Below are 129881 nucleotides of genomic sequence, written 5' to 3' on the forward strand. Positions count from 1 at the left end.
TGTAAAGTTCAGTACACTATTTTTACGTAAAATATCGTGCAGTTTTTAGTTTTATCTTTGATAGCTGTCATAACTTATTTGATCAAAGGTTGAGCCTAGCCCGGGTCAGCAATGCATTTCTGACCTTCTGTAACTATAAGCAATCCTGTATACTGAGAAGTAACTGAACCGTTTAAAATATTGGTACATGGTACTTCAGCAGAGTTTTTAAGATCGATTATAAAACAATCCCATTGTGTGTTTAGTTGGGAAATAAAAGGTGATTCATGTCTTCTTGATTTCACCAGAGAACATAATGCTACTGATACGTGCCAGAACGTCTTACAATACCCACAAATAACCATAAAAGAACAGACATATACATATGTATATAGCTAAACATACTTATGTATATTTGCAATTTTCCCCGCATGCCTGCTCGCCCAAACGCAGAAATTATGCAAATTATATACATACTTACTTCATTATATAAATGTTATGCTTAACCTTCCAACAGGACATTATACGGTAGAGTGTTGGCCAAATGTGACACACTGTAGAACAAAATGGGTAACTGTAGTGAGTGCTTTTTCCGGCGTTGAGGTTTTTTTTCAGTGATTCTGTATTTATGTCAGTTCTCTTTCTTTCGTTTTACAATAATACCTAATTAAATACATTTTAGAATTTATTAATCTATGATAAGGTTTAGTTTGTCATACCATCTAAGTCTCTACAAAAGCTCAATATCAGAAACAAAAAAATAAAAGATTTTTTTCACAACCGATTTTGTAAAAAATGGTTTTTCAAAAATCTAAATGTAGTGCTCAGAACACTAGTTATTTCCAGCAGTCAGCTAAATAGCTATCCATCCTCACATTCCGTGTGTGACACACAGCGCACACAAATCCGCATAGAGCGACGCGCGCCGAATAGAAAGGTTGGCGCGGTGAAAGCGCGATCGTGTCCTTGTCATAAATCTGGCGCTTCCTACTTTTATTGTTTTCTACGGTGTTTTACTTTGAAATTTATTGTACTTAACATAGAAAAATAGAGGGATAGGTCAGGTTAATAATTCAATTAGTCATCAGCATGGAAGCCGACCCCAACATAGATGGGAAAAAGGCTCAGAGGTTGATGATCAGCATGCAGTAGCGCTACAAAACCTAGACAGTCTTAATTCCTCATAAAACTCCTGAGGCAGTTATCCATCGCAAACAAGACTACGAATTCAGATTACTACTAACCTACTCTATATTTCACATCTAGGGTAGGTAGTAGAGATTACTCTCGCAGTGCAGACATAAACAGTAATGAATTTAGACTATAAAGAAAACCCAATGACAATAGGTACGTAAATTGCTAAAACATTTTAGTTTAACTTGATTTCAATCTTAAAACCCAGATGGATTACCCAAGATTTTTGAAAGTTAAACGCATCGGTTATCGTTTACAAATCTTGCTTAATCTTTAACGATACTTTTAATGACTACTTAAACGATAATTAAGTTTTTACACGAGATGCAATAATATGCCTGACACCGTGGCCTGACACTAATGATTTTTGAAAACATTTGCATCATCCAACGTCATAGTATTATGACTGAATTGATTAATCGACGTTTTAAAATATTTTTTTTTAATTTCCATATTTTAGTGACAAAATTAGTTACTTACAGTCTCTTAGCCTACTTGCAGAAAAGTTGACACTAGATTGATTATATAATTGATTTGTTTTCGGAAGGCATATGAGTTGGTGGTCCCAGGTTCCATTAGAACATCTTTGACAGGCGTTACGGGCACATAAAGGCCAGAAAAGTGGACGAACCAGTCTTACGAAGTGCCAGTGTACCTACACTGGAATCTGTCCCTATAGGCATATGTATGATATGATATCTGAGTGAGGCTAGGGCTAAGGATCTAAAAATTACAATTACTTGAATAGTTAAAATAGAAAAGGACCAGGTAAACGATGATATTATGAAGATAGGAATAGATAGCAAGAACTACCCGCCTAACCAAGTACATTTACCAAAGCTAGACTTCAGACATACATAATACAAGATTAATGACATAATAAAGCATTATATAACAGCATGCCAATTGAATAACTCGTGCAAGTACCGGTTGCAGTTGATACGGATTATTATCGACGATTGTTCGTTGTTTTGTTTGTGTTTGTGAATGGACTGTAGTTTGAGCTAGTTCGAAAGTAAAGACCTGAATTGTGGATTAATGTGAGCTTTGGAAGTGGAGAATTAATGTGGTTTTAATAGCAGATGAGGGGCGTCAAAAGAAGCAAATGTACATACCTACTACAACAGGTATATATAGAGATCATCTATTTACTTTATTGTATCGGGTTGCCCGGGTACTGGGTAGAGGAGGTCAGATAGGAGAGCAGTATATATGAGATAGATAGACAGGAGGGCAGTCGCTTCTTGTAAAACATTGGAACTCAGCTGAATCCGGTTAGCCTGGAAGCCGACCCCACCATAGTTGGGAAAAGGCTTGGGAGATGATGATATATTTACTTTACTTTTGACAGTAAGCGTAACTTTATGGTAGCATACGTTCACGATTGCAATATAAATGATTTGATTTGAATAACACGTTCATCTTTCGGACTTCATGATCAATTAGGTATTTAACAATGGTGTTAGACGAAGTTTACTCTTTACGTTTGTGTTTTCTGTTAAGAAAGCCATATACGGCATTGCTTAATAAACATATCTAAAACTCGTTTGATTGAACCCAGGGACGAAGGAAGAATCAAACCATAAGTTTTCTATTAAATGGTTGTAGTACTTACCTAGTAGAGACCTGGCATCATTAATGCCTATACTTCAGCAGTATCCCAGCACGGTTAACATTAACATGAATTTTAAAATGGAACGTACATAAATAAAACGTAAGACATATGTGAAGTTTTTAATAATAACACCATAAGAGGCTTTGCGGCCTATCGCCTACGCGTATGGGAAACTAGACACATTACAATAAATAAATATATTGAGATTAAACACTTTCTCTGTGAAAGTTGTTATAAATTCTGTTTACCTTTGCCTATTATTTTGTGTCGTAATTTAGCTCATCATAATATGAACTTTAGCGAATCATTCGTCAATAAATATTATTAAGATAATCTGTAACAATACACCACTTGATGATAATAGAGCTTACCTAACGGAGCCTAGACCTAAGTACTCCACATAATAAGGTATTTCTTTGAACAAGACTTAGATTGACAAACACTGCAAACTTTCTGTCGTCCGATCAGTCTTGAATATCGGTGCTCGGCACTATACAATGATCAGAATGCCCTTCCGGTATCGGACCGGCAAAAATTACATTAACGATTATTAAGCAAAATTAACTCAGAATCAGGCAAACTGACGTTATTAAGACATTTATAATAGGCCATTTAGGAAGGGCCAACCGGGAAAACACATGACCGTTCACATACAGAGAAGGATTTCGCTTTGATCACCACACTCGCCGAAGGCGGATTAGTACATCATAGACGACTATTAATCTGATCTAAAATCGTGCTCAATCGGTAATACGCCAACCGTGCCTCCGATTAAAACCGAATGTACCAAAATACTTGAGTGTACAATTATATGATGAAACCAAGGCTTGGCTACCAATCTTCATTGCAAGGCTAGCTTACTTAAATGTAGTGTACTCAAGAAACATAGATTCGATATGACAGCTCATCGATAAATCAAAATAAACTTGATACAACAATTATTATTGTTATAACAGTCGTAAGTCATAACATACGATACGGTTTCGAGTATGATTTGTATGGGAAGATGTTTGGTAATTCACTGTTGTTAGCACATATGTAATTTTTGTTGCCGTAAATATTCTTTCAAATAGTTGCATTTGGAGAACTTAATTATTTTTCTTGAAAACTTTCAAGTGTGTGAAAATTCTGATTTTATTTTTCCCTCTTATTATTTGCTCATCTTGTTAATTCTCTGCGTCTTAGTCGGTCCGTAGGTTCAAGTCGGTCTGAAGCAGCACAATACTGTAGTCAACTTACATAGTTTATTACGTCACCACATATGAAGGTAGTTGCCTTCGTATATTGCCTCTTTATAACACCTTGACCATACCTCGACCACATACTAATTGGCGCGTCTGAAGTCACTTAAAATAATTTTACGTCCTTCCTTAAAGTTCCACCGTGCATTGTGAAACAGTTAACCGCTCAGTTTAGCCATGATATATCATCCATACTATACCCACTTATAAATCCGTAAATAAGAACAATAGAGAATCTAACTTAGTGTTACCACTCCTAAACACATAGATATATTTGGTAGGCTTACATTCTAACATCTGCAGATAAACTGGCGAGCGTTGCGTCAAGCGCCTTTCACGAGGCGATCCTTAGGTCACGAGTGTGGCCCGAACTCGTTACATCTTAGTTTAAAGCGCTGGTAAAAGTAAAGGCTATAACTGTCTGATAGATTGGAAGGCTGGTAAGTCGTATTATCGCGTAATATTTGGTACTAGCCGGGTTCGCGCGACTTTACTCGCGCGACGATGGTACTAATTTCCGCTCGCGCATAAAAGGTCCGTTATCAAATTCTAGACTCTGGACGATGTGTGTAGCGAAGTTCATTTAGAATTTCTCGGTTCAGCAACTTTGACGAAATCAAAAATATGGAGCTTGTACCTATACACTGCTCCCAGAACTTATTAGCTAGACCTAATAGGCACTTTAGATGAATACGTCTATTAGCCTTCCATAAGCTCAATAAGCTGGATAAAATATCGCCTTAAAAATAGACAAATATTTTGGGCATCAGGTAAGTATAAACCTCAATGGAAGAAAATCATTGTAAAGACGTTTATGATCCGGGAAAACTATGGTAATCACCTGTAATCATATGAAACGGCTAGGCCAGCTAAGCATCTCAGAGCCATAAATCATGATGTCAGCGAAAGAAACAAGTTGCCAAATTGCATTGTTTCCGAATAGCTCTCCGCGGAAACCATTAAAAAAATTCCTGGGCAATCATTTAACAAATTTAAATGATGTTTTTACGTTGAACCCTTTTGTTATGGTTATTGCGAGCTGTTGTTATGGAGTTTTGACTAGGCAGTTTCGTAAAAATATGCTCGTTATTGTTAGTTATCAGTTTTTGGAAAACTTTTTGGGTTTGGTAGGTCACTGAAATTATCGTTGATCTTGTGATTATTTTAGTAATTAATTGAAAAGCATATACTTACAACATAATATTTATATAATATCAGGTATATCTCATAAACTTAAGCTATATAAGCAGAGAGGCAGAGACCCTTTGTCAAAAAATGACAACATTACAAGAACAAACAGCAAGATTAGAAGATGCGTTATCTCTTAATACCACCATAGGAGTATAAGATTATTATTGTTAAAGAGCTCTACAGTATCCTTATTTGGTCACACTCCAAGCATTTTACGCAGGTATGAAGCAACAGGTCAACTGCTAATGTTCTCAATGGAGAGTCATTGAGATATTTTGTAATTCCGTTCTAAACGACAATAATATTCGTACATTTGCTTCTTTTTAAGCTCCCGACCTCGCTTGTTATTGAAGAATACCTTTAGATTATTTAATGAGATAATGTTGTGACCTCCTCTATTCTCTTTGACATAATTTGAAATTAAAGATGGCCGTGCATGTGCCGTTATTATTTGAATTTTGAGATTAACTAAATGTTTTTATTTGATTTCGAGGTTCCTAAACGATAATGGGAGAGTCATAAGAAAAGAGATTGTATAGTAGACAGATACTTACGAGATATAAATGGTAGTTTCACGATTACAGCTCCGTGACTCCTTATTGTGAGCTTAGTCTCGAGCGCTCCAATTTCAGCAATCCATTTCTATCAAATAAACCTCCCTATTGGCGGAAACATGACTTGGCTTGGTGTACTACGATGTTTCAAAATCTCAGAAAAAGTGTCAGACATCAACATGCTCACACGCTTTCGTGAAATTTAAGTTCTTGTATACTTCTTTCGAAATATCCTGTTATTAGTAAATAGATATTAAAAATGAACAGGAAAAATAATTCATTCTTGACATAGGCGTCTTGGAAATTCCCTGTTGCGGTTTGACCAGGACCAGGCATAGCAAGCTTATTTAAGCTTGTTGACTAATATAGTGACGAAACCCAATCATGTAGCTTTGCAATGAATCTAAACGACCTTTTAACACCGCAATCGATAACCCAGGATCTCAGTATTGTTATAGAATCCACGAATTTCCACAGCATTACGAAACGGCCTTGTTACAATATTTCTGTAACATATTGTGCGAATCCGGGTGTTATCTCGGCGTGTACCGATGAGAGATCAGACTGTTGTAATCTATTGTTGGGTATGTTCTAGTTTTTTGCAGTTTGGACCGGTAATGACCGGGTGCTGTTGCTTCACGTTTGATTCATTGGTATGTTTTCGGATCGGTGGTGATTACTATCTTTCGGAGAAATTAGGTGGACCTGCGTAATAGGTACCAACTTGTTTGCTTGCTTAAACTAATCGCAGAAAGTACAGGTCTGATTTGAAAAATTATTTCAGTGTTAGATAGGCCCTTTAAAGTGAAAAACTATATGCTACTCCTTATCCAGGTGTACGAATAAGTAATTGTTGCAGAGACCCAGAGCAAGAGCCGGTCAAACTTATGAAAGACAACTACTTAACCATACCTAGTTATAGTTTCTGTCGTTTCAACCGGCTTCCCAAAAAGGAGGAAGTTCTCAATTCGGATGTTTGTATTTTTTTGTACTTTCTAAGTAAACCGATAAGAATAAAGTCACAAGCTTTAATCACAGTTGCTAATTAATCTTAATCACGCCACGCTAATCAGCCCAAGCTTTGAAAAAAACAATCTAATTGGATTACAAAGACTTTCTCAGCGGTCAGCAGTTCAGGGGCCCGATTCTCCTCTCTAATAATGTCAAAATCGAATAGAAATCGAATCGCAATATGATCGCAATAGCAGTTTTAACCATATAGGGCATTCTGCTACTAATAAAAAGACCAATCGTATTCGATTGACATTTGATTGGTGTGCGATTGGTCTGCTATTTTGGTGATTTTGGTCTATACGGTAGTTTGGTGTACAATCATTTTGCAATCGTAAATCATTTGCAGACAAAATGATTCATTATTGAATGACAGAAAAGGATAAAAACGTTTATTTCAAAGAAAAAATAGCGGAATGCCACATACGCTTCAATCGTAATCGAGTCGGGATTGGATCTCAGTCGAATCGAGTCGAACGTGAATCGTATGACGCTTAAGTAATATTAGGAGAATCGGGCCCCTGATAGGAATCTAGGAAGCGTGGAAGAATAGTGCTAAGTGTGCTTGCGTAAGTCTGCAGTCGCCATTGTGTTCCGGCCTTCCGGTGGTAACGTTCTTTTTTTTTAATTAAGTCATATGTGTGGGTGTAACTGTGTCATGTTGCGGGTGTTGTTTTGTTATGCTTAGGTGTTAAGTATTTGGGTTAGTGGTAAGAATTATTTGCGTAGTAATATTTAAGTGTATGTTTTTTGGGTCTTTGGGCAATAGAATTGTAAATTGATTGATATTCAGACAAGATTTAAGGACATTACAATTAGGTATGATTTCTAAAGTACAATTAAAATTTTCATTAAAAAGCCACAAATTCAACAATGTAAGAACTACTTAAAGTTTATGAAATAATAAACAATGTAGGTACCTTCATAAAACTACCTAAACAAAGTTCCATTAAAGATCAATCTTAATTAATGAGACCAAAACAAAGAGTGTTAGTTGTCTAGTACCATTGACCTCAAGAACTGCTGCACATATTTACGCGACGCTTTTACCGCAGGGACGCACGTTTCTTTCCGGAGGATGTGGTGTGTCATCAACACCCGGATTTAGGGGCACGCCCATTTTGGGTGCTGCCAATGACCTGCCTTTTATAGAACTGGAAATATAATATTGAGTATAACGCTGGAGCATTTGTTTGTATGTTTGTTTAATTGAAAGCGTTTATCTCAGAAACGACTACTCCGATCTGAAAAATCTTTCAGTGTTAGATAGACCACAGCGTAAGATTACAAAGAAGTATATTTATCGTGTGACCTGATGTCTGAAGTAGTTCCCAAGGCATGAGCTTGATACTTCGCGAATCAGCCTACTGCTTAATGTTAATTTACAAAACACACTCATTAAAGTATTTAACGCTGTTTAAATTAATAACTAATTGAATTGCATATGTTATGGACCAAGTGATAAATTGGGCACTATACATAATGCCCGGTCATTATGAAAAATGCCCAATATGAGAGTGCAATTTGATAATAATTATTCAAATAATCAAATTGACCGGGCACTATACATATTGCCCGTGACCTTTTGGGCAAAGTGATACAAACATATTTAATTTATTTACTTTTATTGTTATTGCCATTCAATTTAAAATAAACTAAATATTAAACCACTTAAATAATTAGCCTCATGATTTGGATTAATTATGAAGGACTTCTGCCTTAAAAATCCTACTAGGTTTTGCATTTAAAAGTCATATTAAAAATATAACATAAAATATAATTAAATGTAAAACAAAAATTTTACAACATATCTTTGTTTTATAGAAATTACTTTTTTAAGTTCATTTATTTATTTATCATCATATTGTTTACATTTTTAAATCTATAAATATTAAAAAAAATTAGAGAGGTGCTCGTCATGCGGAACGGCAACATCGCTTATCATCGCGCGGCGCGCTAATCGATCTATCACCACTATATCAGGCTTATTGGCTGCAATAGTCCTGTCAGTGATGATAGATCGATCCCAGTACAACGTGATATGGTCCTTTTTGAGAACTGGGTCGGGCGCATACCTGTAGTACGGTACCTCAAGATCTACGAGTTTGTATTGAAGAGCAAGCTGCTGGTGGATGATCTTGGCCCCTGGGTTTGCCTGTGCAAATATTCACCGAAATGACTTATTATTATAAAACAAAATAAACTTAAGTTCAAGCAATCAGACTCATTATTTGGCATAATTAACTTCTCTTAATAAAAGTCGAATGAGAAAATAATTAATAGAACATACAATTTAAAACAATAATCATAATGCATATGTAGCAAGTAACAAGATTCATTTATTAGAACAACTGCCACTGTGATGGCATTTTGAGGTACATAACTTTTTGGCGGTCTCTGATTGGTCGAAGCGTATCACGCCATGCGTACTTCCGGTCTCGCACCGCTTAAAATATAGCTTTATTATCAAATTGCCCAACTGTCATGTAGCAATATAATAATGCCCGTGCAATGTGATAAATAATGAAGTTAAGATAGTTATTAATCACTTGGCCCGATAAAGCTAGACATTATTCATAATGCTCGGGCATTATTTATAATGCCCGAATTAATCACATGGCCCATAACACATACACAAAATAATTGAGGTATGTACCTATTCGCAACTAAACAAATTACACATTAATTTTATGCAACCAATAATAAAAGTAGTCACAATTCTATCAATACACGACCTCGATAACTATTGCTGAACAAGTGAACATCAATATAATATGATTGACAGTCGCTCATACCTTCGGTAAAAGTGAATCCAGACTTGTGCCACGAACGCCGCTCAACGAATGCCTCCGCTTGAGGCGTGCGTGCCAAAAATTATATCAATATGCTGCTGCCGAATGCATGCAATTAATGGATTATAATTATGAGGACGACTGCACGTGCTGCTGCCGCTTCGATCCAGAAAGCAGTAGTGCAGCTGCGGCATTTGCGGTCGGCTCACTTTAAAAACCTATCTTTCTGCTCGGGTCGAGCCATCGTTCGCGGCGTATGCTTTGCGACGTCTGGACACGGCTTTATGTTTGAACATCGTTATAATCTTGTTAGCGTCAACCTGCACAGATATATCGCAATCGGATGCTACTAACAATGCTTTTACGTAATAAGTCTTTATATGACTTTAGTGTACAAATTGGAAGTGTTGAAATATGATCAATGTGCAAATGTTTGCTGTTTATGCTTTTACGTTTCGATATAGTGCGCCTTGAGCAACCGTGGTGGTTACCGCTCATTTCTTTTCTGCGTGAGAAGAGGCCTGTGCCCAGCAGTGGGACAATAAAAAGGCTGATTACCACGAGTATTTAATTCACGAGTTACTAGTTTTTTTCTTTCAAGTACCTAAATCAATAAGTATCCAACAATAAAATAATATTTTTAGTATTTGATGTACCTAATTATAGGTAATCATTAATGCAAAATAAAAGGTTATAGGTATCTATATATTTATAGGTCTATTTATAGTTAATCATTAATGGAAAATAAAAGGTTATAGGTATCTACTTATCATGGGCCGAGTGCTTAAAAATGGTCTTTCTATATCTAGTCGGAAAAATCTCTGAGCGTAGGTAAGGGTAGGTACCGAGGACAAATATCTGGGGCCCGATTCTCCTAAGTTAATAATGTCAAAATCGAATAGAAATCGAATCGCAATATGATCGTAATAGCAGTTTTAACCATATCGGGCATTCTGCTACTAATAAAAGACCAATCGTATTCGTAATTTTGGTCTATTCTATACGGTAGTTTGCTGTACAATCATTTTGCAATCGTGAATCATTTGCAGACAAAATGATTCATTTTTGAATGACAGAAAAGGATAAAAACTTTTATTTCAAAGAAAAAATAGCGGAATGCCACATACGCTCAATCGTAATCGAGTCGGGATTGGATCTCAGTCGACTCGAGTCGAACGTCAATCGAATGGCGCTTAAGTAAAATTAGGAGAATCGGGCCCCTGATTAGCAAGCATTGACGTCTAGCAAACCGGCTAACCAGATGCACTATATTAGATGCACATGATGAAACATTATGCATCAATAAATCTTTAAAAGACGAGTCCGGACGTGCCCAAAATTCACATCGTCTCATAAATATGCAAATATCCAACCTTACGCTGTTAACTCCAAATAATTTTAATGTACCTAAGTAAGTAGGTGAACCACTATATTTGGCGAAATCATGTTTTGAAGTAAGAATTTCGGAGTAGGCCTGAGAATTCTAGTTTATTTTACTAACTTAAAATATATACTAGCCGTTTTCCCGCGGTTTTACCGGCGTAACGTGGCAACTCCCGCCTGTACCAGGATACTATATAGCCTAAGTGTGTTACTTAGGAAGAGAGCAGCATGCCAACAGTGAATAATTTTCCAAAACGATCCAGTAGTTTCGGAGTCTTTTGGCTACAAACAAACAAAAAAATATTCTTGTATAGTTTAGTACCTAATTTATATAAACCCACTCCTTAAGAAGTCGTGTGAACATCATTTAGCTTCTGAATTTGGGAGGAGCGTGTATTAAGATCAGCGATTCAGATTAGATTTGACGGAAAAGGATCATTGCTAAATATTTCGGTGAGTAGGTTTCTGGGATAAAAGTTTGTTGAGCAATCGAGATTTATTAAAATTCAAGATGTAAGTAGGTATGTAGGAATATTATATGACTGCACTAATTCAGCTAAGTTTCTCACCCACAAAACAATGAGTTGCGGAACCTTGTAATTTTTGTTACAAATGCGATATTAAGTAGGTAGGTAAGTGTAGTGGTCTTTAAGTATTCGCACGACTGGGCAAAAAGCCAACGTAGGCAGGAATTATGGGTTTACACTGTTACAACATATTGTATGACTTTGTGCAAACTGCGATAAGTTGTTCAGAATTTCAAGGTTCAAGCCGTGGGTGGTTCTTGAGGCTTCCCACACATTTACCTATTAGAACACCTAGCTTTTCAATTAACGGGTTACTTTATACGTACTACTTAACCTATGCCTTATGTAAGTAATATTAATTAATCCATTATTTGATAAAGCAGCTTGCGTCGCTATAAAGCCTTTAATAAATAATTACACCTAAATATGGAATAATAAATAAATTACATTGTGGTAGTTTCCAGCAAACATGGTAGCGATTTTATGTTAGTGTCGGTGTCTCCTGGTTGCTCATCCTGAAGTTTTGTTCTACTCAAGTTCCATGGTACTAACTGACCGCAGCGCCACCCACAGGGTTCTTTTGTGAACTAGTCAAAAGGTGTTATACCAGTTCAGCCTTTTGGCTCACTGATAAATTTACCTCCTCTGCGCCGCGCAGTCGGCTGAATAGGGCTAGTATTCAAGAATTCGAGCTAGTAAGGCGCGAGTCACACCTGAGTGGCAGCTGCCTAACTGTTATAGTGCAGGTGGATGTAAACATTATATTTTGTTTATTTAACCTTTGATTCTGCAATCTGTGATAATACATAAAATAGGCAGTATATCAAATATCGTGTAGGATGGCAATAAAATTGTGCAATTACACAGTAAAGACCTCGACCACTGACGTCATAGTAAATATCAAATTAAAGTACACATTTCACGAGATTGTGAAATTAATGTAGCTAGATTTGTGTGGGAGTTTATTATGATGCAGCAGCGAATACCCAGATTGTTTTAATATAAAAACAACCAAGTTACTGAATAGGTATCATTAGTCATTACCGACTGGATCAACAACCTGATAAAAATTAACAATAAAGTACATTAAAACAATCATAAATTATCACAATAAAAAATTTATTATCTATATAACATAACATCGGGCCATAACCATAGAATGAAACGACTGTATATTACATTGTATATATGTATATAGGCTATACATGGCTATAGGCACGTTACAATAACATTACAATGTTTTATATGTACGAAAATATATAAATAAACCTATGACGCTTACTTGTGATTACATTGAGCACTTAAAGAGGTCCGTTTATTTTAAATAAGTTAGTAATATCGAAATCAGTATGGAAGCATAATTTCGTTTACATTTCATAGACCTACGTTTGAATAAACACATGCGTTACATGAAAACAATGATAAAATGCTGTTATTTTTTACCTTTTCAAAGTTTATGCCATACATTGCGATTGTGAAATTCTAATATTATTTTAGTAGTAAAATAAATTAAAATTGTTGTACTAAATCTTAATCTAATGACTTGATGAAGCATTTCACATGAACTTGTCACATAAACTATATATTTTTAACATTTTGTAGTAACTATGTTTCATTTTATTTTCACATTGATCAAATTAATGTAACGTGCCTGGGTACCTGGGGACGAACGCATAAATAAAAAAGCGTGGACAAAATAGCTATCAATAATTTAAATATACATAAATCCTCTTCATACAAGGCTTTGTAACAAAACTAAAAAAGTTTCATACGAATTTTGATCGCTTGTTTCTCATATACATTCAACTATGAATTCAAGTCATACTTTATGATTATTGCTTGTACACTAATATCGACTATGCTAGTTTAAATATAAAAATATTTTTATGTTACATAGAGTAAAATTACTAAATGAGTAAAATAATGTAGACAGTACATATGTGGGCGTACATCAGTTTACAAGCAACAATGGCCCGTATAGAGGGTGCGTAAGACACAAAGTGGTCTGACATGGGTGCCGTCTGCCTCCAGGTACCGACTTACAAACAAACGATGTGATGTATTACATAAAATCGTCATAGTCGTCGTCGAAATTGCCGTATGTGTCGTACTGATTGAGATGAGCCTGGAAATAATATAAAAACTCATTTAGATAACAATATTTTGGAAATACATATTTCTCTGAGGATCACAACCGACAGTGTGAAAACAATCGCGGTACATAGATAAAGTATCATTACACGCCCGTCAACGTACTACTCTAACTGTTGTGTTGGATTTTGGTTTACATTACAGGGGACAGATAAAATGCATAATGCATTATGCAGTAATTATCCAGAGTGTTATTTTCGTCTGAAATAAACTTTTTCTCATTCACATCTCTTAGTTACACTGTTGGTGAAATACTATGCAAAATCGCTTGACAAAACTTTGCTGTCCTATCATCTCGGAAGTGTGTCTAAAATATCAAAATTATACATAAAGCACCCATTAATAATTATTACTTAACAAACCACTATTATGAAATTGTTTGTAAATAATTTAATCAACTTCCCACTATCTTAGTGAAGCAAACTTGACCTATAAGAAGTGATAAAACTTGTGTAAATTGATAAACGAATCCCTGGCAATGTGATAGCAAGATGATAGAGCACGTATATTTAGTTTATCTTATCGTTTAGACAACGAAATTCAGATAATGTAACTGAGAAATGATACAACAAGTTTAATCAATAATAAAATTGAGATAATCGGTATCAGATGGTGACAAAACAGGTGGGTATTATGACATTTATTTTATGTAAGAATATGTGTTTGCAGACTCCAGATCTCTAATATTATTAATGATCCAAATTAACCCTGTCTATTCAGCTTTCACGCCATAACTACCGATCCGATTTAAATGAAATTTTTACGCAGTTGCGGGAAGTGGTTCTCTCAGAATGATGAAACCGAAAATGAAGATGAAACCAAATACACTTAAAATTCAAGAACAGACAATTTGGTCTATATTTAAACATGCGTGATTGCGTGCAAATGTATTTTAGTTGTTTGAATATTCCTTATTTTATTGCACGAGTCACTGTGTATAACAAAGCATTACATACAGTTGTTCAACTTTACACTAGTTTTATGGTAAAAATAACAAAATAACATACAAAATAAGCTTAGCAAAGCCATGGCCAGTCATGGCAGTCCTTTGTGGAATAACTTTTTGTCTGTACATCTTGCCCACCGTAAAGTTACTACTACCCAACTTAGGAAGCTGCAAAGTTATTTGATGAACTGTATTGTGACTAAAAAGTAAGATAAATGGTAAATACTCACATTATCGCCTTCAACTTTTAATTTAGCCTTCCCCTTGCCCTTGGTTGGCTTCTTGGACTTGTCCATTTTCTCAGATTTCTGCTTCTCAATGTATAAGTTGTCCACTGTCATCTTTATCCTTTTAATGTCTGCTGATGGCACTGAAATTATAACATTGGTAAAGTTAAACTTGGTTTTAATACTATTAATACAAATTATAACATGCAATTTTTACTATAATAAAGAAATTATATGTTAAAGTAGGTATACAATATTTTGTTATAAATTAGAAAGCGAGTATTTGTTATACTTTCACTTTAAAAGGACAGAGGCGATTGAGTTGAATTTAACACCAGGATGGTGGTAACCTGATACTGTGAACCAGATACCAACACAAGCCACTTTTAATTCAGAGAATGGCAGTAATTCTTCCAGAAATATTTTGGATTACAACAGAGTACACTTACATTGAACAACAATATTTCTGATGAACTCATCAATAAAGGTTGGGAACTCATCCCTGGCCTTATACAAGCATATTTTCTTGGTGAGCATGTCTGCAAACTCGGTGAACTCCTCCTTTGTGGTCGGCTGGAAGCCATCAATCTTGCCTGTGCCGACTTCTGTTACACCTGGAAGTTTTTGTTTTTAATTAGCAACCACATTTCATTGCATGGGGATGCTAAATTTTATTGCAATGTTTGTCAGAAAGAATTTTTATAAAAGTTACATTATGCTTTACAGCTTTATCATTTGAAGTGCCTACTTTGAACGATAAAGCTTTTTCAATAGAATAAATCACCAAAGAGAGTTCAGTTATTCTATATAGCAAAATTTTTGTAATTTCTATGCAATTCTTCACTATACAACTGGTGCAAATATGAAGGCATAGTGAAGAGAATTTTACACTATCAAGTAGTTGCACACTCAGTTACGCATAGCCTGATAGTAAAGACTATGCCCGCGCTTACAATTGGATCAGCAGATCCACAGTAAAAAAGTCTTATAACAGTGAAATAGTAACTTGTTTTGTTTTAACATGACTTACCAAAGGTCTCCATAGCGAGCCTCAGGTCTGACTCCTCCTGGAGTTTCTGAGCGCGGAGTTTCTCCGCCAGCTTCTGTTCAGGGGTCAGTTCTTCAACCTTCTCCACAGATATCCGTTCAGCCTTCTCGCGTTCCAAACGCTGGAACATTAAAAATATTTATTTAGGTTGTGTGTGATGAATTGAGTAAGTCAGGCAAACTATGAATCATACTTATTTATGCCTATGTTCTCTTTAGTAGGCATTTACCTGAAGATAAATAAGTTCTTGATATGACTTTTTAGTAAACATAACAATTTCTTAACCAATTGAATCATTTATTTATATTATGAGAGGTAACTTCACAGCTTAAAGTACATATGCAGTACATATTTTAAGCAGTCATTTACTTGTTAAAACATGCATGCATGTAAGAAGTCCTATCAAGGTTGTTCACCTTAAGTTAAGTGCAAAATGCAGTATAGTTAATCTACCTAAATAATTATACCTGTCATGAGTTTCCTCATAAATAATTTCAAAAAATTTACGGATTTTGGCAAGGGGCAGAGATATTCAGAAGAAAAGTGGGCATGAACACCTATTCATGACAGCATGTAGGTTTATGAATTTATAACTGCGAGTAGGAATTACTCCTGAGATTAGAACATCTATGATGTATAAAAGAAAGTCATGTTAGTTAAACTACTTTTAACTTAAAAGTGGCAGTTTTAACCTGACAGAAAGCAATAGGATAGTTTTGGTCACCATTTAGCAACAGGAAGTGGTTATCTCGGTAGCAGGTGAAACTGCACCCTTTTTTAGAGATTCATAATTAGATCATAAATTCATTAATATTGTTCCCAAGCAGATGCCTTTATCTTCTAATAACAAGTTTATAATTATAACATTGTCATGGTAATAATGCATAATGACACTAATTATAATTAGTGTAGTTCAGAGCAAAACTCATTGTTTAATGTTTAACATAATTTAAAAATAACTTGATGACACACCATTAGATGTCACTTTGAAAATGATAAAGACTTATTATTGAAAAGGTCTATGAGACACAAAAACATTTAAATAGCAGTCCGTTTTTGGATGATCATTTTACAATATTTTTTTGTGAAACAATTTTACAACTTTAACAAAGACTGACTTAGTTGCAAGGTGTAAATACAAATAAAATGAAGATATTCTAATAAGTTAAACTTCCATACTTCTTATTTTCTAGATTATTCTAGAAAACTGGTCACGCTACATGCCACATGTTCAAAGCAACAAGTCAAGATTTTGATTTTTATTGAAACATGTTTCGGCTATTATGCAGTATTTCTTAGTAACCAAAACGAAAAGGCGTAGCATGTCTTAATCTAAGAAAGGGGGATTTTTTTTATGTAGAACACGATATTGAAGTGACCCATTTATAAAAAAAAATATAGTTTTAAATAATGAGGTTGATTAGTTCATATAGTCTTTAGTCTTTTGTTGCTGGTGGACTTCAGAACAAGATATTAATGCCTAACACCAGATACAATATAAGTAGCAACACAATAACTTGTTACTTTCTATTGAGACATTTGCTCCAGTTTGAGAGTGGTTTTAAAGCTTTCACCATGTTCTCTAGACCAGTTTGCATGTTCCTAAGCTGTATTTATCACACATGTACAACTAATATTAATAAGTATCAACATTTCAACTCATTGAAATTATAGGTCATGTCATTTTGACTAAGATTGAACCAGCCAAAAGAACAAAGCAACCTCTGGTGACTGGCGTAAATGACCTATTCGTAATAATTACGTCAAGTGACCAAAACATACGCCCTAATAACACGGATGTCACTGTCCAACGGCCTTGCGGTGTTAAGTTCACGCATATGTTCGCCGATATCCACCAACTCACCTCTTTCTCGGCTATTTTGTCCTGGATTCTCTTCTTCGGCTTTGCCGGAGGAGGCGCGGGTACCTCAGTTTTCTCCTCATCTTTCTTTTCTTCCTCCTCGTCTTCCCAACTTTCCTGCAATATCACTGACGTCAACACGTATGCACAAAAATTGAGGTTATGTACTAAAATCTCGCAAAAAGTCACTAAACGCGAACGTAATATACGACAGAAACAAAAATAAACTTTTTGGCAATGCACACGTTACCTTCACGATCTCTTCCTCATCTTCGCCTTCCCATTTATTCGAAGTGGTCAACGTGGTTGGTAGTTTAGGCTCAAAGTTATCCGCGTCTGGAAATAACCACACAAGAACGTACAATTTTATGATAACGTCGAAATTAATTAATTAATGTTTATTAACAAGCACTTACCCCACGACACATCCATGTTTGCGGACCCCCGAATAGCACCAATCTAATTTTGTTACTCGTTTCACGTGAAGACAAAATCAGACAGCCAAGTAACTTGCCGCAATAATGGTTTTTTATCACAAGATGTCTCCAGGGTCGACAGTGAATATAACAACAATATTATACTCAGGCGAATATTGTCAAACGACCGAGGATTTTCTGCATTGACCGCGACCGGATTGAGAAACGATAGACAAATGACATAATTTTGGCGAATTCTCAACAAAAATATGAACAAATTTTGATAAGCAAAAATATGACTCCATTGCAGACGATAATTTCCGAACAATCTATTTACTATACTCTATGTTTCCGAATCACTAAAAATTTTCAATATGGCCGACTCTTGGTGTGACCTACTAAAATATTACTAAAAGATAAATAATTTTTAATTTTCATAATAAAGTATTCTGAACCAACTTAAATAGACAAAAGTACTTTACTTTATTAGTTCATCAAACATTACATTAACATAAACCAGGTGATCTTCTTGCGAATCGGTGAACCTCCGGTGAATCATCAACTTATTAGTTTCATTGGCATACCTAGTGCATGCACCGGCTTGTTGGCTTGGATGAAAAGTTTACAGAAAGTAAATGGAAACTCTTTTGAAAGCTTTTTTGAATGGGGTTATAACAGTCTATAAAATTCCACAATATTACTACTTTGTGCATAATTTACCGTATAGAGTTTCTAATGATTAAATTATATATTGTGCAATTTAATTTATCGTCTGTCTGGGTGCTGCCTTCACATCGCTTCGTTTAGAGACCATGAAGGACTACATTCTTGGAAATTAAAACTACATGAAAACAAAATTAGAAGGTTAGAGGATGAAGCACTGACCTCTATATTTATGGATGAAGAATATTTTTGCAACACTGTTTTATAACTGTCAATGTCACTACTAACTGTCAGTCAAGTCAACATGTCAGAGAATATTATTTATTTTCCGCCAAATTTGAATACAAGCATTTTTATATTTTACTTTTAGTTGGGTATTAATCATGTTCATTTATAAAAGAGCAACAGATTACAAAACAAACCTTTGTATTCCCCTAGTAGCTCTGTTATGGAAGTATCTCCATATGCGAGCCCATCGGTACTGTCACACGTTTTGGGAGATTTATGGCGGATTATCTGTGTTCTTAATTTTACTTTTTATATACCAAACTACTCTCGAAGGACATATTGGCAATAAAATGATTAATGTGAGTATTTACTTATTGTGATATGAGTACCTAGGTGTATCAGTGGTTTTTAGTGTATTAAAATTAAATTCAATCCTCTTTTCAGAGGCCCAACAACACTGACTATTTGACAAGAGTCTTTTACAGACCTTCAAATAATTTTACAGACAGTCTGATGCGCAGAGTGCAGAAATACTTGAATGATAATGAGTCAGGTACATATTGCTTTCAAGGCTACCCACTCCACTATTTAAGATTCAGCTGCTATATCAAAATTCCAAGAAAAATATTGAGCAATCATTACTTTTGTTGCTAAATATCTTTGTACAATCTTCAATGTTAACTGAATTAACTCCACAAGTCTTTACATTGCTCTATTTAATTGTCTTGAGCGCCTGAGACAGCATTCAGTCACATATTACATCCATAGCCACAAATAAATAATTTCTAATAAAAATTTAATTATGAATTGTTCACAGCGGTGTATCCAAAACAACAATGGGAGTTTGATTATACAATTTCACCGCTAGACTTAAATTTATTGAATGCCTCGTCCTGTGGTATTGTTGAGGTGCATTTTAAGGTATTTCTTAAAACTTACTTAGTTTGTAGAAAATACTATTGTCTTGTTGGATTTGATTTTTAAGTATTTCGATAGAATTATTTTTCATAACTTTTAAAAACTGCATCACCTATTGTGTCTTCATATTACTTTGTCCCTTCAATAAATTCCTAATGATCCAATTTTAATAAATTTTCAGAATAATGAAACATTTTCTCCTAACTTAGACTATACAATTAGAGCGAACAGTATACACGTGAAAAATACGCTTAACAAAGGCTTCAATTCGTTTTTCCTAAGTTTTACAAGATCAGGTAAACCACTATCTAATTACAACCTTTTTTTATGTAAGCAGGTTTTATTCTGAAGATCCTATTCAACTCAAGGTCCTGCCTTAGTATATTATTAAATAAAATAATCTGTGTAATGCAATGTCTACAGTTGAGCTTAAGTTTGGTTTTAATGCATTTGTCTACATATAAATATTTATCTTACAGAGGAAGTTGGTCCCCAGCATTTAGGAACATTACAATGGGCCATAGACAGGGCTTACATTCAGCAACTCACTGCTCAGAATATTTCACAGGTAAATGGTATAAAATATACCTATATACCTATTCATATATTTTGTTATGAGAATTCATATAACTAATGGCTTGTCCAGTTTTCTGTAAAGAGTAGTTAGTGACAGACAAATACCAACTAAAAATGTTATTCCTAATAATAGGTCATCATTTGGAGATTAAGGAGAACAAAATCATAAAACAATTATTTCTTCAATTTCAATTTATGTTCAAAACTTTTTAAGTTACAGTCTTATTAAATAATAGTTTAATGTTTTATTTATTATATTTTAGATGGTACAAATGATTGAGATACCCAAGTACATATCAGAAGAATTGAAATCACTACATAAATTCATAATAATTTGTACCATTGTGGCACCACTGCCCTTTTTCCTGTCTTATGCTGCTGGGCTGATTGAGGAAAGGAGATCTGGATTGAGAGTAAGCAAAAATTTTTACACTATCTAAAAATTAAGTAGACCAAAAAAAAAAAAACAAAAAAATACAACCAAAGGGGAACAAGGGGTAAAAATCATAACTGTGCTATTTGGATGACATAATTATATTGAATAAAAAAAATATGCCTTTAATATCAGCTTCATTGTAAACCGTTCCATATATTTCAATTTAATTGATCGCAATTAAAATATTAAATTCAAATATCCCGCGTTTTGTGTCACTATATGTCATTGTCAATGTTTCACACGTTGCTCAAAAGATGGGAAGCGTGACGATGAAATTGATTGTGTTAAGGAATACATTCTTAAAGCTTTAGTCAAGAAACATATTAATTCTAACAATAAAACGTATTTTAACAAGAGTATCTAAATACTTTATCAAGATTGAAGATTCAGATTCTCTTCAGTTCAGCATATGACGTGATTCTCATTTCCAAATCGTGCCACTAGATGTCGCTGTCCATATGACGTCACTTTTTACATCGCGGTGTTAAGATTCTCCGCGATTGAACGACCTCGCGCCGTACAACCATTTCGAACCAAGACCTTACTTCATAGGATCATTTCTATAGTAAGCTCTTCACGAGACTTTCACACTATGTGAGTCCTCACAAGCCACGTTGATGAGATGTGGCGCGGTGCCCTGAGCGTGAGGCGGGCGGTGGTAGACATACCATCAGCCCTCGATGATCGTTCGCTCCCCTTTGCGGGGGAGAGTGGGGTACTGTCGCTGTCTGAGTGGTTTGCTTTTAAACTTTATATACTTAACTCTCTAGCTCGTGCTCAATGCACGATCAAGAATACTTAGACATGATTGTCTTCGATTCCTCAGATTCCATAGTTTCTGTGACTTATACCGAGTTATACCTACTTTAACACAGGGTTTAAAAGAAAATCCATGTATGAAAATAATAATTACTTAAAAATCATTTCAACCATTGCAGTAATTTGTTTTGATGTGTTTTTGTGTGTAAAAGTTTTATGAATATTATTTATCTTTATATACCTATACTGATTTTTATAAATATACCCTTTGTCGTTACAAGACTCTCCTAGTCTTGTCTTGGATCTTCAAAATATTCTCAAATTATGTAAAAAGAATGTAATCCGAGATGCCTATTTCATTGGTTTTTCTTTACAATAATCTCGTTTCTTCAGGAGCTGATGAAACTGTCGGGAGTATGCCCCGATGTGCTGAGATTCTCCCATATCTTGGAAACTACACTAGTCGGCATTTTGTATTCTTTACCGGTTACTTTTATTCTTAAGGTAAGTTTATATGGTTCCTGCTGTAATTAAAATAGCACTAGATACATGGAATTTATTTATTTTTATTTGTTATTTTTCACAATAAAAGGTTTATTAAACATAAAAATGGGCTACGTAAGTTTATGAAAATTAATACCAAGGGGTATCGGGTAACTGGGTTAAGGAGGTCAGATAGACAGTCGCTCTATGTAAAACACTGATACTCAATTGCATCCGAATAATGGACGGACGGAGACTGGAAGCTGACCTCCATATAGTTTGGGAAAAGATTAAGTAGTTGAAGATGCATCTAAAATTACCGATTGTTTACTAATGACTTTTCTATTATGACGTTTTAAAACAATATAAAATAAAATTTCTATCATCAGATCACAACGGAGCCAATATTGCCGCATAGCAATTTCTTCCTTATGGCCTTGACAATACTGCAGCATTTTATAAACACGATGGCTTTCGCTTTTATAACTACCGCTCTGTGCCAGGATTGTAAGTACCCATTGATGTCTAGGAAAGTACATAGATTGGCAATCGAGGGATTTTAGGGGAGCCTACACTAAAATACTTATATCAGTTGTGTGAGTGATTATTCGGATGTTACCGCGGCCTTGGTACATAAAAGGCCTACGAAGGAACACGATGAGTCTTTAGTCAGTGTCCGACACTCCCTCACGCAGCTAACCCACAGCGGGAGGACTCATTTGAAGATTTTCCATAAAAAAGTAAATGTCGCGGATTTTGTTGAAAACGCGCTTGATACATATGGGGCCACTACAGACAAGCCCTTAGATTGTTTTATTTTGGACTCCTTATTATACTTAGTTAGGTATCTGTCACGCATGTAAAATCTATCAAAACTGTAGTGGAATCCTTATAGCAGTTCAGCGTTCAGATCCCGAATATTTAACTGAACTTTCCTTGCAGGGCACCTCGCAGATTTCCTAGGCTTTCTCCTCTACATGTCTACGTTCATACTGGACTTTATATGGTACTCTTACAAAGAGTATACCTTCATGGTTTACCTCATATGTTGTGTATTACCTCACGCGCCTATATATTTGTATTGGGATGAGGTGCTTTATTTGGAAACTATAGGTTAGTGTTGGTATTTTGTTTTTTTGTATCTTTTAATTTTGAAAGTAAGATAAAGCTTCTATTATAAAAAGTCGTGAATTTTAACTTCTGTTCCCATTAATATTGTGTCTCTGTCAGCGCAGTTTCCTGGATATACAGAACCGCTAAAAACTTAAAATGGCTGAACCGTATTTGGTGGATCGTATCTAGAACTACAGCTTACGAAACAAAGAAACTAGCTACCAACTAAAAATAAAAAATTGCATCCAAATCAGTTCATTCGTTAATCATAGAAAGACAGACATAGGTACATAACTGTCAAACTTTGCATCCTTATGCATCAGGGTGTATTTAAATTTCTTACTTCATTAGATTCGAAATAATTAAGTTTTTTCAATTAGGCAAAGGAAGTCAATTTGCGAACATGTACAAGAAACACTCGAACAACTGTATGTCGGTATCTCGAGTGTGGCTATTCTTCTATATACAACTTGCTGTGATTACAACCGTAGCCTGGTATCTGGATCTAGTCAAACCGGGTCATTATGGCGTCGGGAAGAAATGGAACTTCTTGTTTAAGGTAAATACCAAATTTATTTCTTAACTAGCGACCCTCCCCGGCTTCGCAAGGGTGACAGTATTTCTCCATTATTTAATGGATGTTATTATACAAATAAACTTTTCTTTTCAATCACTCTATCTATTCAAAAAAACTGCATCAAAATCAGTTGAAGTTCTAAAGATTTAAGCATACATGGGGATATAGGGACAGAGAAGTTTTGTTTTATACTATGCAGTGATGGCTTTTCAAGGGAGCTGCTCCCCCCACCTGGTTAAATATCCCGTATACTGGTTTGTTTCTTTTTTTGGTTTGATTGAACTCCCATATCTCAAGAACTGCTAAGTCAGTCAGATCATCATCATCATCATCATCATCTCAGCCATAGGACGTCCACTGCTGAACATAGTCAGTCAGATAGAGAGGGTATAATAAGCCAATTTTTATTCAGATGTGCGGAGTGGTTCTTACAGACTGCGAGCTAAAAATATATAGGTATCTTAAGTATGTACAATTGTACATATATGATTTTGTTTGTAAGTGAATAGTGTTGTTTCAGATGTCGTTTTGGTATAACAAAAAGGTACGAAGAATAATATTACCTCCCTCTTATCTGGAACGAAAACGAGAGTCTAAGTATTTTGAAAAAGGGCCCAGGAAGGCTGAAATGGCCATACAAGTATACAATGTGGCTAAGGTATCCATTTTTAAACTAAAATTATTAATTTTCAAATAAGTATATAAATCACAATGTACAACAAGAACACATATAGGTACTTTCTTAAAATATAACAATTTTTGGTTTATGTTTAAATAATGTATGTTTGGTTTTCAGTACCTGGTCTGAAAAACTATGGTGAGTTGTTTATTTAACTTTTATAGCAGTACATAGTTTTACAAAAATGCCCAAAACATGTTATAAAATTTATGCCTAATCGTGAAGCTAGGATAAAGCAGTATCCTCCGCCAGAGGCTTCACCGCTTCCGTAGTGAACAACTTATGAACCGAATAAAAAGGAAACCCATATGTTATTCTCATGCAAAAGCTACATATATTACTGCCAATCAAAATCCATTCAGTCTTTTTTTTTTGCGTAAAAGAGTAACAAACATAAACCCTCAGAACAATTAAATATCTTCTATTTAATTAAATAATATAGTTAAGGATGAATTCAAGAATAAGAAAAGTAGTTAATACCTTGTTTTCAGATATTTAGAGAGAACGAGGGTAAATCTGAAGTGGTTGCATTGAATGGCGTCACTTTTGACTGCTATAGGGGTGAAGTTACCATGGTTTTGGGACCCAACGGCGCTGGGAAAACCACCCTTATGCTTATAGTGGCAGGTATTACTTTTGACTGTACAATACTATAATTTCTGGATTTTATGTCATATCTTAGATTTCTCAGTGTGTTTAAAAAAATTGCGTTATTCAATTGTTTGTAATGCAGAAGCAGCAAAGAATTCTTAGCTGTGCTGCGGGCTGTTCGAAAGAGATACCGCGGCCCTGGTACATAAAAGGCCTACGACGGAACACGACGGTTTTTAGTCAGTAAGAGTCTGACACTCCCTCACCGCTGCTAACCCACAGCGGGAGGGGTCGTTTGATGATTTTTGACGTCGTTAAAAAAAAAAGCTGTGTTTGCTGACTTTATAAGTAAAATGGGAAAAATCGCATAATTGCGCTGAAATGTGGCCTCTATCTCGAGCAGGGCATTAAGACAGTTTTGCATAGGATAACGAAGTATTTTTCTATAAACTCTGCTGAATATTTTAATTGTTATTCCAAGTTTCAAAAAAGGAGGTTAACAATTCAATCGGCCAAGATACTAAAAAGCAGGTCTTGAATGACAGCGTATCTGTTAATCCGATCCGGGTACATACTTATTGGTAGTGGCTTAAAAATTAAAGTTTATCAAGATGCGCGATCATTTCCAATGCCATTCTTTTGCATGGGTGGTACTAATGATTCTTTGACCTTAATTTCAGGTATGATCGCCGCTACCAAAGGCACAGTCTACGTGAACGGCATGGATGTAGCACACAAAGTGATGGAGCTGAGAGAGGACGTGGGGCTCTGCATGCAGGAGAACATCTGCTTCCGACACCTCACTGTTCGAGAGAACATCACCTTCTTTAGAAAGGTGCGTTTTTTCTTTACTCAAGAATATATTAGATTGAGTGTGATTGATGGGTCGTGGCTCAGTAACTGTTGAACTTGAAAATAAAGTGGATGGGTTGGCACATTACATTGGTAGGTCCTGGCTCTCATTTGAACATCTTTGGCAGTCGTTGCGGGTAGTCAGAAGCATGAAATTGTCATAACCAGTCTTCTGGGTATCTGGTTGCCCAGGTAACTGGGTTTTGGAAGTTAGATAGGCAGTCGCTCCATGTGTCCTCAAGTCGATAAAATCAAACTTTTGCTAAGTGATATTAATGTAATGTTTAAAATATATTTCAGTTAAAAAGAAAGCCTAAGGAAGGCTTCACAGTAGACCAACTGCTGAAGAAACTCAAGCTGTCTGACGTTGCCGACCATTATAGCAAGCAACTGTCTTCTGGTACTTGTAGATGTTTGCAGGTATTTGTGAAAAATATATACTTAAGAACATTACCACGGTTTCAACCACGTCCCTGAGACATTATTTTATCGAGCATAGCACGGGGTAGCACGTCGGTAGGGGTAAGACTTTGTTCGAACATAGAGAACTAAATGAAAAAAGTCTCTAAAAGAAAAATAAGTGGTATTAAGTCCCCAAATGAAGAATTGAGAATTAAAAAAGTAAAACGAACGGTCCGCAATAACTTCTTCCTCTACCCGGATAAAATATAGCCTATGTATATGTAGCTTCCCAACAGTGAGATAATTTTTTCAATCGGTTCTGAAGTTTCATGGCCTATATAGTAAAAAACTCCTTACCATACATATACACGTTTAGATTACTTTTCCACGTTTTCTATCAGATTAGATTAGGTTAGCTCTTATGTAGTAAAAAGTTTTTAACTATTTATATACCAGGTCGCATGCGTGTTAGCGGGAGATGCAAATGTGTTGGTGCTGGATGAGCCGACCTCTAGCATGGATATGGATATCAGGCATCGACTGTGGGACCTTATTATGGTAAAACATTGCTTCATTTAACCGACTTCTCAAAAACAAAGAAACAAGTTTTTTTTTATCTGTGTGTGTATCCTTAACTTTGTGTATGCCGAATTGTTAGTAGTTTAAGAAAGGTTTACCTTAGTTAAGTAGTTAGAGAATTATGAGTGAAGTCGGGAGTACGTTATAGTTAGGTCTTCATGCTTTGAAAACCTCTCTGATGTCCATTCTCTCACTTGTAAAATAGCGAACAAAATACCCGACTGCACACTAAAAAAAGAGTAAAACAAGCCCCACAATAATATTGATCAATACAACTTTACTGAATATAATTTATAAATATTGATGGAAAGCATCGCAGGCGGGGACCAACAGAGGCTCATTTATAGTCATTTGGGTTGTGCACCATTTAGCAGAATTTTCGTTGGTGGCGGTCAAGGTGGTCCCCGCCTGCGATGCTTTCCATCAATATTTATAAATTATATTCAGTAAAGTTGTATTGATCAATATTATTGTGGGGCTTGTTTTACTCTTTTTAGTGTGCAGTCGGGTATTTTGTTTTTAATAATAATTCTTTTATTTATAACTTTTTAGCTGTTTTTATTTAACGAAAATGTTGTAGATGTAGAAGACTATGTATATGTAAGTACCATTTTAAATTATTTCGACGACATTTGGCTTTAGATTACGAGTGATGTTACTCCGCAACATAAATTTACCGCCAATGCGACGTTCAAGACGATCAAGACGACGTTCATGCATTTGATCAAGACGACGTGATTGTATCGCCAAAAGAATCGCTTTTTGCTTGCTAACGCATGAGTTGCTTTGCGTTGACGCAGAATTAACATGTTCCCGTGGGAATTTTGAGAAAAAACGTATCCTATATTAATTACTCCCGTGATTGAAATGAATCTAATGATACCGCATACATATTTTTTTAAAGGGAAATTTAGAAAAAATATCCCGTGGGACTTTTAGGATAAAGGCTCGAGCAGACCGGATGCGTATGCGTAACCACGCGCGTAGTCACGCGCGTGTCTACGTTACGCAAGCGGTGTGGCCTGTCTCATACATTTCCATACATTACAACTCATGGTTACGCCGTAACTACGCGCGTGACTACGCGCGTGGTTACGCATACGCATCCGGTCTGCTCGAGCCTTAAAATGTATCCTATGACACTCCCGTAATCAAGACAAATCTAACGATACCTCATACTTCAAAATCCATCAAGCCGTTTAGGCTACAGGAGGTCACAAAGGAACAGACATACATACATACTTACATACTTACATACACTCGAAAAACATTACCCTCCTTCTTTGGCAGTCGGGTAAAAAGATAAATGATAAATTAATTTAAAATCCTATCCAAAGTACTTAAACAATATTTATATAAATATTTCCATAACTATAGACAGTATTTACTACTTTTCCAATATATTTCAGGTCCTTCGCGGCCAAAAAACAATTCTGATGACGACATCGTGCCTCGAGGAAGCGAATGTGCTCGGCGACAGGATAGTTATTCTAAATAATGGAGAGCTCAAATGTCACGGCACACCTACCTTCCTCAAAAATGCTATTGGTAAGTTAATCTCAGGATAAGTTGTTATGAAGCTTATAGGTAAGTCACAGCTAAGCGAAACGGTCGAACATGGGGTCAAGTAACTCTTGGTGCGGTCGGTCCGTGAATTGGTGACCTCCCAATTCTTGGGCAACTAGACTCATCTCGGCTTAACTTTCTGGCTCCTGTCTACCAGTTACAATGGCCTCAGATTTTCAAATGACAGCCGGGATAGACTTATTTAACGTGCCTTCCAAAACACCTCGTCATGAGAAGATGGTTACTCATCTACGGACCAATCGCGATAAACGTTACTTAACTTTATAATCAATCGACTTGTGCGGCTGTTACTTAGCCACGCGCCCCTCATACAATTTACAAGATTAATTATCAATAATTTAAATGTATTTATTTTACTATATTTCTCACCTCCAGGCACCAGCTTCAATCTATCAATAACGACTCGAGACAGTACCCACATAGCGGACGTCAAAGAAATAGTAGAGAGTGTGATTACTGAGCCCAACAGTACCATTCACGGTACTCAGCGAATAACCTTCTCTCTGCCTTGCAAGGAGTTTCGGAAGTATCCTGAACTTTTTAGAGCTTTGGAGGCTAAGAAAACAGCCTTTGGCATAGATAGAATGGACGTTGGGATGTTCATGGAAGAGGTTTTTTCGAAGTAAGTTTGTATTCTTTTGTTTATTTTGAGTACTTACTTTTTATTGTAGTTTCATTCGTCATCGTCGTCGTGCCAGCTGAAAGACGTCCAGTGTCGGTCTGCTGCCTACCCCAAAGTAAACGTAGAGACCTTGATCGTTCTTCAGCAACCCGCATCCACTGCTACCCGCCGACCTTGGCCGACTTAGCCTTGACCTATTCACTCGTCTCCTGATTCTTTTTTTGTTTTCTGGTAACCTTTCGTGAAGTCCTTAGATGCCTTGGCATGAAGTGGCTTAGATTAAAAGGCTACTTGAACTAAAAAGTTGCACGAAAGACTTTAAATCTAACGGTAGGATTCAATATTTAACTATAACGATAACCGGACCTTTTTCAGATGTTAAATCGCCGATTTGATCAGGTAAGTATCTATATGGCTGAGTATGGTTTGGTTGTCGTATGGGCCAGTATTTTTCCTTTTGCAACTGCATAGAAATGGATAGTTTTATGCAATTAAAATAATTGTATTCCTTTTTAAATTTCAGCTTTATTGAAGCTTCAGAAAGGGAATATATAAGAAATGACACGGACACTACATTTCGACGTAAGTAAAGCGCAAGCGTATACTACATAGTGTAATGAAAGTTTTGGATTCAAATGTATTTATGTAGAGAAAGTGTAGTGTCAAATGTATTTACATAAGGGTGTGTATAGGGTAGTACAAAAGGAATTACATAAGGAAGTAAGTAGATAAAGGTGTATACATATAGGGCGCGTACATAAGAGAGTGCTTAAGAAAGTACCTACATACTGGTACATTTAAAAGTGGAGAACATAGGGAAGTAACAGGGAAGAACGTAGCGAATTACATAAATAGAAAAAATACTGTGAGGTCACAATTACATTAGGGCCGACACTAGCCGACAGTTCCCATTACGGTAGGTCCGCCACTGCTAGCAGAAAACCTTGGTAGTTCTATAAAAATCCTAAAAAAATACGAATTTCCAGGATAAATTTTCAAAGTAAATAATTGTTTCTAAGAAAAGCAGATGCTTATTCTGTAAGCAAATCTATTATATAGGTATAATGTTATTTTTTCAGATTTTACCGTAAAAAAGTACGCTGGTGTACAACTTACATTAAGACAGATAAAGCTGTTACAGATGCGAGTTTTTGAATATTTTTTTGCAAAGAAATATCAGTTTTTAGTGTTGGTAAGAAGTTATTTACATAAAATCCATTAATCATCATCATTTACTCAGCCTTTTCCCAACTATGTTGGGGTCAGCTTCCAGTATAACCGGATGCATCTGAATAAAAGTGTTGTACATAGAGCGACTGCCTATCTGACCTCAACCCCTTTATCTGTTCAACACAACCCTTGGTGATACTGGTTGTCAAACATTCTGATTTCTGGGTATTCTGATTTAAGAATTCTTGCACGGACCGACCGAACCAATCTATGATCGCTTTTTGATTAACGATTATTTTTATTATTTATTTAATTACTTATATTTTGTTGCATCTTCCTTGTCATTTGTTTGCAGAGAAAAGAAAAGAAACGCGTCCAATATTTTTTGCTGATTTAAAATACGGACTAATTACTTTTTAAATTCCTTTTTATATATTATTTTCCAGCGAGTAGTAGTACCAATACTTTGTATAATAATAATAACGTTGACCACAAACCACGTGCTGCGTTTCGACAAGATATTCAGTCATCATATATCGAGCCCTACAGCCGATAAGCCGAAACAGCTACTGTATAACGTCGGCCCGTTTAGACGCAGTGCGGTGTATAGTGGCATGGACCACTTTCCTGGAGTCCAGCCGCTGTTTTCTGTTGATATTGATAGGGGTAAGTTTTTGAAGAAATTTTTTGTATAAAACTTGTAATATTTAATTCACAATATAATAATTTAATGTACCTTTAATCTTGTAAGTTCAGCTTAAAAATAGTACCTTACAAATATTTATACGTATGCCCTAAAACTTTATAATCGTATCAAGAATGTATCTCCACCCTTTATTTAATCTTAATCGGTTGAGCTTTCTTTTTCACCGCGAAAAATTGCAGAGAAACTTACATACGCTTTTGTAGTATTGGTCGAGGTAAAGACCCATTTTTCTATTTCTTCTTGTATCTTGAAGCGGGTTAAAATGAATGAACAAACTATTCCAGAGAAATATTATTTTTAATTTAATTGTTTTTTTTTTTCAGATTTCAGGGATCCAACAGCAGGTTACCTAAACGACGAAACTGTAGGCTTCAAAATAACTGATAATTACACTAAAATATTTCACCCCTTAAGCCCGTTACGAAGTACGCAATCCGTCAATATGTTCAGCAACTTGTATATGGCCATATTCCTGCCTTATTTGAAGAATTCTATTCGAACTACGTATGAACCCCTTTTGGACCTCAAAGCGGGGGTCGTTAAAGTACCCAAAAGCACGTTTTTGTGCCTCAAGTGGACATCTTGGGTGACTTTTTGTAAGTATTTTACGTATTATATTTTTTTTTGACGTATCATCTTTATGTAAAATATGTTTGGTTTAAAGTTGATAACGTCTTAATTAGTAAATGGCATTTATAATTTGTTTTTGAACACCCCATTTCAATTACAAAAAAATAAAACCGACTCCCAAAAACACTGAAAAGCAAAAAAAAACTATTCTTAGGTGCATCGGCCTAGATGTCAGTGTCTAATGGATGTAACTAAGTTTATTTCGCCACCGACTTCTAGGCCGATGCACCTAAGAATAGTTTTTTTTGCTTTTCAGTGTTTTTGGGAGTCGGTTTTATTTTTTTGTAAAAAGTTTTTTATTTTTAGCTTTTCAGTGACAAGCATAGTTGTCACTATCCGCATAAGTGTAAGTGTGTTATCAGACATACGCCTTAGTGTCAAGCTTTTACCCTACGTATGCCTACAATTTTCGAAAGTTGCCCTCGATTTCTCAGGGTTTCCATCATCAGATCCTGACCTGGTGACTATGGGACCACCTGGGAGGTAAACCCTATTAAACAAAAAAAAAAATTTGCAAATCGGTCCAGGCGTCTCCGAGTAATCGGTGAACATACATAAAAAATATATAAAAAAAAAAAAAAGATTCTGACGAATTGAGAACCTCCTCCTTTTTGGGAAGTCGGTTAAAAACATAAGTTGTAGGTACCTGTGAGTATACCACACCATAATTGATATTTTGCTAAATTAATTTAATTGTTATGTTCAGATACGGTGTCTTGAATAAGCTCTTTAGTCATCTAATTTTTCAAAATTATTTATTTTCAAATTTTCTCTCTCGTAGTTTACCATACCACAAAGCTCTATCTCCTCTTCTCCTATTAATATCAATAAAGTTCTCATATTATCATCCTATTCTGTGTACCCTCAAATAAAATCTCAAACATTTCCGCTATGTTAATAAGTTTGGACAATTTATGGCCACTTATTTTTAACAATATGAGTATTTTCCCCTGTCTACCCATTATTTTATCTCCCTTTGTAATAGAAATATCCCTCGTCTCCCCTTATTCTATTTTTTATGTCTCAAGACCGTTTAATTTTGGCATTATATCCCCTCAATGTAATATAAACATTTCTTTGTGTGATGAAACTAAATATCAAAATGAGGATAGTTCAATTTCTTATTTTCCCGAGTCTCAGATACTACTTCATGCTACCAGATAAAAAAGAAGGCGTTCATTTGGTTAATGCTTCTTTGTTGACTAAAAAATTTGTTGAATGAGGTACACAAGTCACATAAGGCAACATCGCCATTGGTGCAGTATCTTCAGGGTTTCACCAGTTTTCATTGAGAATGTTGCAAAATACTGAATAATTTTTTATCTAGTAATCTGATTCCGACAAACTTGTGAAAACTCTAGTCACATAATACCTACAACATTTTGAAACCAACTTTTTCTTTCAGTGGCCATCCTCCCACTGACTCCAATTATAATCCTATGCATAAAGGAACGTAAATGCGGAGTCAGAGACAACCACATGATGGCGGGGTGTTCCCCCTTTATACACTGGCTGTCAAAATTATTAGCCCACATGATAGTTTTTATGATAGTCATAATTATACCTGTATTAGTGATTGCGGTGCTACTGGATTTTGATAGGACTTTTCAACAGCCTAGGTATTTAGGTATGTATAGTTTTTGAAGTTTTTATTAATGTGGTAGACGATAGAATATGTATGAGGTACCTGTAGATCTTAGTAGCCCTTTTCCTGTTCTGTATATGTTACGTGATGATAACTTCGCGCACCCGGGTAAAAATAAAAATATATATTGTATCTTTGGAAAATGTGGTGCCAGCGAGTATTGGAGTTTTTAATTTAATGAAACGCTAGAAAATATATGCCGTACCTGTGGATCTTAGTAGCTGTTTCCCTCTGTTTTGTATACGTCACGTGGGGACAACTTCGCTCACTTGGATAAATTCAAACTTCCTCGATGTATTTTCATTCATCGATAGTCGTAAAAAAGAAATTAACTCTATTTTTATTATTTTATTTTCAAAACATATATGTTGAATCAGAATATTTTTTTATTGTTCTGGTTAATTACCAACTAATTAACAGAAATAAGTAAAGAACATTATTATTTTAGGGTCAGTTTTTGCGATGCTGTTAATGTTCGGACTAGCTTTTCTGGCACAGCTGTATCTACTGAGCTTTATCCTACATGAGAGTCTAGCTATCAGCCAGATTTACATCACTTCTATATTTTTTGGTAAGTTCATTTCAGAATTTATATATTTTCTTATATTAGCTAACAAGCTTTTTTAGATTATTTTAGTATTGTTTAATTCGATTTAACCGTGTAAAAACATAATGGTTAAAATATTCTTACACAATACTTGATAATTTCTAATTCAAAATAACATCCCTTAAAAAGTTCAAAAATATTATGAAAAATATAGGTACATGTTTCTCAATAGTTTTTAATTATTATGACCAAGTGTTTTGACACTCTGTTCGGGCGTCAAGTTCCAGTTTTGATGCTGTTGGTCTCAACTAAATAAAACCCTATTTCAATAAAAAGACTGTAATTTGCCGATATGTGCGCACAGTAGGAATGGTCGGTGAGCGAGAGTACGTCTAATTACGACAAAAACACATAGGTAATTGACTAAAACCAACATATTAAAATTAACCACTTCTTCCAGGCATCGTCTTCCCAGTCCTACTCGCCGTTCTAGAACCTTCCTGGCGTTCATCCATGTACCTCGCGATGCCATACTTCATGCTCGAGGCTTCAGGCCGCATCAGTCCCCTGTTCGCGTTCGGCGTCGGGCTCGGCCGCCTCACGCTGCAGGCGCGGCTCAACACTTACTGCTCGCTCAACAAACGACTCTGTCCTAACTTGCTCATTGATGACGATAGCTTTGATTCTGAAAAATGTTGCAGTAAGTACTAGTTAGGTAGTAGATAAGTCGTACTTTACATGAAAATATAGGCAGATTTCTACATCTCAGAAACCAAAGCTTGACACATTAATGGTCCGTTATGCTACACTACACGGCACAGTTGATAGGTATACCACAGATTAATAGTTACTTGGTTATACCTTACATAAAGAAGCCATGTTTTATATGTTATACTTTACACTATGAAATTGCCTCTGTATCACGGTTCGAGAGAATATTGAGTCCTTTTTTTTCGCTTGGGGAGATAACATACTTGATGTTAGTGACACACGGGACTGACGCGAGCCATTGCGTCAGTCCCCTGTTCTGGGGGTTCAGAACATTTCCCAATCATACGTAAGTATACAATATAATCTTTATATATATATTTTTTTCTCTATTACAATTACAGAGTCGGCATCAATGGAGCCTTTTCCATACTTAACAACATATGAATCAGGATTGTTTGATTTTATTAACTTGATCGTACACTTTATGCTGTTTGGGGTAAGTTATTCGTATTTAATAATAACTCTATTTGTACGCCAAAAAATCTGTACCGGTTTTTAAGAAAATTTGGAACAAAAATACAGCCTGAAAAAGGACGATACGGAAAATTGTAAGTAAGTATTAAATAAAACTACATTATTTTAAAAGCGACTGCCACCCATCCATATTCTGACCGCACCAACTCTATTTACTCACACAGAACAGATTTTACTTAAGTACTTTAAGTTTCTTAAATTTTCAGATCCTAGTTATTCTATTAGAATACAGAATACCACAGTATGCGTATGAGCAGTTTTCCCTAGTTAATTACAAAGCACCTGAACAAGTATTCAACGATGAAAACGTTAGAAGGGAGAAGAATTATGTGCAAACTATGATTAGAACTAGTAAGTGCGTTTACTTTATTTTTATTGTATATTAAATAGTAAGCTTCTCCTATTGTGATAAGGTTGAAAATCGATTAAAGATATTTGACAGATTGAGGTAGGATGACATGTTGTCGTCTGTATTATCTGATTCCTGCGTTTTCATCCGCGTTCCCTTAGAACTATTTCACGCACTCTGATGAGATACGGCCTATGACATAATCAGATATGTATTTGGTAAAAGAATTTTCTTTTTTTGCCAGTAATATATAGCTTATATCTAGGCTTATATCTATTGTGTAGGCTACTTTTTATCCATTTGGGGAAAGAAGTTACGTAGGGCTGCGGATAAAACCGATGTCAGAAGCCTCATACGGGTAATGTCAAATTCCTATCTCTAATAAGCAAAACAATAGAATAAATACATTACTAAGGATATTCTATTGGTGTGTATATTTTTCAGAGAACTACGAAGAGAATATTTTAGTAGTGAATAACATACACAAGGAATACGCACTTGAGGTGAAAAAGAAACAAAGACGGAATGCAGTTAGAGGTGTTTCTTTTGCCACCAAACTTGGTTAGTTTTCTTTATTGTTACTAATAACTTATTAATGCTCAATCCTTCTCCGTGTGCGAGGAGGCTTGTGCCCAGCAGTGGGACGATAAAAAGGCTGTAACAGTAACAGTTACTAATAACAGGCTGTTTCTTGCACATCCGTGTGACGAGGGAACTTATTCCTGAATGTAGATGTAACCTACAGTGTTACTTCCAGACAGTGAATATTTTTTTCCAATAAATTCCCTGCCTATTCAATGCCAACAATCAAAACCTTGCGTTTTACTTGGCTAGTCTTGGCGGGAGCACTCCGGTACCTCCATGTTCCGCTCTAGAGCTAGGGTGCTTATGTACTCTATTATCGGTATAACATATCCAATCTTTAAACATTATAAGTATAACATATCAAGATTAAAAAATAACCGTCTTACCACAATAGTTATTTGTTATACAAGAGTGCAAAGTTGCTTTTTAACCGCGGGCTCAATTTGATGACCGAGCAAGCGAAGGATTCTAAAATTGAAACACGAGCGTAGCGAGTGTTTCAATAATTAGAATCCTGAGCGATAGCGAGGGAATCAAAAGAGCACAAGGTGAAAAATCTTTGCACTCGAGTGCAACACGTAACTTTTCATCCCACCTCATCGAGGAAATTTAAAAACAAAATGGCGCGCACATATGAGTATCAAATTAAAAAGAAGTACCTATTTAAGTTCATTTATTTGAAAACTCAGTGTAAAATGAAACGAGGTTCAAAATGTATGTAAAAATAATAATAAAAATTACGTAACTAATTGAATAATTATTTTAAGCAGTATTCTATTTGTTTAATATGTATTTCTTTGAAAAGTCTTATCAAGATTGTCACAAATGGAGTATTGCACACGATGTTCTAAATTCAAATCACTTTGCCGCTCTAGAGGATAAAAACGACTTTTGCGCTCAGATATCAAAAGGTAAAACTACTCTTTCCGAGATGGTGGGATGAAAAAACTTTTAAACGTCAGTTTAAGACTTGTCTAAAAAAAATCTGATTATGACGTTGAAATAAGGTCCATTTTGCAGCCTCACCTTTTTTAGACAAGTGTTTGACACATGTTTAAGTTTTAAGTAAGACCATAAATATTTACGTACAATTTCAGGCGAATGCTTCGCGATCCTCGGCCCTCAGGCGACGGGCAAGAGTTCAGTGATTAACATGATTGCTGGGAACCTCGTCATGACTAGAGGAAAGTCGCTCATACAGGGCCAACATATTAGAGTCAATAGGCTTCAGGTAAATACTGTTTAAATAAACTAAGTTTTTTTGCGTGAAAGAGGAAATCCAATCAAAAAACAAAAAAAGGGAGAACAAAGAGAGATGTGCAAATTTTCGCAGCTATGTTGGTCCTGCTTGTGTTCTCTCTTTTGTGGTGTCCCTGAGGACTATGAGAGTAAAAAAATAAGGAGTACACCTGTGTCTGCGCAAATGCGCCTGCACTATAATATGTCCTGCGCAACTGGCTGACCTCTCTAGGAACAACCTTTAGGAATCGTCATGCACATAATATGATTTTTATATTATTTATTCGCATTCCACAATTTATAGAGTAGGTGTTACAATTAGGGCGTACAATAGTCATTGCAACGTTTTAAATACCACCGAGACATTCTGACTTGTTAACTTACCTTTCTATGTTACAGTATGTCCACAAAATCAGTTTGACATCCCACGCGAGAGGTTTGGATGATTTCATGACTGGTCATCAGAACTTGATGTTCATCGCGAGGCTGCAAGGTTACTCATGGAATAAGGCACATAGAATGTCTGTGATGGCTCTGCGGTATATGGGTGAGGGATTCAAAACTTTAAGCTTAACTTTTTGGTAGTTCTGGATGATAATATATCTCATTCATACTTGAACACTGAATCCATCTGTCAATGCAATTTTGCATTAAAATTACTTATATAACTATACTCACACGTTCTTTTTAAAATAATTTAATTTATCAAAACTCAGTCATCTGTCACTACTCACTTATGACCACTCATTCATCACAACCCACTCATTGCCACTCATTCATCACAACCCACTCATCACCACCCATTCATCACAACCCACTCATCACCACTCACTAATCGCCACTCACTCGTCACCACTCACTCATCACAACTCACTCACCACTCACTATCACTTGCAGGTCTCCACGCCAACGACACAGTGGTATCAGCATACAGCAGCGGTTGTAGGCGACGCTTAAGTTTATGTAACACAATGATACAAGCCCCTACAGTGGCATTCTTAGACGAACCTATGAGAGAAATGGATGAGTTCTGCAAACCACTGGTGGCTAAAGCTCTGCAGCGGCTGATGGCCGAACCTGCTTCGGTTGTTGTTGCTTTAACTAGGTGAGGGATTTATCACTACATAGTATAAAACAAAGTCGCTTTTTCCGTCACTGCATCCCTATGTCCTTTTGTACGCTTAAATCTTCAAAACTGCGCAGCGGTTTATGATGCGATTTTTGATGGATAGTGTGATTGGAAAGGAAAATTAATATGTATGTCGGCGTCAGGATCCGACATCGTTAAATAAAACAAAGGGGTTCTCACACAATCACTTGGTTTATTCCAATTAACACAGTATTAGTCACTACAATTATTTATCACGAATTTGTGGGAGGTGTGCACTCGGCAACGGTCGGCGAACGAATGCCCCGAGTCGTGCGCGCGCGCCGCTTTATAAAGTCCACCGTTGACAGATCGATGGTTGACAGATCGATGGTTGACACATCGACGGTTGACACATCGACGGTGGCGCCGTCACGGCCATGCTGACATACGCTCGTCCTCGAGCGATTTCTAAGCATCTGAGAACAAGACAACGAACTGTTCGCTCATCCTGACATACTCAGTCACATCAAATCAAGTCAGTCAAATCTTTAAGTTGTGAGGTCAATCACAACAGACTTAAATGTGCTGGTCCGGCAAGCCCCTTTTTTTTTTTTTTTACAACCAGAGACTGTTAAACCCTTCTCATCAGTTTTACAACCGGAGACTGTTAAACCCTTCTCATCAGTTCTACAACCGGAGACTGTTAAACCATTCTCATCAGTTTTACAACCGGAGACTGTTAAACCCTTCTCATCAGTTTTACAACCGGAGACTGTTAAACCATTCTCATCGGTTTTACAACCGGAGACTGTTAAACCCTTCTCATCAGTTCTACAACCGGAGACTGTTAAACCCTTCTCATCAGTTCTACAACCGGAGACTGTTAAACCCTTCTCATCAGTTTTACAACCGGAGACTGTTAAACCATTCTCATCGGTATTACAACCGGAGACTGTTAAACCATATTTTTTATTACTTTTTTTCCCCTTTTTTTTTTTCTTTAGCTTACTTTTTTTTCACAAAATCTCACACAGTCTACACAAAATAGTCAGTTAGTCACCAGAACCTACGACCCGTTAAGGCCAGCTCTTAACATGACTCATTATGTCACACGTCGTGGAACATTGACCCAGAGAGCCAGTTCCTAGAATCAGTCACACCAGTCACGTGTCAGGGCAGTCCCCAAGGTTTGTCACACTTGTCACATGTCATGGAATACGGCCCTGCGAGCTAGTTCAGTTAAGTTAGTTACGTTAAGTCCACCAATCATCACTTTCTGAAGTCATGTCAGTCAAACATCATGATCATTTCTGAAGTCGTGTCATATAAGTACAGGTCAAAGAACATTATTGAAATTCGTCACTGTCACCGTCATTATCAGATGACACCTTATACCTTCCATGATCGTGAGCCGCCGTCTCGGCCTCCTGAGTCCTTAGTTGGAATACAAGCCACTTCAAGTAAGCCTACACGGGCTCCAGGTATGTTATCACTTTTCGAGTGGTCTTACTAGTACTCGAATTCAATATAAGATGGTCTCAAATGAACCTTAGCGATTTCCTATAAAGTTTCACGACACTAGTTGCACGGGACCATACAGTTGTTCCCATGGAGAATATTCGGCAAGAAACCCCATAGAAGATACCTATCATATTCTACGTCTATTACAATGAAAGCAAAAGCCCTAGAAATTCCTATGCAATTGAGTTTCGGTTTCTTCCGCTCAAATTAGACGAACAAAATCATCTTCAAGAGGAATGTCACTGTTATCACTAAAAGATTAAAATGCTCTGTTTTGTCGAAGCTATTTTCCTCCTAAATCATTCCGTTTGCTGTATCTCGAATTTCTATCTACGACTAAGCAGAGTCGACTAAGAAGCTCGCTAGATCTGAAGACATCGTTCTCGTAGAAATGAAATATAAGCTCGATTGGTATACGGTATATTGCACTGAACCTGGTACTATTTGCTCCTCAATCAACATCAACAACAACGATCTGAAGAGTATGATGATGACTGACGGGTATATGATGATTATAATGAACTTTTACGAGCCCGTCGCGCAACATTCGAATCATTCTCTACAATCGCAAATAGGCACTAAAAATTTCGCATTGCTCGCCCTATCTGACTGTTGACCAAAAAATCTACTGTTGTTATAAGAGTAGTAGAATTTTTACAGGATTTCTCGAATACTCCGACTGGTATACGATTCTCTGATTGGAAAGACTAGCCGGAAGACAACAGCTACTGTTCAAGGCCTAAGTACGGATTCAAATAAGGTATTCCTAGTTGAAAGGTTGTATTGGATCCCTGAAGTCAGACTACCAAAAGGCCCAACTCTATGATCAAGATCTATGAATTCGTAAAGAGAGGTCAGCTATTAATATAGCCGTTTCTAGGTAATTACAATACAAAAGACTCAACAACCAAACCTCCTACTACAACCACACAGCCAATTCTACTAGTCTGCTATTGTGTGAGTCGGACTTTCAGACCGAAGTCAGACCTAGCACTACTACGATTTGGGATATCTCCGCTGGGTATCGTTATCCTCACATTCAATAAGCAACTAACTATATCTAGAAGACTTTACCAATACCACTAGTCAACGAGGCAGTTCCACGTTTAATAACCTCGTGTAAAAAATAACCTCAACATAAAACTATGGATTGAACAATGGATTGGTCTCACCGGGTTTTTCACTCAACGTGCGTGACTATCGCACATCGCTATGGCGCGCAGTACAGCAAAGCTTTCGCGGACGTGAAGCCACGGAGATGCACGAGCACCAACACTCCGACCTCACAATGACACGTTGGGCTAATGGCAGGCAGCGTCGTAATTTTCTCGCCATAATGCACAATGACCACCGTCATTGTTGAAACATGAAGAAAAAAAAAAAAAGACAAATTCGGTTAATTTTCTAGCATACCTTCAATAACTAGCTTGACATGTAACAATGGAAACCGATACCATTACCAAAACCGTGGTTACCATACTTGTACCTTCGCTGAAATTCTTAATAAATCTTCTACTACAAACTCCATTTTAAATTATCGACTTCCATTTTTTTGCTTTTTAGTGGGTAGGCAATTTATCTTCACGTGGCGAGTTCTCCCGAAATCAGTCTGGTCATTCACCAACCAACCAACATCATGTTGCAGTACGAGATTCACCACCCAGGATTCTTGCTTGTGCTTGCCTGGCTTGATTCAATGCGATAGCAGTGTTGTATCAGGCGTATCAACTTTTGCCACTGGAATCTTCACATTTTGAACACGTGGGCGATGCAGGGCAATCCTTAACAGATGTGGGCATTCGGATTGTATCCCACTTCTGATGTCGGCGTCAGGATCCGACATCGTTAAATAAAACAAAGGGGTTCTCACACAATCACTTGGTTTATTCCAATTAACACAGTATTAGTCACTACAATTATTTATCACGAATTTGTGGGAGGTGTGCACTCGGCAACGGTCGGCGAACGAATGCCCCGAGTCGTGCGCGCGCGCCGCTTTATAAAGTCCACCGTTGACAGATCGATGGTTGACAGATCGATGGTTGACACATCGACGGTTGACACATCGACGGTGGCGCCGTCATGTATAATAACATTAATTAAATAGTAGGGGAATAGTGTAACCCCGTGCGAAGCTGGAACGGGTCGCTATTATGGTATAAGTCTAAACAATGTATGACTGAAGTGAACGAGCAGGCTTTTCAATGAATTAAAGCAGTACATACATTAAATTAGTGTGTCGAACTCGCGCATAAAAGGTTCCATGCTAAAATGACTCCACAAAATTTTTGTTTTATTTATTTAATTCTAGTTTTCAGTATTTGTTAGAGTAACAGTAATTCAGCATCTGAGAAAACTTAAACTTTCTAACTATCACGGTTCATGTGATAAAGCCTGGTGACAGGCGAACTGTAAACTCTTAGTCATAGGGTCCCCTTTGGATACGCGACTCTAAAACACTTACTTATGCATCAAAAAAAATTTAAATATTCCTTAAATTATTTTCAACCGACATCCCGAAAAGGTCGAGGTTCTCAATTTGATTTATTTACCCTTTGTAGCGTCGACTGGCGTCTCCTCCAACCAGTGATCACGCGCATAGCAATAATGTCCAAAGGCCAGTTCGCGGCCATCGGACCGGCTGACGAGATTCTGCAGTCAATCGCCAAGGGTTACACTGCAAGGATCAAGCTTAGACTCGTCACAGCTTATAGGAAGGACAGGTATAGAATCTTCGCTGAGGATGACGAATCTTCTGAATGTAAGTTGTATTTGCTATTTTTTGGTAAAATATGGCACCGTGATTGGTCATCATGACGAGTTAAATTACTGGCTGTCATTTGAACTTGACAGTTACGGATAGACAGAAGCTTGAAAGTCTGTCAACCAGTCTTAAAAAGGGTGTATAGAGTTACCCAAGCTCTTGATAAACACTGGTACTGGTGCTGGATCTGGTTAGACTAGAAACCGACCCTAACATAATTTGGTTTCAACTAGGCATCAGAGATCTTCAAGTGTCAGTTTGTAGCCATAGGACCAGCCGAAAAGATCCTTTAGTGATTGGACCATAAGTAGCTTATAACTTTTCTCAATAAGTGGGTTATTAAACGCGAATTCCTAACGGACTAGTAGCTTCAAACAGACAAACTATAGCTACAATATTACTTAGAAAAATATTAATTCACATTGTTGCAGCCGAATCGGAAGACGACAGTTTAAATTTGCATACGGAAACAAGTTTGGAGTACGCACAGAGAGTGGTCGACTATAAGGCGGAGTTTCTTAACATGTTCAGCAATAGCAGACTTACTGCTGAACATTTGGTAAGCGCCATCATCATCATCATCAGCCTCTTTATCGTCTCACTGCTGGGCATAGGCCTCCTCTTACACAGAAGGATTGAGCGTTAATCACTATGGTTGCTCAAGGAGGGTTGGTGATTTTAGACTTTATAGTCGAGGTATCCTTAAGATGTTTTCCTTCACGTTTGATAAGTTTAATCAGTCATTGGTGTCCAAGATAAACTTAGAAAGAACATACAAACTAGGTTGCCTTGGTACTTTCTTGTACTGGAATCTCATATTTGAGAGGTTGGTTCTTTACCCACTAGGCCACCACCTTTGCTTAAGGAGGGTTGGCGATTCCAGACTTTAAACTCTAGGTTTCCTCAAGAAGTTTTTATTCATCTTTACCATTAGTACTATTTATTTATACTTTTCGCACAATGTAAAACGGCGGACTTAACGCCTTAGGCATTCTCTGCCAGTCTACCTTAGGGCCGTGATGAAATATACATAAGTGGTAGGTGCAACACTGTTTAAGAAGATTTACTATTCAGTCAAGACTCCCTATATTTATTTTCAGAGCATGTTATACTTTTACATAGAAGACGATAACAATACCCAACTGTATAGTGAGTTGTTCGCCAAACTACAGGAGTTTAAGGAGAAATTCGATGACGTTGTAGAAGATTATTACCTCAGTGTTACTACAATGGAAGATGTGTTTTGGAGATTGGAACACGAACAGAACACTGAAAATGTAGTTTAACATTTTTTTCGATATATTTTATAGTTCTCTATGCAAAGCATTGAAGAAAAATAAATGTAATTTTTTGTATTTTTTTATGTACCGATTATGGCAACCCTATTTTAGGCTTATGGGGGATAAACACAAATTTTAATAGTGTAACATAGTGTTATTGTTTGTTAAAATGATTTTATTAGTCTTGTAAATTATATAGATAATAATTTCATTATTTATTTACTTTAATTATTAAAAACATTTTTTATTATAATTTTACCGAATTTTTATTTCCTACTTTCTTTTCATTATTTTGGTCTTCTAGTCGGTTACGATTTGTCATTTTAAGAATCTTGACCATATCGATTGAAAATACTCGATAAAAATGGCTGGTAAAAAGAAAATAGAATTATTTATAAACATTCACAATGAAAAGGAATTCGAATCCGTGATAAAGCATAATACGGAACTACTGATTTGTTAGTATTGTTGTTTTTACCCGACTACAGAAAATAAGTTTATAAGTTCAGAACTTTTACATACATTACTTATCGATAGTGCTCGAAGTTGAGAGCTGGCTAAGACTGGCTAAGACCATTTAATTTGTTTCTAAATTTCTCCTTACTTAAAGGACCGGAAGGATCCGAAAAAGTCTGTGTCCTTCCTCGATTAATGTACCAAGAATTTTCCAAAACGGCCTAGTAGTTCCTGTGATTAACGCAAAAGCAAGCAAGCTCTTTCTTAACGCCGTTCTCAAACCCTGGTATTAAAAGATACGGAATAAAGTTAAACGCAGAAATATGAAAGGAATAAACATACATTTTCATCGGTTTAAACTAGGATTAACATTACTTCGTGTGTTGCTTTCTGGTGATATTAGGTGCAGAAATATACAGCAACGCGTTCGGCTCGTGCACAGCTTTGGACAAACTCTTCACTACCATGAAGTTGGATTGGAGCAACGGCAAACTCATATTGCTTAAAGTAAGTTTTTTAACTTTGCATCGCTTCTATGTCTTTTTGTATTTTTTTTCGACAATTATGACACCTAGATCATTTAATAATAGGTATAACCCGCTTGTGCTATTGTTAATTCTTTTTTATACTGTACTTTGCTGTTGTGTCTCGCCACACTTTATGACGGCTCCGAATATAGTATAAAACCATTTTAAGGTATCAGCGAGCAACAGAGTGGTATCAGCTCAACTCAAGGTGGCGGGGCATGCGTCGTATTTTGGTACGGAAGTTAGCTCCGGGCTGCCATCAAGAGAACTGTACTTAGGATACCTGTTCCTTTAGATTCGATTTGACGGTGAGAAAACTTAGAAATAAAAGCATGTTCTTTTATAGGTGCCTGCTGATGAAATAGAAGCCTTGAAAAGGTTTAAAGACCACAGTGAACCGGTCTACATATTCATTTTGGTATGTTAATACATGTACCTAGTGTATAATTATTTTTTTTATATCAAACTAGAATATACTAGACCAGATAGTCTATGTATATAGTATATGCTTCTGAGGAAAAATTAAACCGACTTCCCAAAACACTAGAAAGCAAAAAAAAAACTATTTTTAGGTGCATCGGCCTAGAAGTCGGTGTCTAATGGATGTTACTAAGTTAATTTTGCCACCGACTTCTAGGCCGATGCACCTAAAATAGTTTTTTGCTTTTTAGTGTTTTGGGAAGTCGGTTTAATTTTTTTGTAAAAAAGTTTTTTATTTAAAGCTTTTCAGTGATACGTATAGTTGTCACTATCCATACAAGTGGGAAGTTCTCATCAATACAAAGAATATAAGTCCAAATACGAGGTATTTTACATATTCAGTTGTCGAGTTCCCTCGACCCTCTCTGGTCTCCATCATCAGGTCAGCTCCAAATCTTCACTGTTGAATAGTGCTTTTAGGCGTACACCTGAGTATCAAGTTTTTACCCTATGTATGCCTACAATTTTCGAAGGTTGCCCTCGATTTCTCAGGGTTTCCATCATCAGATCCTGACCTGATGACTATGGGACCATCTGGCAGCTATTCCGAGTCGAACAAAAAAAGAATCACGTAAATCGGTCCATAAACCTCGGAGTAATCGATGTACATACATAGAAAAAAAAAAACATACCGGCCGAATTGATAACCTCCTCCTTTTTGGGAAGTCGGTTAAAAAGATATCATCAGATGACGCCTCCCGCTGTCGGTACTGTGGTAGGGAGTGGTGTCAGATTTACTGAATAAGATCCACCTTTGATCCTAGGCAATGGCAATTTAAACGAGCTTAACTCCAGATAATTCTACCTGAAATCTTAATTCAGAACCTCTCACACCGACACACAGTCGTTAGTCGTTAGACACCAATGACCATTTTGAAAATTTGCAGAACGGCAAAGTAACAAAAGTATTTCGTGGCGTAGACTCAGTGAGATTCGCAGAGGTGGCGAAAAAGGAGTTGAGCTACTATCGTCAACTGCAAGCCGGAGTGACGTTAGACCGGCCAGTCTATGAACTGGACGAACCTACCCCGGATGAAATGGTAGGTGAATTGAGTATTGATAGTTTATTCGACTTGAAGTTGTGGTATCAAGCAATTTGGAAGAATTAAACGCGCTAAGCAAATACAGAATACTGAAAATATTATCATTGTGATACATAATACGTACCTACCTACCTGCAGTTATTTTTATAATACTTGGGTAGAAAATGGACATCTCTAACAACGATGTCTAACAATCTCTTTTAGGCCGGGATAGAGATGCATAACAACTGATACGAAGTGCTCTTTAGTGGTAATATAAAATACCAGAAAATATATAATTCCCAAAACACGTGGTAGACTTTACACTACAGTTAAATCAAATGAAATATTAGAATTAAATACGACATACAAAAAATAATTGTTCTAGTCAACCACATGTCGTCCATGTTAGATTTTTTTGTTTCCCTAATAATTTATCACAACATCAGATTTAGGCCGTTCCGCGAGATAGCGGCCGGCTGTCAGAATTTTGCAAACCCATGCAAGATTTATGTGACTTTGTGGATTTATGATATACACATGAATGTGATGCATAGATACCCAGTTTTATTTTGATTTAGATTTCGAAGTTTTAAACGGTTTAAACGTTTGGCAAGGCCTTGGATGGGTCTATAATATACGAGTTGAATTTGATGATGATTGATGATTGAATTGGTGTCTTTTGAACTTCTTTGGCAGTCCTTAAGGGTCAAAAGTTTGACCACCAGTCTGGTCTAAGCTGTATCGGGTTGCCCCGGTAGCTGGGTTGAGGAGGTCAGATTAGCAGTCCCTTCATGGACACTGGGACACAGCTGCCTCCATTTAATGGTGTATTATTTAAACGACAAATATTCACATTTATAATATGTATTCGTAACTTCCCTTTCATTTAAAACGAACTAACTTAAGCTAAAATATGCATAGAGTAAACAGACGAGCTTAATAAGGCCGGGTATCAAAATACGATTCCTGTTTATTATTTCAAACTGCTTGTAAACGCGTGTACGCTTGTTTATGTGACATTTACATTTGTTGGGTCTTACTATGTTTGTCTGTGTGTGTCTGTGCGTATAGATAATTAATTGTGTAATGAGGTACCTACTGAAGTGGACGTTTTACATGGAGCGACTGCCTATCTGACCTCCTCATTCCTCAACCCAGTTTTGTTAAACTTTCTGGCTTCTAACTGCCTGTAACAACTGCCACAGATGTACCTACAAATTATATCCTGGATCCTCACACCTGACATGCTTTCCAAAAATCAAAGAACACTTTGTATTATGTCATAGCGAAGTATTAAAAAAATACCTTAATATGCAATCCTAGGAATGGATGTTAGCAACAGAATCTGAGAAACAACAAGAGATGACGTCACTGCTCGCGCGGCGGTCAGCGCGACAAGCGGTGCGCAAGCGTCACCGCGCCACGCTGATGGTGCCGTATCTAAGCGATGTGAACTTTGTGCTGTTCAGGAGATGTATTGATAGAAGCTACGTTTTACATGGAGCAACTGCCTATCTGTCCTCCTCATTCCTCAAAGCAGTTTTGTTGAACTTTCTGGCTTCTGACTCCCTATAACAACTGCCAAAGATGTACCTACAAATGATATCCTGGATCCTCACACCTAATATGCTTTCCAAAAATCGAAAAACACTTCGTATGTAATAGTGAAATATTAAAAAAATACATAAATATGCAATCCTAGGAATGGATGTTAGCAACAGAATCTGAGAAACAACAAGAGATGACGTCACTGCTCGCGCGGCGGTCAGCGAGACAAGCGGTGCGCAAGCGTCACCGCGCCACGCTGATGGTGCCGTATCTAAGCGATGTGAACTTTGTGCTGTTTTGGCCGCATTGCTTCCATGCTCATCCGGAGCTGTATGAGCAGTGGGATGCTAACAGTTGAGTCGGATTTATTTCATTAATATTTAAAAAATATCTGGTTTAGTCAGGAGGAGGTTTTTAAATCGTATTTAGTACACAATCGGGGGTCAAGGGTCCGAAAAAATGGCAAATACGAGAAATTATATTATACCACATAGATAAAAAAGGATCCCGGAGTATATGTAGGTATGGTAATGTTAGTAGGTACATATCTTCGTCTTCTCCATTCATGGGAAAACCTTAGCTTGTGCTCTCGTTTGTCCATTAGTCGACATTTTTCAGGCTGCGACGACGTGGTATACTTGACTAGCCTATTTGCTAGTTAACGTGGTACACATTATTTTAATTAATTAACCTTCTAGTTTCGCATTAATATTTGTCAGACATAATAATGGTTGGCCGAGAAGAAGTTGAGATGACAGAAGAGAAGATTGCAGACATATTCTACGCGGGAGACGCCCCGTTGAACGAGGCATCACTACATAAGCTGATGTCTGGTCGCGCCTTAGCCATATGCTTTCGACTGTTGGAGCCTGATGTCAATTTTGTGTGTTAGTAGTATAGTAGCAACATTCTTACTACTTATACAACAATGAATTAATTTAATTTGATGTACTGTAGGTACCCTACTGGGAATGTCCCCAAAGGATCTTACGGATTGAAAGATTTAATCAGTTCAAATTCACGTTGTGAAAGCGCAAGGACATCTTTGTCTTAAACCATTTAACAGTTATTTTTTAACCGACAACCTTAAAGGAGAAAGTTCTTACTTCATCTATATGTTAAAATTTATACTACATAACTATTCCATAGTCATATTTAACACAATAATAATAATTTCATTTTTATTTGCATAGAATGTGGTACAAGCGTTGGTACAAAATTTAATTATAGTGCTAGACACATTCCGCAGTTATAAAACAGCATTATTGAGAGAAAAAATATAATATATTTTCCCTCTTCCTCATACAGCGCTAGTACGTCGCATTCTCTATGAAGAAGAACCACCATGGGATGAAGGGAAATCCATGGCATCATTGACAACTGCTTATGACCGCTATAAGACGTACAGTCCAACTAGAGAAGAATTCAATGAACAGCGCAGGAAAGAACAAGCCTTGCAAAAGGTACGCTAATATTTTTAAGATTATACCTCTAGTTCTGTGTTTTATCGAAGTCATAAATAAATAAATAAAAATAAAAAAGCCTTATATTTCATGGAAAAAGAAAACTTAAATAACATTAGATTTTTTTATTTTTATCTAAACTTAAATCAATTCGTTTCTTGTTTTAATGAATTTAGATATATTTAAAGTAATTTTAAGTGCTTTGTTCAGTATTTGGTTTGTTATCCAGAACCCCTGCTCGGGTGAAGGCCTCCTCCAACGATTTCCATTGCTCTCTATTCAGGGCTTTCTGAATCCAGTCATGGCCAGCCGTCCTAACGATCTCGTCGTGCCATCTCGTAAGCGGCCTTCCTCTGCAGCGCTTGCCCAGAGGGCCGGTCCATGACGTTACTCTCCTTGTCCACCTCTGGTCTTGAAGTCGCGCTACATGTCCCGCCCACTTCCATTTGAGTTTTAGAGACTGGTTTAGAGCGTCAGTAGCTTTTGTAGTTTGTCTGATTTCAGTATGTCGTATTTTTTGTATTTTTCTTATGTTGAGCATACTGCGCTCCATGCCTCGTTGACATGTAGATATTTTGTGTCTTATATTGCTTGTGAATCTCCAGGTTTGACAGGCGTACGTTAAACATGGTAGGAGGCAAGATGTCATGACCTTAGATTTAATTTGTATCGCCATATTGCTTTTAAATATTTCTTTCAGGCTCCAATATTTATTCCAGGTGAGTTGTATCCGTCTTTCTACCTCTTGGTCGTTGTTTGTTTTATTAAAGCTGATTTGTTTACCCAAGTAAATATATTTATCTGTATAATTTAAAGTTTTGTTGTCAACTAAGATTGTGGGCTTCGCTCTACTGTTTGTCATTAACATCGTTTTAGTTAGATTCATCTCTAAGCCGATTTGTTTGCATGTATTGTAGTTGGGTACTTGATTCAGAGAGAAGAACTATATCGTCCGCGATACGGAGATGGCACAAGTACTTTTCCCCGATATATAGGCCGCAGTTTTTCCAGTCAAGCTTCTTTATTACATGCTCCAAGATAGCGATGAACAGTGTCGGGGACATCGGGTCGCCCTGTCTTACTCCTCTTTGTATGGGAAATCTAGGACCGATTTTTTCCAATTTTACTCTACCTGAGCTGTTATTGTATATGCTTTGAATTATCTGTATGTACTCAAAATTGAAAAATTATATATTATCGAAGTCATAAAAGATCTAAATAAACTGTCAGATCTAAGGTATGTATATTCGAGCGGGAACGCTTGATTCGTACAGATGACAGCTAATCAGCCTACCTTAATCTGTCAATCGATTTTCAACCTTATCGCCATAGTGGCAGGTATCTATAATATTTGATTAGTAAAAAACAGATTCTAGTTGATTGAACTTCTTGCATCTGTACAAACACAGGACCAACTGTCGGGACCCATGTAAACGATGATACCTGAAACCGTGCTTCAGTTTTTTTACCTTGCAGAATGGGTCGCACGTCGCATGAGCGACGTCATGGATAGAGCGAAGTGGAGAAGAAAAATAAGGAAAGCTGACCCCACCACCATGTGGGATACATAGCAGGAAAGAGAGAGAGAGAATGGGTCGCACGTAGAATAAAATATTATATTTTTGAAATAACCATAGAAGAAAATAATACTCTATCATTCTTAGGAAGAACTAAGAGAGAAGCAAGCAAATTTCCTATCCGAAACCCGTCGTTTGGCTCGACTAGCTAAGGAAGAGGCTTTGGAAGCCAAGAGGAAGGAGAAGGAACAACGGAAATTGGACTTATTAAAAGCAGGTGTAAGTACATTTATTTGATGAAGGAACTGTTTCCCACACACGGATAAGAAGTGTGTTTTGCGTGAAAGAGGAAAAAATATTCATACAAACAATATTTCGTATTTATAACATTAGCGGGATTTCATGAATGGGGCAAACCTGTTTTAAATCCATTCCATTTTAGGGCAATAAATTACGTTATTTCTTATTTCACTTTCAATAAATTATGTGCAATTAATGCTGTAACGATACACAAAGAAATATATTTCAGGACTTATCTGCTTTAGAAAAACTGAAGCAGGAGCCTGATGATGAATTATCAGACGAGGAAGAACCTGAAGTGAGTATTTGAAGGTAACTTCATTATTTAGATACAGGTGGTTTATTGAAATATGGTTCTGGAATGTTAAGAGTTGCAGTAATAGCTAGAACTTTTAACCTTTGTAAAAACTGGTACCACCTATGTTCTAAGCAAATAAATGTTTCTCTTTCAATGAGTTGCTCCGTCCTCATTGGCAGACGGCAGATGTCGAGATATTACGTAATAATATGCCACGTACCACATGGGTCTTCGGCTTAGAGTATCCCATTCTAACTATACGGTGGCGTCTTTACGTACAAACGGCCTAAACGGCTGAAATGATTGCGATTTAAATTTTGACTCGAGACAAGTGGGGCACATGTTCTTTTTATCCAAGCGTCACAAGTTGTTGCATTTTCACTGTATTTATCCAAGGTAACAGTTGAGGAGGAAGAAGAAGAAAGTATGATAGAAGAGGAACCAGAGGAATACTTGCCTCCACCAGGGTTACTCATACCTGGGTTCTATGCACCGCCGAATGATATCGCTAAATCCAATGGTCTGGCTGTGTTGTTCCCAAAGGTAAGTCTTTATAAGAATTCTGTTAATAAGTGGACTGCGGGTTTGTAAGTCTTTATAAGAATCCTGGTAAGTGGGCTGCGGGATTGTTCGTAAGAGTTACTGCGGCCCTGGTATATGAGAACTCTAGAAGGAACATGGCGGATCAGGTCTAACCTTCGAAGAACCTCTTTTTTACCAGACTGCGCCAATGCAAAGGAGGGTAATATGTTTCTCAGCCCATGTATGTATGCAGGTAACGTTTTGACACTGTTTAGACAGTTTCGATAAGGGTGCGTCTGCACAGTGCATGCAGTGCCCTGTGCCCCACGCGCACGCAACAGAGTACGCAGTCGCTGGACCTGCACGTGAAAACCACCCTAAATTATTCGCAGTTTGATTTTTCATGACATCGAGAATGTTATAAAAAGCCGGTAAAATATCGCCTTGCGCATGTTTTTATTTCTGAGATACCTGCTGTAATTTAGATTTCAGTTTACCTAACTTATGTAAGTTTAGTTTCTTGCTCACTGATCTGTCCTTTATAATCAACTGACTTTTTTACCAATCCAGTTGGTTCTCGAGCGCGTGACTCCGCAACCCGAGTTCCTGCCAAAACATGTACTTGTGTTACTGGAGATCAGCAAACGACACAAGGCTATAGAAGCCATCAAGCCTTTCAAACATGCTGTCATACATGTAAGTATTACCAACTAGCTTCAACTAGCCATTTCAACACGCTTATATTAGCTTCACTTGTAACTATGTATGTAAGAAAATCTTGGAATCTTAATTTGACCCACTTTCTGGTCCCCTGTGGATTAGAGTGAAATTTTGCACACGCTTTAGTTCTGATGTCAAAACATGACTAGCTAAAAAACGTCATTACAAATCTAATATGGCGGCCTCCCCAAAATGGCGGACTGGCTATTTGAATTCCACCCCCATGACATGGGTATCAAATGAAAGGGTTTGCTGTTAAAAAAAAAGTGTAAAATAAAAATAATAGTTTAAAAAACTAAAAAACACGCTTTTAAAAAATTAAAAAATAATTCGGACATTTAGTTTGATGAAGAAAGCATGGAGCGTTTTGTCCAAAAATAATAATGATTAGATACATAAACGCTCCACGCTATAGGGCTTACCAACTCATCCTACTATAATATTATAAACGCGAAAGTTTGTATGTATGGATGTAATGGATGTATGGATGTTTGTTACTCTTTCACGCAAAAACTACTGAATGGATTTTAATGAAACTTTGCAATAATATAGCTTATACATCAGAATAACACATAGGCTACAATTTGTAAACATATTGTTCGAAATACTAAACCTGCGCAGACGAAGTCGCGGGCACCAGCTAGTATTATATATAAAATTACTTAGGTAATTAGCTAGGTATAATATAATGGTATTGCGTGTGGTAAATATTTACGTACACAACCAAACTATATTTACAGATGGGTATATTCAAAGCGTCATCGCCATACAAAAGTGTCCACATTGCTTACTCGGTGAAACAATATGACACTTTAGATAGCAGTTCGACGAATTTGTAAGTAAACAATATCTAAATATATCTGCACCTTATGACCTCACAACTATTCGCATTCATAACACCAGAAAATAAAAAGTAAGGTTGTTTTAACCGACTTCAAAAAAGGAGTCCTTCGTTTGACTTGTATGTACCTATGTATGTTTGTACGCGGTAATCTCACGTTTGTATGAACCCATTTTGATGCGGTTTCAGCATAGTGTTTGTCAGATTTAGCTGAAGGTTTTAAGTAGGTATACCTAGAAGTCGCATTTTCTTGTAAAAAGTTTTTTTCTATACAATAGAAGTAAAACTCTGTGTAAGTATGAACTTTGGTACAGACGCGATATTATGCATTTTATGCTCATTTTTTATTAGTCCTTACCTTTCTTTTTTAATTATATTATTGGTCAAAGTCCAATCTTGTCTCATCGAAATCTAGAGATGAGATGTATCATAGAGGTTTTATACCCAAGAGAGGCACTAATGCCCATTTTAACCAAAAATACCTAAATTTAGGATTCCCTTAGGAGCATTTAGGGAACACTTAATATACGAATTTCGTTTTCACCAAAGTTTAAGTGTCCCTTATAACCTTTATTATTGGGGGAGCCCTTATTCTAAGTGACATTTAGGGAAACGTTAAGAGATTGTTGGTGAAAACGGGCATAAGTGTTTGTTTAATCTTATGATCGATCCATCCTTGCGGTTTTAACCTAGCTAGGAGCTCTGTAAAACACTGGTCAACCCCAATCACGGAGTAAGAAAAGATGAGTGGAGATGCCATAATGCAGGTAGGTCATGCCCCTTCTTCTAGGTCAAATACGTACGGTGGGCCTAACAAAACGATCAGTTACGAGTCAACTTACAAGGCGTCCGGGTTCTTTGAGACACGTTGTCAACGATTTTTGGTATTACAATAATGATCGGGTCCAAAGAAGGCGTATATGGACGAAGACAGTAACGTTCCTTGTCCTCCGCGCACTCGCATTTTGGCGAGCTGCTTTCTTAGGAGATTTCGTTATGGCACCTCCGCTAGTCATTTTGTTCTCCATGACCCCAACATAAAAAAAGCTATTCTTATTAAAAAACTGGATATTATAAAGCCACTTTTTTCCAGGGATCAAGTGAAACTAGCATTTATGTTATCCGTAGTAGTAGATGTGCCGTTACTACATCTTATGGACTTGAACCCACTACACGTCAGTCGCGACTGTTCTACAGGCGAAGAGGAATGCGCTGCTATGTTCCCCGTGGATTATGGGGACGAATACCCCCAGTTTGAGGACTTTGAAGACTCTGAATAACGAACAATAAAGGTAAAAAAAAAAACAGTGGTTTTATTGTATCAAGGCCTTTTCTTTCAAAGGCTAGCTCCCAAACGCGATTTCACCTTCGAAGGAAGAACTACTTCGCACACCTAGACAAAAAGCCTATTTGATAAATGGATCCAATTCAGACTTGAGATTAGCAAACAAACAAATTCTTAAGCTGTGTAGGTAATCCTACTTATATTATAAATGTGAAAGTTTGTGAGAATGTATGGATATATGTTTGTTATTCAATCACGCAAAAACGGGTGGACCGATTTGATTGAAATTTGGTATGTAGATAGGTGATACCCTGGGTTAACACATAGGCTACTTTTTATCAACACACCACGCGGGCGAAGCCGCTGGCGGAAGCTAGTATTAATATAGATAAGGCAGGATAAGAGGATTATAGTTTTTTTGATTGAGTGGTGTCTACAAAGGATAAAATGAGTAAATACTTTTCAAGTTAACAAATATGGTTATGTTTGGAAGTACTACGTGCTTCGAAATTGGACTACGTACATAGGTACTCAAAAAGCGGGATCATTAGCCTCTGACTCACCACAACTTAAAGATTGTAAATGATTTTTCTTTCTTTTCGTGCCCGGACAAAATTTAACCTTCTTTCCGAAACCGAACAAATTATATCTTATGTTACCCAGGGATAGTCATATCAGTAGTTTTGGAACCTTTAGGGTACCTGGGACAACACATCAACCAACCTCTGATTTTCTCCAATAGATTTTTTACCTAATCACAATAGAGGAAGGTTAACATTCGATTGGTAAAATTTGACAGATTTGGGCAAGCGGATCTGCTGGGGTACGAACGAATTAACAAAAAGTTTTATCTCTTTATTATATTAGTATCTATATACCTAGTATAAAAAGGCTAAGAAAACATGTACTCTGTTTTATTTTAAAGCAGACTCATAATTTTTTTCTTGCCATAAGGTTGAGATGCCTAAGCATTGATTTACAAAAAATAAGTCCTCTCTGAGACACAACAGTCGTAGGCACATATAGTACAAGCGTCCGTTTATTCTAATTAAATAATCTATGTGTAACCAGTGTCTTATAACACGGGCTCAGCAGAATACCAAGAATTGAATTCATTTGGACTTGGACCTTGTGTTTTAGACAACTGCGTCGTAACATATGGATACAGGTGAGCAGTTTAATATTTATTCTTAAATTATTTTAGTACACTGTATAAAAAAGTTAAACTATTTTGAACATCATGGAGTTTCTTGCTCGTTCTTCTCCATAGGAAGCTACTTTTGGAATGAGCAACTAGAATCAAACCTATTTATAATTTTTGACGTTCATAAGTGCTTGTAAAGGCCTAAATTAAATAAATGATTTGATTTCTAATTAGGTATTTTTAAAAATAGTAAAGAATCTAGTGCATTTTCGTCTTAATAGATATTTATCACAAAACAAAAGTTCAATTTCGAGTGCGGTTTAACTTTCCTGTAGGCTTTTTCTTCATGAAATGAGGTTTTACTTCTTAGATTCATTACAAAAAACATTATGGGCCGATTTTTAAACCGCCAGATAACGTATTATTTTCGGTAATGAATTGTGCGATTTTCGACAAGTAGATTTGAACGCATTCTGATAACTCAGGCTTTGATTTACTTGAACTTCCGAATTGGAATACAAAACTCGGAATCAGCACTTTGTAAAGAATAAATGTGTATTAAATATGTTTGTATGTGTTTTAAAGGCAGTGAGTGAAGTGTAGGAATTATTTACGGTTCCAATAGATATCTTTAATGTATTATATATTTCCGATGGCTTCTTAGGAAATGTATAGATTTAGGAAGTGTTTTTTTAAGTAATTTAATTAACTCAGTTTTGGAACTATGTTGTACTAGCTGTTTTCCCGCGGTTTCATCCGCGTCCCGTGGTAACTACTGCCCGTACCCAGATAAAATATAGCCTCTGTAACTCGGGGGTAATCGAGCTTCCACATAGTGAATGAGTTTTTCAAATCGGTCTAGTAGTTTGGAGCTTCTAGGGTTAAACAAAAACAAACATCTTACTTATATTAGTATAGATATGCTACGAGTTGCATACAATGTAGAATGTCATTCCAGTAACATCATTATGCACTTCTAACGACACAGCAAAATTTCTAACGAGTGTTCATTTATCGCCCGCTACAAGCGTTTTTTTATTCATAGAATTGTAGTAATAAGTAACTTCTTGAAATTATTGGGCCTATTTCATTGTACATGACATTAACATTTTTAACCTTTATTTAATGATAGTATTTCATTTCTATACTTTTTATATTTCTATACTATGCCATTGCCAAAGTTACTCTGTCCATCGGCCCGGGTTTCATTTCTGAATTACTGGGACAAAAATATAGAAATAATAAAATAGTTTGGTACTGGGTTAGAGTCTAACCCTGTATCAAACTCTAGACTCTAGAGCCTGATAAAAGAAATAGGTAAGTTATCCGGGTGCGGGAAGTAGTTCCTTCGGGTCGCCAGTGGAACCGCGGGTAACAGCTAGTTTCTAATATAACGTTAATTAATATTATTAAAATAGATAGGTACTTCAGTTTTGCTCTTTATAAAATATTCATCTTTAAAAAATCCCTATTTTTTCAGATTCTGTATACGGATTGGAACAAGAGCAAGATATACACTATGATTCAAGGTACGTGCATAATATTCTTGTAACGATTAGTTCTATACCTTTCAATTGTCTAGCTTGTTGGGCCCATCACAACTATTTTATATTTCCATCTTAAGTACATTGTAGAATACAATAAACTATATCAATATCTCCGTTCCTAATTAATGCCATTTTAATCGCTCCAGCTGTTTTAACGTAACAAATAAACGTCCCTCTATGATTAATAAGTCGACCATAAGGATCGTCTTCCAATTCATTCTACCATTGGTCGATTGCATTGATTCGAACGCAGTCCTAAGATTATTTGTACCAGTCCCAAATTCAAATTAAATTACTTTAAATATTTTAGTAAAGTAACACATTTTAGTCTGACAACATAATAAAATACCAAATGCAAATATACCTTTAACTTTTTACAGTATACATCCATCTTCTCGTCATCATGACGAGTGCGGTGCTATCGTCATGCTACTGCCCCGATGAACTGATCCACGGTATTGGTCCGTGCTCCTTCCGCATCCACTGCACCGGTGACATCCGAGGAGTTCGCCTCCCCATCGAGTGCACCGAAGCTACCAACTTCCCCGTCAACGTTGAAGTCACCATCACTGACGCCGTCGACAGTTTCGACGAAACCACAGACTTAGAATTCCTCAATACAATCACCAGCCTCAAAATGACAGGACAATGGCAACACGCTAAACTAACCCTGCTCTCCTACACTACCAAACTACAAAACTTAGTACTCGTCAACAACTGCATCCAGAACATATCAGGTGGACCCTTCTATTACTTAAACAGTCTCATTACTCTTAATCTGTCACACAATAGGTTAACTGACATTTCTGAACTCTTCCAATTCGAAAATCAACCAAATAAACTTAAAGTACTCTCACTTGCATACAATGCTATCGAGATGTTACCAGGTGACGCTTTCGGTGAACTATCCTCTTTGGTAGAACTTGATCTGTCATTTAATGCTATTTCTGATTTAACTGAGGAGCCATTTTTCAATCTTACTAAACTAGAAAAGTTAAGATTGAATAATAACAGAATCAAGGATTTGAATGGTGCTGTAAACAGTTTACAAAACTTGAAACATCTGTATTTGAGAGGCAATTCTATACAACGCATAAATGAAGAGTCACTCATGATTATTAAACACTTAGAAACCTTTGATATTTCATGGAACCAGTTGGAACAAATTGAGCCGATCATGTTCTCAAGGCACTGGAACCATTTCGGTAACCATTCCTTTTGTAAAATCATTCTCACTGGTAATCACATTACTAATTTACCAAACGCAACTTCCAATGAGATTTTTTCTAGATTTGCCAGGAATTTAGAAAAAAATATGAATATAAACATAGTTACTGAACTAGATTTATCATCGAATGTGATTTCAAACATTGAATACAACGCATTCCAATCCTTGATGCGACTCGTTACTCTTGACTTATCTAAAAACAAGCTCATTGACTTTAGAGTCGACGCCAATGATCTCGCTGACATCAAATGCTTGAACCTGAGTGGTAACTACATTTCCCATTTGTATTACGAAAGTTTCGTATACATGACAAACTTGCAGAACCTTGATTTGTCTCACAACAACATTAACTATATACCCGATATGACTTTCAACAACAATTACAATTTGAAATATGTTAACATGACTTTCAACGAAATTGCTAAACTTGATAATATTTACATAAGAATGTTCCACCCGGAAGGTGGTAGCTTAGACCTTTCCAATAACGGATTGTTCAAGCTTCATATACCACACGGGGAAGGCATAAGACTAGAGAAACTAATATTACGGTCAAATATTATATCAGATCCAACACTAGTAGACCTTAGCCATCAAACAGAACTGAAACAACTTGACATGAGCGTCAATCAAATTGAAGATCTGAACTCGACATCACTCTTGCTACCCGAGTCGACCCTTATGTATCTAGACTTGACTTGCAACAAAATACAAAGCATAGGTCCGGCGACTTTCAAAAGAGTGCCCCATTTGAAAACGCTTCGGCTGGGCAACAATCAGTTGACGAAGTTAGAGTACGGAGCATTCCAAGGTCTAACTGATCTCTCGAACCTGGATTTATCCTACAACAGGATTACTTATTTAGATTCAAAGTATTTATTGGACTTGAAGTATCTACACGTGTTGTCTTTGAGATCGAATGACATGATTTTTTTGGACATGAACAGTTGGTACGGGCACAAGGTTGATTTGACGTTGTATGTTGACAATAACAACCTGACTTGCGAGTGGTTGGGACGGGCTTTGAAAGATTACAACAACGGGTACACTAGAGTAAGACCTACAGCGTTGGTTGGTGGCAAAGGCAAGAATACTTTAGAAGGTATCCCCTGTATAGCTGACGAGTCTGAGAGATTAACCGGTGCTTCTCAAAACGTACTGGCTGACGAGCGTTTGTTGGTAACCAGTCAAAAGATTCTAGAAGAGGTGCGGCAACAAAATTATTACTTTAGGAAGTTTTTTCAGCAACAAATGGAAAAATCGAAAGTTTAAATAAGCTTCATATGTCTGGATTTCAGTGTTTAGCTTTAAAGTGTATGTATTTGAGGAAGATTATGAAGTGGGTACTTATTTATCTTGTTTATTATTTTGAGTGAATTGTTTAGTACATTTTTATAGAATTAGTATGCAAGATATTTGTCGCAAAACTCTATAGCGGTCTGCAGCTAGGTTCCGTACCTGAGTATGCGCATTTACAGACACAGGTTCAGGAAATTACCTACCTCACTGGCTCCTGCGTGAGCCGCTGAAATCTAAAAATGGTTTCTACGCAGAGACTCGGTCAAAATTCTGTAACGACTACCATTTTGAAGAGAACTTTTAGATTTTCATCACTTTGAAAACTGAGATTTTGTTACTTTTTAGGATTTATGTCTTCGGTTACTCGCTGTTTAACTTCAAGTTAAATACTACTTTTAATAACTTCAAGTTATAATCTTGTACCTATATGAAATAAATACGTAAATGACAATTTGTATGAAAATGCCTGCGAATAATCGATATATTATGTAGTTCTAAATGGGGATCTACTTGTAGTCATAAATGGGAATCATACCCAGTTTAACCTGAAATGTTAGAGGTATTAGAATTGAATTTATTTGCTAACATGTAAGTACTCGTAGATATAAATATTCACCCCAGTATTTACTAATGTATTTTGTAATAATATAGTAATATTGTGTTCAATAAAGTTATAATTATAACCGTTATTATATTGTTGTTTTTCTTTTCAATCATATCAAAAACTAATCTATGTCCTTTCTCAAGTTCCAAACTATGTCTGTACCAAATTTCACACAAATTGGTTCAGTAGTTTGGGCGTGAAGAAAAGACAGACAGACAGAGTTACTTTCACATTTATGATATTAGTTAGGATTGTAATTTAGGATTATGAAAAAGCCCCTTGGAAACTACTTCGCGCATCCCGATAAAAGGTCTAGTATGGGCTATCTACCTAACAGAAACACAACATTTAGAAAGAATTTTCCAATTCGGTCAAATAGTTCTTGAGATTGGCGTGATCATCAAACAAACTCCTCAGCTTTATATTATGTAAGGTAATATATTTGTAGCTAGCTATAGATATTGAATTGTAAGTATAGCAGTATTGGTAACTCGTCTCGAACCTACGTTAAGATAAACACGTTTTAAACGAAACAAAGAAATAACTGACATATGTACTGACAACTAGACAATGTTATAGTGTTTAACGCAAGATAATGTTCGACACAAAGTTGCCATTGTATTAACAAATAGCCGTTTGAAATGAAATGTATTTATTTGCCAGAATATAGGTACCTAGTACCTACATTATGATGGTGTATACAGTAAAGAAAAAGAAAAAATAGTCTCACTGTATTCAACTTATAATTTAGTCATGCAAATATTTAAGTGTTTCTATAATCTATTTTAAGTTTTACCGCGGTTTCACCCGCGTCTCGTGGGAACTACTGCCCATACTGGGATAAAATTTGGCCTATGTTACTTGGGAAGAGTGAAGCTTTCCAACAGTGATGGAATCTTTAAATCAGTATAGTAGTTTGGGAGCCTTAAGTTACCCGGGCCGATACCCCTTGGTAAGACTGGATGTCAGACTTTCCGGCTTCTGACTTCCTGATGCTCAAATGTCCATAATCACCCTTAAAGTGTCAATTATGTGATTAAAAGTTATATTTTTACGACTTATTACGTGGCTTTCTTCGCTCGGCCTACGTATCGTGGGAATAACTCCACATAGGTACCCGAATAAGAAGTACCTAGTCTAAAACCTGCTTTTATAAAAGCTCAAGACTTGAATATTTTTTCAAATCAGTCCAGTTCCTGAGGTAGCACATTGAAACAAAGTCTTCTACTTTATAATATTAGATAAATAGTATAGATATTCGGTCAGATAGGCTGTCGCTCCTTGTAAAACACTGGTACGCAGCTGCATCCAGTTAAGCCGACCCCATTATAGTTGGGAAAAGGCTCGGGAGATGATAATGATAGATATTCACAGACAATCTTCACTACCCTGATCCTTGCTTTTATCAGCCATTAGCCATTGAATTATTTGACTTAGTTTAATTATCATTATAAAAATAAATGACGATAATTATTCAATTCTAATCATTTGCTTGTCAAGTTGGTCAAAAGTGCATTAAAATTGTTATTAATTAATGCTATAGTAAATGTATGTTTGTGTGTGTTACGATAACTGATGCTACGTCCTGTCAGCTTTACTGATAAAACTGCCAAGCGTGATCTGTTTGTAACGGCCATGGATCCGTATCAAACCATGGTAGTTAATGTAAAATTATAATGAAGACCACTAAATAAGTGTTGGTATGTAATATATTGAAAGTAATAAATAATAGTAAGTTGTTATACTTACTAACTTTTGCGTTATGTACACTAATATTAAAAATATTTGATTGTTTGTTTGTTTCACGAATAGGCTCCGTAACTACTTACTTGACCGATTAAAAAAAATCTTTCACTGGGTAGCTGCATTATTTCCGGTGAACATAGGCTAAGATAAATATTATGTTTGATGATAGATAGGTACCACTTGCCCAGGTAACTGGGTTGAGATAGATAGACAATTGCTCCATGTAAAACCCTGGTACTCAGCTTCATCCAGCTAGCCTGGAAGCCGACCATAGCGTATGTCGTTCGCGTTGTATGGGATAAGGCTGAACGGATGATGATCCAAAGTACTTTTTGCCGAATTCTGACTGATAAAAAACAATATCGATTTAAAATTACTCGACTGAACCCTAAGAAATAATGCGCAATTCTCGCATTTAGTCGCCAGTGTAACAAGAGAACGGACATAGGAGTCATTTATATAAACAGTTGTTATTTTTATGTTAAGAAAAATATTTTATCTCTGTAAGTACTTTTGAACATTTATTTTGGACTAAGTACCTATGTATGTATGTTTAAAATTGTTGATAGATTTCAATGAGCGACTTTCGTGTTAAGCAGTATTCTTAACCTTTATTTTGAAGAGGTTTTCACGGTAAATCGGCTGTTGCGTGTGACCTGAAATTTGGTATAGGTATATGTAGGGAAGAGTTTTGATGTTCCTGGATTATATTTTTTTTAACCGTAGTTTTAAAAAGTTTTATCTTACAATTACATGACAAAGACAATTCAAGATTTGTTTTTATTTGTACCTGGAAATGTTAGTAAGGTACCTACTAACATTTCCAGGTAAACAAAACAAAAACTTACTTATCACTCGAAGTGACATCAGAAAAGAAACTGATCACTTATTGTCTTATTACAATACAAAAGAAATACTAACGTCAGCATTGATAATTTCCTTTTTTTTGGGAAGTCAGTTAAAACAACAAAGATTACAATAAAAAATACTATTTCGGAGTACCGTTAAGTTTCCCTATTGAACTGGCTGGTAAACTCTATTGAAGAAAATCTATTTAACCGACTTCAAAAAATATGGTTCTCATTAAATAAAGCAGCTGACAAAATTACAAAAAAATCTTTCATTTTGCAGGTATGACATCATAATGGAGTATCGAATATTTTTTTGTAAGTATTTCTTGTTTAGATTTTTATTTCACGAAAGCGGGACAGTCGTACCTGTGTATGTAAATACATACACACTGTATTTGTATGACTGGGTGAATATAATGTTCTATACGTACCTACTCTCACAAGTATGTATGGCACACCGCTTCCGTGAAGTAAAACATATTTATCAAATTTAACGTTATTGTTTATATTTTAAGTCCCAAATGTGCAAATAAGGATGCATCTGCACGGTGCAAGTAGCTTGCGCATGTTGAGGCACATGCGCAGGTTATATGCATTTAAAAACGTGCGGGTCCAGCGACCCGCGCATGTACCAAAGCTAAATACCCACCCGCGTGCTCTTGTCACTTGCGCATGTTAACTTGCTCCAGCTACATGCACCGTGTAGACGCACCCTAACTATGTATACAGTATATTGATATCAATTTATATACATATTTTCTTTCGAGAGGACTTACTTTTTAAATGTATGCGTAGAGTTGTTTCCACAGCGGGTTCCATTTTAATTAATTTGAGGTAGTAGTTGAGTGTATCTGCCAGACATGCAATCTAGGTGTATCTATATAAGTAGGTATGCTCATGATGTCTTGGCTCTACTTAATTTCGGACAAGATTCTACCGCTGTGAGAGGAATATAACTATCCTATATTTATTATTTGTAGGCCTCATCATCGCGAACTTAATAGCGACGTCACAGCAATGCACTCAAGAGCTCGACTCTCAAGAATGCCGCTACATCCTACACTGCATGGACTACTTGACTGACAATTTCGGCTGGAACTACTATCGACGCAATTACCATAGTATGCCTGGAATCGATACCGCCGAATGCCCCAGTTACGAAAGCATAAACTACGCAGGATATCAAATGTACCCCGTACATGTTGTTATACAGTCAGCACAGCACAATCTTGGCTCACTTCCTTTAACCAGAAGAAGTGGCGACGAGCTACTACATATCGTATACTCTTTAGATTTAAGCAACAACAATTATCAACATACTCCAGTCCTCAAAAGTATGGAAAACCTTGCCGTTCTCAACATGTCGCGGAACCATTTAAAAACAGCTGTTTTGTCCAACATGAACGTCTTAAGTAAGTTACGTGAAATAGATTTTTCGTACAACAGGATAAGTGATATCAAAGTCGAGGCTTTCACGCATCCTTACAATATGTTAAAAAAACTCAATATGTCACATAATTACTTGGTTAAGATTCCCGATGCTGTTTTTGATAAAATTGATGATCTGCAAACGTTAGATTTGTCGCACAACTACATTGAAGGTCTGAGTCCGTTTACCTTCGAAGGCAGCAGGAGTCTGTTACATCTCAATTTGTCCAACAACAGATTAACAGACATCAATTCCTCACTCTTCAGATTCAGTGAGCTAAAAGTTCTAAGCCTCAGTGGCAACAGAATAAAAGATCTAAAAGAAAGCGACTTTGAAAAGTTAAACAAACTTGAGATTCTTGATTTGAGTTCAAACTCTATCAAAACAATAGGTTTTAATGTGTTCCAAAATATGGTTCTGTTGTACAGTTTAGATTTAAGCCATAATGAGTTAGAAGTTGCGAACAAAGATGCGTTTGCTAATTTGAGATCTTTAAGTATTATCAATCTCTCGACGAATAAACTGAAGTCTCTGCCTAAAGACTTGTTCAAAAATAAAACAATCAAGGAGTTTTCAGTTAGTGAAAATATATTAGAAGGTTCGCTATCAAGGGGCATGTTTGAAGGTATCGACGTAACCACATTGGATTTAAGTTTTCAATTATTGACGGCAATAGAAGATTACGCTTTCAAAGGTCTTGTAAAACTTGAATCTTTGTATCTCAATAACAATGATATTTCTTCACTATCGAACATGTGCTTTAAGACATTAACTGGTTTGACACTGCTGGATTTATCTAACAACAAAATCGCTAGCATTGACTTCGACAAGGCGGACCTGACATATCTTCAGACCTTGTTTCTGAGAAATAATCAACTGGTGCAAATAAAACACGAACACTTTCAAAGTTTAAGTAGTTTAGCATTTTTGGATGTATCCCAAAACGCCATTGCCCAGTTGGAACCGAGTTCGTTCGTATCGTTGAGAAGTCTGATCAGTTTGCGACTGTCTAATAACCCTTTGTCGGGGACATTACAAACTGACACATTCAATGGCTTAGTTTCATTGCCCAGCCTTGATATTTCTGGCAATTTACTGACAACTGTGCAAAACGCATCATTCAACGAAATGAGTGAATTAAAAGAACTGAACATGTCACATAGTAAAATTAAAGATTTACAATATAACGTTTTTGCTCACACTGGGTATATTGAAACGCTTGATCTATCGTATAATGAACTAGAATACTTCTCTGTGAACATGACAGATTTAGTAGGATTAAGCGCTCTATTTTTAAATAATAATTTAATCAAAGAAATTTCTTCTACCACATTGTATGGAATATCAGGCTTAACTAAATTGAACTTAGCTTCCAACTTAATAGAAAACATTCACAATGAATCATTCAACAGTCTGATTGAATTGCGTTGCTTAGATCTTTCCTATAATGAAAAACTTCAGTTCAGGAGTACATTGTTGGAAAAAATGAAAAGTTTAGATATTTTAAAACTATCCGGGATCAAAACTGCTGTTCATTTCACTCAGTTTGACGAATCAACAATTACTGAAGTAGAGATAGCAGACGCAGGTCTAAATAACATAAGCGCTTTGAATCTGAGCGCGTTCACTCACATGAGTACTTTGGGATTGAGGAACAATAGTATATCGAGGATAGACGTAGGAGCTTTCGCAGGAATAAGCACTCTCAGATATTTAGATCTGAGCTTCAATAAAATATCCTTCATCCAACCGGGAGCATTCAAAGACAATGAACTCCTATTTTCATTAAATATTTCTCACAATTACTTATCAGCTATCAGTTATGGAGTGTTTCGTGGCCTCATCTACTTGGGTACTCTAGACATGTCATATAATAACATCAAAGATTTGCAAAGTGAAAGATTTTATGAAGTAAAAAGTTTAACTGAGCTGATTGTTGATCATAACCAAATTAATTATGTTAACGCCGAAGAATTTTCAGGCTTATCGAAGTTGAGTATAGGAGACAATCCATTGCCTTGCCACATTTTAGTAATACTTAAGAAAAGAGGCGTTCCTTTTGAAATAACAGCTATTAATATTGATGAACATAGTAGTGAAAATATTGATGGAATAACCTGTAATAAAGATCAAGACCGTCCGATTGTTAATTCAACAACGACTATCAGTGACGTCACTGAAAAGAATGGGGTGCTTTTAGATATAAGAAACATTTTGTATAATATGAGCCAAAATACTAACGTTCAGGATAATAATGACCATGCTATAGAAAACTTAACAAATGCTATTGAAAAGTCTAACATCATAATTAACGAAAACTTCGTACAGCTAGCTAACTTGACATCCAAAGTAATAGATTCTAATAACAATACAAATATGTTGTTGAAGAAAATATTGAATTCATTGAAAGAAAATACTGTGACTACTGTTGCCACTACGCCGTCAGTTCTTTTAGGCGTCAATGGCTCTCAAAATACAGATTTGATTCCATACATAAACAAAATAAGAAAAGAATTAGAAAAAACCATAGCAGATGAAAAGCAAAATATTATGAATGAATTGGAAGGTAAATTCTCTTTAATTCAATATCATACTGAAGCCATGCCCACAAGTCCTAATAACGAGAAATTAGTTTCAACTACGGAAGCTTCAAAATCTATATTTACGGAGACGTGTGTAGCATTGATATTATTAATTTTAGTTGGTTTAGTGTTATATAAGTTTTATAAGTCAAGAATGTTTGTTAGAAGTCGAATGTCTTATAGTACTCGGGAGTTGCCGGGTGCCATGGACAATTCAACTCTGTAATTAAGTTTGGACTATGCTTATGAAAAGCTACATAAATTGTACTCCAGTAGAAATATTGTAATAGGTACCAAAATTAGTTGAAGTATTATAGGTAACATTAAAATGTTAAATCTTTAATTTTTAAGAATCTGTTGTATGCTTTATTGTGTAGACATTTTTCTTATAGAATAGGTCTTGACTCTTGTAGAATAAAATATTACTTACCTATTTCTATAAATATGTCGAAATAATGTATAGAGAAATGTATTGTTTTCGAAACAATTTAATAGTATCTAAGTTAATACGTTCTTTCTTTCAAAATATGTTAAAACAAAAGGTTGTTTTTTGATTGGTTGGTATGACTGAAATTGGTTGTAAACAATTTATACATTAAAAATAAAAAAATAAAGAACTTTTCAAATGTGAAATGCTACGAAGATCGCTACAGTATGAGTTGCTTTATTTTATTTCTTTTAAAACGTAACTTAATTCCTATCTTAAACTTCAATAAAACAAGTATTTTCATTGGAAAATAGGGAAAGTGGGAGTAGAGACTGCTAGCACCTAATTTTATAAAAAAAAACTAGCCGTTTTCCCGCGGCTTTGCCCACGTCCCGTGGGAACTACTGCCCGTACCGGGATAAAATGTCTATATCTATACCTTTGTATCTTAAGAATGAAACCCGCTTTCCGTTGTCACGACATGACATAACATGAAAACGGCTTGACCGATTTGGCTGAAAATTTGATGGAAGGTTACTTAGACCCGGGAGAAGGTTTTAGAATAGTTTTTTGTCACCATCCGATGATTACAACAAAATTATTGGATAACAGTCTTGTATGTTAATTTACATACGGCGAACGTAAAGTTGCAAAACTAGGTATTCATCACTCGTAACCAACCAGTCTACGGCATTTGACAATAACGAAACGATTACTTGTCATCTTCCTCGTATTTTCCAAACTAAATATATGATATCCACTTCCAGTTTGACGTAATTATTAAAAGGCTAAAGCAAAATTAAATCTCTAACCGCATAGATAGATAGGTTATAGAAATTAATTGTAAGTCATTTGAGCCGTAATATTTACTAGCAACACTCAGGCGGGGACTTCCCTGAATTACAATATAAGTAGGTATGTAATTATCAGCGTGATAGTTATTTTTGCATTGGTAGGTAGTAAGAATTTACTGTATTGAAATCTACCGATAGTTATTTGAGCGGTGTTTTTACTGGCAACACTGAGGCGGGGAATTCCCTGAGTTACAATGTAATTATCAGCGTGATAGTTATTTTTGCGTAGGTAGTAAAAAGGTATCTAAATAATCCAATACATTATACAAGGTGTTACAAAAAAACTCATAAAGTTAAAAGAGTATTTAATTTTTTTTCATAAAAATACTGTATGGTATTTCTTAAAAATACAGAAACGCAATTGCGACTTGTCTTCTGTTTCAGGTGCTTTGTTATAGTGATGATATAAATCGCTTACCATGTGCTAAAATACTTGTGCACCCAGTTATTTTGTCCTCCGTATTGTGCACTATATTATGTTCTGGGCAGGTAGATGATTTCCTCAGAGAGAATAGCCACCATGGTCGAAAATATCAACAAGCAATCCTCAAGCCTAGAAAAAAATCTAAGGTATTTTGTAGCGCCCTGTGTAAGATATTTGCTTAGCGATGACAATGCATCATAAATATTGTTTAGGTATACTTATTAAGTAGGTTTGAAAGAGTATATAATTTGTTGGTAGAATAGACAGTAATGACGAGTTAGTTTCTTTTATTTATAAAATCTTCACTGCCAATTTTAGTAAGACATATTACAGTGCACAAGCATTTGCGCAGACACAAGTGCACTCACTATTCCTTCACTCTCATAGCCCGATGGGAGCGCAATCCGACACGAGAGAGAGATCAGGCGCAGGACTGACAGTTATATGCTCTCCGATACACGGGTGTATCAACTACCAACTTCCAGACTATGGCCTGCTTTGTGAAAGTTTCTGAAACCGACCGACCCGGGAATGGAACTGTAAACCACGGGCTTAGAAGTCAATTTTGCAACCACTACACCAACGAGGCAGTCGCCAACTTTCCATCGGGGTCCAGTAGGGCCAAGGCCTGCCGGGGCTGCGGGATTGTTCGAAAGAGTTACCGCGGCCCTGGTACATAAAAGGCCTATGACGGAACACGACGGTTTTTAGTCAGTAAGAGTCTGTCACTCCCTCACCGCTGCTAACCCACAGCGGGAGGGGTCATTTGATGATTTTTGAAGTAGTTAGAAAAAGTCACCAACTTTAGTATAAAGAGTGTGAAACAATGACAAATAACAAAACGGTATCGAGGGTAGAGGACAAGGTTCGTTGCAATTAAAGGTTTCTCTTACCCTCGGGGGCTATTCGCTCTAACCATTGAGGGAGAAAAAGGAAAAAATTACCCTTTTTACACTGCCGTTCACTTGATCCGGTTTACCGGTTGCTATTTGTGTCGTTGCACTTTATAGAAAAGGTTTTAATGATTGTTTTAGAATTCAAGTATTTGATACTAGCTATTGTTAGGTACCAAGGGCGAGGGAACTAATTCCTGCACGCGGATAAGTTGACTCTGATTTTGAAACGGCTTTATCAATATTCAAAGATAACTTTTAGCCCTTAGAAAAAAAAATATTGAGGTAAACAAGGTTGAGGTACGACAGTCAAAGTTGAAACTTAAAATTAAGGATCATAATGATATTAATTACGCGACGTTATTACTTAAAATAATATAAATGCTTTTACAAAATAAAACACGATTTGTTCCACGCAATAAATATAATTTGGCAAAGCGTTAAAAGCCCGAGAAATGGAATAAGAATTTTGTGAAAACTTGATTTAGTCCGTCACCCGAGTCGTTAGGAGAAACGGCTCAGTAGGGTGACCCTAAATATTATTAAAACTTCCGTCTTTAATCCTGAAATTGTTATTCAATAATCAGTTTAATAATGAAGCTCATTTCGAGACTTTGTTATTGTTTTTTTTTTGACTTATTTAAACGAGCTTATGTTCAAAGAAAAGTAAGAAGTATAGACTTCTATATAATAATATATATAGTCTAAAAACATGCATTCATGTTTAATTAGGAAAACGAAGGCGTAGTGTGTAATATACGTAAAAATGTAATATAAGTAGTCACATTTACATTTAAAGTTTTTATTTAAGTTAAGCAGGTCAAAATTTACGTCATATTGAAATATCTGCTATTTGCTTATTATTGCGTATTTTTTATTTAAATAGCTCTTTCCTTTTGCTGAGGCTAGAGTCCAAGTATTCTACTTTGTCATGGATAAAAACAGCATAGGTATAGGTAGAATATCTTATAAATTTTTGCTTTAATTTAATAGTGATTGTGAGAATGGCTTTTAGGCATTAATAATATCGATACTTAAATTATGGTTACCCTATTCCTTGATTATAAACTTTTTATAAAACGCGTGTCTATAAGTAGTTGTATCTGATCAATTCTTTTGGTTCTGATTTTGTACTAATATTATAAAGGTGAAGAGTTTGTATGTTGGGTTGTTTGCGCATTCAAGCGCTAATCTAAAGAAAATCTTTGCTGTACAATAAATATTTCCAAAATATTATTTTCTCAATAATAAGTAAAGAGTTTTCCGGTCCATAATCTTAAATAAATACAGATTAAACTTTTCAATTGGAAGAAGTTGGAATTATGAAAAGCGGAACGATTCACAAAGTAACATTAAACATGATGATGTTTGTCTTTTATGCCAATATAATAAAGAGAATCATTTTTTGTTTGTTTGTTTTTTCCTTATAAGCTCCGGAACTACTGAATCGATTTGAAAAATTGTTTCACTGTTGGCAAAATAAACTTTTTCCTTGTAACATACATAGACTGTGTTTTATATTTTTTTATTCCCACAGGACGCGAAGGAAACCGCGAGAAAATGGCTAGTAATGAACATTTTCAAAATAATATTTAGTCAATACAAATACAGATTAAACTTTTCAATTGGAAGATGCTGGAATTATGAAAAGCGGAACGATTCACAAAGCAACATTAAACATGATGGTGTTTGTCTTTATTTATATTTAATTAAGTTGAAATCTCCTCTGAAACAATTTCAACATTGATTTCGTGGTTGATTGGTAGTCGTGGTGGCCTAGTGGGTAAAGAACCAACCTTTCGAGTATGAGGGCGTGGGTTCGATTCCAGGGTCAGGCAAGTACCAATGCAACTTTTCTAAGTTTGTATGTACTTTCTAAGTATACTTAGACACCAATGGCTGATAAAAAGGTGAAGGAAAACATCTTGAGGAAACCTGGACTATAAAGTCTGAAATCACCAACCCGCATTGAGCAAGCGTGGTGATTAATGCTCAATCCTTCTCCATGTGAGAGGAGGCCTGTGCCCAGCAGTGGGACGATAAAAAGGCTGTAACAGCGTTTTGTGTTCAGCGCTAGGCCATTAGATCAGCGAACACATTTTATTTATCATGTATTTTGATAAGCTTACATTATTATATATTTCATTCAAAAGAAACCTACATAAAGAAAGTAGTAAGAACAGATTAAAGTACATTACCCTTGGTATGTTATCAGATAAAACAATGTTTTGTTTTGTATCCATATCTTTCTTATGATGATTCATCATATCGGCCAATTACCGTCCACTGTTGAACGTAGGCCTCCCCGAAAGAACGCCAACCATCCCGGTTATAAATAACCCACTATTGTTATAATTTAACTTATTTAAATAATTATTCTAGTACAAAAGCTAAAACTAAAAGGCATCAAAAAATGCCTTTGTGCTATTTTTCTTCTTGTCTGTATTCTGTGTGTTGCTGTGTGCATAAAGTATTAAACAAATAAATAAAAAAAAATTAAAAAAAAAAAATCGTCCCTATCACTGTCAACTGGGAGCGTGCCCAAGAGGCTGGCAGCATTACCTCGTCGGATCGCCATGCTGATCCTTTGTCCGAGGTAATAGCCAGCCTTTTACTCACGAGAAGCGTCAACCAGCCTGGATATTTCTATGATATATTTAAAAATAACAGATTGCTATATAATATTGATAAAGCTGTTTCACGTAGTTGTACTTTCGTACCTGTTTAACGCGTTTTTCATAGCCGCAATCCTAATTCAATTCTCGCTGGCATAACTCGGTCCTAAATTTTCGGGCAAGGGCACACACAATTACGTACCATCACGCTAAAACACATAAAGGTAGGGCAGAGAGTATATTAATGTAAAAAAATATGTAATGAAAGTATGGTAAAGATTTTGCTGCATCTCAAGTGACAAAACGCATACTTATCACTCTGTGGGATTGCGATGCGGTCACAATCATCTGTCTAGCCTTTTATCAACTATACGTATGTTGGGGTTGTCTTCCAGTCTGACCAGGCGTAGTTGAGTACCGGTGTTTTACAAGGAGAGAGACTTCCTATCGATCTCCACTACACAGTTACCCGGGCAACATACCCCTTGGAGACTGGTTGGCAGATTTTCTGACTTCTGATTAACAAAAGATCAAAAGATGTAAAAATGACATCAGCCGCACTCAGGTAGATTTGAGAAAACTCTAACACTGGGGCTTGTTAGGTAAAAATAAAAAGGTTTGTTTATTTTTTTCATGGGTAATCATCAACTGACCCCTCCCGCTGTAGGTTAGCAGCGTGGCAGAGGTTCAGACTCTTACTGACTAAAACCCATCATGTACCTTCTTAAGCCCTTTATGCACCAGGGCCTCAGTAACTCTTTCGTACAAACCCGCAGCCGCGGCAGGAGATAATTAAACTTGCAGCTCACTCTTAAGAAGTAGAATCCGCACTGCGGTGAAACTAATTTCTATGTAAATAGGCGGACACTCCCCATCTTTTGTTAGGACATAAATTAACAACTAGCACGACGCTATCGGAAATCATTAGGTAGTTAATGAAACGGGTAAATTTGGGACCAAAACTTGCTACCTAATGCTCCTCTGTAATGGTGGTTTAAGTGCTTTTGGCGGTGCTACGAATGTATTTGGATGTGGCATCGCGTTTTGTGGGAATTTATTTTTATTTTATTATTTATTTGGATTTTCAACAGAGGATACACATATCACTTACATTAAACACAAATACATAGGAACTGTTTGCTGTGTTTCGCCTTTTATTTTGTTTATAACAAGGTTTTATTTAAAAAGGCCCTGTTTATTAGTAAGTTAGTGGAGTACACATCTTGTAAGCCTTATTTTAACTCTTTTTAAGACTTAGGATTTTGTATCAAAGTTCCCATGCCAATAAAATAAATTAAAAAAACCATTTAACAATGTGGATAGTTTTATTTTCTTTGGTCTAATTTTATAAGTAGTAAGTTGCTAGAGAAATACAGCTAAAACAAATCGTATCATTAGTATTTCCTACTTCAATTGTTTATTAAAAACTACATTTAAAAGAAAACTAATGTCCAATTTTATAAAATAGAATAGTAAATAGAAATCAATGAATTGCTTTGTATCGCCATGTATAAAGGTATAACGTCGTTAGCGATACCCTAATTACGTGTCTAGGACAGTCCATGTGCGTAGTATCGAAGTAAATTCTATTATTATTGAGCTCTATCTAAAGGTGAAAGTAGGTTAATTTGATTTTGGTAAATATCAATTTATACGAACACCGCACGACCGCGCGGTCGAGCGGTTTCTTTTTTAGGCGTAAGCGCGTTCCTCGGTTACGCACGGAGCGTGTGCTAGTTGCCCTTATGTACCTATTAAAAATTGAAAAAAAAAACTCGCTGGTTACATTAATATAGACTTGCAACTGCGTTTTTGTTACATATTAGGTTATGTAACATTTGTCTATCATTTTTGAGAGAAAGTTAAAATGTAGCTATGTAATGAGCAATATATCATCAAGTATCTTTCTTCAACAATAATTATAAGAAATGCTCCTTTATCTCCTGGGCATTGAATTATGCGTGAAAGACTAAACCGACTCAGACAAACCAATCTAATCGATTAAAAAATTGAACTTGAATCGTTTTCAACTGAACCATATAATATACTGGGTATCTTTGGTCGTTAGTAAACTAGTATTATTCATATACCTACATAGGTAGTTATACTCTAAATATATGTACCTACACTCTGGTTGTGTTGGCAATACTAAGTACTTACATTTAATCTAGTAGGTACTCTAGGTTGAGCTAAGTAAACACAAACACTAAATAACTAATGGGAACTATATTTTTTGTCACCAAAATTTATATTTGTCATCAAGTTGTATCACCTAATAAATAGATCTATCGCCACGAAATATTTTCGTTCTCAAATAAACAAAGAGTGTTCCCAGGTATGAATTACCAAATTATTGTTAATATAATGTGTAAAATATGAGATGGATTACCAATAAAATTGTAGTGCATTACATGAGTATAAACTTCGTTCTTATAATAATAGTTTTATTACTTGAATAATAGCTTGGTGCTCAAAATGGTAGATCTGTCACCAAATAAATTGAATAATCGATCCCAGACTGCGATTCCTTTTTATTTGTTATTTTGTCACCAATACAGTAGTTACATTTTATTTCGTTCAGTTATTAAAATAATGTATTCGTTAGCAATTTAATACATCAGTTTATAATTTTAATGAAAATAAATATGTTCAAAGTAAAGAGGAAGGGAAGGGCGCGCTTTCGGGCCTCAACCAATGGGTTGTAGGTACGATCATTCGATGCGGGGAAAGTGCAACTGCCCTGCGTTTTACAAAAATTATAATGTGCAAGCATATTAGCGGATTAGCCATACGCTTAAAGCTGGCCAACCCCCCACCAGAAGCAAAAAATGTACTAATCGGCCAGAAACGAAAAAGGGGGCGCCCTTCAAAATGCAAACCAGCGCTGATTATTCAGTAATTGTTATTTTTAACAATAAAGTTTGATTATTTTTACTTTAATTAAGTGTTTTATTTACTATTTAGCTAGAAATTTAATTTAAATATATATTTATACTACCTGTGGAACTTAAGACCCTTGGGGGAGGCACATGGCCAGTTAAGTAGTAGACTCTTTTGGTTGAAAGAATGATGACGACCACCCTACATTTTTAGACCTTCATGATATTTTCTAGTGATATAATATATGATTTATTGGTGATCCCTTAAAATTAGTTTGCTTAAATACTATTAGGAAAAACCTATTATAATACATAAAAAACCATTTATTTGGTACTTGACCCCATATCTCCATGATTTTCGGTAATTTATTGTGGAATTGATTTTATATTGTTTGGTGACTACATTTGGTGACAAATCTACTATTTTGAGGGCAAACCCTATTATTTAAGAAACACAAAATGAATTAAATTGGTGACAGCTTAAATCATACCCATAACTAATTGTAAGCGATATTGTTAATGGCTCTTGAATAGTTTACATTTCAGTGTAGAATTTCTCTGAATATTTACGAATAATTAATAGACCACATAATTAAAGGACACTTAAAAGCAGCTACAAAAGTCGTGGTGGCCTAGTGGGTAAAGGACCAACCTCTCAAGTATGAGGGCGCGGGTTCGATCCCAGGTCAGGCAGGTACCAATGCAACTTTTCTAAGTTTGTATGTACTTTCTAAGTATATCTTAGGCACCATTGACTGTGTTTCGGATGGCACGTTAAACTGTAGATCCCGGCTGTCATTGAACATCCTTGGCAGTTGTTACGGGTATTCAGAAGCCAGTAAGTCTGACACCAGTCTAACCAAGGGGTATCGGGTTGCCCGGGTAACTGGGTTGAGGAGGTCAGATAGGCAGTCGCTTCTTGTAAAGCACTGGTACTCAGCTGAATCCGGTTAGACTGGAAGCCGACCCCAACATGATTGGGAAAAGGCTCGGAGGATGATGGAGGATGATGACTTAAAAGCAGCTATAGGAGTACCCACACTGTTACTGTTACAGCCTTTTCTTTTATCGTCCCACTGCTGGGCACAGACCTCCTCTCACACGGAGAAAGATTGAGCATTCATCACCACGCTTGCTTAATGCGGGTTGGTGATTTCAGACTATATAGTCCAGGTTTCCTCAAGATGTTTTCCTTCACCTTTTTATTAGCCATTGGTGTCCAAGATATACTTAGAAAGTACATACGAATAAATAATAGACCAAATAATTAAATGACACTTAAAAGCAGCTACATAAGAGTATCCACACATTGCAAAACAGTCGGCCGACAGTTGGCTTGATGCGCGATAGTTGTAAAAAGAAATAGTCAATTCTATCAAAGAATTTATTCGGTCTAATACCGGCCAAATACCTAATCGTTGTTATGTGCGTACTAACATTCGTTTCCATACTGATTTATGAGCTGGAATAACTGTCAGCCGTCTAAAAGTTTGTAGTGGGTACTCTAACACAATACAGTTTATCATTTAATTACAGAAAAAAAACAAGAACAAATCCTCGATAAACCCCTTCGAGGAGGCAAGCAATATTTTATACACAGCTCAGCAATTCTTCAGCCAAAACAAACTTAGTTTGAACAAAAAAAAAAGATGCGAACTCCATAAATTCGACGTCCAAGTTTCCAAGATGTTTTCATTGTCCCGCCCCGCTGTTTGCAGAAGGCCCTTTTTTCTGCATAATGACTGCCAATAATTGTACCTATTCCCTCTGTGAGGCGAACGAATTAAGTTAAGTATTCATGGTAGCCATCATTTTTTGACACATTAAGAAGAAGTCGGCTCATGAATACGATTTTTAGGGTTCCGTATCCAAAGGGTAAACGGGACCCTATTGTTTCGCTGCTCTGTCCATCCGTCCGTTTGTCTGTCACCAGGCTGTATCTCATGAACCGTGATTGCCGCTATAACAGCAAATACTGAAAACTAGAATATAATAAATATTTGGGGGGGCTCCCATACAACAAACGTGATTTTTTGCTCATTTTTTCTCTGGTACGGAACCCTTCGTGCGCGAGTTCCACTCGCACTTGGCCGGTTTTTGACACATTAAGAAGAAGTCGGCTCATGAATACGATTTTTTATTCAGTTTGAGGTGATTCCTTTTCAACTTTGTAAGTCCCTTTACGTTGCAAAGGTCGAGCCCGCATCAGACTTGCCGCAGCCCGATTATCAATGAATAGTTAATTATGTAGATGCGATGAGAGCAGTTTGCATTCACACAAGGGTTTTCTGCCTAAGATCGTTGTCTGTCTAGACCACATACGATGTAATCTTGCTTTTGTCTTTGAATATTTTAGAGTTTTATTGCTTTATTTAATTAGTTTTAGTAAATTGGTAGATCTGTTAATTGTAATTGTATTTTAACCTAATGTGCTGCGTTTGTCACTTATACTAAGCGCTATCTCAAATAAGATTGTATATCAAAGCTACTTATATTCTTTTCTGCTAAATTAAAGAACCAAGAATATTATATAAAACTAGCAGTACAATTTCAACGGCACACATTTTCTCAGTTCAAACCATTAAGGAAATTTTACCTGGACGGGCCATTGCATAGAGACCATTAAAGCCATGTACATTCTCGATGTAAATGCAGTAGTTGCAGACGTACAGTCGGCAACATTCGTGTCACGTAGTCTCATGCAGCGCGGAACTTTTGCAGGAACCTCCTGGGTGGAGCACCGTACGTTTGAAATTAACAAACTTTAGTGTACCTACAAAAATGTGTTGCTTTTCGTTACACATAGGTAATTGTTGAAGCACGTCCCCTGTTAATTGGGAAAAGTTTGAAACCTGTTTGTGTTATTAAAACGTAAGTTTGGAATTTTATTTGTTTGCTGTTGTTTTTTTTTGTACGTAATATGCCTTTCGAATCTTTTTTTTTTGTACATTTTAAACGATTGCACCCGTGTGCATAACTCCCGCAAGTGGTCAAACAGAAAAGTTTCAATTTGATTAAATATTTGTTTGCGACCAGGCCGACACTATATAAGAAAAGATATAGGTAACAATCATTTACAAACAAATGTTAATATAATAAATTGATGTCAAATTCATAAGACTGCCAAAAATATCATAAAGAAACCCTTCTACTGGCCAGTTTAGATTATTTTTACTCACGAATGGTAGAAAAATCTATGGTCCGGGAACAAAACGACTCATTTCTAGAGACCTAACCAACGTACCTTACTTCAGTTTCTAATACAGAATATTATTTCGTTCAAAGTGTAAGTTCTTCAGCGTTCATAATATTAACTAGTTGGAGCTGAACGAGCGTCGACGTTTGGGCCTCAGGGAAACGAGTTTAGAACTAACTTGATGTATTAAGTACTAAGCTGCCAAGCTGGTGTTGCTATGTATTAGAACTGATTTATTTATTTGCTGATTTATAACGTAATTGAAGAGAAACTTTGTCACTAAGATTCGTAGGATTATCATTTAATAAGTGTTCATGTGAAGACAATATTGTTCGTTCAAAGTTATACGTATCTACACAGCAATTTATCGCCAAACATAACCATAATCACCTGCCTAGTCCTTTCCCCCAACTATGTCGAGGTCGGCTTCCAGTCTAACCAGAAGCAGCTGAGTACCAGTGTTACATGGAGCGACTGCCCATCTAACCTCCTCAACCCAGTTACTCGGGCAACCCAATACCCCTTGATAAGACTGGTGTCAGATTTACTGGCTTCTGACTACTCGTAACGACTGCTAATGATGTTCAACCGAGTTACATGGGCAATCCAAACTTTTAACATGAGCGATAACCATAAAATCAAAATGGGAAAGCATCATGTTTTAACTGCTGGTCAATGCATTTCTAAAAATACATCCCTACAAAAATTAAATAACAAAAAAGGCAATCTTCGTATGCTAAACCGAGTTGAGTAGTATTCGTATCAGGAACTGCGGGTTTTGATGTAGGAGAGCCACGTGCGGACCTCGGGGACTCGCTCTGAACAGTTCACGAGCGTGAACCCTGTTTCTTGCCAGTTCATATGAGTGGGAATTATTTAGCATTTTCTTGTTAAGGATTTGATGTGGATTTACTTATATGTTGAACTGATTTCGAGTGCTAAGCTAAGCTAGTGATGTATTAAGTTTAAACTTGATTATGTATGAAATCTTTACTATTTTAAAATTGCTTGAAATATTCACATTTATAAACATGCTATGCTATGCATGGCAAGCATCTTATATCCCACAAAACCGTTGCAAAAGTTTGACTGTGGATTGGAGGATTGAGATAAGAATATAAGACACTATAATAAGTACAAAAATGTAATTAAAATCGGTTCAATAGTATTGACTAGATATACAGACTCAGAGAGTCTCTCTGCATTTAGTATAGATACTGCAGGATTTATGTAGTTTTTTTTTCTGAGTAACCATTAAAACTTTTTTGTGGACATACCATTAATATTGGCTTTGAATAATCCATAGTGTACACGTATATAAACTTACCACAAGACTTAAGCTTGATCCAGCTTAAGTCTACTTACGTTTAGAACACATCAATTTTATGACCGATGCGATATAAACTTTAGTGATCGGTCAACATAAAATTGGAGTTTAACGATTGCGGATATTATCTGCGTCGTTTCCGAATTCATCATGGTCGACCTAAATTAAGTGGCTGTGAACATCTTTATTGTGTTTTGTTTCCATTTTTGCTGATCTGTGAAAGGTCATTTACTCCTTGGGGAATAAACTTTCTTTTGTCCTTGCTCCTAAATGACAGCAGTTTTCAATCTATACTATCTATATTTAACATTATAAAGCCGAAGAGTTTGTTTGCTTGAACGCGCCAATCTAAGGAACTACTGGTCCTTTTTGAACAATTCTTTCAGTTTACCATTTCTCGAGGAGGGCTACTTTACTTGTATTCGGGTTCGTGCAGACGTTCCCATATGCTACGGGTGAAGCCACTGCCAGAAACAAGTATAAAATACAACTTCCTATCCGGCCCAGTTGGGTATTAAAAAAATACATCTACGAGTAATTCAGCATTAGTAGAAAAACTCGTCAAAATTCACATTGCGATCGACAAACCAATTTCGACGGAAAAAAGAGGAGGACCTAGCGAGATTCCCTGCGCCACTTAGTGAACAAAATGGCGCTTTCGCGTTTAGAAAAATTAAATAAGACACCGAATATTTACACTTATCTACGACGCTATTTTGAAGCACTTACTTTCTTTCACTCCCTCGGTTTAGAAGGTGGTAAGGAGGAGGGCGCGTTGACAGCGATTTTCATAAGAGGAATCTTTTGTAGCGAAAATGTTATAGGTAATGTCACGCAAGGGCTTTAGTTTCATTTGTTTTCGGTATATAATATCAATCAATTAAAGGACCCATTCAGTGATGACATTGCCATACAGTCTAGATCAAAGAGTAAATATTTTTTTAAGTTGGTTACGTTAAGCAACGGAATTTTAAGAAATTCTGATGATTAAGTAAAAATCACCTGACATAAAAATTTACCAACTCTATCCCCAGCACACCTCATACACATTTTCTCATCTATATTCATCGGATATCCACTCATTTATCCAATGATCTTTTCTTTTTGCCACAAGATTCCACACAACCTACTAATAAATCGCTTACTCACAAGTACGCAATACGCCGTCTGTGGGACCCAAGCCTAACGTCTAATGGTTTCCTCCCCCCCGGTCACGTTGCCAGCACTTCGGCCATGTCTTATTTAATTAAAGAAAAATATAAATTATAATAAATTTTAATGGCAACATTGTGGACGAAGCGTCACGTTAGAATATTTGCGTCGGAATTTTAATTTTTTGTTTTGAGATTATTTTTTATTTTGTAAAGCAATTTTGTTTTAATTATAAAATGGTAAGTGTACTCGTAAGATTTTCCTGTGTATAACATGAGGGTATTTTTAGAAATGGTGTGTATGAAACTTTTTATTTTTCACTTCAAAGTTTTTGGAATCATTTTAATATTTTTCATTAAGATAGGATATTATATTAAGCAAGATGTTTTTAAAAACTAAGATTTATGAATTCGCTCAGTTATCTAAATTGACTCCCATATTTCTCTTTGATAAGTATGGTGTTTCTAAATTTTTAACTGTCAATTTTCTTTTGTAATTACTTATTGGTAAAACAACAATCCATTTTTTATAAAATTAGGTTCCTATCTTGAAATATATTATTTTAAGTAAAGTTACCTGCAAAAATCGTCTGAACCTTACAGTACAGACACCATTGAAAATATTTACGACTTTCGATGCCAAGTACACATAATCTTCAATGTTGACTTGACGTTTATGCAGTGTAAATAATGACGTAAGTACCAGTAAACAAGTAGTTAGGCTGCCTACGTTTCTAAAGGTCTTTAGGAGCCTTTACATCCTACGATTTTCACTCGTAAATGACGAGGTGAATGAAAATGATTGCATCTTTGAGTATCAAACACATCATCATGTGCCTAGCCTGTTCCAACTATGTTGGGGTCGCCTTCCAAAGCCTCCTGATGTAGCCGAGTACCAGTGTTTTACAAGGAGCGACTGCCTGTCTGACTTCCTCAACTCGGGCAACCCCCTAGGTTGAGATTGTCAAACTTACTGGCTTCTAACTAACCCTATCGACTGCCAAAGATGTTCAATTGACTGCCGGGACCTACAAAATAAATACCTATATTTTTTCACAATGCTCGTACTATGTTTTCTTGTCGTTAGCACTAAAAGCCCTCAGCTGAGTCAACGTCGGTTTAGCGAAACCTCAGTTTTCCTTACAATTTGCACGCCACGATAAGCAGGGCGCACACCTGAATGATTCAGCGGTATTGAGCGGGGAAATAGCGCAAGTTTGTACCAGCCCTAATTTGATTTAAAGAGAATTAATTCTGGGAAGTTATTTTTGTAACTAGACTGTTTATTTTAGCTGTTAGTGTAACTGGTTCTATTAAGGTTTCAGTTTGGCATGCGGTTTCACCGCCATTGCGTGGCAACTTACTTTGCGCATCCAAGTGAAAAGTAGATTAAGTATAGGTACCTATATGTTATTAAGATACGTGCATATACGTGATATCGATCAGTTATTCATATATTCAAGCAATATTGCTGTAAAATCCGTTTTTTCGAGAAAGTTTAATTTCAGAAGTTTAATTTCACCTGTTAAAACACACATTGGTGCCTAAAAATGATACTTATACTCTACACAAAATTATCACAAGATACGAGAAAAACAGCGGCCAATAACCAGTAAAATATAAAATTAAATACTGTACATCCTAAAATGTTTTGAACAACCGTCACTCGATTCAATGGGCAAATAACCATTTTATTTCATTAATATAGGGCTGATCCCTTCAGCTTGTAGTTTCGTACGTGAGAACAGAGAAACACTTGGGTCCCGTAGAGATATTTTAACAAGGGTCTAACTGACCCCAAGACTCTCGAATGTACTTCTTAAACGATTTACACACGAGCAGTTAGTGTGGCTAACTAAAATAAAATAATAGAGTGATTAGCAAAGTTTTATGTCATATGATTTTGTTTACAAACTTTAGCCATTTTCCAAGAATGTAGGAAGATTTAACCAGTTGCGTATAGATAGTTCAACTCAGATTTGCGCGCGGCCCTATGTGTGCGTCGGCTTGTAAATATACTACTTTCATTTGTGTGACAGTGACGTCGTCCGAGCATGACGTGTTCTTATCGCTTTTTGTTATGGGTACAGTCGTTTACAAAAATTCTAGTTATTCACGACTCAAAGCTTTTTATTATTAAATATAGTTTTTCATTATTTTCTCATACGTCTTTTCAAATTGACATTGACAGTATCTAAGAAATAAATGAGGTGAAATATCTAAGATGAATTAAATACTCCTTACATATTTTCAGGCTGGGGGTACGCGGACAATAAATAAAAGTGTGGACTAAGAATGTAAAAAGAGGTATAATCTAGTATAATAATGTAAACAAAATGTGTGGGGAATTCAAATAAATTAAATTGCTTCGCATAATGTCGACCAAAATAAGACGGAAATAATGAAACTCATAAGTGAACGTTTAAGTCAAATTGATGAAGGAATGTGGGGTAATACTTGTCGACATGTACAAAAGAAAAAAGAAGAATACTATAGACATTTTGACATGGAGTCAGAATCTTCATCTTGGAGAGTAGCGAATCCAAAAATTCATCATTAGATTTTTCAAGTAGCGATTCATAATCATTATAAATAAATAAACATTAAATTACGTAATAACTGTTTTTCTTTAAACACCACACACTCCCATATAACCCCTAAATAACTGTATTGTACCCGACTGTACCTCTTGTCACGCACACAAAGTCACTGTATATGTACAAGGGTTACCCACACATAAGGCCGCGCGCACGACTGAGTTGAACTTACTATACCAGTATTTTACATGCAATGTGTACTTTGCCACCCATTTTAGGCTAGTTTTATGTAACGGGTTTCAGAGATTTGGATGGCTTATCTATTGACCTTTTTAGACTTCGAAAGTACATATTTACCTATATTAAGTCGAAAGGTTAGATAGGTGTAGCTAATTCAGTTAACAATTAAATTGTGGTCTTGCAGGAACAAGGCATTGCAGATCAAATATATTTTATTGGCTAGTACCAATTTCAAATTAATAAAAGGGAATTCATTTTTCAAAATACATAATAGAAATTGTAGGTACTTTTTAATATTATTTTAGCTTCACTTAGGGCTTCTAAGCAAAAGCATCCTTACTCACTGTTGCCTGTTCTTAACAGCTGTGAGTCACGGGCACATTGGGCAAGAGTCACGGTAATAGGGCCACCTGCAATGGGCACGCCAATATAACGGACACTTTACGACTAGGGGATGCCACCTAAAGTGGTCGGGTATTACTTGTAATTCTATTTCTGTCGGTCAATTTTATTTTTGCTATTGGTTACACTTCGCGGTAAAATTGTAGGGTGATAATGGTATTTGTTTTTTCGTATTGTGTTACGTTATCCTCGTAGCGTGTTTATTGCATTTTTTAAATATTATTTTTATAAATATATTTTTTCTGGATGTGAAAATAACTGTTAAGAAATTATGTATTCTTTTTTGATGTTTGTAAAATCGTAAAAAATATTTTTAAACAAAAAAAAAAAGAACAAAAAGGGATATTTTTATCAAAACCAAATAATAAAGAACAACAAACAAACACGGTTCAAACGTAATCGTGTTAAAAACATTAAACACGACAATATGTTTAACTGTGTCATTCTTTTTAACCCTTCTCAGTAACGCTGTATAACATAATTAACCCTGTCGCGGTTTCAACCCACAACAGAAGGTCGAATGATAAATTGGACAATCCCCCACCCCTATAAAAAGTCCGGGGCAAAAAAGACAGTTCGGGACAGTGACGTAAATACACTTAGGAGAAAATAATCTGGGTCAGTTTGAAAACTGCTCGTCTAATTGAAAATCTCATTCGTACACAACTAAATTATTAATTCGGAAGTAAATGCTGCTTTCGGCTTTACTATCGAATGTTGAAAATCTTATGTTGACTGATACTCCATGGTATTAGGTCATTTTAAACATTTTTTTAGTATAATTTTATAGTATAAGCCTAAAAAACATCTTCGTCTTACTACTTCAAGGTTACGACCAAAATTCAATAGTTTTGCTACTAAAACAGATTTTGTAGCGGGCCCAAATTCGCTGGTCTTGAGTGTAATTCCGATTCTTTGTCTTTTGTGGTGTATTAATAGAGTTTTTTGTTGCAGAAGTAGGGCTATGAATGTCGTGAAGTGACACCTACTATTGTAAATGTCTTATCTAGTAGTATATAGGTCAGTCTGACGGAGTTTCTTGTTTCTATATACGTAGGTATAATTTGTCTTAAGATTAATGGATATGTACTGTTTGTTATGCTTAGTTTTGTGAGCGGTTTTAGTTCAATCGGTTTTTGAAATTCAGGAAAAGTTATGAACGTAACTTCTTTAAGTTATGTAACTTTCTTCGTCATAACTTTTCAATCAATCAATATGTTTATGTAATATGACATTGATTGCTTTAATAAGGTAATAGATAGATAATAAGGTTTTTTTTTTAAAGCACATACATGTTTCTGATTCAACCAAAATTAAATTTCATCTGTTTATGATACCAAAAACTGCAAGTACTTAAAATTAAAAAGTCTGTCTTCAAATCTTTTTGTACTAACTCTCTCATAGCGGGCCTGGTGGAAGAGATTTCTTAAGAAATAAGCATAGCTTTTATATTTGATTCTTCTATACTTTTTTATGTCTCATCATCATCATCTATGCATATAAATTGTTAAATAAATAACATTATAATATACCAAATCATAATTCATTTGCTTATTTATATTTGCAATCAAATTTATTTTCCAACTTAATTACTGTAACAGTCCACTTCATAATTTTATGGCTACAATTATATTTTTAAATGGTTTCAGAAATTTTAAATCAAAATTAATGTTTTCCAGCCAGCAATTACACTGGAATAATATTTTTTGTTACTTAATAGGCGTCATAAATTCGTTGCGTGCTAACTTTGAGCCTAGGCATAGTATTCGTGACTAAAAATGAGCTGGCTAATAAAAGCTTGCGGCTGTTACAATATGAAATATTAACAGTTTTTTATTTGCTAATTTATAATGTGATTTGGAATTGTAATTAACAGAATGCAAACAATTTTAATTGTAACACTTTGAAATCTACAAAGAAAGTTCCTAATAACTAGAACTAGTAAACGAGATATGACTAACATAAGTTCTATGCGATTTTCATGCAATATCCTTAGTAATAAAATTAGCCTCTGAAACTGTAAAACCGATTGAGATGAAAATTAGTATGGACAGGTCTTTGGATATGAAGATAGAAACTCTGTAATTCTGGTGCCGAGCTTATCGAGTATTAGCGGGAATTCAGTGTTTTTTCATAAATATATCGCTGTAAAATCCTTCCTAAAAGCTAGTCAGAAATAAGAATTACAAAAACAGCATTTATCATTAATACTCTTTAGAAACGTAGTTTTAGCCTCATTAAGCCGAGAGCTAAAGCTAAAGCTAAGCGTACGTTTTGCTAAACATTGCTCTTCGCAATGCACGAAGCTAATACTGGTTATAAATTAATTTCTCATGTTATAACCGAGTCTAGTGAGATTAATATTGTATCAGGAAAACCTTTTATATTGTTGTGCTGCGTTTGAAATGGTTGCTACAGGAGAGTAACTCGACTGGCTGGGGATTAATGAATGCTGTGGTTTCTGGTATGGTCAAGTTTGTTTCTAGGTAACGACATCGATATTTAAAATAAGGTAAACTAAACAAGAAACTTATAAAAGGTAAAATAGTAATGAAATTAAAGATATTATGGGTACAGCTTTCGATGCATTGTAATTTTTTTTACATCGAATTTTCTCATATACATTTTTTATGGAACTGACGAGAATTTTTATCATTTTTTTTATGAAGAAGATCAAATTGTGATTTTTTGAATATGGCAAATATAAATAGCGTTTTTTTTTAATAAGGCATATTATGTTAAAGACAAATTATTTTTTTTTTCAAGTGCTATCTTAGCAAATGAGGCACAACTCGTGCATGGGTAATCATTCTCACTTAGCCCCACTCCAGCTCCCATCAGGGATTCAAACGCAACAAGAGAAAAAATTAAATGTACTTTATTTCACACATTATTTTAAAAGCGTAATGCTGAGAGAAACCTCATAGACCGTACTTACTTTCCTAGTGGTGTACTTTGTTCTATAAAATGAAATGAACCGACGGTAGTTAGAGTTCGTGATCAAAGTTGTGTTCGTAACTGGATTGCATCTCGGGTACTGTAAAACTAAAGGGCTTTTTTCGAAAATGTTGTGAAATTATTACATGCAGTTCTCAATCAAACTTTAACACTGTAAAGTTGTGTAGTCTTTTGTATCTCAGCTATAAAACGGCAAAAAAAATTGTTATTTTTATGTTTTTTTTTTTTTAAATAAATATTGAAATCTTTAACACTGAGGTTAATAAAGTGTCTCTTATATCTCTATCTGTGGATATAAATTATTGCTATTGTAAAAATCATAAAAAGACGGAGGAGAAAATGAAAGAGACTAGCGGTCGCCTGCGACTTCGTCCACGTACAATTTTTTTTCAGCTCAATTTTTTTTTGTTTCTATCGTTAATTTAAAGCTATAAGTATAAGCTTTAAGTAAACGAGACCATAAACATTTGACTGTAAATATTGTATCATTGGAAATCGTTGTAATTGTATAGCGCAAGGGGGCGATTCCATTTTTTTGCTCGGGAGTGTATTTCATAACAATATTAAGTTTTTAAATAGAGTTTTATCTTGTTCTTTGTTTTTCTCAAGCACAAAACGTCATAAGATTCAAAACGTGCGCAATTTAGTACAAAATGCGTGTTCACAACAATACCTTTGTCCTGAACAATGAAGGACAAAACCACAACAGGGCTTAAGCTTTACGTTAACCCACCCTTCTACATCCAAAGACTTTGGTTAAACACAAAGAGTTGGATAACTATTGAAATACAGGCTGTTTCTGAAAAATATAGACTATCTATACTAATTTATTTTACTTTATGCAATCATGTAGTTACAAAGATGGACTTAATGCCATAGGCCATAGGCAGTCTCTCCTATCAACCTTAGGTGATGCAGAGATGACATGGTATTGGTGCATTGAATACTTATATGGATTTTCTTGCCGTTCATGCACTATAATGTCCTGTGTAGTTGGCTAATCGGCTAGGAGAATCATCATCATACAGTATCGCGTTTAAGTCCCGATTATTTATAAATATGTGTGCAAGTATTTATTCACTTACAAACCTTTAATTACTTATAAGTTTATTTACAAAACGAAGTTTTTATAGCAGTTTCAAGTCGCAAAAATAGCTTATTAAAGTGCGCGAGACGGCTAATATAACAGTAGGTTGGTTGCTGAATACGTAACGAGGACTTTAATTACTTCCTGAGATTGCCGTGCATCTTATACTGAGTTTACAGGGAAAATAATTTGTAGGTAAGTACTAGTATTTTAAGTGGATCCAGCCCTTATAAAAGGTTGTCGGATATTCGTGCGATGTGGCTGAAAATTCATTTACATCCATATTTATCGAATTCAGGTACCTATTTAGGTATTACATAAAGAAGTATTGAGGAAGAGTATATGAGGCAGTACATAGGAGTATACATAAGTGCTATAAATACACCCCTGAAGGTATAGTCTCCAATTTACTCCCAATCCACTGTTTCTAGGTGCTAACTATAATAAATAAGTTACTATTTACCTATTGAGAGTACATAAGGTACCTCTAAAGTAATCCTCTTTCATATTTCATAGGAAAACGATCTGAACATGAAAAGCGGGATACATAGAAATTGCTCAACTTTACAACAAGTCAATGACCTCTCTGAAAAAGCAACTTGTACATCGTAGTTTGACAAGGTTCCAAGTGAAATGTTTCTGTCAGCTAAGTAATTAGAATAAACACTGGACTTCCTAGAAGATAACGTAACCAATTATCATACAAGCTTTAATGGTTGCCATGGTAATCGTTAGAAGTGCGCCTAACTGGCCTGCTGTGGAACATTATCTAACATTCTGTTTGAGTTGCGAACATAGTGCATAAGCGGAAGCGAACTATAGTCTGCTCATCCTTCAGACGTTTTGCATAGAATGGAAAAGAACCAAATAACAGGAAAACAAACATACTGCGACTTCCTATCCGACGTCTTCAACACAGTAAAGAGGGCAACCCTATACCAAGGGGTATAGTAGGACTAGTTGTCAGACTTTCTTGATTTTCACTACCCAAAGAACGACTGCCAAAGATTTACAAATGACAGCCGAGACCAAGCATTTAAACGTGCCTTCCGAAACACGGAGGAGCTCGTTTTGACAAGATGGTCACCAATCCTTGGACCGACTGCTCCGAGCTTTGAGTTAGGCTGTTACTTCACCACGTCCTCCGATACACTCACACATAATATTATTTGATTTATAACATATTTGGACTTTAAAAGAGACTATGACCCTTGAGTTTGTTTCGGCGTTTCTTCTCAGGGATCAGTCAGTTAGGAAATGCCGGCCTCAGCGTTTTTAAAATGACGTGTAAAAGTGATGTAATTTCCAACTTAAATAAACGATTTCATTTCATTTCGATATACCAGAGCATTTTCCCTAAATATACTTCTACATATATCTATTTTCTATTCGTCGCTCCGCTTATGTACAGGAGACCAACTCTAACAACTATTTGCTGACAACGTAATGAGCACTGCGGTCAGTTTCACCCAGCAGTGGCAACGACGATATTGCTAGCCCGCCATTTCGACATGCATTGCTTGTTCAGTTCACAACAGTTTGTATAAGAATAGCGTAAGGCTGGCAATGTATGCTGTGGTAGGAGAGATGATCGGGTGTAAATACAAATGGGTGCTTTTAGAGGTAAGGGGTCGTTATAATTTCAAAAGTAAGGGCAGGAATAGTCGCGGTATCATGCTAGTTATAAGGGTAGTGTAAACGTTAACCCCTGACCTAATGTCAGCAGTTTGTTAAATTCGAGTTCTTTTTTTTAAGTGTTTTTTTCTCTATGACATCATGGTCCGAGGCTTTTTCCCAACTATGTTGGGGTCGGCTTCCAGTCTAACCGGATGCAGCTGAGTACCAGTGCTTTACAAGAAGCGACTGCCCTAGCTGACCTCCTCAACCCAGTTACCCGTGCAACCCAATACCCCTTGGTTAGACTGGTGTCAGACTTACTGGCTTCTGACTACCCGTAACAACTGCCAAGGATGTTCAATGACAGCTTTTTTTCTCTAGGACAGTTTGAGTAATTCTTGTTTTGCAGAAAAAATATAAAAATAACATGGAACCTACCTTTTTTGTGCCTGTGCCTTTTTTAACGAGTTTTGAGAAGTTTTAAGTGACTTGTCTCGGCCACTCGTACTGTTGTATGATTTTTGTTGGATATATGTCAAGTGGCATGATAATGATATTATATGTACGACTGTTATCTTTATTACATGAATTGAAATATTGTATGCTAGCAGGTTCCCACGGAAACTACCATCCGCGTCCAAATCAAATATAAGGACAGCCTTTATCCGGGCATAACACAGCTTCCAACAGCGATTTTTAGACTTTAAGGTGCAAACAAACAAAAAAGCTCCTGTTTACAATGTTAGTAGGTACAGATATCTTACTTTTAGCTAGATATTCTCCTAATTACTCTGCAAGAAATAATGATTAAAAATACAAAGCCTCTTAACTATTCAGAACTAAGTTTAGCTGCAGGGCTGCTCGATGTAAAATACTTTTACATCAAAACGGTTCGTTCACTTCTTTGAATAGTAAATAGTTTCCGATACTATCGAACAAAGAAAAAAACTAAACCATCCTTCTTGCAAGAAAATTACGTAACATTTCCAGTTACCATTAGTCTGCAATATAAAAAAATAAACGTCCTGAAAGTATATTTTTTTACGAATAATTTTTAACGATCTGAAACTTCGCTCCAATAAATTTACTTCCTTGTAAAAGTACTAAAATATATTTATTTTTACTTTCAACTTTGTACTGACAAAGTTGGATAAGGCCACGGGCCTTGCAACAGCCGAAACTCGTCCTTATTTTACAAAGGTTTAAGGTTGTTTTTTGTTTGTAAGTTGTAAAGGTGTCTTGTCAGCCATTCCCCCATATTTTTTGTTTTTTAAATGATGATGTAAAGCTATGAATTTATGCCAGTCTGTAGACGTCAGAACAATTTTCTTTTTCGAGTGTTTCGTTGCGAGAGTTTCAAGGATTCGGGTTCCGTGGCTCGGAAACGAGGATAAGTGCGTTATCATTTATTTATGCAGGTAGGTTTTTAAGTGTGCTGAGAAAATGTTTCTGGTGTTTTTTTTGTTATAATTTTGTTTGATTGGCGTTGTTCTGTTGGCTTTATAATCTTTGTTGGGATGATTTTATTGGTTTTTGTACTGTTGTATCTTTTGAATACATGCAGGTTTTTCTACACCCAATATACCTATCATATCACAGTGTAATAAAAGTATTTTATTCAGAACTAAGCTTAGTATATGCTGTATAAAATAAGTATTATGTGTATTATATTTATATGTGTATTATTATAAAAATAGAATAGTTTCCATGAGATATTTTTTGTTGTTGAAAATAATGATATCTAAATACCAATTCATTGTGTAATTAATTAACTTTGTTTCTTAAATATTTTATTTTCTTTCTTTAACGGAAATATAAATATTCATTAATAAAGTTTTCGAATGATAATAAAAAATGTCATTACAAAAATTTTAAAAAGAGTAAAAATAAAAAGAAAGAATATCAATCAGGAACTGTTGTTGTGTAAGTTTTAATGATTTTTGTTCACAAAAATTTGAGAGACCGTTTTTCAAAGTTTTCCAACTTTAGAAATATCGCTGAAGAATGGTCACGTTGTGTAAAAGTTATAATTTACGGATCGAATTAGTGGCATTTTAATGTTAGGATATTTTTAGATTTTGTATTTTGTCCTGAACAAACCAGTACCGAATGAGTTATGGAAAGAACTGACATTATGATCATAAATTATGCTATCCATTTGTATTTTTTACACATTTTATACTCGTGTTTTATTTTGTTATTTATCCTTTATTTCAGGCAACTAGGGCCCATAGATCATACACATACATATGTTATGATATGGCACAATTTTCAGAACATTCACTACAAAATTACAGGCGTATATTTTTTAATATTTCGCTGCCTTGTTTCAATCTTTCTAACTATGAGAAAATATATAACAAAAACATCATAGTTTTCACCACATAATCCTGCAAAAAAAATACCCATCCTCACTAATTCTTTTGTCTAACGCCTCATTAAAAAAAAAAAAAAAAACATAATTTGAAGCCGCCATTTTTACGCATACATTTTTGCCCTTTCATGCGTCTGCAAATGTCTCGCTGAGAGCTGACGCAGTTGCACTAATTGGTCGTATTCATTACTCCGAGATGCCTTTGCTACTGTTGTACAATTTGGACCTGGAAAGCGAAAAGCGCTGTTTTAGCTGACTGCAAAAAGACAAAAATCAAATACAAAAAAAAAAATCATTTGGGCCCTTACAAGCACTTATAAACGTCAAAAATTATAAATAGGTTTGATTCTAGTTGCCCATTCCAACAGTAGCGTCTTAAGTACCTACTTCAAAAAGGGTGGTTACTTATATGGAATATGGTTTTTTATATGCTAATAGGTCTAGAAAAAGAAATCCAGTATGGATTACTATTTTGTGGATTTAGGGAGCACCATCACACTAGTGTGTGTACTGTGAATTTTCCTTTTGGGTTTTACGTGTGGCATCGCGATGATCGTATTGGCTTAGTCGCCCAAAAGATAACTGTGATTCTAGCAAAACATAAGGTTCATAATAATCTGACTATGTTAATCTATCTGATTAACATAATCATTCTGTACCTCTGTATGTTATGTAGAAAGCATGGTTTATTTATTTGTAAGTTAGCGGTTTTATTACACTCTCAGTAGAAACAGCTCTGCTTTAAACGAATCAACATCGTTACCAAAACTATAAACAGTACTGCAAATTAGTGTCTAAAATATAGCTAAAATTAACCGCTATTTATCATTAACACTAACCAAATGAAATTTATCTCGCTCCCGTTAATTAACGTTAATCAAAATTAGCAAGTACAGCGAAACTACAATAATAATAGTTGTGAAATAATCGCACATATCACTTGTTAATTTTATTTAACGCTATATTGTGGTATTGTAAGCTGATTACAGGATTTAGGCTGTCACAACTACGTTCATAATTAATATTGTTACTTCTATAGAATTATCTACAGGACAATAATAATATTATGTGTTAAACGTTTGTTTGTCAAAACCCCTCATAAGCTTAGTAAATTTTTGCATTGTTAATTATTTACTAAATAGCTTTTACCCGCCGTTTTACTCAAATTTTGAGTCTCCGCCTACTTTCCGTCGCTGGATAAAAAGTGCTGGCTTCAAAGCCTGTAATGTTATTCTAATGCTAAGATTCCGATGACAGATAAACTACAGGTCCTTCCAAATTTCTTACAAAAATAATTGTAGTTGTTACGGGACAAAGTAAAAAACTTAACACGTTTAAATATTATTCATAGTATATTTTAATGTGATTCGTTACATACGTGCCTATAATGTAAGTACAATATCTAGAAAAAATATCTTAGTTTTTACCGCTGTTTTCAGCGGCTGCTAAAAGCGCTGTATTGCGTAACAAACTCAGTCTACCACAGACCTGTGAATGAAGTTTTTTATAAAGTCTCTCGCGCCAAATAACGAATCATCAGTTATTAGGCATGTCTGCTTTAAAGCTGTGAGTAAGCGTATCTTCAAAGGCTTTTATTGTTCAATTTCTACATGAATATGACGTCGTTTTTAAAGCAGATCTTTTGAATTTGTGCTGTTTACACTTCATAGCTGCGCCATTTTGTTTGTGGTGGCGTCAGACAGAAGTTTGAAATTCGAATCAACTTTTTTTTCTTTTTGGTAACTAATGAGGTTTTGATGTTGTAAGCTGCCATAGTAAATTCTGATTCTAAACTGTTTTATTAAGAGTTGATATACCTACTTTTTAAATACTATAAACGTTAAATAGGTATAACTATGTCTGTTTATCTGTCTTTCACGCCACAGTACCCATAAAGAGGAAAGAGTACTGAGAACGTACATAGGTTAATCTTCTCCCGGCTGCGGGAAATAGTTGCCTTGTGACGCCGGTGGAAACGTGGGGAAAATCTAGTCTGAAAATATAACTATAAACACAGCCACTTATGAATGACTTAGCAGAATTGCCATTAAAAGTAGGCTTCTAAACAGGGGTAGCAAACTTTCAAAAAGGGGTAACAAAATTAGGAATGACATTAATTTTTAGACCCACAATGAACATGAAAGTGGTTTAAAAAGTGTTCAGGCGTTCCGTCAGGGGTCGTCAACTTTAGGGTCAAGGTTAAAAGTTATTTTTATTCGTTGCGTTAGTACCGTCTTGGACACGATTTTAGGACTATCACTTAAGTGTGGTACAAGTGAAGACCATTTAATTAGAATGTATTTTTTTTTCGCATTTTCTTGCCCCTTGTGTGTAGCTTTTTAGACATAATAATATCATATGTAGTAATTGGAAGACTATCTAGCTTCTACCTGAATACCTGGAAAGAGTGCCAAACTACTAAGGGGAATTAATAGCTGGAATTAACAATTTAACTTGCTTATTTGGAGGCATGTTGGGATCCCATTAAGACATATAAAATGTAGGTGGTACTGGTTAGTACATAGCCCAATCTCAACACAAGTAGAGCGAACACCTTTCAAAAACGAGCCACATGCTTCTCATACGTCTTGCCTGTCTAGAAATATATCTTTGAAGTAATTTTGATTGTACCCTAATAATTTTTTTCAATTCGAATTCAAAATTTGTTTATTTATGTTTGTACACAATATCTTACATTTTAATTATTCTAGGTAAATAACATTTCGGTGCCTGTATAGAATCTGTACCACAGGCGTTACGGTCACATTCAGTTACTGTTATGATATGATTCATCCTTAACAATATTTATTTTATATACTTCTATATATCTAACACATAATTTATTCATAATCATATGTTTTTCTTATAAGTAAAGCTAGAAGGAATAACCGCTCTATGTATTTCCTTGTACCATACCCACCAATGTGCCCAAAAGGCTAGTCGTGCAAGATCTGTGACGATCTCCGTTATGGCTCTATAAAATACCTCATGCCATCCCCATTTTAATGTGGACCGTCCACTCTGGGGAACTGTATTGTTTTTAATCTTCCAAGATGGTGGGTACGCAGCAGAAATCGGTTTAGGTATGTCGAATAATATGTGTAATGTTTGATATAACTAAGCATTTAATTGTGTATTTTAAGTTGTATGCCTATAAAGATAAGTTATCTATTGAATTTGAAGTTTTATGTAGATATGTCTCCCAATAGTTACACACCCTTTTATTTTCTAATTCGCATTAGGTTATCAGAAAGGTGTGCTATATATAGGAATCTTCTTTAGTCTCTCCTCTATGAAAATCCATCAAGCGATTTTCTGATATCCTTTTTAAGCATCACAATTTTAAACATGTAAGGAAATAATGCTCCTTACTATCGAGTGATCTGCAGGTTTAACTACCTAGCAAGCCCTGGTGTCAGTTCTCAAATGGAATCAAACCCTATTGAGGAAATACCGAGCGTGATCTTTGTTGTTTTACATTTAGATTACAAGAATAAGTATGTACAAAAGAAACGATAGTATTTACTTTCTTTACTGTTGTCTCACTTTGGTTGGAACATTCTGGAACCCTGACAAATACGTCAAAGATCCCTCCTGACCATCCATTGAAGAACTTTACTACGAGAGAACGTTCATATACTTAGTTCTGAAAGTACTTTTTTATAGACCTGTATAATTCAGTGAGTTTTTCAACAACTTTGCTGTCTTTTTTATGAGAAAAGTTCACGTTTTATCGATCATTATCAGAATGTCTAGCTGGGGGAAGATAAAATCTAGAAATATGCAGACGTAACTAGTGATTTAGAGCCCCCACACACTGCGAACTAAACTGTGGGCCGATAGTTGGCCTGACTGTTCATTTTGAAGAGAATCCTGAATTAAATCATAATTTTAGTCAGCCTTATAACGGCCTGATACCTGATCATTGTAATGTGGCATTCATTTCCATACTAATCAAACTATCGGCCGACTTAACGTTTGTAGTGTGTAAGGTGCCCTTGGTTATCGAATACTAGTAAAATGCTTGCGAATAGAATATTAAATTGATACTCGTACTACTTGGTTGGTTTTTAACGTCAGAAGGGTTAGCAGAGGTGAATCAGTTTTGCTAGTTATCTATGCCCTAACTTTAGTATCATAACATATTTTTTTCAGCTTGATCTAAGGCGAGATTATACTTGTGTGCGGCACTGTGACACATACAAGTGTTTTACCTGGTCTTCTTGTTCTAGCCAACGATGAAAAAATGCGTGTAAACACATTCTAGTCATGGAGTCGCGCCGAAACGCGTACACACTTTATGTTCGCCAACAATTTTGACGGAATCTCGGCATTCCGATTGACCTATTAAAATATAATCCTACTTCACATTTAAATACCACCAAGTCCAAACTTTAATCTTTTAAGACTAAAATCCTTTAACAACATAAAATAACTGATTTTGTTAACAAAAGATAGATAAAGTTTAGGGACTTCTAATTCTGGTACATTGCTCGAAATGTAAAGGTCAGCCAGAATCTTGTCTGTTTCAGTTAGTTTACTTACTCGAAATTAGGAAACTAAAAATTATTGTATTTATTTAAGTAATTTCATCACAATCCAGTACCTAAAACATGAAATATCTCAAAAAATATCTGAATTTAGAACCTTCTTTTCGTGAAAAATTATTCTCTTTGTTTAAAATCGACCCCTGTCAACGGGTACCTTCCTTTCAAAAATTTCATCAAAAGCGATGACACGGTCCCATGTTACCTTGTCATCGAGTATTAGTATAAGTAAGTGAAAATATAAATTGAATAATACAGGTGTACCTTGTACTGACCATCTTTAATTTCATACCGAAATATTGACATGAGATTTTCTATTGTATCTCATACTATATGAGAGAATTTCTTTCCATAGGGTCCCAGTTGGATTACCTTACCTATCCCAGCTCCATGCTGGGAAAAGGACCTTAAACATCCCCCCATTATGTCCTATTGTAAAAAGATAGTTTCGATACTTCTAGTTGCCATCCAACGTGGCAATGCTGCCAGCCTCTTGGGACATTTTTTGATGCCATTTTATAATTGTTTTTAGTTGTATGTATAAATAAGTGTATTTTTAGGTCATGTAAATATGTATCTATACTTATCTCCAAATACTTCAATAATTATAAAAATCGACAAGGAGCCGAATAAATTCAGAGTCACTTTTTACCCGACTGCCAAAGAAGGAGGGTAATGTTTTTCATAGAAATTGAAGCGTTTCAATAAAACTGAGACAAAGAGTGGTATTCATGAAATTACTAATAACGCTTAGGAGAGCTAAAAAGCTATTTTACTTGACATTTTAATATTATTAGAGAGAAATCTGGAGTACTTTAAATGGTATTATGATATTATTAAATAAATAAATTCAATCGAAACGTATTGTGGCACCGCGATATTGGTGATGTACAGTCGTGTATGAAAGTGCTATATATTCTCTTACTTTTTGAACTTTTTAAAATAATGACTTGAATTTAATTTGTTTTTACATTAAAACAATGCAAAATACCCCAACTATGTCAATGCCAATATACAGTAATATAAAAATTATTTCACTATTTTTTAAAACGTTTTTATTGATAACGTAAAATTCAATTTATGATTATTTTTTAATCTTTATTTGTCTCAAAAATCTTTCAGATTTCTAAAAGTTAATCAATCAAAAATTCTGAGTATTGCCACTAGTTCGATTTTCCACGGTTAGTGACAGTAGCTTCCTATTTCTTGAAACTTAAATATAACTGGCGACGTATACTTCAGAATAATCCCTTCAGGGAAAACCAGATTCCAGTTATTAGATTACAAGCTTAGTTTAAAGCCTGTAAGGCAAGCTGTGAGCGGTAGATGTGACCGAGAATATATAGGTTCGAATCCTGGGAAGCGTAAATATAACCTACCAAGTTATATGCACCTTTTAGTATGTAAAAAACTGGTTCTTAGTTACAGCCAGTTAGACTGGCCCTAAAATTGTTGAGAAAGGATAAGTAGATAATGTATTAAGAAGAAAACTGTACATAAAAACTCAAATATTTTCTCAACAAAAAGATGCTTTTGCCGTCAAATTATATCTAGGGTCAAGGAATTATATTGTCATTGTGTGTTGTATCGGTGTTTTATAATAATGCAATCAGAATTCATAACGCGATTATTTTAGCTTTGTACTAAATAAAACATACAAATGACGCTATCATGTTTGCATAAAATATTAACACATTAACGCCATATTTAATACAATAACAAATAATGGATAAAACATTAATATTATAAAAGACTGAACAATTTTAATCATAATAAATTAAAATGCATAAGTCGACGCGAACTATTCATAAATCTCAAACCTTGTTATGAAGTCACAAAGAACTTATTTTCTTGTTCATTTTGCTTTAAAAAGCTTTGAAACTTTCAGAAATTTCAATAGTGAATGAACTTACACTGTATTGAATTGGTTTTTACCTTTTCGCAGCCATTCGGGCTCACAAGCGTCAACATCCAAAACGCTTGATCGAATGGTTTGAAATTGGCAATTTTGTTTACAACATTTCCTATAACAGAATTTTGTGTTAGTCAATGTGTAAAGTAACAAAATTTTTACCTCAATAGAGAGAGAAAATTGGGGTTTCAAGGTTTAAAAACTGAAAAAAAAAGCCGATCCTAATAGCCGAAACATGATTTATATTTGATAGTGAGAGAATAAAAGTCAGATTATCTAGATATCCCGAATTATTTCTGGAAGCTTAAAGAGTTGCTTCATTTTAAAAGTAATCAAACCGATGTTGCGAAAAAAAATAAAATCAAGCGTAGCAAATATTACAAAGACAATAATTTAACTCTTTTATACCTACGGCTCATTAAACTTACAAATAAAAGTCAATCCACCAAAAACTTTAAATATAAACAAGTCAGACACAAAATAACCACAACATTTAAACGAAAAACGAACATTAGAAAACTTCAATACATTTATTAAGTGTTGAAATATAGAAATAATATTTTGCAATTGTGAGCGAGTGTACCTGATAGTGTAACGTAAATCTACAGGGTGTAGGTCACGCGCGGTCATGACACGGCGCACCTTCAATAACCGATATATTGACAAAATAATCGCATCACCCTGTATTTACACTCAGATTATAGTTTATAGCGAAACGAGTTTTATCACCTGGTTTTACCTGTGTAAGAATAATATGTATTTCAGCTTGAATTTTTACGCGATTTAACGTGGTACGCTCAATCCTTCTCCGTGTGAGAGGAGGCCGCAGCCCAGCAGGTGGGACGATACAAAGGCTGTAACAGTAACGTGGTTTCATGTGCAACATATTTTTTTATTAGTTTGGTAAGTCTTACCTCGGTTTCCAGTTTTTTTAGAGGTTAGGTTCATTAGGTTGCCAAGGTAACTGAGCTCACGAGGTCAGACATGCCGTCGTTCCATGTAAAATACTGGCACTCGTTTGCATCCGGTGAGACTGGAGAAATCGTACCCAACATGTTTGGAAATAGGCTAAGCAGATAGCGATCATTTAATAGTTTGGTATTAGTTTTTTAATACTTAGTTACTTTTTTTAATACTTACTTTTATACTTAGGTACTTATTTTATCTCTTGTATTTTTTCAATATGCTTATTTCAGGATGTTTAAGTTCAGCTTTAATTAATTTGAACTACACAAAGACTCGTAACTCTTGTGACTTTTTCAAAGTCATCTGTACTAAGTTTATGTCTGAGTTAGTTTAGTTAGAATATGTGTGTGTATTTTGGTCATAGAGCGGATCTCACACTAGGTACGTGATTATGAAAAACTAGCTTCTGCCAGCGGTTTCACCCGCATCCCGTGGGAACCTCGGCACAAACCCGGATAAAAAGTAGCCTATAGGCTTCCTCGATAAATGGGCTATCTAACACCGAAAGAATTGTTCAAATCGGACCAGTAGTTCCTGAGATTAGCGCGTTCAAACAAACAAACTCTTCAGCTTTATGATATTAGTATAGATGTGCTATATGAGTTTGTTATATGTCTGTCATTAGTCTGGTACCTAGGTGAAGGATGACCATTTCAATTCAAGTCTTGGTACCTATTATAGTTTATTTAGTTTCACATTATTTCTCAGTTGTTATAGTAAATGACAATGAGTACAAAGGTAGGTACTGCTTATTTCTAAAAAAACTTTCTGCCATTAGACCTGCAAAAATGTGTTCAAGAAAAATTTAGACGATACTTACATATTTGTTTCAAACTTGTATGGTAGTGTGTGATCCGCGTAACAGAAATAATTTCAGTATATTCTAGCTCATTTACGTGTTACTAAATATAAAGTTATTTGTTAAATTATGTGTGTTTTCGCTACAAATACCAGGTTTCTTGGCCATTTACGTTTAAGTGTGTATTTTAGTTCATAGTTCATGTGTTTAAGTGATAAAGTGCTTTAAGAAAGCTGTTATGACAGTCATATACATGTTAGCACCTTTTCACGTGTGTTAATACTTGTTTATTATAAGTATTAAGTTAGTGAATGCTACAAAAGTCTATTTGAGTATTCACTTTACTAAATACTAGCTTCTGCCCGCGACTTCGTACGCGGATCCTGTCCCTTATGCCAGCGACTACGGGGTCAGCAAAATCAAAGATCTGAATAGTCGCAATAGACGTGACCATAGGGATAAAAGTAGAGATTCTAATTAGTCCGCATTTAAGTTGTGTGAGGCAAAAATATTACACGTATTATTACGTAAAAAAAACATGAAATAGATGACAAAGTCGTGGTGACTTAGTGGAATTCGTTGAGGTTTAGTGGGTAGAGAACCAATCTCTCAAGTATGAGCGTGCGTCTTTGATTCCAGGTCTGGCAAGTGCCTGCCAATGCAACTTTTCTAAGTTCGTATGTACTTTCTACGTATATTTTGGATACCAATGACCGTTATTTAGAGGGGATGTTAAACCGGCCGACCGAACCAAGGTTCCGACTGTCATTGAACATTCTTGGCAGTCGTTATGGGTAGTCAGAAGCCAGTAAGTCTTACCAAGGGGTGTTGGTTTGAGCGGGTAACCGGGTTGTGGAGGTCAGATAAGCAGTCGCTCCTTGTAAAACACTGGTACTCAGTTGCATCGTGACTGGATGTCGACCCTAACATAATTGGGACAAAGGCTCTTGAGATAATAACGACATTAATAATGAGATATAGGCACCGCAGAACATCTGAGGCTGATGACGGGGAGTAGCACCCCGCGGGGCTATAATATATACTGAGTTCTCCAGGGAGTGTATACTGTCCCCCATCTCCGGCCGGTCGGAGTGGACCATGACGGGGGTAGGTCTCACGCCTCTGGCTTGGCTTGGCCGTCCAGAGTGGAGTCGCTAGAGCAGGATTAGTAGCCCTGCTCGGAGGGTAGGTGCCTCATGGTAAGCACAGGGAGCGTTTAAATTAGTTTAAACTAGTATTAGTTTTAAATTAGTTTTAGTTTTTATCTGCGTTTAAAGTCCGCAGAGGTATCCTCACCCTTCAGCCGCTCATGGTTCCCGGGGGCCCAGTAAGTGAGGTGGCGAGTCTCCACCTGCCGTTTTTACATGTACCTAATACATTGTCATCCACTAACATCCCATCACAATAGCCCAAGTTTAGCACAGAACCGGGGATTGTCTTTTTTTTAACGACGTCCACCGGGGATTGTCCTTGGGTTCATTTTTATAGTGTATAAAGGGATAATCGTCGGTTTTGTGTCACCATTTCATTAAAGTTGTCTCAAAAGGGCTTCAGCGTGTTGGCTTCGGCCCCACGTTTGCTAAAACGTCATATCTTCAGATGCTTCATATAGTCTAGCAGGGCTCCTGGAGTTCCACTTCAGGTATATTACATCTTCAATTTTTATAAGTCAACAGAGAATGCTTATCAGATTGAACAACTTTTGCTAAAACGTCATACCTCTATATGCTATAGTCTAGCTGGGCCCCTGGAGTTCCACATCAGGTGTTTTAGATCTTCAATTTGTATAAGTCAATAGAAAGTGCTTATCAAATTGATCAACTTTTGCTAAAACGTCATACCTGTATATGGTACAGAGAAGCTGGGCTCTTGGGGTTCCACATCAGGTGTTCCAGATCTTAAAATTTATTATCTCAGCTGAAAATGCTCATCAAATGAAACAATTTTTGCCAAGGCACCATATTTGTATCTCTTATAGTTTTATTGGTCTGTTGGAGTTCTGCACCAGGTCTTCAAGTTTCGAAGATAAATTATAGCCTATATGTTGACCAGGCTTAATACTGATACAACAAAGAAAAAATCATTGAAATCCGTCCAGTAGTTCCGAAGATTAGCGTGTACAAACAAACAGACATACAGACATACAGACAAACAGACAGATTTTTTTTTTGGATTTGTGCTCCATTACTGATTCTAAACCCCACCAAATTACTATTTTTTTAATATATTCAATGTGCAGACACAGTTTTTTTACAGATTTATTATATGTATATATGTATATAGATATATATAGATTAACAATCTTCAGAAGTCTTTATAAAAAATGAGATTTAAATTAAATTATTTTACAATTCCTAAGTCCATCGTTATATTTAATTCCTTCGCCTCATTAAAGCATAGAAAAGGGACAATTAAGAAGATTTTCATTAAATTCTTTAATCCATAGATCAGACATTGTTCTCCGTACGTTTTCAAAATATAGCAAAGATTTCGTAAAGCGGATTATATAATAAATCCTATTATATATTGGAAAAAGAAACATATTTCATTTTGAAATTCCAGAAAATATCAGGATTTTTCATTTAATCCCACTTTTCCAGTGAATATGTGTAAAATTATATAAAAAAAAGAACATTTTTCATAATTATCAGACTGTTATAATAAACTACCTAGAAAACAATGTCCTAAGCCGCGTCATCATTGACTAATCTCTTGCAATAATCTGATAAACGACCAAACGGGTTTTAATGCGGTTTTTACAGATTTTTGCCAGAGTTATTTTTTGTCTTACTAATATAGGTGATTTAATAAAGACACTATTGGGTTTCATAATTATTAACTTTTACATACTATCTTGCAGAATTGCAAAAATGAATTGGTTGTTTTTTTTTTTTTAACATTACTTGCTTTCACCGCTTGATTCGACGCAAATGACCTTAGATAAATCCTTATTCTGTATACATATTAAAAGTGACTTCTTAAAATGTTTTGGTTTACAAAAGAAAAGTCACAAACAATAGTCAGCCTAAACAATGGTCTAGACTGAGTTACTTTAAGTAAGATTAAGCAACGCTCTAAGTTAGGTAAGTTAAAGTATAAAGCACAATATGCCGTGTTAAAATATCTTATTTCTAGCTGCTGTATTGTCATTCGTGTTTTTAGTAAGAAAAGTCTTTCTTAAATTTATGATGACTTAAATAAATAATTAATAAACCTATCTTGACCATGATTTCAGAAGTAGCTTACCATTTTTTAATAATTCTAAGGTACAGTTTGATCATTCAGTTTGTCCCCTCGTTGAGTCCGTTTTGATGTCCAATATATACCTACATAGAAAGTTGCATTTGTATTTTTCCGACCTGGAATCGTTCGCGTACACTCATACTTTAATGTCTCCTGCTTTAACCACTGAGCTACCATGACTTTATAAAAAATAGAAAAAGGGTGGATTGTGATAGAGTTTAAATAGATTTTTCACTATAACGAACTTTCAATTTGGCTATAGCTACAAAAACTTTATCAACATAAATTCCTTTTAAAACAAAAGTAGTTACCACAACCACCAAAAGATGTAAAACCGCTAAAAATTAAAATGAACAGCAAAATTAAAGTCTTCTTAATACAAAGCAAAAAGTAGATATACGACGGCAAAGTAATTGCCTCTAGAAGTATTTTACTTAAGTGCATCCTTTTAATAACTAAAGGAAGGGGAAGAAGAAAATTAATTAATATAACGGGAAACAAAGCTGGTATAACAAAGGCTATTATCCGGAGATCCTGGGTCTCACATGTTCTGGAAACTAACGAGGCCGTAACGAGATTATGAAAACTGACTGTTTCATATCGATTGCAGCCAATGTTTGTGTAGGTTTTAAAGTTTTGTGAGGGGTAATCCGGGGATGTAGTATGACGATACGTAGATTTTCTGTGGACATGATTTGTTAGCATTATGTGTTTGTAAGTATATAGGTATTAAGGAAAAGAGTAAAGAAGTAAGATGTTGATCATCTAAATGATATACGATTGAATTTAATTACTGCATACTTGTATTTTTAGTCATCATCATCATTTCCCTAGCTTTTTTGCAACCATTTTGGAATACCGCTATTCAGTTAAACTAGAAGCCTAGTGCAAATGTTTAACAATATGTCCTATCAGACTTACTCAACCCAGTTACACGGGCAAAACACGTTTTCCCTTCGCATGCTTTATCACAAACATAGCTAACATGCAAGTGTAGGTTATATTTGAATAGCTAGATAAACAGTTAGTGTTAAGTTTCTTGACAAAACAACACGCAAGAATCTCATTTCTCTCAGCCCAAAAATCCTTTCTCACCATTCCCAAAAAGCTATCCCAACACTAAAAAAACGCAGTCTTTACACGATAGCAATCACATTAACGCTGGGCATGAATAGTTGAATACTCTAGACATGTCGTGACGTGTTCATTTTGCGTCAGTGGCTGTCAAAGTTTACTTTCCCAACAACTAATTTGGAAGTCAGCGAAGAAATTCGTTTGGAAAATGTTTTTGAGAAACCGTGCAAGTTTTAAAAGTTGCCCGAAGGAAATTGGCTTCTTCGCAAGTTGGATTGTAACTGATTATGTGCTTGTTTTGTGAAGTTTCAACGTTTAATTGTTGAACGACTGGAATTTTTGGAGTAAAGAATTTTGAGGATTTTTGTGAGCTAGTTAAAAATATACATTTTTTTTGGTAATCCTTTAATACTCACTTACAAGAAAACTCTATTTCTATGAATTTATAGGGAAATCTTGACAAAAACTCATAAAACAGACTACAATAATATACATAAAATCATCCCCTTGAGTCTAACAAATATTATGCTGAAATACACATAAAGTTCATCCAAACATACATACACACATCTCGAATTAAGACCTACCTTTTTTGAAATCGGTTAAAAAACACCACTTTTTTTCAGGCAAACATTTGAGTACCTCAGCGCTCATCTTACCGACGCCTAATGAGACGGAAGGGTCTCAAATGATCATTTGAGCGCTGAGCGATACACTGCCGCCGTCACTGGGCTTTCAAACCCAGCTGTGATTTAAAGGATGAAGTCTTTATTAGAATGAAAAGAGTTTTTTGTATGGAAATGTTCGTATATAATGTCGTGTATGTTCATGTTTTTGGAGTTGGCTGTGTGTTTTATGTACTTAGGTTGTTTGGTTTTACAGGGAGGATTCTCTTGCCTGGTCTTTTTTTAGTTTTTTGATCGTTTTACTACGTCTAGAATTTGTTTTTTTGATGAAACAGTGTGCACTGCTGCTATTTGATTTAGAGCGCGTTGCATGTTTCACTACGAATATCTAGTTATCAGGCTTACCGGGTAATAAATACCTTGCTAAGACTGATAGTCGTATGAGTAGTTACCGCAGTTTGTAAAAAAATAGTCATTTAACTCTATGTATACACATGTATGTTTGTGAGATGTCAAATGTCTGATCAGAATAACAAAGTTATTTGGCGCGAGATGTACTGTTAACACGTAATGTACCAGTGTCAGTCTCTAGATTGCACGTTTAGCCATGTCCCGAGATACAAAGAAGATTACTATGGAATAGAATAGATGATCCATCCACGTACCGACGCGGCGATTCTAAACCTTACAACCAGAAGCTTCTTAACAAAATCCCAATAAGCACAATAAAAGGAGCCATAAATTTAAAACAAAATAAAAAAGGCAGTTGCATTCACAGCAAAACAACGTCCATTGTAATGAAGTATTCAACTCATTGTAAGTACCAGCAGTCGAATAAAATATTAAGCATCACTTGACCCCGTTTCCAGCTTTGTACTGAACTTGTGAACCGAAAATGAGTGTAACTTGATCTAGTTGTTTGGTTCTTTTTAGTTTATTTATAAACCTAAAATATAATACTAAACATTTACAAATTAAAATAAAAACATGTACCTACTTATAATTGTCTAAAGTTTTAAAGAATCTGTTGTATTTTCACTTATAATACCTTGACGACTTTATTTGTTTGCAGGGAACCTTGAGGGAAATGCCAGAGAATTTTGAAGCTCGTGTGGTATTCGGGGGATTATTTTTCCGTCCCAAATGTCGGCCACAACCTGTCAGTTTGACATAGCAACGACCAGAGAAAATATTCAAAAAAAATTATCAGTATAATACCATGTAGGTTGTACCACGTGACGTCGAATGGTGCAATTCTATTGGTCGATATTTGGGTCGGAAAAATAATCATCATTATTATCCTCGCGTCCTTATAACAATTTTACTTGTGATTGGCGCAGCATGTTTTCTCCTACCACAAATAACATTCTTTGTAACCCTATAGACTCTGGGAGTGGAGAAGAAAATAGGTACAATTATTTTAGCCATGTAGCTTTAGGATTCGTAATATTTAGTGCTTTGTTTGAATATTTTTCTTGACTAACGTGTAGACAATAATATCAAGAAGCTTTGCCAGTTTCCGTCAAGCAGAGCTGCATACGTTTCAATGTTTCTTTATCAATTTAACTCTCAAAATGAAGAGTTAGAATTTGAATTGCCTCTTGTCGCCATTTTACCACTGGCCCATCCACGAAAATATCGCGTTAAGCGCAGATTCTAGTCTGATAGATCGATTTTGGGTTTCTCACTTTTGTAAAAAAAGTTAACTGTAACTTATTTATCTAAACAAGTTTGAATCGTAATCAAATTTTAATTCAAAACCAGACATTTTGTCAGTAAATAAAGATGTTAGCAATTAATTATTCTAAACCGTAAGCAAATGTGTGAAGGGGCGTGTGTTAGTACTGCATTAGCATTTTGTGTTTTTCCGACGTTTCTCCGTTAATATATTGCGAGTACACTTCACAATTTACTGTGTAGTTTAATGGGGAAAGTTTTTGTTTACCGATTTTTTGGAAAATAAATAAGTATTGTTGAAATGATCTGATCGATAATGTTTCATTGTGACACAGTTGGAGAAGATGAAATACGTAACATAAAAATACTTAAAATTATACAACACCCAAATACAGATTATTAAAAAAAATGCATTAAAGATGTCATAAATAAGTAGGATACGATGCATAATAAAACAATTGAACATTCTCAATACGTTTATTGCCAACTGAACTTTGTTGTGACAGGCAAAGGGAATTACTAACTCCTTTTGTTTCTTTACACCAACAGTCGGTAATATCGCATCGTTCCAAATTATCACCCGTCGATGCCGATTATAGTACGTCAAAGCTCGTCATCTGTTCTAAGAAGATGGTGGATTTAGGGATTCTTTAGTGCATTTTCAATCAAATGTAAACTCCAAAACCCTAGTTAGACTTTACAGTAGGTTCATCTTTTTTCTAAGGTACATAATCATCATTAGTAGTATCAGTAATCCAGTCTATAAAAGGACTTATTGGTGTTACTTCTGCCGTTTCATATACTGGATCTGTCGATTCCTTTGCACAGAATGTTCCCAGTTCACTTGGACCCAAAGAATTGACTCCAAAAATACCTGATGCATGGATCATCGGTCCACCAGAATCGCCAGGACACATACCTGATGACTTGTCACATTTTCGAGCTAGACACATAGATGGCTTCATAACACTGTTATCTTTATCACAACGTACAATTACTACGTCCAGGACTTGTAAAGGTTTGTTCACTGATGTAGCGTCACCTATGGCACCTTGGGCATTGTCAGTCAGTCCGAAGCCAGTCAGAGTTGCTTCTTGACCAATCATAGTTGTGAAGTCTAGTGCACTTACTCGAGCGTACTGTGACAGGGGTATCGTTTCAGTTTTGACTAACCCAATGTCATTTTGAATTCTATCTTTTGTTAACCTGTAAGCAGGATGCGTGATTGCAAACAGCACACTACTCACAGCGTTATGTTCGAGTGTTCCATACCGAATGACTGGACCCATGGAGATGAGTTTGTGAACTTTTTTGCCCTTTAGGGTCAAACAGTGGGCGGCTGTTATCGTCCAAGTAGATGTCAGAACTCCAGCTGTACAAATATGTTTATTCTTCACGATCTTGGGCACTCTATACATCACTGTTTGAAGTTCTAATTTTACGATGTATGGGTAATCTGTTACGATGGCGTCTCTGCCTCCCATGATCCTTAATGCTAGACGCTGGCCGACAATTTCTTTTATTAACATTATAAATAGATAATACAGTACAATACAGTGCATGACGAGCAAAAACATGTAAAAGCAAAAATATTTTCTTGATTTAATTTTTATCGATATTGCCATTCTTTTCAAAAATAAACGATTTACTCAAAGGGCTATTTGCAATTTCAGAGTGCGATGTTTTATTATTCTTTTGATTATGTTGTGCAAAATGTATGTGCATTAAATTATTTGCCATGTTTTATAGCTTCATGTCGTCAACTTGTTGCACAATATTTATCGGATGCATAATAAAACATTTGAACATTTTGAATAGTTTTATTGGTAACAGAATTTCGTTGCGATGGGTTTAGACTAAGCTCAGATAACTGGCATTCGATGCATGTTTCGATATCATGCAGTAAAACGTCCCAAGTTACTATGTGTTGTTCTCAACGATTCGCAGAAGCCAGTCATCTGATCTTAGTCCTCATTCTCGAAGATGTCAATATAGGTTTTCTGGTCGAGCTTGTAGGTAAGTATTTTTCACACTTGTTAATGTGCTCTAAACTTTTTTGTTTGATCTTTTGGATCTTTATAATCTAAAAGAAAACCTTTAAACACTCAGAAGGGTTATCTGGTGTACATTTATGTTCATCGATGAAATAACAGGCTGTAAAGATCCGATTCCATTTTCTCTTTCATAAGAAAGACTGCACAGTTGCATTTCTAGTAAATTTTTTGAGATTTTAAATATTTTCTTTGAATCTGATGTTTTGTCTCACCAGGTTTATCATGCCCATTAATGGTATTACTAATCCAGTCAATAAAAGGACTTGTGGGTGTTACTCCTGCGGCGTCGTAAATTGGACCTGTTTCATTCATTGAGCAGAATAATTCAAGGTCGTCCGGACCAATAGAGTTGACACCAACAATACCTGATGCATGGAGCATCGGTCCACCAGAGTCTCCTGGACAAACTCCTGAGGACTTACCACATCGTCTGGCTAGACATAAAGCCGGCTTCAAACCATTATCCTTACAATGTACTACAACCACGTCCAGTAGCTGTAACGGCTTCTTCAACTTCGTCGTGCTGTCTACAGTCCCATCGGAACTGTTAGTTAGTCCAAAACCAGCCACGGTTGCTTGTTGACCAACCATAGTAATAAAATCAAGTGCACTTACTCGTCCATACTGCTTTAGAGGTATATTCTCAGTTTGGACTAACCCTATATCGTTTTCAACACTGTTTAAACTAGTATGTTTATACGCGGGATGGGTGAATGAGAAGAGTACGTTGCTTATAGCATTAGATTCGAGTGTACCATACCGTATGATTGGTATCACCGTGAAGCGTTTTCCAACCTTTTTTCTTTTGATGTCCAGGCAGTGGGCGGCAGTTAGCGACCAAGTGGGTGTCAAGACGCTCCCAGAACAAACGTGCTCATTTTCCACTCTATTGTTTTCTTTATGTATGTGAATTAGATATTCATATTTTGCGATGTACGGAAAATCAGCTTCGATGGCGTCTGTGCCTCCAATTATCCGTAATCCTTGATGCTTGCAGTTGTTTTCTTTTATAAATATTGTGAATAGCAAATACAAAGTAGTACAATACATGATGAACAGTAAAATGAATATTTTTATTTTTTTGTAATAGATGTTGCTCCGGTAGTTGTAAAAAATGCAATTTGTTCTTTTGGATATATTGCATTTTTATTGCTATTGGTAATTTTAGGATTCAATGTATAAAAAAATATGGATTTATATATATGTGATATAACGCTGAATATAAAAAGGTATTATTAGGTACATTTATTGCTAACTTTTGCTGCTGAACACAAGCACACAAGATGATTTGCGTTTATACAAATATCCAAAATATGAGATGTCCATAGGTGTTTTTTATCTGACCTTAGTAACACGCGTTTATCATCTTTAATACCTTTATATGAATGTATATTGCTAGGCAGTTTATAAATATTTTAGGTGAAATACTAGTTTGCTTTTGCTTGCTCGGCACATTCCTCATTTTTCTATATCATAATTTATTAATATGCTTACTATGAAAAGCTCTATGCAAACTTTTAAACCGACTTCCCAAAAACGAGAAGAATTCGGATTATCTTAATTAGGATCGATTAACGAGGACTTGAAACATTATTAAAACAATACAGTTTTCAAATCTCTTTATTGGTTTATATTTGCAATTTCAATAAAGGTTGACGTTCAATTTTGGTTTCATTTTTTAACCCACAATTTGAAATCGTCAATCGTAAGCAATTCTGCTGCTGTCTTGCTGCCATGCCCAAGAATGTTCCTATTGGATTTCAAGCTCTAAACACAAATAAGACCCATGTACTTGTGTACATAAGGGAGTATTGTCATGTGTAAACAAAAAAAAATTGCATCTTGCAAAACTGCCCCGTAGAAGACTATGACTTGCTGGAAGATAAGATCCGATTTTGAATATTCAAGTACATTTCGTACATAGAGAATTTTCTTAATTACATAAGAATTTTATTACTTGGCAACAATTTTCGACTCCAGTCGGATCCATTCTCCTAGTGCATGGTCGTCGTCATCTAGGTATAGTGATATCAATTTCTTTCTCCAACATTTTCTATCTCGGGGGATTGTCAGTTTTGTGATTCTCATCTGAATTATGTATAGTATAAGCAATCCAATCAACGAATGGACTTACTGGCGTTACCGATATAATATCATAGATCGGAGGTGTTTCTATCAAATAGCAGAAATTTAGAAGTTCTTTTGGACCAAGTGAGTTGACTCCGATGACACCTGATGCATGAAGCAAAGGTCCCCCGGAGTCTCCCGGACACGCCGCTGATATGATGCCACATCGTCGTGCCACGCATATAGATGGATTTAAACGGACAAAATTATCTTTACAACGCACCATTACTGCATCTAGCTTCTGTAATGGCTTCATCAGCGTCGTAGCATCAGCAGTTACATGTTCTTGTTCTACTGTAGAATTTGTCCTTCCATAGCCAGTCAGCGTAGCCTGGTTGCCAATCATCGATAGATAATCTAAACCACCGACTCTTGCAAACATCTTTATTGGAATGGGTTCTGACTTTATTAGACCTATGTCGTTAGATACTTGGGCGAGTCCTATCACGAATGATGGATGACTGACGTAATAAAGTATTTTTAATGACGACATGTTGCTAATTGGGCCGTAAATGATGAGAGGTGTTAATGTGACTGACACTTGAATGCCATGGATATTTGTCAAGCCATGGCGCTCGGGCATCATAAGACAGTGGGCTGCTGTTAGACTCCAAGTGGGGGTTAAAACCGCAGATGTGCACGTGTGAGTATATGTTATTAAGATGATTGCACCAGAAAGTATCAGTTTATGTTGCAACCTCACGATATATGGATATTCTTCTTCAACAGCATCTACACCTCCTATGATTCTTCTAACTTTAGAACTTCTAGAACAAACTTGAATAATAAAAAACACGCTCAAAACGATCAGAACTGTACAGCGCATGTTGCGGAAAATAAAATAGGTTTATCGAATACAGAGTTATTTTTACGATGTGAAATCGCGGATGGATTGAAATTTTGAAATCACTGACATGAATTATTGCAATATTCGTGCGTTACTCGTGCTGAAACTTACAATATGCAACATAGTAAATGCATACATTGAAAGTAGTATGTTTATTTTGACCGGGAATTTAATAAGTAAAATAAGGTTTTCATAGAAATTTTCTATGGCATGGAAAAGACACAGATCTCAAGTTTTGACTTAAAAATAAATATACAGTATTTTGGAATTTGAATATTAGAAGGTTGGCATTCAATATATTTTTATTTTAGGTACTAATCAATAAGTTTTGGGTCACAAACACCACATTCTTATTTTCAAAATAACAACAAATTAGAAGCACAAAATAAAATCCATTATAATTAATGGTTTTACTCACTAATTTTTCCTCCAAATAAAGACATAATTAGTTTGACAAAATAACATTCTTGGCGAAGAAAATTTCATTTCGCAAGACAGAATGTTACTACAAAGAGAAATAAATGAATAATAATTAGCGGGGACTCAATAGATCATTCTAAATTCGCCTTTATTATGACTCGAACAATGCGGCTTTTAATTTCAATGATAAATTACAGTTTTCCGTAAATAGGAACGTAGAGGTGAAGTGGCAGTAGACCCATTTTGTAATCTATACTGATATTATGTAGCTAAAGAGTTTGTTTCATTGGCTGCACGAGCTCATCTTAAACATTGGTCTTATTGAAAAATATATTTATTAAGAAACACTTTTAGGCACTTTTAGACACCGCTCTGAATTCATAAATATTCATAAACCTCTCAATATAGAGCATATTTTTTTACATTACAATGCGCTATGCATTATGCAATCATGCTCATTACTCGTAGGTATATTGATCTAACTTGGGAGTCCATCTACAAGTAATGTCTACAAATGATTTACCCAAAACTTAACCTTCTGCAAAAACCCTGCACTATTGTTGCCTCTGTTACAAACAGCCGCGGGGGTGAGGGACGACAGGCGGGGAGGGGCGGGAGGGGGAGGGAATAATGACGTCAGCCAAAAAGTAATTTTCGCGGTGACTTGCTCACCGTCACTTGTTTCTAGTCATGTTGAAATGCAAGTAATTAACTATTTTGTTACGCCTGACCTTTGATAGGTCCCTTCCTAGTTTCTTTTTTGTTTTTAGTGTAGCTTTTTAGTAGGTAAGGAAGTGGGAGCTTCGGTTTGGAAATGGAGAGGCTTCTAGATTGTTACGTTGGTGAAGACTAAAAATTTTTTAAAGTGAGAATTGATCAAGGGATAAAACAATGACAGGCCAATGAAGTTACATGATTCATAACAGAACAGAAATAATCTACATAATACGAGTATATAAGAACAGAAGTAATCAGAATAATAAATATATATGTATGTGAGATCTGAAAGCCTTTCCTTGAATAAATAAAATAATATTCTTTACTTGCAATGCATCTCAAAAGAATGAAAAAAAAAAACTGTGCCGAATAAAAATTGATATGGAAATTCTGTAACTACTCGAAAGTTATATGTATGTCCCTTTTCCAAAAAAATAAAATAAAAATTAACAAATATCACAAAACACCATCCGTTAGCACAATGCAAGAGGAAGCGAATGTTCTTCTAATTAAACGTTTAAATCGTTCTCAGGAAATATTAACATTGGGCTGCGGCCACTAATCAAGATAATTGCTGACACGTTGGGCTCAGTACTGGGCACCAAATAAAATAAAAAAGGATTAGGATATAGTGGAAGAGGAAGCGGGAGCGATTATGTTTGAGATTTTTTTGAATCGTGGTGTTTGTGCGAGCAAATGAGCGAATGCTCATTCAATCACCACATATTATTTTGAGAGAAAAACACAAAAATGTTCTATACATTGTGTATTATGAAAATGTATTTTTGTGAACTATGAAGTTTAAATAAACAAACTAAATAAATGACCACTAAAACTCAAATTCTTTTTAAAAATAATAAATAATGAAAAAAATCAAGTATCTCTCTCAATTATTACCACTTACTAAGGTACCTCTTGTACAAATAAATAAATAAATTGAAATATCCGTTAGGGAGCTATTATACCATAGACAGACTGACAGACAGACACGTCAAACTTATAAAACCCCTCTTTTTCCTACGGAGGTTAATAAAACATGAAGGAAAAATAAAGAATGTTCCGTCTTTAACTCAACCTTGCCCTAGAAAACGCGAGGCTCCTGGTAGCCATTTGCAGACCTTTGACAGTTGAAAAGAGTTAAATTGTACTTCGACATACCCAGTTCTACTACTACTACTAGTTACTACTAGTTAAAAAATATAAGCAGATGTAACGGTTGGAGCAAAATGAATATTTTATCAGTTTTTTACAGAGTGGCACATAATTTTTCTCTAATGTGATGTGATATTACTTTATTCTGTAGTAACTTATATTATGCTAAGGTTAAGTTTAATGTAGCGACAAAAACGGGTCTATCGCACACACGCATTCCAAAAGTTTTATTCCAAACAATCTTCTTTTCAAACAAAACCTTTTTACTCAAACCACATCTCATTTACTCCAAAAAGGTTCAAAAATAAGAAGGTCGTCAATCGGCCCACCAAGTTCGTTCCTCACACCAAAAATAAAAGGGCCCTTAATAAGACTTGGCGTCCCTTTTAGCGCTCTCAACAAACAGCCTTTGTTAAGGTGGGTAGATTAAAATTATCAACGTATTTACCGTCCACTTTTGTGGTTTTATTTGCTTATTCATTATAAAAAGTATTTCTGTTGTTACAGCGTGTGAGTACTTTATTTTGATGGGGTTAAGGTGTTTTATTGTGTGTTGTGATGACGATTTTGATAGACATTTGGATAGACACAATTGTTTTAAGTAGCTACTTTTATTTGGTTTTATTGAGGTATTGTGATAGGAGTAGTGGAAAATTGTTTGGTTTGGTAACCTTGATTCTATGAAACTATTTCAAACCTGTATAAAGGATTATAGAAATATATAGGCATATACTAAACATGTAGGCACCCGCAATGTCGTTCGCTTCTTGGGACTTCTTCATGTACTGGGAATAAATGAGTCTTTCTCCGTCTCCTAAGTTTTATCTCAATAAGTTTTGCTATTTTTGCGTGAAAGCGTAGCAAACCACTAAATTTCGCATTCATAGTATTAAATGGATTAGTAAAGTTGACTTTTTGACAAACATTTTGCAATTAGCCTACCAATTTATTTCGCAGAATTAAAGTATTAACGTAGTCCCAAGTAAAATATAAAAGCACACGCGTTATTTTAATCTTTATATTCAAGAAAAACAAAAGAAAACACGTACTAAGCCGCCCAAAAACAATAATTTACAATAGTCTAGAAAATTTTCTATTGCTTTCAAGATATTGGACATTCTAAAGATTTATGTATGTAGTTATAAGCCCCTAAACCCATATTATGTGCTGTATTAGTTTGTCTTGCCCCGTTCATATCTAGGACAATTTTCAGGCAAAAAAGGGGTCCAATTTGTAGGGCGTATTGGGAATAATTTAGGGTTATATATTTTTTTTCTGGCTTAATGTATCGGGGTAGTTTTTGTACACAGACAATTTTGTGGGAGGTGTCTTGGGGATTTGCGGAGAAGATCGTTGATTACTGTTTAGTGGGCAATTTTTGAAAAATGTTGCTGATGCTAAGATACTGTTTGATATTCTGAAAAAACTTGATATAAGTCCCACTACAGAGCATAAGATTTCTCTCATACACACAAAGAATGAGCGTTAATAAAAACGCTTGAACAAGGGGGATATTTCAGAATATCAAAACCCGCCAATGGTGTCCAAGCTACTTGGAAAGTACGTATTGGTCCTTGCCCGACCGGAATCGAACCCATGCCTTCATACTTGAAGGGCTGACACTCTAACTATTAGGTCACCATTACCGCTTTTACTCTTAAGATAAAGTATCTGCAACACTTTCCATACTCTGTACACTTATAAATAATCTATTAAAGATTTCTCTCCAAACCTGTCCTCTAAAAATATAACAACACACGTTTTAACATCCCACAATATTCCAAATTAAAAATTCAACATGCGTGCACACTTTCGTTTAGGAAACACGTATATTCTGACCCCTAACAAAATGAGATACCCACGTCACTTTAATTCTGAAACGACCAGCTATCCTGACCTCTCATCCTTTGACCTTACAATAGAGTTTGAGAGAAAACAGTCGAAAGGCCAGGGATCTTGGTAAACTGGCCGAAGCTTGGTCATATTGTTACAGTGTAATAATGTCACTTTGTATGTTTGCTTGTAAAGAGATATAAGTAGTTGGGTAATGTGTGGGCGAGTAATGCAATGTCACTCAATTTTGCGGTTTTATTTATAATTCTGTTTTTGTTATTTTAACTGTTATGTACAGAACATTTTAGTCTTTTGTTTCTCTACGTTTGTAGTTTGAACTTAATTCTACAACCATAGTATAAATACTGTCATAATATGTTTATATAGAACACCCACATCTAACATTAATTCTTTCTTTAATAAATTGGAATTACTATTGCATAAATTAAGATATAAAATATTAAGTAAAAAATTCATATTAGCAGGTGATTTAAACATCAATACTTTATTAAAAAACAAAAATTCACTTACTTTACAGAATATCCTTGCAAATTTTAATCTAACTTTACATATAAACGAGCCAACACGACAAAATAACTGTATAGACCTTATAGCAAGTAATTACGAAGAGGCTCATGGTACAATTCATCGGTTCTATCTATCTGATCATGACACTGCGCAAATGTTAGAATTTCCAGGAAAATGCGATACCATTTCGAGTTATTGGTATGCGAAAAAACGTGATTTCAGCAAGGAAAACATTGAAAAATTTCTTTACTATATCTCACAACTATCGTGGCAGGAAGTCTACTCCGAATCAGATGTAAATAAATCATTTAATATATTTCATGAAGACCTTTTATTGTACTATGAATTATGCTTTCCTTACTACAAATGTAAAATGACTTCTAATAGTAAATCTCCTTCATGGATCACTAAAGGACTAAGGAAATCTAGTGCAATAAAAAGACAATTAAGGTTTAAATATTATAAATATAAGAAACAAGATATACTTAATATATACAATACTTACGAAAAAGTGCTAAAGAAATGCATCACATGGTCAAAAAGAAATATAAATAGAAAACTACTTTATAGTGCTAAAAATAAAGGAAAAGCCACTTGGGATGTAATAAAAGATAAAAAAAATAGTATCAATTCGGTCAACAGTATAAAATCAATTCAAAAAGACAAAAACACTATTTACGATCCAACTCAAATAGCATCATTATTTAATGACTTCTTTATCAATGTAAGTAATGGGAATTATTTTCCGTCGCCTAGAGAGCAATCTCATAAAATAACAATAGAACCTAATGATAAATCAATATTTTTAAAACCAACTTCCGAAACAGAAATAATAAATATTATCAAATCGCTAAACAACACTAAAGCTGTAGGGTATGACAGTATCACTACAGAAATCATCAAAACATGTGCTCCTATCATTGCTCCGGTCCTCGACCATATAATAACAAATTCTTTAGTTCAAGGAATATTCCCTGATAAACTAAAGCAATCCATTGTCAAGCCATTGTTTAAAAAAGGTGATAGAAATGAACCTAATAACTATCGTCCGATTACCCTTGTGCCAATAATATCAAAAATTTTTGAAAGAATTGTGTACAACAGACTATTTGAATTCCTAAATAAGCATAATATTATTAAAAAAGAACAGAATGGTTTTCAGCACAATAAATCAACTTCCCTAGCTGCATTCTCCCTTATTAAAAATATATCTGAATACATCGATGAGAAAATTCCGGTAGTAGCCATATTTTTTGACATGAGTAAGGCTTTTGATTTTGTAGATCATGAGATCCTACTCTACAAATGTGAAAAATATGGCATCAGAGGTGTAGCTCTAGACTGGATAAAAAGTTTTTTGTCCAATCGTAAACAATGTGTTGAAATTACTAGTTTAAATGATAGTCATGAATGCAATGCACACAGATCATCATACAAGGTCAACAAATATGGTGTTCCACAAGGGAGCGTTCTAGGCCCCTTGTTATTCTTACTATACATTAATGACTTACCAAATTCAATAAATTGTCAAAGTGTTTTATTTGCAGACGACATATCCATAATAGTACCGTTTAAGGATAAAGAGACAACTCACGAAATTCAGATAAGTAACGAAGTAAAATCAGTGTTAAGGTGGTTAAACGCAAACAAATTAAAAGTAAATCTTTCAAAAACAAAATTCATAAAATTTGGCACATGTAAAAGTAAACAGTTTGATAACAAAGCTATTAAGATAAATATAGAAAATGACAAGATAGAAGAAGCTGAAAGTATAAAATTTTTAGGTATGATTTTGGATAGTCTTTGTAACTGGAAACAACATATAAATGAGGTTAGTGTCAAATTAAGCAAATTTGTCTACGCCCTTAGAAAGCTCCATACCATATCTGATCAAAAAACTGCAGAAATAGCATATAGAGGCTATGTGGAATCAATCCTAAGATATGGGCTAATAATATGGGGAAATTCGACTGATGTTAGCCAAGCCTTTATTGCGCAAAAAAAATGCTTGAGAGCTATTTGTGGAGTGAGCCCACTTGAATCTTGTAAACCTTTATTTAAGAAACTAAACTTACTAAATATTTACATTAATTGAAAATAAAATAAACTTATATATATATACAACTTAAAACTAATATAGGGCATCAAAAAATTGCTCCTCATCGCTGTCACTGGGTAATGTACCCAAAAGACTGGCAGCATTGCCACGTTGGATGGCAATGCTCAACCTCTGTGCGAAATAAAAGCCAGCCTTTGGGTCCCGGGAAGTGTCAACCAGGCGCTGGGAGATATCCCTGGCTGACTTTGACTGGCATGTATATTCTTGAGGTATCAGTATTTGTAAAAAAATATAACGAATTTTTTAAATTCAAAGGGGATCATGTTACTAAATACAGACCAAGAGATCCTACCAAAATATTGATTCCTTTTTGCAGAACAACCCTACATAAAAAGAATGTCTATCACATGTACATTACAATATTTAATAAATTACCTAAAAGCCTAAGAGAACTCCCCCTTAAATATTTCAAACGGAAGCTAAAGAAATGGCTGATACACAAGTGTTTTTATACGCTAGATGAATTTATGCAATGTAAAATTGATGAATATGATTATTTGTAAAACCAAAGGAAATGTAATAGCTGTTGTATATTTATATTAATTAATATTAAGTAGATTTTAAGCAACTATAATTTAATTATAATTTAAATAAAAAAAAAATGTAATTATTAATATTAATATTTTCATAAAAAAATAAAGTATAAATATTTGCATGCCAAGTTAGGCAGAATGTAGCTAGAACTTTTAACCATTGTAAAACCGGGTACCACCTATGTTTTAAGCAAATAAATGTTTCTTTCTTTCTTCTTTCTTTCTTTAGTTTACAGTACAGATGTTTTATTTTACTTCGGGAGTCTTATTTGTGATTGCAAATGTACATACATATATTGCCTCGGCGACTTGGTCACTACTGAGCGCTCCCAACCTTACAATTGCTTACCATAATGTAGCATGCCAGTGAATATGCATGTATGTACATATGCATACACACAGATACAACATTTATTACAATTTTTGAACCTCAAATAGATTCCAAACCTGCATTTTCTCAACTCAAGCAGCTTCGCGTTAGTTTTCAATATAGTATATCATCATACCAAACAAAAGCTGACCACACAAACGTTCGCAAAGTCCATACATAGTTTAATATTGATAGTCAGGGAGTTAACCCGTAAAGGAAAACCGATACACCGCTCGTTCGTACAAAGCTATCTTTCATAAAAGATTAGCCGACAAAAGAATTACGTATCAGCGCCTTCGTGACTCTCTGATATCTTTTTGCTAAACTGATATCTTTCCTATCTTTGTGTTCTTAAATTATGTATGCGCTGATGTGAGATTTTTGGGTCTCACGTGTGTGGGATGAAAATTGTTTTCTTTCCCTTCAAGTTTAAGGAAGGAAAATTGCCGTTTAAGGTGCTAGGAAAAGTCAAACAATCAGTACAGTTAATGTTACAGTCTATTGGTCTTTATCTATTCATTGAAAGACGTAAAAGAAAGAATATGTGAAGACCTAATATGATATGAAATTACAAAGATGTCTTAAAAAACAACTGCAAACCCAAACCATATTCAACCGTAAGAAAAATTCCATCTAATATTTTATCTCAGGCCGAAACGCAGACTTTCCAAAGCCTTTCACACATGCTTACAATGTACGAATACATCCACGTTTTTACCAAAGTCTTTGATATTATAATTTCAAAGAGCTAGGTCCCTAGCTCCCTGAGCAAGCAACGTACGGTACATCTCAAAAGCTGAATTCGGAAACATGAATACGAGAAATGAACTTAAAATAATAATTTGCTAAGTAAAGTTTTTAGAAAAGTTCTCCAGTTTTTGGTGCTCATTTTCTTGGTGGAGTTTCGAGTAAGCCCTTCTGAGGCTGTTGGTCTTTTTCTGTGTACTCGTAATTATTAACTTAGTTTGTGCTTCGAAGTGGTTTGGAAATGGAATGTTAGGATTTTAGGGCTAGAAGTTTAAATTGGAGATTTTTTTCTTAAAAAAAAATCTTAATGTATCCTAAAGACCAGTGATTAGGTTGGGTTTTTACATATTTTTGTATAAGAAGAGACTTATATGCAAATGACTGTAATTTGCTCTTTTGTATGAATTGGGAACCACGAAAAGATTACCTAATAGTAAAGTATTCACTTCTACTCAAATAATTTGATTACGATGCTCACTCATATCTATTGTTTTAGTCTTGTAACAGGTCAAACCGAACATAAAAATCCCATAAAATAAATGTAACTCTATAACATCTGCATGCGACACTTTTCCAATATACTGCATTCTCGAGACGGGGTTAACTAAATTTTTCAATGCCAAAAACCAATCGGCTCTCATACGCCTAATGCAGTTTCTACTATAAATCTCTCAGCTCCTCACGGCCATAGGATTTTCAACTTAAACGTTATAACATTAAGAGGTAAAATTGGATATCAAGCGAAGGGAGATGGGGCAATAAATACGTGAGTGTCATTGATTTAAGGGTGGTTTTGATGTGATATTAAAATAAAGGATTTTATCACCTGATTACGGTTAAGATAAGTCGTGGTAAACAGGTTTATGAGTCTATTTTCGTAAATATAAAGGTTCAGTTTATTGGTTGAGGTAATGGTTATTTTTTATGTTTTTTAAGAGGCTTTTACTATCAGACTTAAGCTTCTACAGAATATATAAAAATATTACAAATAATATATCCAGAACCTTGTGCTCTTACCACCATTAAAAAAAAACAACACATTCCCACAGTCACAACCTCGACAGTATACACCAATCATTTTCAAAATCTCACTTATCCGAAATTGCCCCACTTTGCCCCCTCATAAATCGGGGAAGGCCCCCCTTCGCCCCATAAGTCGAACACACTTCAATCGTAAGACATTACCGTGAAATATTCAGAGTTCGACACTAATCGTATATAGGAACGCAGCACACGAACGAGAAATATTGCTTGCTCACTGGTTTTTCTTATCCAAAATCAGTTTCACCCTTTTCCTAATGGAGTTTCGGGGAGTTATGTACGAGCGTAGCTAGATATATGTTGGGGTAATCACAGAATTAGGTGTTCCGAGGCTTGGGGTTGAAAAAGTAGACTGACTGATGAAAATTGATTAGGTAATCAGATCACACTAATTTTATAATGGTCAAAGTTTGTGTGAATGTTTGTTTGTCACGCGAAAAGAGCAGAATGGATTTTTGTGTATAACTTTAAATTTAATAAAGGTATTTATACGAAATAATATAATGGGCGCTTTCATCAGTTACGGAAAGTGGTTTTCTTATAACGTAGGTGAAACCGCGGGGCAAAACTAGTACGGAAAATGTAATTATAATTTATTTCCTTCACACAAAGTTCTAAAACTTTAAGCTCAGATTTCTAAGTTAACGCGCTACAAAAGCGTAAGTACGTAACTTAAGTTATAAGTCACATTGCCAGATGTCTCGAGATGAAGTCACGGATGCCGACATAACTCTACGCGACTGTACTCGTATGTATATTGTACAGTCATCTAGAAAATACTAACTTGCAGTACATTGGATGTATAGCTCTCTCATGTCTGCAGTTTCACATCCAAGATACATATATTGCGAGTTTATTGTGGCTTGGGTAGTGTGATGAGCGGAGCGGGTGAACTAGTGGATTGAGAAGCGGATTTTTATGAATAAATTTCTAATACTTGCGGGTTGCGAATACTTATAAAATTAAGCACAACTTCGAAAAACTCACATTGGTATTTGTCAGATTTCTTGAGAAGCCTTAAAAATTGATTAAATTGATTGTTTAGTAAAAAACTTTCTGCAAACTTTTTCTTGACAAATTAAATTCTACAGTGTATACCAATATATATTTTCTAAGTATATCTTAGACACCATTGGCTGTGTTTCGGATGGCACGTTAAACTGTAGGTCCCGGCTGTCATTGAACATCCTTGGCAGTCGTTACGGGTAGTCAGAAGCCAGTAAGTCTGACACCAGTCTAACCAAGGGGTATCGGGTTGCCCGGGCAACTGGGTTGAGGAGGTCAGATAGGCAGTCGCTTCTTGTAAAGCACTGGTACTCAGCTGAATCCGGTTAGACTGGAAGCCGACCCCAACTTGATTGGGAAAAGGCTCGGACGATGATGATGAGTGTATACCAATATTGGTCAAGTTTTCATACCTACTAAAAATATAAGAAAGATTTTTCCCGACTTTTGTAAATCTTGTAAAATAATTCGTGATCATTACGATCGCAAGGCCTTTCGCAGTACCTGATCACTGACACATAATTATTAAGTAAAATTTTAAAAAGTTTACCTACCTACTTCCTTATTTCTTTCAAAAGCAAGCAATACTTTTAAAACAAAAGAGCTGCAAGATAAACAGTTGCAAATAATCCTTATTGCACTATGTCCGCTGCACTCGGCAAATGGCTAGTCCGTACAGAAGTATATATTATATAGACAATATTATATTGTCCGTGTGTGTAACAGAAGTAGGATCATAGTCTACAATAGTGGTGAGAATTGAATAATGTGGGCTGTAGTTTTATTTAGTAGTTCTGGGTAACTGGGTAGTAGCTTCGTGCTTCGGAAGTCACGTTCATTTGTGGGTGTCATTTGTTCATCTTTGTCAGTCGTTGTGAGGAGTGAAACTTAGCTGAAGACGTCAGATAGGCAATTGTTCCTTATTCTGGTACAGGTAAACTGAAAAACGAAGCCCATATAGTTGAGAAAAGACTAGGTAGATTATGATGACACTGGCTAATCGCAATATGGGTTTCTTATGATAATGTGTTAAGAAACGGACATTTTATGCACTATTTTTTTGTCGATTTTCGAATAAATAAAGAGATTGAACAAAACTACAATTAATAGCATCACTTTGAGGTATTTTTTTCATATACTAGATCTTATATTCTGTAAGCGGATCACAATGTATTATTTTTGCAAATCAAACGATTTTGTAAGTGTTCTTTTGATAAGGTTTCAGACAGTTTAATACGTTTATGTTTAAACTTAAATGTCAAAAAATATTTGCTGAAACCTACACGATTCTGTCATTGATTGTACAAGTACATAAGACATATACACAAGTTATGAAGTTCAAAGGATTTTCAGTTTATTTTTGAAATATTATTTTCTTTACAGATTTTGTCTCGCCATATAATACCTCTCTTTGTATGGATTTCTTCAACAAAATCCCATTATCTCTACTATTGAATTTGTTTTCATTATAAAGGATTATGGTAAAGAATTGAAAGGCAAGAGCACTTACGTATGCAGTGGTTTTTATCTCAATTCGCTTTTACTCTGAAATATGAAGTACCTATGTGTAATTTCCACGTTGCTATTAAAATTTACCTGGCATTTATTCTGTTCCGAGTTCACTTAGTAACATTGTTTGTCTTTTTTTTCTCATTAAATTAGAAGGTAGGTAATAATCAGAAATTGCACATTTTGACAATATTAAAATCTGCATCATTGTCTTTTCCCTTTTGAAAAAAAAGATAGCTTTATAGGGTCGGGGAAGCATAATCTTCTTTTTCCATTTTTCTCTATCTGAAGACACATAATCTATCCATTGCTAACAAACATACAAGTTTCCATTCATTTAGTCTTTTACACACTCCATCCATCCATCGTTTAATGCCTTTCTATTTTCTATCCAAATTCAAGGCTTTAAAAATAGCCACTTACAAAATTAAAGTTCTATTACACCAGTCCACAGTTTCAACTTCAAAACAGACTATAAAAATGCCATGCAGTTTTCAGAAATACTTAATACGTAACCCGTTATCCCCGCTCAGGGGCTAGGCTTTGAATCCCAATCCAATCTAGATTAGCTTTAGGCTAGACTGTGAGCGTGTACGTAGGAGGACCTGTATACTGCAAACTTTTAGTCCGCTGATAGTTTGTTTGGGTTGTAAATAAAGTAGGAAGATGAATGGTAGTACGCACATTACAACGATTAGGTATTAAAGAGAGGACTGCAAACTTTGATTGGATTAGGTAAATATCGCGACATTTATTAGCATTTATTAGCTTGTATTAATGGTGTTAACACGACTAATAAACTGCATAATACATTAATATACTTATAAATACATATTATGACGACAAGACCACAGCCCACAAGCATACTTATCACACAAATGTTGATCGTACCGGGAATCGAACCCAGGACCGCAGTCCGGCATGGTGATCATTACGCCAACGAGGTCTTTACTTAAGACTATTAAAAAAAAGTTGCTTACGATCGGATCAACTGTCGGCCGACTGTTCAGTTTTCGGTGTGCGGCCTCCCTAAGGCTAGACTCTGAGCGTGTACGTTATAACACCTGGAATTGCTTGCATGGCACCGCTAGAATATTAAGTTGTGATGCGATGAAGCTGCCTTATAATTGTTGAGTAGGTTTTCGTGTTTTTGATGCACAGTGTTACTTGAGGATTGTTACAAGTAGTGCTTTGTTCTTTTGGAATTTGTAGATGTGGCTAAAACTAAATATAGGTATTTATTAAATAAGACAGTATTTCTATCTGTCTATCTTTTTGTTCGATTTCCACGACAAAATCCATCGAGTTATCAACATTAGAAAAAGGATTCAGTTTTTTGCATGGTCTGATGAAGATATTATCATGTTATTGATTTAGTAAGTAGCCAGAATGTACAATTTTAAATTCCACATATGTTTTTTGACGAAACAAAATTACATACCTACTTGTAGCGTCACAAGTCGGTATTAAAAGTTTTTAATACTTATTTTACAAAAAAAACACTGTTTTTATAAGATGTTAGACATTTTCATTGTGTATCAGCTTTCAGTAACGTACCAAAGAAGATCTGAATTAATAGTGTCGCACCATTCACAAGTATTTCTTTCACCACTTGTCTATGCCATCCTTCAAAATACAAGAGAATTGACATATCAATATCCTTACAATCTTGCAGAGATTTCCATAAACTCCGTAGCAGACGAAATATCAATATAATTGGCTGACCAACAGTGAGAGTAAGTCGTGCGTGGATTAACTGGATCTCACACTACCATACGACACCTTACATAGACCGGCGTTCTATGAAATTATGAAACAAATACCCATTGCTGTATGTATATTTATTGGGCATCCTACTACTATTAAAATCGCGAAAATTTGTAGGTATCTAATATCTATGTATGAATGGATGTTTATTCCACTTTCAAGCAAAAAACTTCTGAATGAATTTTAATGAAACTAGGAAGTAAACTAGGAAGTATAGCTTTCATACCAGAGTACACTATAATATGTCCTGCGCATGCTCCTTATATGACAACACCTCCTTATGTGACAATCGGCTACGAGGACATCACCATCATATCAGAGTAATATATGGGCTACGTTTTATCCGACAGTGATAACAGCTGAAACCACTGGCAAAAGCTAGTGGCCTAATATTATGACAACGTGAATATATAAAGCGTTGTTTGCTCAACAGATATTAGTACGTGGTAGTGTGAGTTACAACTGAACTGTTCGCACGACCGGCGCATTTTGGTTAACTGAGAAAAGGCAATAAGCCGACAGACCGTTCTTGTCCAAATTACTGTAGGGATCACCCTAACATATTATTAAAGTGTGCAACTTTTATATAATAGACTTTTATACGGTAAAGAATTGGGTTGTAAAGGAAATAGTCAATTGTTTTTGTCAGTTTTTCTCACTTTGGATTGTATGTATGAGTTGAGAGTTAACTATCGAATCGGCTTTAATTTGCTAAGGTTCATTACAATGTTTTTGTAGCTCACTTATCATCGTTAAATACGTGTAAAGTGGAAATCTATACTAATATTATAAAAGTAACTTTGTCTTTCAGTGTGTCTTGTTTTCAGTTTTGATACCAAAACTATTGAACGTACATAAATGAGGTACGTAGACAGTGCAGAGCTTGAGAAAAGACATATGCTAATTGGTACTCAGTTGCGGAAAAGTGGTTCTCCTGACAAGTGGGTGAAACCACGGGGAATAGGGTATAAAATAAAGCCTTATAATTAAGTATCTATCTCCAGCCCCAGACCCTTGAAATCAACCAATTTACAAGACCTAAGATATAAAAACCAGGGACAAACTCTCAACAATCTAGCAAAAAAATCCCAGGTAGGGTTCCGTACCCAAAGGGTAAAACGGGACCCTATTGTTTCCGTTCATCCGTCCGTCTGTCACCAGGCTGTATCTTATGAACCGTGATAGTTAGAGAGTTGAAATTTTCACAGATGATGTATTTCTGTTATAACAACAAATACTGAAAACTAGAATATAATAAATATTTTGGGGGGCTCCCATACAACAAACGTGATTTTTTTACTCATTTTTGCTCTGGTACGGAACCCTTCGCACTTGGTCCGATTCGCACTTGGCCAGTTTTTTCCTTTCCCAACTCCCAGATATGACACGATATATATTATCTATGTACTCCTTATTTCCTCTAGATTATCATGACGTTTGATGTCTAGCAGGAAATTAGTTTTGCATGCCCGATTACGTAAGGAGGCTGGAACGTTAATCATATGTTTATTCTCGCTGAGATCAGGGGGTGAACAGGATTGGTGTTTTTGATCTTCCGAGGTGTTTGGGTGGGGATGATTTTGATTTTGGTAAGTAGGTTATTGTTCTTCAGTATAATGTATATGCATTGCTATTTATAACATAAAATCTGCAATGTGATTAATTTGTCGTTGATTTTTTTTGCTGACTAGCTGGATTCCGCAATTTGAAACGCGTTAAGTGTTTTCTATGTCCACATAAAATGTAAGCCATGTCTCCCGAGGATAGTATAATATCCCAATAGTGAGAGATCTTTTCCAAACTGTCCAGTAGTTTCTGGGAGAGGTACATTTAGGTTACAAACAAGCAAAAAACCTTAATTTTATTATCAGCTAGAGGTTTTATTCAAATTGAACCCTGTATAGGTACTACACATGGGTCGAAGTTTCAATCATGTCACCTAATTAATATACGTAAGTACATATATACACTATTATTATATATAGGTAATCTTATTATAATTAAGTAAATGTTACCACAAAGCCTGCTTAACCAGGCTTTACTTGGCAACGAAATTCTCAGATCTGATAATAAACTTACCTAATTATAGCGATCCAATTGTCTGTGATATTTGCTAGGTAATAATATGTTATAATACAATAACATATCAAGGAAACTAAAGCTCTTTAGAGCTGCCCACACTGCAAACTTTTAGTGGGCCGATAGTTTTTTGTTTGAGCTTATAAATCAGTAGAGATGAATGGTAGTATCTCAATCTTTGATTGGGATCAAGATTCTCTTTTATATTTGAGAATCATTGAGTCAAGTCACCTGTTTGACGATCTCGATGGCGCAATGGTCACCATGCCAGACAGCCGAACCTAAGGTCCCGGGTTTGATTCCCGGTTCGGTCGCCATTTGTGTGATGAGCATGCTTATCAGTTGTCTTAGCATCCATACCTAACACAAGTTAATTTACCATGAAGCTAACCGACTGTGTGTGAAAAGGTGTACCGACATTAAAAAAACGTATGGGCCGACTGTTTAGTCAGTAGTGTGTACTTTTAAGAACCATATAAGTAATAAATTATTCTGGTCTAAGCTGGAAATATAGGACACGTGTTAGAAGAGTCCACGTTCAGGCAAAGGTAGTCCATATGCTATTTAACTTAAGCCCTATTTTTCAGTGTAATAACTCGAAATGAAAGGAATTCCCTTGTTTCTGACATATTTTTAATTGAAGCCATATTTCATGGTACTTTTGGTGTACAATAATACTGTAAGTAATAACCAATACTGTTTGTGTTTGTTACTCTTTTACGCTAAAACTACTTGATAAACTTAGCAGTAATGTACCTCTAGCTTATTGATGACAATAATGTATGGGCTGCTTTTTATTGGGAAGAGGTTACCTTGGGACCGGGTGACAGGTATTATCATATGTATAATTATATCAACATGTACCAAAGTAGAAATTATACAATGCATCGTCCCCGGTACATTCTTACATAAAAAAATATTTACTGAATAAGCTACATACACATTCTAGTACCACAAAAAATATCACCAATCCACACTCAACTAACCACATCTCAAACAAAAAAAATACACATTAATATAAACACATAGATACTGATTGAATACCAATCCCCCAGAGCATAAAGGTGCGACACAACTTAATTACAACAAAACACTTTATATATACGTCACTAATTAAAAAGTAATTGGTCTCTAGGGACAGCCCTAGCGACCTCAGACGGAATGAAACCAGCCTTAATTAAGGGTCGCAGTAGACATATGTCGAGGTACCCTTTTCATTGTATGTGACAACCCTGGGAGGTGTGGCCGAAAAAAAATGCTTCCGAAAATCAACTGTGTCGAAGGTGTTGTGTTTTTTGGTGGGGTTAGATATTTTTGGTAAAATATGAGAAAGAAAGAAAGGGACACTTATTTGCATAGAATATTATAGGTGGTGCTGGATTTTACAGCGGTTAATATTTAACCTTAAGGGATAAAACAGTGAAACAAGGCTTTTGTATTAACATATTTATGGAATTTATTGTTATATTCGGTACACCATGTTTTCAAGTATATAAAAAAGATATTAATTCTAAATAAAGACTAGCGGTCATAGATATAACTGACCATGCAACTGTACAGGACTTATTACATTGTATAACTTCTTCTTTTTAACACTATTATTCTTATTTGGCGTGCAAATAATAATGTGTGTTTGTCTTCTCCAACAATATACCTACCTTTTTCAAAATATACTCGAATTATTTATACTACTATTACAAAGCTGCATAGTTTGTTTGAACTATCTGATCTCAGGAACGAATTGACTTGTTGCACAAGGTCTTTCAGTATTAGATAGCTCATATCATTTATTTAAAACCAAAACATAATATTTTAAAACATTTA

The 129881-nt window shown here is 35.6% G+C and overlaps 7 protein-coding genes and 1 non-coding gene across 8 annotated transcripts; 4 read left to right on the forward strand and 4 right to left on the reverse strand.

Annotated features, from left to right (window-relative positions):
• Positions 1 to 12662: 12662 nt before the first annotated feature.
• Positions 12663 to 18461, reverse strand: LOC110373965 (eukaryotic translation initiation factor 3 subunit J). Its single transcript, XM_021331469.3, has 7 exons — positions 18137 to 18461; positions 17971 to 18056; positions 17724 to 17837; positions 15842 to 15980; positions 15261 to 15425; positions 14815 to 14954; positions 12663 to 13612 (listed from the first exon to the last, which is right to left on the reverse strand). Exons 1-7 carry the CDS (start codon positions 18150 to 18152, stop codon positions 13550 to 13552), a joined length of 723 nt encoding a protein of 240 aa, XP_021187144.1. The 5' UTR covers positions 18153 to 18461; the 3' UTR covers positions 12663 to 13549.
• A 580-nt stretch (positions 18462 to 19041) lies between these two features.
• On the forward strand, positions 19042 to 44092 carry LOC110373979 (ABC transporter A family member 4). Its single transcript, XM_064038320.1, has 33 exons — positions 19042 to 19386; positions 19472 to 19580; positions 19845 to 19948; positions 20127 to 20241; positions 20425 to 20513; positions 20785 to 20934; positions 22110 to 22220; positions 22589 to 22706; positions 23142 to 23312; positions 23693 to 23871; positions 24410 to 24547; positions 25060 to 25195; positions 25840 to 25994; positions 26312 to 26431; positions 26870 to 26971; positions 28402 to 28540; positions 28955 to 29201; positions 29725 to 29783; positions 30281 to 30393; positions 30818 to 31037; positions 31401 to 31673; positions 33113 to 33334; positions 33801 to 33923; positions 34360 to 34599; positions 35012 to 35106; positions 35351 to 35495; positions 35938 to 36054; positions 37176 to 37309; positions 37717 to 37864; positions 38215 to 38422; positions 42490 to 42689; positions 43124 to 43251; positions 43793 to 44092. The coding sequence occupies exons 1-33, from the start codon at positions 19183 to 19185 to the stop codon at positions 43976 to 43978; spliced, it is 4998 nt and encodes a 1665-aa protein (XP_063894390.1). The 5' UTR covers positions 19042 to 19182; the 3' UTR covers positions 43979 to 44092.
• LOC126055585 (small nucleolar RNA U3) lies at positions 21493 to 21694 on the forward strand. Its single transcript, XR_007511545.2, has one exon. It is a non-coding gene; the product is annotated as a small nucleolar RNA U3 (small nucleolar RNA).
• Positions 44093 to 44308: 216 nt separating the features above from the next.
• On the forward strand, positions 44309 to 54951 carry LOC110373963 (thioredoxin domain-containing protein 3). The gene is made up of 13 exons (XM_049845248.2): positions 44309 to 44430; positions 44832 to 44935; positions 45302 to 45373; positions 46323 to 46475; positions 48163 to 48361; positions 48728 to 48895; positions 49317 to 49471; positions 51136 to 51267; positions 51518 to 51586; positions 51983 to 52129; positions 52679 to 52804; positions 53569 to 53663; positions 54763 to 54951. Exons 1-13 carry the CDS (start codon positions 44337 to 44339, stop codon positions 54947 to 54949), a joined length of 1701 nt encoding a protein of 566 aa, XP_049701205.2. The 5' UTR covers positions 44309 to 44336; the 3' UTR covers positions 54950 to 54951.
• Positions 54952 to 56008: 1057 nt separating this feature from the next.
• Positions 56009 to 67689, forward strand: LOC135116634 (uncharacterized). The gene is made up of 6 exons (XM_064038242.1): positions 56009 to 56122; positions 57579 to 57627; positions 58026 to 60143; positions 62929 to 63025; positions 63654 to 63688; positions 64354 to 67689. The coding sequence occupies exons 2-6, from the start codon at positions 57618 to 57620 to the stop codon at positions 67608 to 67610; spliced, it is 5517 nt and encodes a 1838-aa protein (XP_063894312.1). The 5' UTR covers positions 56009 to 56122; positions 57579 to 57617; the 3' UTR covers positions 67611 to 67689.
• A 40239-nt stretch (positions 67690 to 107928) lies between these two features.
• On the reverse strand, positions 107929 to 108693 carry LOC110373978 (trypsin). Its single transcript, XM_021331484.3, has one exon. The coding sequence runs from the start codon at positions 108691 to 108693 to the stop codon at positions 107929 to 107931; it is 765 nt and encodes a 254-aa protein (XP_021187159.3).
• A 330-nt stretch (positions 108694 to 109023) lies between these two features.
• Positions 109024 to 110313, reverse strand: LOC110373967 (granzyme M). Its single transcript, XM_021331471.3, has one exon. It carries the CDS (start codon positions 110311 to 110313, stop codon positions 109420 to 109422), a length of 894 nt encoding a protein of 297 aa, XP_021187146.3. The 3' UTR covers positions 109024 to 109419.
• A 581-nt stretch (positions 110314 to 110894) lies between these two features.
• LOC110373969 (chymotrypsin-1) lies at positions 110895 to 112233 on the reverse strand. Its single transcript, XM_021331473.3, has one exon. The coding sequence runs from the start codon at positions 112214 to 112216 to the stop codon at positions 111317 to 111319; it is 900 nt and encodes a 299-aa protein (XP_021187148.3). The 5' UTR covers positions 112217 to 112233; the 3' UTR covers positions 110895 to 111316.
• Positions 112234 to 129881: the final 17648 nt, after the last annotated feature.

This window comes from Helicoverpa armigera, chromosome 15 (assembly GCF_030705265.1).
Source record: "Helicoverpa armigera isolate CAAS_96S chromosome 15, ASM3070526v1, whole genome shotgun sequence".
Classification (NCBI taxonomy): Eukaryota; Metazoa; Arthropoda; class Insecta; order Lepidoptera; family Noctuidae; genus Helicoverpa; species Helicoverpa armigera.

Excerpts from the sequence above, each read along its gene's own strand:
- LOC110373965 (XM_021331469.3), bottom strand. Across the intron at positions 15,981-17,723 it reads ACAAAATAGCCGAGAAAGAG|CGTTTGGAACGCGAGAAGGC; the intron begins GTGAGTTGGTGG and ends TTAATGTTCCAG. Across the intron at positions 14,955-15,260 it reads CAGAAATATTGTTGTTCAAT|TGCCATCAGCAGACATTAAA; the intron begins GTAAGTGTACTC and ends TTATAATTTCAG.
- LOC110373979 (XM_064038320.1), top strand. The coding sequence starts at position 19,183 with ATGTTCATTTATAAAAGAGCAACAGATTACAAAACAAACCTTTGTATT. Across the intron at positions 34,600-35,011 it reads TGATTCTGAAAAATGTTGCA|AGTCGGCATCAATGGAGCCT; the intron begins GTAAGTACTAGT and ends TTACAATTACAG. Across the intron at positions 36,055-37,175 it reads TTCTTTTGCCACCAAACTTG|GCGAATGCTTCGCGATCCTC; the intron begins GTTAGTTTTCTT and ends GTACAATTTCAG.
- LOC110373963 (XM_049845248.2), top strand. The coding sequence starts at position 44,337 with ATGGCTGGTAAAAAGAAAATAGAATTATTTATAAACATTCACAATGAA. Across the intron at positions 51,268-51,517 it reads TGGACTTATTAAAAGCAGGT|GACTTATCTGCTTTAGAAAA; the intron begins GTAAGTACATTT and ends AATATATTTCAG. Across the intron at positions 51,587-51,982 it reads CAGACGAGGAAGAACCTGAA|GTAACAGTTGAGGAGGAAGA; the intron begins GTGAGTATTTGA and ends TATTTATCCAAG.
- LOC135116634 (XM_064038242.1), top strand. Across the intron at positions 60,144-62,928 it reads AATGGAAAAATCGAAAGTTT|TTCTCGCATTTAGTCGCCAG; the intron begins AAATAAGCTTCA and ends AATAATGCGCAA. Across the intron at positions 63,689-64,353 it reads GGAGTATCGAATATTTTTTT|GCCTCATCATCGCGAACTTA; the intron begins GTAAGTATTTCT and ends TATTATTTGTAG.
- LOC110373978 (XM_021331484.3), bottom strand. The coding sequence starts at position 108,693 with ATGGGAGGCAGAGACGCCATCGTAACAGATTACCCATACATCGTAAAA.
- LOC110373967 (XM_021331471.3), bottom strand. The coding sequence starts at position 110,313 with ATGTATTGTACTACTTTGTATTTGCTATTCACAATATTTATAAAAGAA.
- LOC110373969 (XM_021331473.3), bottom strand. The coding sequence starts at position 112,216 with ATGCGCTGTACAGTTCTGATCGTTTTGAGCGTGTTTTTTATTATTCAA.